The sequence below is a fragment of the Bubalus kerabau genome, chromosome 13 (genome assembly GCF_029407905.1).
Source record: "Bubalus kerabau isolate K-KA32 ecotype Philippines breed swamp buffalo chromosome 13, PCC_UOA_SB_1v2, whole genome shotgun sequence".
Lineage (NCBI taxonomy): Eukaryota > Metazoa > Chordata > Mammalia > Artiodactyla > Bovidae > Bubalus > Bubalus kerabau.
Window position 1 is genome coordinate 20,766,538 of NC_073636.1, and position 132,051 is coordinate 20,898,588.

General features: G+C 39.4%; 1 long non-coding RNA gene across 3 annotated transcripts; it reads left to right on the plus strand.

Annotated features, from left to right (window-relative positions):
• Positions 1-21,211: 21,211 nt before the first annotated feature.
• Positions 21,212-110,158, plus strand: LOC129625399 (uncharacterized). Of its 3 annotated transcripts, none has more exons than XR_008701418.1 (3): positions 21,212-21,230; positions 22,319-22,421; positions 107,464-110,158. It is a non-coding gene; the product is annotated as an uncharacterized LOC129625399 (long non-coding RNA). The 3 variants fall into 3 exon arrangements; XR_008701417.1 differs by lacking the exon at positions 21,212-21,230 and adding an exon at positions 21,972-22,204; XR_008701416.1 differs by lacking the exon at positions 21,212-21,230 and having other exon boundaries at positions 21,971-22,421.
• The last annotated feature ends 21,893 nt before the right edge of the window (positions 110,159-132,051 follow it).

Consider the following 132,051-nt stretch of genomic DNA (forward strand, 5'->3'; position numbering starts at 1 on the left):
GTGTACTGTAGCCTGCCAGGCTCATCTGTCCCTGGAATTCTCCAGGAAAGAACACTGGAGTGGATTGCCATTCCCTTCTCCAGGGGATCTTCCTGATCCAGAGATTGAACCTAGGTCTCTTGCATTGCAGGCAGTTTCTTTACTGTCTGAGCCACCTGGGAAGCACTGACTTCAGTTGGGGTAAGTTAATTAAATTGTTTGTTTTTACCTTTCTCATACACTTCTAGTTGGATTGTACAGAAGACACTTGCAATGGAAATTTTTGAAATGTCTTGAGATATTGGTTAAAACTGCAAAACTACACTTATTACCTTATGAGTCTCTGCAATGTTGGGAATATATAGGCTGGCTTTGGAAACATTTTCAAAAATTAATTTTTTTTTTTTGCTTTGTTTTAGTTTTTTCTCTTTGGCTGCCCAGTTTAGCCTGTGGGATCTTAGGTCCCTGACCAAGGGTTGAACCCGGGCTGTGGGCAGTGAAATCATGGCGTCCTAAGCACTGGACTTTCAGTTGTTCTTTTTTTTAACTTTGTTTTGTTTTTTAATTTTGGACTTGAATATTACAGAATTGATGAGGATGATGATAATTTTAAGCTTGGTTTTATTTTGATTCCATATATAGCTATTTAGTCACATAAAAACAACTGTTATATGTATTTCTAAAAGACTGGGAATCTAAATGAAAACTCAAATAAAATGCTTTTATTGATTGTATTTTTGTGGATATATGTTGCTATTGCTTTTCTTCTGTGTTAACAAAAAGTCAATATACAGAATCAATTATATGTGTGTTATGTATCAAGTAATAGTTTTATTGACAGCATAATATTTGTTAGGTACCTATTACAACATTATTAAGTAGGTTGGCTATAACTTCTTACAACTTAAAGTAGATTATATTAGTCATTTACTACTTCCTAAGACAAATCACTATTAATATTTGGTGTTATATTTTCATATAGATTTCTATTAATTTGCATATATATGCACATCTATATTTTAAAATATAAATTATATTTTAATGTACATATTGTACATCACCTCAATTATTTTATGGACACTTTGGGAGAATTTTTTATGTTAGAACAGGTAGGCCTCCCTTTTCTTAAAACCTACATGTAATTTTGTAAAATGGATTATCATGATATATAAAAATTCTTTAATTGATAGATACTTAAGTTGTTTTAATTTTTGTTATAATCAATGCTTTAAGTATTGCTTTTGTACATATCCCTGAACATTTATTCAAACATTTCTTTTTTCAAAATTTTATTTTTAATTGGATAATAATTACTTTACAATATAATGATAGTTTCTACTCTACTTTATATTCAAGTATTTCTGAGGGATAAATTTGAAGAACTGAAGTACCTGGATCTATATCTGTGCCCATTTTACATTTTGACTAATTTTCAAAGGTCCTTCAAACAGCTGTGACATTTTGTAGTCTTACCAATAGTATGAAGGCAGACCAACACTAGATTTTATTGAATTCTTTTCATTTTATACCAAGTTGATGGTAAACTTTAGTTCCCAAGGTTCTTAACAATATGATCATAAATGATGATTTGAGGTTTGTATTTATTCTTCTGTGATTTGCTTATTCATACATTCTAAAGTCGTTTCTATTTCTTTAAAAAATTGATGTGTAGAAATCCTTTGTACACTATAATCCTTATTCTCTCATTCATTTTAATTTTGTTTAAGGGATTTTCTTATTAAATTTTTTTCTTAAATATGCAAATTTTTTTTACGGCTTCTGGGTTTTAGTTTTAAGAAGACCTTTTCTGTGAAAACAATATAATATCCTATATATTCTTCTAAAATTTATAGTTTTGCCTATTCAGTTCAGTTCAGCTCAGTCACTCAGTCGTGTCTGACTCTTTGTGACCCCATGAACTGCAGCATGCCAGGCCTCCTTGTCCATCACCAACTCCCGGAGTCCAACCAAACCCATGTCCATCGAATCGGTGATGCCATCCAACCATCTGATTCTCTGTCTTCATCTTTCATGTCTCATGCCTTCAATCTTTCCCAGCATCAGGGTCTTTTCCAATGAGTCAGCTCTTCGCATAAGGTGGCCAAAGTATTGGAGTTTCAGCTTCAATATCAGTCCTTCCAATGAACACCCAGGAGTTATAGCCTTTAGGATGGATTGGTTGGATCTCCTTGCAGTCCAAGAGACTCTCAAGAGTCTTCTTCAACACCACAGTTCAAAAGCATCAATTCTTTGGTGCTCAGCTTTCTTTATAGTCCAACTCTCACATCCATACGTGACCACTGGGAAAACCATAGCCTTGACTAGACGATCCTTTGTTGGCAAAGTAATATCTCTGCTTTTTAATATGCCGTCTAGGTTGGTCATAACTTTCCTTCCAAGGAGTAAGTGTCTTTTAATTTCATGGCTACAATCACCATCTGCAGTGATTTTGGAGCCCAGAAAAATAAAGTCAGCCACTGTTTCCACTGTTTCCCCAACTATTTGCCATGAAGTGATGGGACCAGAAGCCATGATCTTAGTTTTCTGAATGTTGAGCTTTAAGCCAACTTTTTCACTCTCCTCTTTCACTTTCATCAAGAGGCTTTTTAGTTCCTCTTCACTTTCTGCCATAAGGGTGGTGTCATCTGCATATCTGAGGTTATTGATATTTCTCCCAGCAATCTTGATTCCAGCTTGTGCTTCCTCCAGCCCAGCATTTCTCATGATGTACTCTGCATATAAGTTAAATAAGCAGGGTGACAATATACAGCCTTGATGTACTCTTTTTCCTATTTGGAATCAGTCTGCTGTTCCATGTCCAGATCTAACTGTTGCTTCCTGACCTGCATACAGATTTCTCAAAAGGTAGATCAGGTGGTCTGGTATTCCCATCTATTTCAGAATTTTCCACAGTTTATTGTGATCCACACAGTCAAAGGCTTTGGCATAGTCAATAAAGCAGAAATAGATGTTTTTCTGGAATTCTCTTGCTTTTTCCATGATCTAGCGGATGTTGGCAATTGGCAATTTGATCTCTGGTTCCTCTGCCTTTTCTAAAACCAGATTGAACATCTGGAGCATCTGATTGTTTTAGAAATATTACTAATAAAATAGATAAATAGAATCAAGTACTGGAAAGCAGACTGAATGCTCAAATTACTGCATAATTTTGCCTGTTAATTTAGTTTTTTAGTATGACAGAAATTTATTTTTGTGAATTTGTGATATAGTGATCTGTTTTTAGTTTTCAAATGGATGGTCACAGTTTTAATTGCTATTTTTAACAATTACCTGAAACATTAACAATATTATATACTAATTATTCTTGTATGGGTAGGTCTGCTTTTCCAGTACTTGATTCTATTTATCTATTTTATTGGTAATATTTCTAAGACAATCAGACTCTCTCTTAGGTACTGAAATTTTTTGTCACAGTTTTGGTATTGGAGCTATCAAAGGAATCACTAATTTTTATTTCTTTAAGATTGTATTACTTATTTTGTGCATTTAGTTTCTCAATTAAATTCTAGAATCACATTGTAACGTTCCATATAATTTCTGTTCAAAATTTGATTGTTTTGATTTTATGAATTTATTTAAGGGAAGTTGATTGGCTTACAATATTTTTACCTTCGGTCCAAAACATGGTGTGATTCTCTGTTGTGTACTCACGTCTTGTGTCCATGAATAAAGTTTAAATGTAATAGCTTTCATGATATGTCTCTTGTATATCAATTGTCCTGTTAGTTCATAGCTATTTTAGTTTTTGTTGTTATTATAAACTGAATTTTTCTTAAAGTGAAGAATAGTGCTTCAGTTAAAAATTGCTGTTTACTTGAACTATTCAACTGTTATCCTATGATATCATATCGTGGTACGCAAGTCTCAATATATTTTAGTAGGTAAATGGTTTTTTGAAACTGTTTAAAAATCAAGAATATGATATTTTATTTTCCTATCATAAAAAGTTTTGCTTAATATAACAAACATCACTTAAAACTGCCAATGTTTTAAATTGTCAGTTCTTTTTTATTATATCTCCTTAAGTCTTCATTTCAGATCTTGTCTATTTATTCGTTCTCATCAGAAGTCATGGATCTTCTTTGCTTCTTTCATTTTTCTGAATTTATTACCTCTATCATGGGGGAAAGAAGAAATTTATATGGAGAACAAAAATTATTTTGTACTTAAGGACTTCTTGGGATATGTCATAGTAACTAAAGATTAAGAACTACAAGAAAGCTTTGACTCAGATAGCCATAGTTTTCCAGAATCACAATTCTTTCAGACCTCTTTCATTGTGTCACCACGAGGGTAGGGTTTGGGATATCATGGTTGCCTACAGTTGTTTATTTTGTGAAATAAGTGGTTGTTTATTTCATGTAACAATTTTTTTGGGGGGGATAAGTAATGTCAGATGACTTCCCAGATGACTCAGTGATACAGAATCCTCCTGCCAATGCAGGAGATGCAGGAGATGAGGTTGGATCGCTAGTGGAGAAGATCCCCTGGAGGAGGAAATGACAACCCACTCCAGTATTCTTGCCTGGATAATCCCGTGAGGAGTCTTGCAGGCTACATACAGTCCATGAGATAGCAAGGAGTCAGACACGACTGAGTGACTGAACGCGCAGAACAATGTCATTTGTAATTGTACTTATAATGGTAATTGTTACAATTATCACTGGGGTGGGCAGGGCAACGGTGAATGGGGCCGACTGAGTCCTAGGCATGCAGGTCCTCAAGGTGCAGATCCAGAAACAGCCGCGAGGTGGCGCCAGGCTTCACAGGTGGTTCCAGGATGTGCGGTCCTAGATGCGCGCGGCCCGGGGCTGGGAGATGGTCTGTCAGCAAGTCCAGGAGACTCTAGGGCTGGGCCTCTACTGGATTGATGGGCCCAGGATCCCCTTTCCTCAGGCCTCAGCCTCAGCGGGGTTTCTCTCCACTCCAGGGAGCCAGCCTTGAGGTCAGAGACAGGCTTCGGCCATGCTCATCTGATTCAAATGCAATACGGCGGTCACAACTCTGCCAAGCAGGCAGAAGGTCGTTGCCCACCTCCTTCCCGCGCGGTGGGGTCCCTCCTTCCCGCGCGGTGGGGTCATTCGGGGGCAGCGAGGGCCCCAGGCCATCCTGTTACCGCACCAAAGCTTTGCGTAATCCTCCACCAGAGGTTGCAACTGCGGCCAAGGATCACCTTGGCCACTCCCTGGAAGACGGCACACACATTTTGTGCAGCCAAGCTGAGCACTGTACGGAGACCCTGCATCCAAACGGTCCTCCCTTGCCATCTCCTGGCCCCTCTGGTAGGTCACAGGCTCCAGTCCTTTCCCGCAGCTTCTTCACCAGCTGCATGTCCTTGCGCAGGTCAGTCTTGCAGCCCACGACTGTGATGGGCACCTCCTTGAAGAAGTGATTCACCTCCGGGTTGTTGTTGTTTAGTCACTAAAACTAAACTGTGTCGGACTCTACGACCCCATGGACTGTACCTTCTAGGCTCCTCTGTCCATGGGATTCTCCAGGCAAGAATACTGCAACAGGTCACCACGCCTTCTCCAGGGTATCTTCCCGACACAGGGGTCGAACCCGCAGCTCCTGCGTTGGCAGCCAGTTTCTTTACCCGGAAGCTCTTCACCTCCTGGTAGCACCAGTTAATGATGTTGTTAGAGCTGCCCTCGGAGAAGGCAATGGCACCCCACTCCAGTACTCTTGCCTGGAAAATCCCATGGACAGAGGAGCCTGGTAGGCTGCTGTCCATTAGGTCGCTAAGAGTCGGACACGACTGAGCGACTTCACTTTCACTTTTCACTTTCTTGCATTGGAGAAGGAAATGGCAACCCATTCCAGTGTTCTTGCCTGGAGAATCCCAGGGACGGGGGAGCCTGGTGGGCTGCCGTCTATGGGGTCGCACAGAGTCAGACACGACTGAAGCAACTTAGCAGCAGCAGCAGAGCTGCCCTGGCTGGTGACCCAGAAGCAGAGGATCGTGATGCTGGTGCCAGCAGAGAACAGGGCCTCGTGCTGCCCAGGTCCCCACGTCCTGCTGTGTCCCTTGTCCTGCAGCGTTCTTTGCCCTGTTAGGGCAGCAATGTGGAAGAAGTGGAGTAGTGTGAGGCAGTTGAAAATTTTTTAAATCTCGATTTTTTTTTCTTTTTAAATTTTGTCTGTTATATTATTACACTTCCCAGGCTGTGGTATATCTAAAACTTGGGGCACAGTTATTCAAAATAACATTTGGATATTTCAAATCCAGTTTAAAGTGACCTTGAAAACCTGATGAGTAAATGGCACAAGGAAAATTAAGACCATCGTTTCTGCTCAATTTAGCCATAATTTTACCCCAATTTAGTATTACCGGGGCTGTTCAGTTCAGTTCAGTTCAGTCGCTCAGTCGTGTCCGACTCTTTGCGACCCCATGAATCGCAGCACGCCAGGCCTCCCTGTCCATCACCAGCTCCTGGAGTTCACTGAGACTCAGGTCCATCAAGTCAGTGATGCCATCCAGCCATCTCATCCTCTGTCGTCCCCTTCTCCTGCCCCCAATCCCTCCCAGCATCAGAGTCTTCCAATGAGTCAACTCTTCGCATGAGGTAGCCAGAGTACTGGAGTTTCAGCTTTAGCATCATTCCTTCCAGAGAAATCCCAGGGCTGATCTCCTTCAGAATGGACTGGTTGGATCTCCTTGCAGTCCAAGGGACTCTCAAGAGTCTTCTCCAACACCATAGTTCAAAACCATCAATTCTTTGGCGCTCAGCCTTCTTCACAGTCCAACTCTCACATCCATACATGACCACAGGAAAAACCATAGCCTTGACTAGATGGACCTTTTTTGGCAAAGTAATGTCTCTGCTTTTGAATATGCTATCTAGATGGGTCATAACTTTCCTTCCAAGGAGTAAGCGTCTTCTAATTTCATGGCTGCAGTCACCATCTGCAGTGATTTTGGAGCCCCCAAAAAAGTCTGACACTGTTTCCACTGTTTTTCCATCTATTTCCCATGAAGTGATGGGACCGGACGCCATGATCTTCGTTTTCTGAATGTTGAGCTTTAAGCCAACTTTTTGTTACTGGCATTTAAATTTTGTAGGCCTCATATTCTTAGCCATTAGTGTATAAATATCAAAACCCAATCCTTATTTAAGGGTATAAAAATAAGAACTCATATGTTTGTAAAACCCTTTATAAATTTGAACTGCCTTTAATTCCAAATATCAGCCCTCCATTCTGCTGTTCTAAGTGCGGTACAAAACAGAGACGTTGAAAGCATGGATAATGCATTTCCGTTTTCAACCATTAAGGAACACCCAGACTAAAAGGTAATTATTTTCCCTTGATTATGAAACATTAAGTTGTGAAGCTATATGCAGAAATTGTGTTTAATTATAAACAGAACAGCCTGGGATGATGTGGTGACAATGGCTAAAAAAGCCAGGTTAAATGCTTTTCAAGCTGTGCTTGTTTCATTAACGTGGAACTGTCATTTTTGCTGACTTCTGGTTACTTGCTGAGGAACTGACAAGGGAAAAGTGTCTATCTCTAGTTTCTAATACTAATGTTAATCAAATCATAAAGCCAGCACATCTTTTCCTTTAATATAACAAAGTTATTAGTCAACCCCCCAGGGTCTCTGGCAGAAAGAATAAAAGTGAATTTTTTTTTTTAATTTTTTTTTAATTTTTTATTTTTTTTAATTTTATTTTATTTTTAAACTTTACATAACTGTATTAGTTTTGCCAAATATCAAAATGAATTTTTTAAAAAAACATGCACACTTTATATTTCCTCAGTGCTTGCTATTAAAGCTGTCATTTGTTGACCTTTTGAGTGCCAGATAATTTACAGACCTCGTCTACAGTCCTCATAACTACAGCAGCATAGGGGTAAATTTTGTTATCTGATTTCATAGAAATGATTGTTTCTTATAGTTGTGTGTGAAAAATTGTAAAGTGATTTTGAGGCTCTGTGTGTTATCTTCCTGGCAAGAGAATTGATTTTTGCTTCTGGCATGCAGGAGATTTAGAGGAAGAATACTTCAGCTTTGTGTAGGGTTGAGTTGATTTGCAGCTGTATTTAAATTTTTATGAAAACTATTCTATTTCCTGGAGAAGGCAATGGCACCCCACTCCAGTACTCATGCGTGGAAAATCCCATGGATGGGGGAGCCTGGTAGGCTGCTGTCCATGGGGTCACGAAGAGTCAGACATGACTGAGCGACTTCACTTTCACTTTTCACTTTCATGCATTGGAGAAGGAAATGGCAACCCACTCCAGTGCTCTTGCCTGGAGAATTCCAGGGATGGGGGAGCCTGGTGGGCTGCCATCTATGGGGTCGCACAGAGTCGGACACGACTGAAGCGACTTAGCAGCAGCAGCAGCAGCAGCATTCTATTTCTAGTCGCACTTAGTCTTATAGCACGGCCCCTGATGAGTCCTATGTGAAAACTAGAAGTATTTTCTGGTATCTTCTTCTTGGTGGGCTCTCATCTTTATTTTCTTAATCCCCTGAGACCCCTGAATTCTCTGTTGAACTCTACTCAGCTTTTTGACCTTTGAGTTGCTTCCTCTTTGACTTTTCAGCCTCTTGACCACCTCCTGAAAAAAGCCAGTGACAGAAAGGAGCATATAATGATAAATTTAGCCTTACCTCTTTGTATTATACTTTCTTTTTCTTGGATATTGACTCCTCAAGTCCTTGCTGTCTTGTTAACACATTACCATCAGTTTTTTTGTTTGTTTGTTTATTTGTAAAAAATCTACCCAGGTTTCTTGTTGTTTTCAGTAGGCAATGCTCTGACACCAGCTAGTCCCTCATGGCTGTAAGTAGAAGCCTTTCATGGAAGCTTTGTCTAGAAGCTCATTGATTTTTTTTTTTTTTTCTGGAAAGAAACTCCAGCTTTTTTCTGGAATCACATTTTCTTGTTGCCCCTACTCAACCCACAGCAATTCATGATCCATGAAATCTGAAATCATATATTGCTTTCCACAAAATTTCTCTTATGTGGAAAGCTCTGTCCACCTCACAGTTAGTTGACAGTTTCTCTGTTTCTGTTTAGTTGCTCAGTTGTGTCTGACTCTGTAACTCCATGGACTGTAGCCCACTAGGCTCCTCTGTCCATGGGATTTCCCGGGCAAGAATACTGGAGTGGGTTGCATTTCCTTCTCCTTGGGCTCATCTCGACTCAGGGATCAAACCCGAGTCTCCTGCATTGGCAGGTGGATTCTTTACCACTGAGCCACCTGGGAAGCCCTACTTTGTTCTTGTTTAGCCTATTTAGTCTATTTCTGGTGTACCAAACACTGTAAAGATAGAGGTGATTTGTGATGTTCTACTTAGTCTAGATGTGAACATTTGCCAGAAGGCTCAGTTCTTTCATCCTAATCCTCCCTTTACAACCTGAGGATAGGCCAATGATAATTATAAGGAGGCAAAAACTTGTAAAAGGGGTTCAGACTGTGATCATATACTCCCGACACTGATCAGAATTTTAATTTGAAGGGAGGTAGATGACTGCAATGATTAGTATATATAAATATTTTGGAAGTAGATTTTTTTTTCCTTGGAAAAGTTACTTAGCCTCTTTATGCTTCTATCTGTAAAATGGTGATAAATTATACTAAGTGCTTTATAGAGTTGTTTGGAAAATTAAATGTTGTTTGCTTTTCTTTACAAAGCACATAAAACAGTGCTGAGCATGTAGCATGCATTGTGTCAGTGTTTGTTAAATAAGGAAGAAAAGTCACAGCCCATTTGAGGAAGCAAGCGTGGCTCTCTCTCATAATTCTTGTCTAGTTAAGACATTAGACTCTGAATTTAGTATTTGGTGTGTTTTTCACCATCTAGATCAATAGCTGGACTTTTTCTCTTTCTGGGTTTGCCAAAAATGTCATGGCATTTTTAGTTGGAGTTACCGGATATGGGAGATAGGACAAGTGAAGAGTTTAGGTATCATGCAAAGGACAGTGTGTCCAAGTGATAAACACATCCTTGCTTTTTATTTACTTATTTATTTTGAGGGCTTTCACTAGGATGGCTCTGAATTGAACACTATTCAGAGGACTTGAGTGAGGGCTATTTCATAGATTACAAAGAGTGAATTACTAGGAATAGATATTGTATGGCTGTATCATTCTAGGTCCTTAAAAATAAAAAATAGTAGTTTCATGTGTATGTGGATTCAGTAACTGGAAAAAATCCCTTGAAGATTACCATACTGTACTATACTATACTACACTACATTATACCACACTGTACTATATGAGACTACATGATACCACACTATACTACACTACACCATACCACACTACTATACTACACTGTACCACACTATACTAAACTATATGACACGGCACTATACAATACTATACTACACTATACTACTCTATACCACACTATACTACACTATAGTACACTACACCACACTATCCAATACTATACTACATTATACTATACCATACTATACTAACCTTTATTATACGGCACTAAGAAATAGAGAAAAGCAACAGAATGGGAAAGACTAGAGATCTCTTCAAGAAAATTAGAGATACCAAGGAAATATTTCATGCAAAGATGGGCTCAATAAGGGACAGAAATGGTATGGACCTAACAGAAGCAGAAGATATTAAGAAGAGGTGGCAAGAATACACAGGAGAACTGTATAGAAAAGATCTTCATGACCCAGATAATCACGATGGTGTGATCACCCACCTAGAGCCAGACATCCTGAAATGTGAAGTCAAGTGGGCCTTAGGAAGCATCACTATGAACAAAGCTAGTGGAGGTGATGGAATTCCAGTGGAGCTATTTCAAGTCCTGAAAGATGATGCTGTGAAAGTGCTGCACTCAATATGCCAGCAAATTTGGAAAACTCAGTAGTGGCCACAGGACTGGAAAAGGTCAGTTTTCATTCCAATCCCAAAGAAAGGCAATGCCAAAGAATGCTCAAACTACCACACAATTGCACTCATCTCACATGCTAGTAAAGTAATGCTCAAAATTCTCCAAGCCAGGCTTCAGCATTGCATGAATGGTGAATTTCCAGATGTTCAAGCTGGTTTTAGAAAAGGCAAGGAACCAGAGATCAAATTGCCAACATCTGCTGGATCATCGAAAAAGCAAGAGAGTTCCAGAAAAAACATCTATTTCTGCTTTATTGACTATGCCAAAGCCTTTGACTGTGTGGATCACAATAAACTGTGGAAAATTCTGAAAGAGATGGGAATACCAGACCACCTGACCTGCCTCTTGAGAAACCTATATGCAGGTCAGGAAGCAACAGTCAGAACTGGACATAGAACAACAGACTGGTTCCAAATAGGAAAAGGAGTAAGTCAAGGTCATATATTGTCACCCTGCTTATTTAACTTATATGCAGAGTACACCATGAGAAACGCTGGGCTGGAGGAAGCACAAGCTGGAATCAAGATTGCTGGGAGAAATATCAATAACCTCAGATATGCAGATGACACCACCCTTATGACAGAAAGTGAAGAGGAACTAAAAAGCCTCTTGATGAAAGTGAAAGAGGTGAGTAAAAAAGTTGGCTTAAAGCTCAACATTCAGAAAACTAAGATCATGGCTTCTGGTCCCATCACTTTATGGGAAATAGATGGGGAAACAGTGGAAATCATGTCAGACTTTATTTTTCTGGGCTCCAAAATCACTGCAGATGGTGATTGCAGCCATGAAATTAAAAGATGCTTACTCCTTGGAAGGAAAGTTATGACCAACCTAGATAGCATATTCCAAAGCAGAGACATTACTTTGCCAACAAAGGTTCATCTAATCAAGGCTATGGTTTTTCCAGTGGTCATGTATGGATGTGAGAGTTGGACTATGAAGAAAGCTGAGTGCCAAAGAATTGATGCTTTTGAACTGTGGTGTTGGAGAAGACTCCTGAGAGTCCCTTGGACTGCAAGGAGGTCCAACCAGTCCATCCTAAAGGAAATCAGTCCTGGGTGTTCATTGGAAGAACTGATGTTGAAGCTGAAACTCCAATACTTTGGCCACCTGATGTGAAGAGCTGATTCATTTGAAAAGACCCTGATTCTGGGAAAGATTGAGGGCAGGAGGAGAAGGGGATGACAGAGGATGAGATGGCTGGATGGCATCAGGGACTCAATGCACATGAGTTTGTGTGAACTCCAGGAGTTGGTGATGGACAGGGAGGCCTGGCATGCTGCGGTGCATTGGGTCGCAAACAGCAGACACAACTGAGCGACTGAAATGAATGAATGATACCATACCACTCTATACCACACTATACTATACTACACTGTACCACACCGTAGCATACCATGCTATACTATATGACACAACCCTATACTATCCTACACCACACATACTATACTGTAGTACACTGCGTGTGCATGCTTTGTTGCTCAGTTATGTCTGACTCTTTGCAACCCCATGGACTGTAACCTGCCGTGGTCCTCTGTCCATGGGATTTTTCAGGCAAGAATGCTGGAGTGGGTTGCCATTTCCTCCTCCAGGGGATCTACCCAACCCAGAAATTGAACCTGCATCTCCTGCATCTCTTGCATTGCATCTCCTGCAGGCGGACTCTGTACCTGCTGAGCCAGTGGGGAAGCCGCATAGTATACTGAATATACTATACTACACTATATATAAATCCCCTCTTTCTTGCCCCACTTCACACCCTTCGTCCCAGCACTCAGACACTATGTATTTGGGCCCTTATCCACAGATACAACCCTATCTGCTGCTACCTTCTGTATAGGCTTCCCTGCTGGCTCAGAGATACCTTCTGTATCTCCTTGACTTCAGTGAATTTATTTTGTTCATTTTTCTCCAAACCAAGGATGTTCATTCTTAGATATGGCCATGTTTCCTGCTGCTTTTCCTCCCTGGAGTTCTCTGCCATTCTTTGTTAGACTAAGTTTTGTTCTCCATTTAGGCTGCATTAGTTGGGATAAAGTTCAATTATGATAACTAGCAGAAAACTCAACTAATTGTGGTTTAAACAAATAAGAGGTTTATCTGTCTCATGTAACAAGGAATTTGGAGCTAGGAATTCTTAGGCTGGTAAAATAGTTCTGCGTGAACCTGGTTCCTTTTATCCTTAAACTGTTTTCAGCCTTATGGTTACAATGTGGTTGTTGTGCCTCTAGCCTTCTATTCATGTTTCACATGGAGGAAAAGAGAGGGTTGCAGGGCAAGGGCAAAATGCCAAAACTTACACCATTGTCCATTTGAAAAAGCCTGTCCTTCTGGCCTGCAGTTCATTGGCTGGAAGTGAGTCACGTGGCTAAGCCCAACTATGGGGGATTCTAGGAAGGCATCTCAATTCTCCAGTCTCTGTGATAGAAAGTAAAGAAAAATAAGGTTGTGAATGATTTTTGTGTATCTGATTCACAGCATCCAAACATTCAGTTTTCAGTTTTCATGAACTCCGGAAACACTGATTTATGCCCACAGTTTTCTTATAATTTAACCTACGTAATTACAATTGAAAAAAGTTTATGTTCTGGCTCTTTGGTTGGATTAGACTGAGTTTCATCTTGTCACACTTACTTAGATGATTAGCACTTACTTAGATGTTTCTTGAAAATAAACATATTCCCTTGAGGATGAATTAAGCAAATGAATAGGAGCTATTGCAAACGGAACCAGCAAGATCCATGATGATGATTTTGCCTGCGCTTCTTTCTGCCTGATACCGCTGCTGTTGCTGCTAAGTCGCTTCAGTCGTGTCCAACTCTGTGCGACCCCATAGATGGCAGCCCACCAGGATTCCCCATCCCTGGGATTCTCCAGGCAAGAACACTGGAGTGGGTTGCCATTTCCTTCTCCAATGCGTGAAAGTGAAAAGTGAAAGTGAAGTCACTCAGTCATGTCCGACTCTAGCGACCCCATGGACTGCATCATACCGGGCTCCTCCGTTCATGGGATTTTCTAGGCATGAGTACTGGAGTGGGGTGCCATTGCCTCCTCCGTACTTGATACTAGCCAGTCCCTATATTTCATGTGTGTGTGCTAAGTTGCTTCAGTTGTGTCTGACTCTTAGCAACCCCATGGACTGTAGCCTGGCAGGCTCTTCTGTCCATGGGATTCTCCAGGCAAGAACACTGGAGTGGGTTGCCTTGCTCTCATCCAGGGGATCTTCCCGACCAGGGATGGAACCTACGTCTCCTGTGGCTCCTGCATTGCAGGCAGATTCTATACCACTGAGCCACCAGGGAAGCCCATATATATTTCATGGGCAAGGTCAAAGCCACTGAGCAGTGTGGACTGAAGCAAGTGTTCAGACCTGAGGAAGAGATAGGAATAAAAAATATTTAGGAAAGTGGGAGTGGGCTCCTTGAGGGAATAAAATGCTGTTGGTCATGCTTTTGTCAGTTGTGTATAAAGAATTGCTTCATGTAATTCTAAGTGACAGTGAAGTAAATTTTGTTGGGAGAGGGATCCAAAGAAGTTGAAGAATTTTCCTTGAATAAAACAATGGTAGGTAATGGAACTGGGGTTGGCAGACAGATCTAACTCTGAAGTTAACTTCTTTTTTTTTATATTTTATTTTATTCTATTTTTTAACTTTACAATATTGTATTGGTTTTGCCAAATATCAACATGAAGTTGACTTCTTTCTACAGGTTTTGGGTAAGAGAAATTATGTGGATCAAAGGCTAGGCAGCAGGGAGCATCCTGTTTCTCAAATAACTGTGGGAGAGACATTACTTGTGTTCATCAAGGTCAATCACATCAAGGTCAATACTTACTTATGGAGTAAGTATCTATTTAGGGGTGACCATTGCTAGCAATGAGAACACACTGGAAATTTGAGACAATTTTGATTAATAGTGAAGCTGGATACTTTGAAGTATATTTTCAGAACCAATTTGAGCAAGTGAAATGAAAAGCTGAAAAAATGCAGCTTTATAAATAATGGAAGCCTTGCCATTCTTTAATATTACAGAGCAAATAGCTCTAAATTCTAATTACTGGTGTATAATGTTGAATATCTTTGGTGAAGTTAATTAAAGAGTGGCTCTTGAATATTTTGCCTAAAATATCCATGCCTCACTTTTATGCTGCTGAGCCCTTTAAGAAAGACATGCTAATAACTGGGAAGAAACACAGTCTAGACTGAATCTCTTTGCATACTGTGCATCCCAGGGCCTCCTTTGCAGGAGTTGCAGTGCTGCACATTATTTATGCTGGGAGAGGAGACAGAGGGGAATCCTGAGAATCAGTCTTAGTACTTTTTGTTCTTTTATGTTCTCGAATTCTTTCTTGGGTGTAGTCAACAAGATATTCTATTTGGAGGACTTTTCAGTTTTTTGCTTGTGGGCTTTTTCTTTTGTCTATTGCTGTAATCTTGCACAATTATAGAGAAGGTATTAGAATACTTTTCCTGTTTTGCTGTGCACATCATAATAGACCTAGCAGAATGAAAATTTTATTCTTCAAGGACTAATGTATTGGTTTTTTACTTTTCACTATGAAGCGTTCTTTTAAAGTAAGAAATCGATAGAAACATTCATGTTATATTACTTATAATTTTTATGGTAGTTGATGTGACAAAATGCTATGAATTTTAAAATACTTTCAAATAACTTGTCTTAATCACTAAAATCTATTTGAAATGCAATACGTACAAGTGTTAAACTTATTATTTATTCCAACAACATTGTGCTTTGTGCTATGTGGATCCACAGACTTATTTTTTAAAATTTAAATTTATTTATTTCTATTTAGAAGATAATTGCTTTACAATATTATGTTTGGTTCTGCCATACAGCAGCATGAATCAGCCATAGGTATACGTATGTCCCCTCTCTTGAACCTCCCTCCCACATCCCATCTCATCCCATCCCATTTCTCTAGGTTGTCACAGAGCACCGGATGTGAGCTCCCTGTTTCATACAGCAGATTCCCACTGGCTATCTATTTTACACATGGTAATGTATTTCAATGCTGCTCTCCCAGTTCGTCCCACACTCTCCTTCCCCTACTGTGTCCACAAATCTGTTCTTTATGTCTGTGTTTCAGTTACTGCCCTGCAAATAGGATCATCAGCACCATCTTTATACATTCCATATATTTGTGTTAATATACAATATTTGTTTTCTCTGACTACTTCACTCTGTATAATAGGCTCTACGTTCTTCCACCACATTAGAAGTAACTCAAACGCGTTCTTGTTTATGGCTTATTATAATACTGCCTTCTAGAATTCAATAGAAATAATCTAGGTAAAACAGCCCCCAGCCTTTTTGGCACCAGGGACCAGTTTCATGGAAGACGATTTTCCTATGGTCTGGTGGTGGGGAGATGGTTTTGGGATGATTCAAGCACATTGCATTTATTGTGCCCTTTTTTTTCTGTTATTATTACATTAGCTCCACCTTTGAACATCAGGGATTAGATCCTGGAGTTGGGGACCCCTTATCGAGGATGCTTCACAGAACAGTGAAAGGGAAGGTGAGCAAAACAGGGAAGGTACTAGGTCTCTTAAGAGGGGCTGCCAAGTGTTGAATGGTTTTCAGAAATTTCTAAAACCCCAAATAAGAGACATCTAGCCTCACAATCTAAATTTTTACATTCAGCATGGTAAATGAAGTGTGGGATGTTGATAACAGACTCTGGTTCCTCTGAGGATGAATTTTTCATTTGAATATTTTAGATTGCTTGGTACTATATTAATTTAGGGAGATTATGAGAGGTTATCCAGAAATGTTTAGCCTATTTTTTTGGCACTAATATAGAAACACCTAAAAGTCTAAAACCAAGTGCAGCCATTGTTTTTTAATTTTTATATATATGTATATATATTATACATATACATATATGATATATTTATTATTAGATTATAAATATTGTAATATTATAATATGTTATTATAAAATATATATTATATGATAATATTATATATACATGTATGTATTTATATATCAGATCAGATCAGATCAGTCACTCAGTCTTGTCCGACTCTTTGCGACCCCACGAATCACAGCACGCCAGGCCTCCCTGTCCATCACCAACTCCCGGAGTTCACTGAGACCCACGTCCATCAAGTCAGTGATGCCATCCAGCCATCTCATCCCCTGTCATCCCCTTCTCCTCTTGCCCCCAATCCCTCCATCAGAGTCTTTTCCAATGAGTCAACTCTTCGCATGAGGTTGCCAAAGTCCTGCAGTTTCAGCTTTAGCATCATTCCTTCCAAAGAAATCCCAGGGCTGATCTTCAGAATGGACTGGTTGGATCTCCTTGCAGTCCAAGGGACTTTCAAGAGTCTTCTCCAACACCACAGTTCAAAACCATCAATTCTTTGGCACTCAGCTTTCTTCACAGTCCAACTCTCACATCCATACATGACCACAGGAAAAACCATAGCCTTGACTAGACGAACCTTTGTTGGCAAAGTAATGTCTCTGCTTTTGAATATGCTATCTAGGTTGGTCATAACTTTCCTTCCAAGGAGTAAGCATCTTTTAATTTCATGGCTGCAGTCACCATCTGCAGTGATTTTGGAGCCCAGAAAAATAAAGTCTGACACTGTTTCCACTGTTTCCCCATCTATTTCCCATGAAGTGATGGGACCGGATGCCATGATCTTCGTTTTCTGAATGGTGAGCTTTAAGCCAACTTTTTCACTCTCCTCTTTCACTTTCATCAAGAGGCTTTTTAGTTCCTCTTCACTTTCTGTCATAAGGGTGGTGTCATCTGCATATCTGAGGTTATTGATATTTCTCCTGGCAATCTTGATTCCAGCTTGTGTTTCTTCCAGCCCAGCGTTTCTCATGGTGTACTCTGCGTATAAGTTAAATAAGCAGAGTGACAATATACAGCCTTGATGTACTCCTTTTCCTATTTGGAACCAGTCTGTTGTTCCATGTCCAGTTCTAACTGTTGCTTCCTGACCTGCATACAAATTTCTCAAGAGGCAGGTCAGGTGGTCTGGTATTCCCATCTCTTTCAGAATTTTCCACAGTTTATTGTGATCCACACAGTCAAAGGTTTTGGCATAGTCAATAAAGCAGAAATAGATGTTTTTCTGGAACTCTCTTGCTTTTTGCATGATCCAGTGGATGTTGACAATTTGATCTCTGGTTCCTCTGCCTTTTCTAAAACCAGCTTGAACATCAGGAAGTTCACAGTTCACATATTGCTGAAGCCTGGCTTGGAGAATTTTGAGCATTACTTTACTAGCGTGTGAGATGAGTGTAATTGTGCGGTAGTTTGAGCATTCTTTGGCATTGCCTTTCTTTGGGATTGGAATGAAAACTGATCTTTTCCGGTCCTGTGGCCACTGCTGAGTTTTCCAAATTTGCTGGCATATTGAGTGCAGCATATATTGCCGGGAGCCAGCATATTGCATATTGAGTGCATATTGCATATTGAGTGCAGCACTTTCCACAGCATCATCTTTCAGGATCTGGAATAGCTCAACTGGAATTCTATCACTGCTGGGAGCCAGCGTGAGGAACTCCGCCCATGACAAAGGTCATGAGGAAGGAGGCTCGGCATACGCAAAGGTGGGATCGAGCCTCAGGAGTCCCCCTGGAAATTCTCGAGCATCTACCCCCAAAACCAGAGTCTGCCTACTTTCTGCTTTGTGCTTTCACCTACACCTCTGACTTTACGGGGGGCTGTCCCCCACTACCTCTCTCTGAAAAGAGAGTTAGCTTACAGCTCCAGTTAATAATTCCTGGGTGTGACAGTGTTTCAACCTACAAACTCCTTTGGAAATCCTCTAGCCTGCCTGAATGGGTTTTTCCGGCCACATGTGATTGTTCAGAGCCTCCCAACTGTGAGAGGCAGGAGATGTTCTAAACTGCCTAAACACAGATTCCTTTGAGTAGTTAAATGATTGATTAGAAATTGTATTGGTGAAGGGTTTTTCACTTGTTGGGCCAATGTTTGCTGCTAAGTCTCCATACTCCTTACCTACTGTGTCCTTGGCAGTGTATTGATTGATATAATGGGTGTATAGAAATGTAAAATGCAGCTTTGTCCAATGCTTTTTTGGAGGCTGGTGCCTGACTTTGGAATAATCACCTTTAGAGAAAGATAAGTTTCTTAAAATGTTAACAGGCCTCCGGGCCAGAAGATGATGTCTATCACCTGAACTTTTGCATATGATAAGTTTACAGGAAAAAAGCCTGGCTTGCTGCATGACTCTACCCCTTCCCCCATTATCCTCTATGCATAACTTAAGGTATAAAAACTACTTTGGAAAATAAAGTGCGGGCCTTGTTCACTGAAACTTGGTCTCCCCATGTCACTCTCTCTCCCAAATTCCAGCTGAGTGTCCATCTGGAGCGCGGATGTCCTCTGCGACCATTTATTTGCCTGGGCTTCTAAGACCCACTCGAGAAGGTGTCTAAGGTGGGGCACCTTCCGCTATTCGAGAGGGCGCCTGCGGCCTCCGTGGTCAGAGCTAACCTGGTGTCACGGGTTATATTGATTTTCCGCATAAACCAAGCCACTCAGCTTCTTTTCTCCACTGAATTTTCCTACTGAGCTATCCTTATTTCAGTCGCTTTTCTCCACTGAATTTCCTCACTGAGCTATCCTCATTCTATTACTCTTTGTATCTTTGATGAATAAATAATTAAATAGGTCGCCGACGCCGTCCCCGCTTCGAATACCCTGGATCAGCCGGGGCTGGACCCCGGCAATATATAATATATATACGTATATACACATATATTGTATATAAATATATATATATACATATATAGCTCAGATGGTGAAGAATCTGCCTGCAATGCAGGAGACTATCATTTGATATCTTGTTTGGGAAGATACCCTGGAGAAGGGAATGGCTACCCCTCCAGCATTCTTGCCTGAAGAATTCCATGGACAGAGGAGCCTGGCAGGCTACTGTCCATGGGGTCACAAAGAATCAGACATGAACTGAGCAACTAACACACACAGACATATATAATTTATTTATTTGGCTGTGCCATGTCTTAATTACGGATGTGGGATCTTTGATCTTCCTTGGGGTATTTGGGATCTTTATTTGCAGCGTGTGAACTCTTAGTTGTGGCATGTGGAATCTATCAGTAGTTCCCTGACCAGAAATTGAACCAGGCCCCATGCATTGGGAGTTCAGAGACTTACCCACTGGACCACGAGGGAAGTTCCAAGTGTGGTCATTTTTTAATGAGAGACCATGTTGTATAGAGGTTGAGGTTCAGATATTGATGCATATTCTAGCTCAGAGTCTTATTAGCTACCTCCCTTTGGTCATTGCATTTAAACTTATTAGTACTCAATTTCTTTATTTGCAAAAAGGAGAGATTAATAGGATTGCTGTGGGGATTAAATAGATTTTATTATATTTAATACATCTAGTACACACATTTGGGCACATTTCAGTTGTTATTAAATGATGGCTATTATTGCTGTTATTATTATTATTAAATTCCATCCTTTCTAGATGTACAATCATTTCTAAAGCAAAAGCTATGATGCTAGAGTTGCACAAGTAAATACTGCTGGAAACAAAAGGATTATATTTTCCTATGTGGATGTATTTTGCTAATATTTCCAATAAAACTCTTTGGACAAATCTTTTGGAATGTGAATTCAGTATTAGGGTTGGTTCAACATTTTGAAAAATAAGTTTGAGGGAAATAGTCAATGTTCAAAGGGGTTTATGTGGAGGCCTTGATATGCCTGCTGTGGTCAGTATTTAGAGTGAGGGACTGGAAAGCCACATTGATACTTCAGTGGTTTATATGATGCTTTCTTTGTCATGGAAACCATATCCTTTCATACAAAACTGTTGGAGAGAAAGGAGCCCACAAATAGAGCTTATTTTCCCTCTATTATTCTAAATCTGTTCTTATCAGAGGGCCATGTTAAGAAAATAAAAAATATAAAAGGAAGGCTAATGATCTCTATGTGGTGATTTTTTAAACAACAAATCTAGAAATATGAGAAGGCAGTGGATTATTATAGGCAGTTCTGATGGTACTTAAACTGAAAAAGATAAATATTTATCTAACATGTGAGTTCGGAGAAGGCAATGGCACCCCACTCCAGTACTCTTGCCTGGAAAATCCCATGGACAGAGGAGCCTGGAAGGCTGCAGTCCATGAGGTCGCTGAGGGTCGGACACGACTGAGCGACTTCACTTTCACTTTTCACTTTCATGCATTGGAGAAGGAAATGGCAACCCACTCCAGTGTTCTTGCCTGGAGAATCCCAGGGACGGGGGAGGCTGGTGGGCTGCCGTCTATGGGGTCGCACAGAGTCGGACACGACTGAAGTGACTTAGCAACATGTGAGTTCAAAATGAAACTAATTGCTAATTCAGGAATGGAAAATGAACTAATTGCTAAATTAGCCAAATGACTTTTTTAAGGTAAAACTATGGAGCAGGAGACCCAGATTCGATCCCTGGGTCAGGAAGATACCCTGGAGAAGGAAATGGCAACCTACTCCAGTATTCTTGCCTGGGAAATCCCATAGATAGAGGAGCTTGGTGGGCTGTAGTCTGTGGGTCATGAAGAGTTGGGCATGACTGAGTGACTAACATACACACACACGGAACAATTAATTTATTAAATGAAGACAGCAGCTGGAGTAGTAGTAAAACATGTATTCTATTATTGCATGTTGTTCCATATAATGTATGTTAAATGGTGCTATGTAGGATTATAAAAGTAACTGAAAACATCTCATTGAACTGCATCTTATCACCTGGGTCTTGAAATAAGGAAATAGCTCAAGCTTGAGAACTAGCTCTGCCTTTTTATTTTGGAAACTTCAGAGTGAATTTTTGACTTTTTTAAGAAGTAACATAAATAATTCAGTGACTAGACATAGCCCTGTTTAAAATGTTTAAAGTACAATATTATAAGGGCAACTGCATAAAACTCCCTGAAAACTCACAGAGGTGTTTAATGTCTCTAATTATATTCAAAGACTATAGTGGCTGGGCCTGGGGAACAGCAACTAAGTCAGCTTATTCACTGATTGGCCCTAGTAGATAAATAGAAGAATCTAAACTCGTGCTGTGTAGTTGCTTCAGCTGAGGACCCTTACGGCAATCTCATTTTGAAAACAAGCTCTGAGACTCTAGAATTGATTTGAGGAGGGAGTGGGTTGAGTGAAAGAGAAATCTGACCTAAAAATACAGGGTCTGTAGAGATGATTTTGCATCTAAGGGTATTTTCATCATAGCAGCTAATTTCTACTGTTATGGACTAAATGTTTGTGTCCCCTCAAAATCCATGGATTGAAATCCATACCCAGGTGAAATGATATTTGGGGGTGGGGCCTTTGGGAGGTAATTAGGTCATGAGGCTGGAGCCCTCACGTGGACTTATAAAAAGAGGAAGAGCCAAAAGATCTGGCTTTTTCTCCCAGCATGCATCAGAGGAAGTCTTGTGAGGACCTAAGAAGAAGACATCCCTCAGTGAGACCTGGGCCACACTGGCACCCTGACCTTGGACTTCCAGACTCCTGAACTGTAAGACATGAATATTTGTTGTTTAGGCCCCCCCAGTCTATGATATTCTCCTATATTAGCCCAAACCAATTAAGTAAACTACCAGTTTTTGGTCTGTCCATACAGAAATGAAGACATTTTCTCCATTATACTTTCATGAGAAACACCTTTGTGTTAACAACTGACTTAATTTTTTAAGTTGATTATTTTTTAATTTTTGAAATTATAAAAAATGTATTGGAATATGTTGATTTAAAATGTGTTTCTGTTGTACGGCAGAGTGAATAAGTTATATATATATATGTATCTTCACTCTTTTTTAGATTCTTTTTCCATGACTTCTTATTTTTAAGGAAGTTTAGTTATGAAAATGAAAGTCACTCAGTTGTGTCCGACTCTGCTACCCCATGGTCTATACAGCCCATGGAATTCTCCAGGCCAGAGTACTGGACTGGGTAGCCCTTCCCTTTTCCAGTGGATTTTCCCAACCCACGGATTGAACCCAGGTCTCCCACATTGCAGGCAGATTCTTTACCAGTTGAGGCAACAAGGTTCTGAATTATTTTGTTTTGAATTTCTTTAGATTTGCTTGATACTCTTATTGAGGCTTGTTGAGTTGCTTAATGATCTATTTGGGAGTAATTGATAATATTTTAAGACATCTCTATCTTATGCAAGCAATTCTAAATTAAATGGCTTTAAGAAATCTGTGTCATGGTAAAATTGTTTAGTATGTCAAAGAACTATTTGTAAATCAATGAGAGCACCTATGTTATTGGCAAAAGGTGACATTAGAAAAGCAGAATGTGAGAAATTGATATTGAGGGGATAATTCCCTTCTCAAAAAAAGATTATTTAAAAAACCTCAAGAAAATAGTAGTAGAAATAGTTGATACTTTTTAATGGCATTTACCAAATCAAGGTAATGCAAAGAAAATGATTTACTGAAAAATCATGTATTTGGGAAGTCACATGGCAGGTGAGATTGACATCAAGGTTTTCACTGTGTCATTTGCATTATGACAGTTGTAAGAAGCTTGAAACATTTTGGCTTTTGAGGGAAGAGGTGGCATATAAAAACACGTAGAGGACTATAAAGAAGAGTTTATTGGTCAGGTGTTTTCTGATACTACTCAAACAAAACAGATATGATGGGCTGAGTGGAAAGAAAGCCACTGTTGAACATAAAATTGGCTCTTTGGCTCATGGGTGGTTTCATTTCCTTTAATATAGATTTCAAAGCAGCCGAGTATTAATCTTGGTTTAGGTAGAGCTCTTTGTTTAGACACAGGACTGATCAGTTAATAATCTGATGTAGGAGCTAGCAAATTTTCCCTATAAAGCAGGGGTCCCAACCTCTGGGATCTAATGCCTGATGATCTGAAGTGGAACTGATGTAATAATAACAGAAATAACGTGCACATTAAATGTATCATGCTTGAATCATCCCAAAGTCATCCCCCTCACCCCGAGTCTGTGGAAAAATTGTCTTCCATGAAACTGGTCTGTGGTGCTAAAAAGGTTGGGACCAGTGCTCTAAAGGGTCAGTAGTAATAAGTTCAGTGTCAGGGACCACGTGATGTCTTACAGCTACTCAACTCGGATAGGATGACACAGCCTTAAGCAATATGTAAATGATGAGCAGCTGTGTCCAATAAATATTTATAAAAAAACAGGAAGAAAGTGGAATTTAACCCATGGTTCATGGTTTGGCAAGCCTGATAGCACTTACCTGTGGAGACTTGACGGTTTGCTTGGTAGAGTTTAAGACGAGTGATAATAAGTGAGCTTCATCTCTGTGATTTTTAAAAACTTGTTTATTTTATAATTTAAAAATTCTGTAATAGTTCATCTTGGGTATGACCTTTTCTGGAAACAAATTTTTTTCTGATTTTATACTTACTTGCCTATAGAACCCTGAGACCCACTCCAGACCACAAGCATCCTGAAGAACGGGTTTCCTTCACAACTGTATTCTCAGTGCAATGGATAGTGCTCATCACTAAAGAGATGCTTAATAGACATGTTAATTGAATCATCAAATGTTAAAGCATTTCTAGGCTGCTTTATGGAGAAGGCAATGGCACCCCACTCCAGTACTCTTGCCTGGAAAATCCCATGGACGGGGGAGCCTAGAAGGCTGCAGTTCATGGGATCGCTGAGGGTCGGACACGACTGAGCAACTTCACTTTCCCTTTTCACTTTCATGCATTGGAGAAGGAAATGGCAACCCACTCCAGTGTTCTTGCCTGGAGAATCCCAGGGACGGGGGAGCCTGGTGGGCTGCCGTCTATGGAGTCGCACAGAGTCGGACGCGACTGAAGCGATTTAGCAGCAGCAGGCTGCTTTAAGTGCAATAAAAATGCTGAAAAATCTTGAAATAGTGAAATACTGAAGGTTCTCCTTTTTATACAGTAAGGAGTCTACCAGTCAATGTCTTTCTTTCCTTTGGAAGCATTTTTATTGCTATGGTACAAGGTTTCTTGACTGAAACCTTTTCTTTTGGGTTTCCCTACAGTCAAAGACATAGACTTAGGTTTATGTCAGAGGAATATAAAAGATAGTGTGTGAAAGTGAAAGTGTTAGTCGCTCAGTCGTGTCGGACTCTTTGTGACCCGTGGACTGTAGCCTGCCAGGCTTCTCTGTCCATGGAATTCTCCAGGCAAGAGTACTGGTGTGGGTAGCCATTTCACTACCCTGGGTAGTCCAGGGTGTGGAGCAGCAGAGCCCAGTTTGGCAATATTGTAAAGATTGCTCTATGACCCTGCAAAAGCAACTGGCAGGGTGAAGCCTGATTCCATCGTCACATCTTTCTGTGTGAGCAGCAAATATCACCAAGGGGTAGTGGGTTTCCTTTTTCCAGTGGCAGTGGATGGGCAAGAAATGGTGACTGGAAAACTTTACAAGGGCAAAGTAAATGCCTCAGTCTATGAGAAAGTTTTACAATTATCATTGAATAGAGAGAGGTTGCAGTTTTACTGAAAGTCAGTAAAGGGTTAGATGAATGAGTGAATCTCATACTTAGAATCATTAAAATTTTTCTAGTGGTTGAATAACTGGTTCAATGAACAGAAGCAACTTGTGGGATGTAATGAGAAGGCAATTCTATATTTCTCTCTAATAGTCCCTTCATATTTATTTGGTGAGTCGGACTTGTTTGTCCTATGCCCTATCTGAAAACTCTGGGATCCCTTATCTGACGACTCTTAAATAGAAAATCCTATCATCACTTAAGTCATAACTTTCTAAGATTATAAATGTCTATGTCTGCCAGAATTACTTTACTTCCTGAAACAAATAAAACTGGACAAGACAGATGAAACAGTTTTGAAGGCATTGAGCATCAGGCATGGAGAACAGTGACTGACAGAAAACAAATGAGGTGAACCCATGACTGGTGCAGCAGTCTTGAGGAAATTTCTAGGCTGTAGTGCAGGGTGGGGGAGCTTGGGTAGAATACAGTTGACTCCCTGAATTGAAGAAATATAACGGAGTTCAAGGTGACCAGATCAGCTCAAGTCCATGGGCCAGAGATCTGGAAAAGAGATATTTACACAAAGAATCTTTGATCTGCACGAAGGTTCTTGCAGGTGTTTAGCGGGATAGTGATTAGCTCAGGTGAGAAACCAACAGACCTGAGTTGAGAGAAGGAAACATTTGAAAGGACTAGCTGGAGTAGTATGTGGCTGTCAAGGTCGAAATAGTCCCTGTTCCATCAGCTAGACTAGAAAACTTCACAATTATGGAGCCCTGGGTAGAGTACTCAGAGGGTCTTCCCTTGGTAGTGTGGAATAATTATCCTAATAAAAGGCAGTGGTTATAAGATTGGATTAAAAAAAGCTAACTGAACAAATAGCATATATGCATGAAAAGATACTTGGCATAATTAGTGCTTCAATTCAGTTCAGTTGCGTTGACTCTTTGCGACCCCATGAATCGCAGCACGCCAGGCCTCCCTGTCCATCACCAACTCCCGGAGTTCACTCAAACTCATGTCCATCGAGTCGGTAATGCCATCCAGCCATCTCATCCTCTGTCGTCCCCTTCTCCTCCTGCCCCCAATCCCTCCCAGCATCAGAGAATTTTCCAATGACTCAACTCTTCGCATGAGGTGGCCAAAGATGAGTGCTTAGGGCAATGCAAATTATTTCAATGAGATAACAATATATATCTAATAGACTGATACAGTTAGACTGACCCAGCAAATGTTTGCAGATTGTGAAGGAATTAGAACGCTCAGACTGCTGATAGGAATGTAAAATATTACAAAACAACCACTTTGGAAAACTGGCAGATTCTTACAGAATTAAAAATACCTACTGGATAGCCTCTATATTCTGCTCCTGGCCATTTGCCCAAGAGGAAAGAAAGCATATATCCATACAAAGACTGGAAAGTGTATGTTCACAGCAACTTTATTTGTAATAACCAAAAAATGGAAACAACCCAAATATCTATCAGTCAAGCCATGGTATATCCATACAATGGAATACTACTCAGTTGGAAAATGGAATGAACTAGTACTACACACTGCAACATTGATTTGTCTCAAAATAATTATGCTGAGTAGAAGAAGCCAGATTGAAAATATTATGTATTTGATTTAAGTTATATAAAATTCTTTAAAAATGCAAACTGATATATAGTGACAGAAGGTGGGTCAACAGTGGCCATGGGGGCACAGTGGGAAGCTTGAAGGAATGAGAGAGAACAGGGAGTGATGTGCTGGTCAAATGCCTTTCCCTTCATGGTCCAGTTCTCTGGCATCCCTTCCCTGGGGTGTCTGCTCCAGTTCAGAGTTGTCAAGGCTGGTAGAGCAAGTCTGAAGCATTATTGTACCTCAAATATGAATATCTCTACTGAGAAATACTGTTTCTGAGTGTCAGCTGAAACATCTAGATTTTTTTAGAGTTAATAGCTTTATTTTTATAACTTAATTACTTCATAAATTATGTAGATAACATTCCAATTTTGTTTTTTAAATTGGAGTATAGTTGCTTCACAGTGTTGTTAGTTTTCACTGTATGGCAAAGTGAATCAGCTATATGTATGTGTGTATTTTCCCTTTTTAGGATTTCCTTCACATTTAAGTCACCAAAGAGCATTAAGTAGAATTCCCTGGGCTATGCAGTAGGTTCTCATTAGTCATCTGTTTTGTACATAGTAGTGTGTATATGTCAATCCCATCTCTCAATTCATCCCACTCCACTTTCCCTCCTTAGTGTCCATACGTTTGTTCTCTACATCTGTGTCTATTTTGGCATTGCAAACAAATTCATCTGTAACCATTTTTATAGATTTCATATATATGTGTTAAGAAGCATCTATTTGAATTTCACTTTGCAGTAATCTATACAATTAGAAACAGATACAGGCCACACTTAAAAAAAAATTAAGACTATCAAGAGAATTTCTTAGAGAATTAGTTGTGGCATGTGACTCATGTGTAAATTGAGTTTGCAGGCTTTATTCACATCCCTTCTCTATTTACATATGTTCTTTTAGGGAGTTAGATTGAACATCTCAAAATAATGGAATTAGAGAAATTCACCTTTAATTACAGTTACTACCTAGCCATTTATTTTATTACAGTACTTGGTGATAGTTACACAATGGTACTGCTTTGTGATTGGAACCTGCTTGGCCCATAGCACATGTGTACTGCCTGGTTAGGGTATCTTTTTATTCCTTAAATATCAGATGGCTAGAATTCAAGATAATATTTCTATAGTATTTGGATAGAAGGTGTGGGCCAGGATCATAAGTACCTTTTTAATTTCATCTAGTCATAATTTTCTAATATGGCCACCAAAACATTTTTGCAAATGAAGAGTAAGTAGCAAAACTTACCTAGTTTGAGATCTAACTTTTTTATCCCTGTTCTTTGATAGTGAATTGCCACATAAAGTAAAAGGAGGAAAAACATGACTTCCACTTTTGAAATACTGTTTTTGTCTAAATTTTATATTTAAAAATTTCAGTTTAGTTCAGTCGCTCAGTCGTGTCCAGCTCTTTGCGACCCCATGAATCACAGCACGCCAGGCCTCCCTGTCCATCACCAACTCCCAGAGTTCACTCAAACTCATGTCCATCGAATCAGTGATGCCATCCAGCCATCTCATCCTCTGTCGTCCCCTTCTCTTCCTGCCCCCAATCCCTCCCAGCATCAGGGTCTTTTCCAGTGAGTCAACTCTTCGCATGAGGTGGCCAAAGTACTGGAGTTTCAGCTTGAGCATCATTCCTTCCAAAGAAATCCCAGGGCTGATCTCCTTCAGAATGGACTGGTTGGATCCCCTTGCAGTCCAACGGACTCTCAAGAGTCTTCTCCAACACCACAGTTCAAAACCATCAATTCTTTGGTGCTCAGCTTTCTTCACAGTCCAACTCTCACATCCATACATGACCACAGGAAAAACCATAGCCTTGACTAGATGGACCTTTGTTGGCAAAGTAATGTCTCTGCTTTTGAATATGCTATCTAGGTTGGTCATAACTTTCCTTCCAAGGAGTAAGCATCTTTTAATTTCATGGCTGCAGTCACCATCTGCAGTGATTTTGGAGCCCCCCAAAATAAAGTCTGACACTGTTTCCCCATCTATTTCCCATGAAGTGATGGGACCAGATGCCATGATCTTAGTTTTCTGAAAAAAAGCTATTTAAAAGAACATTAAAAAATTTAGAGTATGTTAAATTTTTTTTGAATGATACTGAATCTTCAGTAGTGCTTTTAACATCTGACATCTGAAGAAAAACCATGTGAAATATTTTCTCATTTCTATAATCTCTGCTTCTCAGGTGGCTTCCCAGGTGGTAAAGAACCTGCCTGCCAATGCAGGAGATATGAGATGGGGGTTCAATCCCTGGGTCAGGAAGATTTCCGGCAGTAGGAAATTGTCTGTATTTCTAGTATTCTTGCCTGGGAAATCCCATGGATAGAGGGGCCTGGTGGGCTAACAGTCCATGTTTGCACCAAAGAGTTGGACACGACTCAGCACACAACACACACAATCTCGGCAGTTTCCTCCCCAAATCTACTTTTTGGTGCTGAAAACAATCTCACTAAATGTTGTTTATATTTTAAGGCTTTCCTTTCTGTTCAGGCAAGGGCCTCATGATATCTGGGAAATATCACTCTTTACATTGAGCATTCTGGGTTGTATCCTTGAGAAGTATGAGGCTTGCAGGCATTATAGCAGTTTTATGATTCACCTCCAGGTTACAATTCGAGATGCTGAGTTTAAATGAAAAAATGTTGTGATTGGACTTCAGTTACCTTAGAGAAATGCTTTTTCTCATGGAGTCTTAAAAATAGGAAAGACCAATCTGTGTGCTCTCAGTGCTTTTCCTGTGATTAAACTTCAAGAGAAGAAGTGATAAGATATGGTTCTCACATCTTTGGATTTCGCATCTGTTCTTGGTCTGTCAGTTCCATTGAAATAAGAAATTTTAAAGCCTTGCAAAGCCTATATTTTGAAGAGTTTATCTGTACAGGTGGAACTTGGCCTGGCATATTTTATCATCCAGGTCTGGCAATTTAAAAGGATAATTCTACTTAAAAGCATAGATTTTTAAGGTAACTGAACAGTTTCTTTTCTTTATAAGCATTTTTGTAGACATTTGAAACTGACAATTTTGTCCGTAAGTCATAGGCTTACATTTTTATATCCTCATTACTGAGAAATTATATTTATACTGCTCATTTTGGTATGTGCTATGCTGAGTAATTTAGACAGTAGTGCTGAATCTCAGTCTAATAACACTGATTTAGGGAATTTTGAAAAGTGTATGGAATACCGTAACATAATTATATTCATAAGAGAGCTAAATATGTTATACTTTCGAGGTGCTCAGGAAGTACTATGGTTTTTAAAAATTGTTTTGAAATATTACTGTTCAGTATATTCAACAAAACATTTATTTCTAAAATACTCCTTTTTAAAAGTGTTAATTGCAGTACTTTACCAGAAATCCTACAATACGAGTGATAAGAATATCTTTACAATGTGCCAGAATGTAGCCAACGTTGTCCGAGTTTCTACTACATGATTCATTCATTTGCCAACTCAGCTATTTTTAGTTAAAGGAAAAAACATAATGTAAATTTTATTGTTCTGTTGCTTTATGAGAGGCACTAAGCCACATCTCCCATGCCATAGCTATGTATTACTGACAAATTCTTGCTTTCTTTTTTAACCTTAGATAAGGTATTATTCTTTTACAATGACATATATAAGGTTATTTCTGAAGAGTAAAATATATTGAATTATGTTATTTACCCACATTTACTTTTTAAACTATTACCACACAAATAGAATCTTTTCCATTTATATATTTAGATATTTCTCCCAGAGTTTTTAGATGTGCAGAATTTTACTAATGTGTATAGTACCTATGTTTTCTTGTAATGTTTATTTTAATTTAATTTTTTTAAAAATTAAGACTCCAATAAATAATGATATTATCCTCAGTAAATATACTTATTTTTTTTACTGTTCTCTTTAAGGGATGGTTATAGGTAATTTAAAAATAATTCTGATTCTGCCATTAGAAAGAAATATACAAATTATATATGTTAGAATAATCTGGTATGAGTTCAGTTCAGTCACTCAGTTGTGTTCGACTCTTTGTGACCCCCTGAACTGCAGCACACCAGGCCTTCCTGTCCATCACCAGCTCCGAGTTTACCCAAACTCATGTCCATTGAGTCGGTGATGCCATCCAAAACATCTCATCCTCTGTTGTCTGCCTTTCCTCCTGTCCTCAATCTTTCCCAGCATCAGGTTCTTTTAAATGAATCAGCTCTTCACATCAGGTGGCCAAAGTATTGGAGTTTCAGCTTCAGCATCAGTCCTTCCAATGAATATTCAGGACTGATTTCCTTTAGGATGGACTGGTTGGATCTCCTTGCAGTCCAAGGGACTCTCAAGAGTCTTCTCCAACACCACAGTTCAAAAGCATCAATTCTTCGGTGCTCAGCTTTCTTTATAGTACAACTCTCACATCCATACATGACTACTGGAAAAACCATAGCCTTGACTAGATGGACCTTTGTTGGCAAAGTAATGTCTCTGATTTTTAATATGCTGTCTAGACGGTCATAACTTTCCTTCTAAGGAGTAAGTGTCTTTTAATTTCATGGCTGCAATCACCATCTGCAGTGATTTTGGAGCCCCCCAAAATAAAGTCAGCCACTGTTTCCCTATCTATTTGCCATGAAGTGATGGGACCGGATGCCATGATCTTTCTTTTCTGGATGTTGAGCTTTAAGCCAACTTTTTCACTCTCCTTTCACTTTCATCAAGAGGCTCTTTAGTTCTTCTTTGCTTTCTGCCATAAGGGTGGTGTCATCTGCATATCTGAGATTATTGATATTTCTCCCGGCAATCTTGATTCCAGCTTGTGCTTCTTCTAGCCCAGCGTTTCTCATGATATACTCTGCATATAAGTTAAATAAGCAGGGTGACAATATACAGCCTTGACATACTCCTTTTCCTATTTGGAACCAGTCTGTTGTTCCATGTCCAGTTCTAACTGTTGCTTCCTGACCTGCATACAGGTTTCTCAAGAGGCAGGGAAGGTCAGGTGGTCCGGTATTCCCATCTCTTTCAGAATTTTCCACAGTTGATTGTGATCCACACAGTCAAAGGCTTTGGCATAGTCAATAAAGCAGAAATAGATGTTTTTTCTGGAACTCTCTTGCTTTTTCGATGATTCAGCGGATGTTGGCAATTTGATCTCGGGTTCCTCTGCCTTTTCTAAAACCAGCTTGAACATCTGGAAGTTCACGGTTCCCTTATTGCTGAAGCCTGGCTTGGAGAATTTTGAGCATTACTTTACTAGCATGTGAGATGAGTGCAATTGTGCAGTAGTTTGAGCATTCTTTGGCATTGCCTTTCTTTGGGACTGGAATGAAAACTGACCTTTTCTAGTCCTGTGGCCACTGTTGAACTTTCCAAATTGCTGGCATATTGAGTGCAGCACTTTCACAGCATCATCTTTGAGGATTTGAAATAGCTCAACTGGAATTCCATCACCTCCACTAGCTTTGTTCGTAGTGATGCTTCCTAAGGCCCACTTAACTTTGCATTCCAGGATGTCTGGCTCTAGATGAGTGATCATACCATTATTATCTGGATCAGGAAGATCTTTTTTGTACAGTTCTTCTGTGTATTCTTGCCACATCTTCTTAGTATCTTCTGCTTCTGTTAGGCCCATACCATTTTTATCTTTTATTGAGCCCATCTTTGCATGAAATGTTCCCTTGGTTTCTCTAATTTTCTTGAAGAGATCTCCAGTCTTTCCCATTCTGTTGTTTTCCTCTATTTCTTTACATTGATTGCTAAGGAAGGCTTTCTTACCTCTCCTTGCTATTCTTTGGAACTCTGCATTCAAATGGGTATATCTTTCCTTTTCTCCTTTGCTTTTTGCTTCTCTTCTTTTCACAGCTATTTGTAAGACCTCCTCAGATAGCCATTTTGCATTTCTTTTTCTTTGAGATGGTCTTGATCCCTGTTTCCTCTACAATGTCACGAACCTCTGTCCATAGTTCATCAGGCACTCTGTCTATCAGATCTAGTCCCTGAAATCTATTTCTCACTTCCACTGTATAATCGTAAGGGATTTGATTTAGGTCATACCTGAATGGTCTAGTGGTTTTCCCCACTTTCTTCTTCAGGTACGAGTATTATTGGGTATTTCCATACATGGTGGCATATACTGGGGTGCTGTGGTAAAAACCAATGAATAATTTGATTTGGTGATGCCTTCCTCCCCTATTGAAGTTAATGACTTGCAACATAGTTCTTCCTCTTCCTTAGAACTTGGCCTCTCAATTACTCAAAAATTTTAAGCATTTCACTGATCTCCAGCCTGTTCCATTCATTTTCTTTGGCTCTATGTAGACCTCTAATCCTTTTATCTCACCATTATTTCTTTTATTTTTTATCTTTAAAGTTTTTATAGTTTAGTTGTTTTACAGTGTTCACGGCAAAGTGAATCAGTTACACGTGTACATATATCCACTCTTTTTAGATTCTTTTCCCTATAGGTCATTACAGAGTATTGACCATTATTTCTATCAATACTTATTCTCTCTTACTTTCTCTACTCTTCAACATAGGTCTATGGCCATAGCACCTTAAATGCACCTGATCTCATCTGACCTATTACTCCACATAAGAGTTTATGATCTAACATAACTGCTCTCTTGAATTCTCTAATCCCTTCCCTTTTCTTCCATTATATTCATCTTGCAAAGCCTAATTTCCCATTAAACTCAACTGTTCAACCTCTGTACTGCTTTAAGCAGTTTAATATTTCTAGAGCAAATCACATACCCTATTGACTAATTTCACTTTAATCACCAAAAGATTCACATAGGCACTCAAAGATATCCATCCATGCTCACAGGAGGCTTTCTCTTTCATGCAGACATGTGCACATGTGTACAAGCGCACACACATGTATGAGAAATGAAGAAATCAGTGGAAAGGAGATGTGAAGGAAACTTTATTTGGCATGTAGAACAAGGTCTTGAGGGGAACACAGGAGGCAAGTTAGGTTGACGGCAGGGTGATGAATTCAGTTTTTTACATATTGCAAAGTAACTGACATCTTAAGAGATGTCAAATAGGTACTCATGTGGTTTTGAAATTTAGAGAAGAGTTCTGGGTGAAAACTGTCAATTTAGGAAATACTGATGAATCTAAGAAGAGAGTGTATAACGGTGAAAGAAAAGGGTAGAACTGAGCCTGGCCAGACTAATCTCTAAAGTCAATGAGTGGTGCATGAACCTGCAAAGGCGAGACCAGAACATGGAGAAATAACCAGAATAATGTGATGTTAGGAAAGAGATGGCTTTAGGAACGAAAGAGGGGACATGAGTATAGAAGGATGTGGAGATGTGAAATATGATAGTAAAACTCTAAGACTAAAATGCTGTATTACTAATATTTAACAGGGAGTGAGGTATTAGTGACCTGAGGTGAGTTATAGTATTGATGAGTTGTTGCAACTAAATTAGAATGAGTGCAAGATTGAAAAGATATATGTACCCCAGTGTTCACTGCAGCACTGTTTACAGTAGCCAAGACATGGACGCAAACTAAATGTCCATTGACAGATGAATGGGAAAAAGACATGGTGTGTATATAGAATGTGTATATGGAATATTATTGAGTAATGGAATATTACTCAGCCATAAAAATAAAATAATGTTATTTGCAGCAATACGGATGGACCTAGAGACTATCATACTAAGTGAACTAAGTCAGAGAAAGGCAAACATCATATGATACCTCTTGGAATTAAAAAAAAAAGATACAAATGAACTTATTTCCAAAACTGACAGAGACTTGTAGAATGAAAGCAGAGAGAATTTGGAAGCTGATGGCAGACTTGAGCCTACTTGTGTTTAAGAGGTTGCTAACCTAATGTTATGCAAGATTGAGAATGTTAGTATAAATTGGCAGGGTCAGCCTCTGCAAGGCCTTTCAGGGAAATAAAACTGGATGCTTTTTAACTGACAGCTAGAGCTTGTTTCAGTCTTGCTGACTTCAAATGTGCCGGGCTCTGCCTTTAGCATGTCCGCCAGATCATCATGTTACTTTAAATTATGTAATATCTCAGTCATTAATAAGCACTTTTATTTTATCTGGAGTAAGGCAGAGTAGAAAAAATGCATAAGGAAGAAGACATTCCTCTCTATATTTTTAGTTCCCCGTGGATATTTAGGATGTTATGCAACTTACACTCAGATTAATTGCTTATATGGTTCGTAGTCACCTTTGTGGCTGCTGTAGGCACTCAAATGGTACCTTTGGTCATAATTCAAAGACAAATAGATAGGGATGCAAACTTACATACAACTGTGGTTCTGGTAGTAAAAGGGAAAGGAAAAAAGGAAGGAGGGGAAATTGAGTATGTGGAAGAATAAGATTTGATTCCCTTGTTAAGAAGTGTGATACTAAGTCACATATTGGGTACACGAAAATCATCCCTTATAAGTGAAATTCATCTTGGGGGGTGGTAAATTGATGTCAGATTCGCATCTTTGGGTTTGAGATCCAGAACTGTGTAATTGCATCATTTTTACTTTTGCCTTGGAACTCTTTCTTAGAAATTGAGGCAAAACCTTCACGTCTGAGACCTGAAGGGCAGTTCCCTGGGTTTAGGTTGAGAGTATGACAGTGGGAACTCAGGTTATTTGTGACTGATGACCCATTTGGGAGGATCGTTGTACTCTAAATTGCTTCCAAGTATCTTTTGTAAAACACAGTAGAAGGTTATATTTTCTAGATGCTTGGCAAATGGCTAAATATCTAGTATTCAGCCAGTGAACCCTTTTAGCTCTTCATCAGAGCAAAGGCTCCCACTCCCACTCACCTTGCAAATCCTCATTGAGCTTTTGATGGAAATAAACTGACTCTTGCCCAACTCACTTTCGTATTTGAAAATAAAAGAAGGAAGGAAAGGAGGCTGTGTCACAGTGATTCATTAGAGGCAACTGCCCATATCCTGGTTCATCTAAAGTTCATTAAGTTCCAATTCCCCCAGATGCCAAGTTCCAATAACATTGTAATCCAATAAGTCGAAGACATAATTTATCCCAGAGGTTTATATACTTGTAAATGCCTGGCTAGGCTTTTGATGTACACAATTGTGTCAGGGCTCATTACTGTATTTGACAAGTTTATGCATTAACTTTGAGCAACAGGATTTCACACAATAGAGAACATACCCATTGGCCATGTGTTGGCTTAGCCACACATTGGAATTCTATGTTAACTTGCATAATTTCAAGGTTTGAAATAATTGCTTTGAAGAATGTTTTATTCTTTTAAAAATCTTTCAGAATTTAATTTGAGGAACACCATTGCATGCTCTACTCCCCAACTTATATACCTCTTAAAGTTATTTCTGAGGTGTATCATACATTCTTGTGGGGCAAATGAAAATTAGAGGAAATTGTAAAATATTAACACATTTCTTTTACCTTATGCATAATTAAGAGCATGAGAGATAAAAGGTAAATTTGACTCTAAGAAAAATGTATTATTGGTGAGGGTTAATCCAGTTGAGCTGTTTCAAATCCTAAAAGATGATGCTGTTCAGGTGCTGCACTCAATATGCCAACAAATTTGGAAAACTCAGCAGTGGCCACAGGACTGGAAAAGGTCCGTTTTCATTCCAATCCCAAAGAAAGGCAATGTCAAAGAATGTTCAAACTACCGCACAATTGCACTCATCTCACATGATAGCAAAGTAATGCTCAAAATTCTCCAAGCCAGGCTTCAACAGTACATGAACCATGAACTTCCAGATGTTCATGCTGGATTTAGAAAAGGCAGAGGAACCAGAGATCAAATTACCAACATCCGTAGGATCATCAAAAAAGGAAGAGAGTTCCAGGAAAACATTTACTTCTGCTTTATTAACTATGCCAAAGCCTTTGACTGTGTGGATCACAACAAACTATGAAAAATTCTTTGAGAGATGGGAATACCAGACCACCTGACCTGCCTCCTGAGAAATTTGTATGCAGGTCAGGAAGCAACAGTTAGAACTGGACATGGAACAACAGACTGGCTCCAAATAGGAAAAGGAATATATCAAAGCTGTATATTGTTACCCTGCTTATTTAACTTATATGCAGAGTACATCATGGGAAATGCTGGGCTGGAGGAAGCACAAGCTGGAATCAAGATTTCCAGGAGAAATATCAATAACCTCAGATATGCAGATGACACCACCCTTATGGCAGAAAGCAAAGAAGAACTAAAGAGCCTCTTGAAAGTGAAAGAAAGAAAAAGTTGGCTTAAAGCTCAACATTCAGAAAACTAAAATCATGGCATCCGGTCCCATCACTTCATGGGAAATAGATGGGGGAAACAATGGAAACAGTGAGAGACTTTATGTTTTGGACTCCAAAATCACTGCAGATGGTGACAGCAGCCATGAAATTCAAAGAGGCTTGCTCCTTGGAAGAAAAGCTATGACCAACCTAGACAGAACTGATGCTTTTGAACTGTGGTGTTGGAGAAGACTCTTGTGAGTCCCTTGGACTACAAGGAGATCTAATCAGTCAATCCTAAAGGAGGTCAGTCCTGAATATTCATTGGAAGAACTGATGCTGAAACTCCAATATTTTGGCCACCTGATGTGAAGAACTGACTCATTAGAAAAGACCCTGATGCTGGGAAAGATTGAAGGCGGGAGAAGGGGACAAAAGAGGATAGATGGTTGGATGGCGTCAGTGATGCGATGGACGTGAGTTTGAGTAAGCTCTGGGAGTTGGTGATGGACAGGGAAGCCTGGTGTGCTGCAGCCCATAGGGGTTGCAAAGAGTCAGACATGACTCAGCAACTGAACTGAAATGAATGAACACATTAGACATGTTATAAATAATTACTATGGAAATGTAGATATGTTTGAGTAAATTTGAAAGAAAAAAATTTCAAAGAAAGCTACTTACTAAATTTGCATTCAATTTAGATACTGAAATTGTTTTTGTGACATTGTCTATAGAATAAATTTTTTTAGAGGATGAATTTTTCCATATTTAATGCTGGGATTATGATTATGGGTAAATTATTACAAATACTGGTTGTTTTGGAGGAGAAAGAAGTGATGTTATAAACTATAGGAAGGATACATAAAAATTGCCATTTTGACCTTTTAGTCTAATAAACAAATGTATGTTAAATAATTGTGATTCAGAGTGAATAAGACATACTTCCTCTCTTGCCATTTCCTGAGGACTAGACTATATTGCTTAATTTTTAAAAATTAATTTATTTTTGACTGTGATGGGTCTTTGTTGTTGCATAGGCTTTTCTCTAGTTACAGAGAGTGGGGGCTACTCTCTAGTTGCGGCGTGTGGGCTTCTCTTGTGGGCATGGGCTCTAGGGCACAGGGGCTTTAACAGTTGTGGCTCACTGGCTCAGTAGTTGTGGCTCCTGGCATCTAGAGCACAGGCTTAGTTGCTCCATGGCATGGTCAGGAATTGAACCTGTGTCTCCTGCATTGGCAGGTATATTCTTTACCACTGAGCCACTATGGTAGCCCTTTATTTTTATTATATTTTTAAAGCATAGAACATTTCATTTTACTGGGCCATTGTGATACATCTGTCCAGATCTTCCAGTTACTCTTATGAAGATAGCCAGTAGGTAGCACACAGAACTGGTCTTCACCTACTTAATAACAAATATTTGTTCAGTGGGAGTTATTTTCTATGCATTCAGAATATAATAATGAACAGAACAAAGTCCCTGACCTCAAGGGGCTTATATTCTAATAGGAGGGAACATAAACCAACAATCATATAGCAATAAACCAATATATCTCTTAGGCAGATATATGTCATGTTAAGAAAACAGAACTGGGTAAAGACATGTAGGGGAGAGAGATTTACCATTTTTGAGTGATTAAGGGAAGCAACTCTGATAAAGGATCACTTGACCAGAGATCCATAAAATGTGAGGGAATAACCCACATCGTTAACTGTTTGCAGGAAGTGTGCTTTAGGCAGAGCGGCATGCCTCAAGGCTTGGCATGTCTGAGGTTTACCAAAGAAGCCACTGTCGAGGAAAGAAGGAGAGAGCATCTAAGAGTAGCAGGTAGCCTGATGATGTGGGGCCCTGTGGTTCTTATAAGGCCTTAGATTCTTTATTTTTTTAATTTTTAAAAATTAAACTTTTTTATTTGGAGGATAATTGCTTTACAATGTTGTGTTCGTTTCTGCCATACAACAATGTGAATCTGTCATAATTATATATATGTATCTTCTCCCTGTTGAGCCTGCCTCCACTTCCCCTGTAAGACCTTAGGTTTTTATCTGAAGAAAGATGGGAAGCCATTGAAGGATTTTGAGCAGAGTGACATGATCCATCTTAATAGGATTGCTCTTCTTGCAGTGTGAAAATAGAACATAAGGGCATATGAGGGTACGAGAGATCAGTTTAAAAGCTGCTACAAGAATTCAGTTGGGAGAAAGTGTGAAAGTGAGAGAGGCGATTGTGGTGGCATTGGTAAGAGTTCTGAATACACGGGCATGGTAGTAGGATTTGATGATGCATGGAGCCTAAGGAGTGAGAAAGAGACTAACCTAAGATCTATTTTTCTCTGAGTTGCAGGACAGCACACTTTGTCCCATTCCCTTTTGGTCTTGTTGGGGTGGTGGGAGGATGGAGCAAGTGTGCATGCAAGCGAGGGGCTGTTGAGAGTTCAACTTGGGCTTAATGCAGCTTTGTCTATGCTATGCTGATGGGTATGGTCCCGAAGATATAGGTTGTTCATTTACTTTCGTCATTGCATTAAGTTCCTAGACGGCCATGGCAAACTACCACCTTAAAAGGTTATTTTTCAAGTTCTGGAGGTCAAAAGTCTAAAGTGAAGTTCTGTGAACTTTGGGTAGAATACTTTCTTGACTGTTCCTAGTTTCTGGGGGCAGGAGGGCAGACAATAATCCTTGTGTTCTTCAGCTTGTAGATTCATCTCCCCAATCTCCTAATTACCTCTGAAGCTATCCTATTTCCAAATATAGTCACATCCTGGAGTACTAGGGGGATGCTAAGACTTTAACATATGTTTTTGGGGGAGTCAAACAGTCTTAGAGATGATGAATCCTGCTGATGTTCACTGCAAACATGAATATCCTGTAGCAATTATAGTTATTTTCTCCAGTTTTTTTTTTCTTGACATTTTCTGGGGCTTCTGTCTTTCTCCCCGACAAGTTTCTTTCCAGATTGAGAATAATAGAGTTTTAGTATTGTCCTCCTTTACCAATACTTCTCTGAAGTTTGCTGGTAGGATTAGTGATCACACAGAATTTTCTATTGTACACCATTCAACATACCACTCTTTGAAATCTCTTAAGTTTGGTGTGTAACTACTTCTTTAGTAGATTGCTGATCCTTTTTATTAATTCCATTAGTTTTATGAGGAGGAAATATGTGGTCCAGCTTAACTCTGCTATGGTTACCAAGAAGTTCAATTTCAAAATTTTGAGAATTGTATTAAAAAACACGTAAGTTGTTAAGAGCTGTGAATATTCTGAGATTTTTTCCCCACTTGCAGACTGACAAGTCAGCTTAATGGTTTCATTGATGCTGGTAGAACAAATAAGTTTTTATCCTGGGTCAAAAACGATGCGATTTCTCATAGCAATAATAGTATCAGCATTTTACACCAGTTTCCCAGCCTCCATTTACACAAGGTGCTGTGAAGAGTCAGATGATACCCTGGAAACACCATGGATTGCACTGCAGGAGAGGAACCCTGACTTCGGGGAATCTGATTGTTCTCTAATGGGCAGTTGCTCTGGCGAAAGATACTGTTTCTATCTGCCAAGGAAGCAAAACTATTCTTTTTTGCTCCTGAAGGGAAAAATATCTGTCTTCCAAGGCTATTTTTAAATCAAATCTCCTTGAAAGTCTGGGGAAAAAGGACAATCATTTCCTTGCTTGCAAGGCATTTGGAAATGTAAGAGTCTATTGGAGAATTGCCTTCCAAGAGTTGTTATGAAGGGATGTTCTCTCATGAGAAGCATTTACCACCATGTTGCTCTATTTTTTAGGAAATGTGCTAATATGCATAAAGTTTTACAGTGACAATATATGTGAATGCTGGTTTAAAAAAATCTCTGCATTGAATAATACTTCTGTGCCATGTACTGCATATGCATTTCATGCGTGTTTTTGGAAATGGTATTTTGCAGTAGATAGAATAGGGCTTTGGAGACAGACAAGAATAAGTTTTACTGCTAATTGGACTGTTTCTTCATCCATGGGCAAATTAAAAAATCCCCAGTTGTTTTCATACTTAATCCAATGTAATCCTTGTAAAATCAGATCGGATTGGAAAGGCTTAGTATCTCGCCCAGTGTCATAGTGCTAATAGAAAATAGTCAGGATTCAAACCAGGATCTCTCCAACTCCCACTCCTGAATTGTTAACCACTCTATTATTACAAATCCATGGAGTATCTGGTATAATCAGTAATGGCTATTTTACATCTAGTAGTTAAAATTTATGGGAGATGCTTCATCAACAAATATTTAAAGCGTATTCTGAACAGCTCCTTAGAAGCAAGACACAGTTGGGCTAAGGGCAGAGAAATAGAGAAATCAAAGCTGAGAACATCCCCCCAAAAGACATCTGTCATAGCAGTTAATGAAGTTGTTTTTAGAGGGAAATTTGATATAAAGAAAGAAATTGTCTTCCATCCAGTTCTGGATGTTGTGTATTTGCTGCTGGGATTGTTTGATGAGGATAGCCAGAAACATGAACAATGATTTTGATTTATATATTTCTTGATTTCATCTGGGCCAAAACATTGGGATGGAAGAAGGAAATATTTATTTTATTTTGCCAGTTACAAGGACAGAAAGTTTTCTGTTTCATTGGCTTGGTGTGGAAATAAACCCTGAGCCATACTTCCAGTGTTTTGGTTGAGTTTACTAACAAGGTTGATAGTCCGCTTACATTTTCTCCTTTGCGTTCTTGACTTTGCAAGCCTTGTGTAACCTCTTCCGTGTGGCATTTTATTCTTTGATTTTGTTGTTATATATTTCCTGGGTGTTAGTGATATGCAAGCCCTGCAGGAAATACCAGTTACGTAGGGTCTCTTTTCAGTAAATTTAAAATGAAAACTTTGCAAGATACTTTCTGGAATGGTAGGTGAATATACTTTTTTAGATTTATTTTTAAAGATGGGTCAGTGAATTCTCAAGTTGCATACAATCAGTCTATCATCTGACATTTTTACTAACCTTTAACATTTAATTTTGTTGGCTATTTTTTTTTTTTTGCCTTGTTATTGCCAGAGTTGATGCTATTCTGTTCTCCTTGTTAATGGTATAATTGACTGTACTGCCCAGATGTTCGGATAGAATGCTGTTGCCAATTATTCATAAATACTGCTACTTAAGGCTTAGGGAAGGGACACTGATATGAAAATGTTTGTCTGGAACGTGCTCTTGACTTCCAGCATAATGTTAGATTTCTTTGCCCTGATCAGTGCTGGAGTTATCTTTTGAAGAATGCCAATTAAGTACAAACCTTCCCTAGAAAATAAATACCTTTAAAACCTTTGCAAAGGGGCACAGTCTATGGGAAAAACATTAAAGCATAAGGCTGGAGGATTGGATTTTAATCTTGATGACTTTCTTCATTAAATTCTTAGTTTGGGGAAAAATCTCTTAAACTTTTGTTGGCTATCTTATTTACAAGGAGAACACATGAACATCTCTAAACTGTTATTCTGTAGTTAAGTAGTGTCTGACTCTTTCAGACCCCACAGACTACAGCATTCCAGGCTTCCCTGTTATTCACTATCTCCCAGAGTATGCTTTAACTCATATCCATTGAATTGACAATGCCATCCAACCATCTCATCCTCTGTTGTCCCCTTCTCCTCCCGACTTCAATCTTTCCCAGCATCAGGGTTTTTTCAAATGAGTCAGCTCTTCGCATCAGGTGGCCAAAGTATTGGAGTTTCAGCTTCAGCATCAGTCCTTCCAATGAACACTCAGGATTGATCTCCTTTAGGATGGACTGGTTGGATCTCCTTGCAGTCCAAGGGACTCTCAAGAGTCTTCTCTAGCATCACAGTTCAAAAGCATCAGTTCTTCAGTACTCAGCCTTCATGATGGTCCAACTGTCACATCCATACCTGACTACTAAAAACCACAGCTTTGATTAGATGGACCTTTGTTGGCAAAGTAATGTCTCTGCTTTAATATGCTTTCTAGGTTGGTCATAGCTTTTCTTGGCAAGGAGCAAGCGTCTTTGAATTTCATGGTGGCAGTCACTGTCTGCAGTGATATTGGAGCCCAAGAAACTAAAATCTTTCACTGTTTCCACTTTTCCCCTGTCTATTTGCCATGAAGTGATGGGACCGGATGCCAGGATCTTAGTTTTTTGAATGCTGGGTTTTAAGCCAACTTTTTCACTCTACCCTTTCACTTTCATCAAGAAACTCTTTAGTTCTTCACTTTCTGCCATAAGGGTGGTGTCATCTGCTTATTAGTTGTTGATGTTTCTCCCGGCAATCTTGATTCCAGTTTGTGCATCATCCAGACCGGAATTTCACATGATGTGCTTTACATATAAGTTAAACAAGCAGGGTGACAATATACAGCCTTGACGTACTCCTTTCCCAATTTGGAACCAGTACATTGTTCCATGTGTGGTTCTAACGGTTGCTTCTTGTCCTGCTTACAGGTTTCTCAGGAGGCAGGTAAGGTGGTCTGGTACTTCTATCTCGTGAAGAATTTCCCACAGTTTCTCGTGATCCACACAGTCAAAGGCATTGGTGCAATCAATAAAGCAGAAGTAGATGTTTTCCCAGAATTCCCTTGCTTTTTCAATGATCCAATGGATGTCGGCAATTTGATCTCTGATTCTTCTCCCTTTTTTAAATCCAGCTTGAATATCTGGAAGTTTTCCGTTCATGTACTATTGAAGCCTGACTTGGAGAATTTTGAGCATTAGTTTGCTAGTGTGTGAGATGAGTGCAATTGTGTGATAGTTTGAGCATTCTTTGGCATTGCCTTTCTTTGGGATTGGAATGAAAACTGACCTTTTCCAGTCCTGTGGCCACTGCTCAGTTTTTCAATTTGCTGGCAAATTGAATGCAGCACTTTCACAGAAACATCTTTTAGGATTTGAAATAGCTCAGCTGGAATTCCATCATCTCTACTAGGTTTGTTCGTAGTGATGCTTCCTAAGGCCTGCTTGACTTCTCATTCCAAGATGTCTGGCTCTAGGTGAGTGATCACACCATTGTGGTTATCTGGGTCATGAAGATCTTTTTTGTATAGTTCTTCTGTGTATTCTTGCCACATCTTCTTAATATCTTCTGCTTCTGTTAGGTGTCACCATTTCTGTCCTTTATTGTGCCCATCTTTTCATGAAATGTTCCCTTGGTATCTCTAATTTTCTTGAACAGATCTCTAGTCTTCCTCATTCTATTATTTCCCTCTATTTCTTTGCATTGATCACTTAGGAAGGCTTTCTTGTTTCTTCCTTGCTGTTCTTTGGAACTCTGCAATCAGATGGGTATATCTTTCCTTTTCTCATTTGCCTTTAGCTTCTGTTCTTCTACCAGCTATTTGTAAGGCCTTTTCAGACAACCATTTTGCCTTTTTGCATTTCTTTTTCTTGAGGATGGTCTTGATCCCTGCTTCCTATACAGTGTCATGAACCTCTGTCCATAGTTCTTCAGGCACTCTGTCTATCAAATTCTACCCCTTAAATCTATTTGTCACTTCCACTGTTTGTGAGAAATTTGATTTAGGTCATAGATGAATGGGCTACTGGTTTTCCCTACTTTCTTCAATTTAAGCCTGAATTTTGCAGTAAGAAGTTCATGATCTGAGCCACAGTCAGCTCCCAGTCTTGATTTTGCTGAGTGTATAGAGCTTCTTCATCTTCAGCTGCAAAAATATAATCAATCTGATTTCGGTATTGACCTTCTGGTGATGTCCATGTGTAGAGCTGTCCCTTGTGTTGCTGGGAGAGTGTGTTTACTATGACCAGTGTGTTCTCTTGGCAAAACTCTGTTAACTTTTGCCCTGCTTCATTTTGTATTCTAAGGCCAAACTTGCTTGTTACTCAAGGTATCTCTTGACTTTCTACTTTTGTATTCCCGTCCCCTATGAAAAAAGGACATCTTTTCTTGGTGTAGTTCTAGAAGGTCTTGTAGGTTGTCATAGAACTGTTACATTTATCTGATACATGCCTGTAAAATGTATATGCATTTATTATTAATTTTAATTCTTTAAAATTTTGTGCAATATTTAAGACATGCTAGTAAAGTAATGCTCAAAATTCTCCAAGCCAGGTTTCAGCAATACATTAACTGAACTTCCAGATGTTCAAGCTGGTTTTAGAAAAGGCAGAGGAACCAGAGATCAAATTGCCAACATTCACTGGATCCTCGAAAAAGCAAGAGAGTTCCAGAAAAACATCTATTTCTGCTTTATTGACTCATGCCAAAGCTTTTGACAGTGTGGATCACAATAAACTGGAAATTCTGAATGAGTTGGGAGTACCAGACCACCTGACCTGCCTCCTGAGAAACCTGCATGCAGGTCAGGAAGCAACAGTTAGAACTGGACATGGAACAACAGACTGGTTCCAAATTGTAAAAGGAGTACGTCGAGGCTGTATATTGTCATCCTGCTTATTTAACTTATATGTAGAGTACATCATGAGAAACTCTGGGCTGGAGAAAGCACAAGCTGGAATCAAGATTGCCAGGAGAAATATCAATAACCTCAGCTATGCAGATGACACCACCCTTATGGCAGAAAGTCAAGAGGAACTAAAAAGCCTCTTGATGAAACTGAAAGAGGAGAGTGAAAAAGTTGGCTTAAAGCTCAACATTCAGAAAAGGAAGATCATGGCATCTGGCCCCATCACTTCATAGCAAATAGATGGGGAAACAGTGGAAATAGTAGCTGACTTTAGTTTTTTGGGCTCCAAAATCACTGCAGATGGTGATTCCAGCCATGAAATTAAAAGACGCTTACTCCTTGAAAGTTATGACCAGTTTAGACAGCATGGGGTCGCGAAGAGTCGGACTCGACTGAGTGACTTCACTTTCACTTTTCACTTTCATGCATTTGGAGAAGGAAATGGCAACCCACTCCAGTGTTCTTGCTTAGAGAATCCCAGGGATGGGGGAGCCTGGTGGGCTGCCATCTATTGAGTCTCACAGAGTCGGACACAACTGAAGCGACTTAGTAGCGGCAGCAGAGAGCATATTAAAAAGCAGAGACATTACTTGGTCAACAAAGGTCCATCTAGTCAAGGCTATGGTTTTTCCAGTGGTCATGTATAGACGTGAGAGTTGGACTATAAAGAAAGCTGAGCGCTGAAGAATTGATGCTTTTGAACTGTGGTGTTTTGGAGAAGACTCTTAAGAGTCCCTTGGACTGCAAGGAGATCAGTCCTGAGCGTTCATTGGAAGGACTGGTGTTGAAGCTGAAACTCCAATACTTTGGTCACCTGATGCAAAGAGCTGACTCGAAAAGACCCTGATGCTGGGAATGATTGAATGTAGGAGTAGAAGGGGATGACAGAGGATGAGATGGTTGGATGGCATCACCAAGACAATGGACATGAGTTTGGGTAAACTCTGGGAGTTGGTGATGGACAGGGAGGCCTGGCGTGCTGCGATTCATGGGGTCGCAAAGTCAGACACAACTGAGTGACTGAACTACCTAAATCACCCCTAAATTTGGTGGTTTGAAACAACAGTGCGCTCTCCACTTTTTTCTCTGGCTGTTAATTTGGGCCAAACTTGATAGGGGGCATCTTATCTTTACTAAATATCAGCTTGGGCTGGTTGAACGGAGGTTATGTGAAAGTCAGTCAGTTGCGTCTGACTCTTTGCAACCCCCATGAATTGTAGCCTGCCAGTTTTCTCTGTCCATGGAATTCTCCAGGCAAGAATACTTGAGTCAGTAGCTGTTCCCTTCTCCAGGGTATCTTTCCAACCCAGGGATTGAACCCGGGTCTCCCCCGAGTTGCAGGTGGATTGTTTACCATCTGAGCTACCAGGGAAGCTGAAGAGTACTGGATTGGGTAGCCTATTCCTTCTCCAGGGGATCTTCCCCACGCAGGGATCGAATCAAGGTCTCCTGCATTACAAACGGATGCTTTACCAGCTGATCTACCTTAGCAGGTCCATTCTTATCCAGTTGCTAGCTCTTTCTTGTGGCTAGCACATTGGGACAAACCATTGTCTGGGAACTCAGTCAGTACTATGGGCTAGGTTTTGGTTTCTGTTCACTTGGACCTTTCCGTGGACTGTTTACAATTCCTTACAGCATGGGGCTGGGTTCCAACAGTAAGTATGCCAAGAGACAGGAAGTAAAAGCTGCCAGTTTCATAAAATCTGGTCTCAGAAATTGGTGCAGTGTTGCTCTTGCTATGTTCTATTTTTCAAGTTTTGACAGATTTTCCATTTCAGTGAGAGGAATGTAAAAACAACTAAAGCACATCCTATAGATGGTTTCTAAACTCCTGACACTATATCATGTAGTTCCATGCGACTGAGTGACTAAACAGCAACAACCATAAATAGCATCCCCAATGTTCAACTCTTTATTTTTTTCCTTTAAAAACATGAATTATCACTTGATATTCTACATCTTGGGCTTCCCTAGTGGCTCAGTGGTAAAGAATCCTCTAGCCAATGCAGGAGACTTGGGTTTAATCCCTGGGTTGGGAAGAAAAAGCTTTGATAAGATGAATGTATATCAAACAATAGAATGGGAAAGACTAGAGATCTCTTCAAGAAAATTAGAGATACCAAGGGAACATTTCATGCCAAGATGGGCTCAATAAGGACAGCAATGTTATGGACCTAACAGAAGCAGAAGATATTAAGAAGAGGTGGCAATAATACACAGAAGACTGTACAAAAAAGATCTTCATGACCCAGATAATCACGATGGTGTGATCACTCACCTAGAGCCAGACATCCTGGAATGTGAAGTCAAGTGGGCCTTAGAAAGCATCACTACGAACAAAGCTAGTGGAGGTGATGGAATTCCAGTTGAGCTATTTCAAATCCTAAAAGATGATTTTGTGAAAGTGCTGCATTCAATATGCCAACAAATTTGGAAAACTCAGCAGTGGCCACAGGACTGGAAAAGGTCAGTTTTCTTTCCAGTCCCAAAGAAAGGCAATGCCAAAGAATGCTCAAACTACCGCACAATTGCACGCATCTCACATACTAGTAAAGTAATACTCAAAATTCTCCAAGCCAGCCTTCAACAATATGTGAACCGTGAACTTCCAGATGTTCAAGCTGGTTTTAGAAAAAGCAGAGGAACCAGAGATCAAATTGCCAACATCTGCTGGATCATGGAAAAAGCAAGAGAGTTCCAGAAAAACATCTATTTCTGCTTTAATGACTATGTCAAAGTGTTTGACCATGGATCACAACAAACTGTAGAAAATTCTTCAAGAGATGGGAATACCAGATCACCTGACCTGCCTCTTGAGAAATTTGTATGCAGGTCAGGAAGCAACAGTTAGAACTGGACATGGAACAACAGACTGGCTCCAAATAGGAAAAGGAGTACATCAAGGCTGTATATTGTCACCCTGCTTATTTAACTTATATGCAGAGTACATCATGAGAAACGCTGGGCTGGAGGAAGCACAAGCTGGAATCAAGATTGCCAGGAGAAATATTAATAACCTCAGATATTCAGATGACACCGCCCTTATGGCAGAAAGCAAAGAAGAACTATAGAGCCTCTTGACAAAAGTGAAAGGAAGAAAAAGTTGGCTTAAAGCTCAACATTCAGAAACTAAGATCATGGCATCTGGTCCCATCACTTCATGACAAATAGATGGGGAAACAATGGAAAAAGTGATGGACTGTTTCTTTGGGCTCCAAAATCACTGCAGATGGTGACTGCAGCCTTGAAATTAAAAGATGCTTACTCCCTGAAAACTATGACCAACCTAGACAGCATATTAAAAAGCAGAGACATCACTTGGCCAACAAAGGTCCATCTAGTCAAGGCTATGGTTTTTCTAGTAGTCATGTATGGATGTGAGAGTTGGACTATAGAGAAAGCTGAGCACAGAAGAATTGATGCTTTTAAACTGTGGTGTTTGAGAAGAGTCTTGAGAGTCCCTTGGACTGCAAGGAGATCCAACCAGTCCATCCTAACGGAGATCAGTCCTGGGTGTTCATTGGAAGGACTGATGTTGAAGTTGAAACTCCAATACTTTGGCCACCTGATGCACAGAGCTGACTCATTTGAAAAGACCCTGATGCTGGGAAAGATTGAAGGCGGGAGGAGAAGGGGACAACAGAGAATGAGATGGTTGGATGGCATCACTGACACAATGAACATGAGTTTGGGTAAACTCTGGGAGTTAGTGATGGGCAGGGAGGCCTGGTGTGCTGCAGTCCATGGGGTCGCAAAGAGTCGGACACGACTGAGTGACTGAACCGATAGCAAGCTGTAGCACTTTTCACATTAAACACGTTTAATGCAGGTGACAACTTTCTTCCTGAAATTCTAGAAAATTTGGCTGATTTACAAATCGTTTTGGTGTCCTTGAATAACCTCGATATCTTGGCATATAAGTTTTAGTGAAGAATAACTTATTATAAGTGTATGAAATAATTTGCAGGACCTGATAATGACAGTGCCACTGGGCCACACAAAAGCTGAGCTAAGCAGAATGGAATGATTGTCAGGAGCCAAAGCAGCAGTTCTTACTAACGTATATAAATGTTTTTAGTGTTTCTCTGGGGCCATAGAGTCTCTCACCTGTCTTTCTTCTGTATGTTTGCTTTATTCTTTAGCTTCATAACAACTTCAGACCCACATGGTCTCCCACCCAAGTGTATAAGACACATACTATATTTGGCCTGTGCATTCCAAATATTTTAAGAGGAATGATTACTGTATGACTAAGAAGAAATATTGTCAAGTATGATGCACAAGCTTTTGAGATGCCTTCTGATTTTATAAATTATAAAATGTGCAAAAATCTGCATCTTAGCATCAATGAAAGAAATGTGATACTAAAGTGTCTGGTGTCTAGACTCTATATTGCTGGAGAGAGTGTCAACTAAAAGAAAAATGCACAAGCTGCAAGTTGAGAATTATTTTATTCTGTGGACTTTCTGAGATTTTAAGCCTACGAGGCAGCCTCTCAGATAGCTCTGCAGGACTACTCTGAAGAGAGAGAGGAGGAGCCAGAATGTAGGAGTTTTGCAGCAAAAACCAGGTAGTAGGAATATCAAAACATTAGTGTTAAAGAAAACCAGATATCTCAAGTTAATGAATTTAGCAGTTTTCTAAGGATGGGGGCAGGGCTTACCTGGTGGCTCAGATAATTAAGACTCCACCTGCAACGGGGGAGACCTGGGTTTGATCTCTGGGTTGGGAAGATCCCCTATTGGAAGGCAAGACAACCCTGTCCAGTATTCTTGCCAGAAGAATCCCATGGACAGAGGAGCCTGGTGGGCTACAGTCCATGGAGTCCCAAAGAGTTGGATGTGACTGAATGAATAAGCACAATTGCAAGGGAAGAGGCAAGAGTCTGGGCTCATTTAAATCATTTCTTTGATATGCATTTTAGGGTAGGTATCCTGTTCTTTTTCGTTCTGAGTGCCTTCAGGGCTCTCTGTTGGGGGCTGCAGGAGCTTGAAGCCTGCAACATCCTTTATTGACAGAGCAGCAGCATTTGTCATTCACATGAGAGAATCTGAGTGAATCAGACCAATCAGTGGAGCCTGTTTCAACTGAGCTATCTGCCTCAGCCTCTGTCAGCCATGGCAAAAGATGCTAAAGGAAAGTTCTTAAGCAAGGGGTGGTTGCTGGGGGACAAGAATTAAAAAGGCTTCTTGTGTATACTGTTATTTAACATTTTCTAGAGTTTTACTTTCAATATTATGGGCAACACAAAGCATTTCCATACTTTTAGCTTTTTTGTTGGTTTTGAATTGCTGTGAAATGCAAGTTGAAAAGCCACGAAAGCAAAAACATGATGCATGTATTAAATGACTTGTTAATTTAAAAATGAAAAAAAAAATGCCTTTGAGTGTTGAGAATTCAATTATGGGACATAGCTGTAAGTTTAAAATTTGCCATTTTGTTGAGGTTTTAGGTATGATTTAAAGAATTTTTAATGGACTTTTAATTGAGATAGTTTAGACTTACAGAAGAACTGCAAAAAGATAGAACAGAATCCTTGGATGCCCTTCATTCAGCCTTTTCTTAGTCGGTGTCCTCTCTCCTTCTGGGTTCTGCTGGCTGGTCTAAGAGTTAAGTTGACATGAGACAGATTCAGAGGAGAAAATAAAATAAAAGTTCTTTAACATGTATACACAAGAGAGACCCAGGACTGAATAGCTTGCTAAAGTGGCTGAAATTCTCACCTTGGTTAACATTTTTAGTGCATAAAAAGAGGGAGATGAGGGTTATGGTTTGGGAAGGCAAAGGGGAGGAAGGCAATTTGCATAGAGATGGAAAGAAAATTGTTTGGTAAACAGATGTTTGCCGGGCCTGCAAAGACAACAGGCAGAGAGAAATTTTGACAAACTGTGCCAGATTCCTCCCTGCCTGGCTACCACATCTATTGGGTTGGGGAAAAAGTTCCTTTGGGTTTTTTCATAAGATGGTATGGAAAAACCCAAAGGAACTTTTTGGCTGACCAAATATAGTTATCTATAGTGATAGCGTCCTTCCTGGAACAGGCTCACCATCTAAATTCAGGCAGTTAGGGGGAAGGTAAGAGAGTCTTTTATGCCTTGCTTGTTTTCAGCTTGAAATAAAATTCATACCAGAAAGATATTTTGGGGTGGCAAGTTTTGCTCCCCTACATCAGCCTTTACTGTAACCAAAGAGCAATGATCAAAACTAAGAGAATGACCTAGGTATAATGTTAACTAACATATAGAACATACTTGCATTTTACCAGCTTTCTAGTAATGCTCTGTTTCCATTCCCAGCATCCAGTGCTGGATTCTGCATCACATTTAATTGTTCTGTGTATTTTAATTTCTTTGAAGAGCTGACTCATTGGAAAAAACCCTGAAGCAGGGAAAGATTGAGAGCTGGAGGAGAAGAGGGCGGCAGAGGATGAGTTGATGGGGTGGCATCACCGACTCGATAGACATGAGTTTGAACGAACTCCAGGAGATATTGAAGGATGGGGAATCCTGGTGTGCTGCAGTCCATGGGGTCACAAAGAGTCAGATACGACTCAGTAACTGAACAACAATAATCTGTACTTGTTCCTCAGTCTTTTCTTGTGTAACTTCGACCAGGACTCTTCATAAGTGTTGGTCACACAGAATGTCCCTCAATCTAAGTTGAGAGGATGATTCCACCTGGCTAGAATGTGATGATGCATAACTGAGAAGAATACCACATAGGTATCAGGACATAGAATCGGGTCCCTAATATCTACATATTAATAGTGATATTAACCTTGATCACTTGGTTAAGGTGGTGTTTTTTCAGGATTTTCTAATACACAAGTAACTATTTCACTCTTGAAATTACTGAATATTTGGGGGGAGATGCGTTGGGTCTGGAGAAGGCAATGGCACCCCACTCCAGTACTCTTGCCTGGAAAATCCCATGGATGGCAGAGCCTGGTAGGCTGCAGTCCATGGGGTAACGAAGAGTCAGACACTAAGCGACTTCACTTTCACTTTTCACTTTCATGCATTGGAGAAGGAAATGGCAACCCGCTCCCGTGTTCTTGCCTGGAGAATCCCAGGGATGGTGGGAGCCTGATGGGCTGCCATCTATGGGGTTGCACAGAGTTGGACATGACTGAAGCGACTTGGCAGCAGCAGCAGCTTTGGGTCTAATACCCTGTTTTCACCATGCAGATCTGTCCCTATGGTCTTTGATATACTACTATCCTTTTTCTTCTTTATACCAGAAGATGCTCTAGGCTTAATCTTCTAATCCCTAACCTTGAAATCCACTAATTTTCTAAGGAGACTCGCTCCTTGTGTTGGAGGATGGTATGTGGAAATCAGGATTTGAGTACTCAGATACGCTTTTACTGGTTTCGTAGCTTCGAATGCCCCTTAGTAAATGTATCTTTCCAGTTCTCTATGTATAATAACCCATCTATACACACACTTGCATTTCCCTCTCTCTCTGTCTTAAAAAATAATGATAATTTGACTACAGTCCAGTACCACCACTTTCATTACAAGAGAACTATTATTAAAAACGTTTTATGCATTATAGTTGGAAAATAGAGCCTGTACAATATTTATACTTCGGGGTTTATTTGGGCTCCTTTATTGAGGCTTAGGGCTTCCCTGGTGGCTCAGATGGTGAAGAGTCTGCCTGCAATGCAGGAGACCCAGGTTTGATCCCTGGGTTGGGGAGATTCCCTGGAGAAGGAAACAGCAACCCACTTCAGTATTCTTGTCTGGAAAATCCCATGGATGGAGGAGTCTGGCAGACTACAGTCCATGGGGTTGCAAAGAGTCGGACATGACTGAGTGACTTCACTTTCACTTTTATTGAGGCCTAATAATTTATTTTGGAAAAGACTCTGATGCTGGGAGGGATTGGGGGCAGGAGGAGAAGGGGACGACAGAGGATGAGATGGCTGGATGGCATCACTGACTCTATGGACATGAGTTTGGGTGAACTCCAGGAGTTGATGATGGACAGGGAGGCCTGGCATGCTGCAATTCATGGGGTCGCAAAGAGTTGGACACGACTAAGCAACTGAACTGAATAATTTATTTTAGTAAATATCCTGTATGTACTTGAAAAGAATGTGTGCTCTGTTGTTTTAGAGTTCTCTATATCTAAAAGCATATTAGTGTATTATTCAGATATTCCATATATTTGAATTTTTTTGTTGCTTGCTATTTGATTTCTGAGTATAATATAGTACAGTGATTCTCGAAGTGTGGTTCCTGGACCAAAAGCATTAATATTACCTGGAAACTTGTTAGAAATGCATATTCTTGGGCCTCACTCGATGTTTTTTTTTTCTTCTGCAGATGATCAGCTCTCTCTCTCTGAAAGGCTCTAGAACTTTCCCTCTGTTTGATGTCCTATTTGTCTTACTTGGGTTCTTTTATCTCTCATAGGTGGCACTCTCTGAGCCCTTTTGATCTGAGTTCTTTTGCCCCTCTTTAATCTGGGGCTTTTATCTCTATTACACTTTACCCCTTCAATATTTTACTTTTCTTCTTTCATGACTCTTATATCTGTATTTTGGCTTATGTGTTGTTTCCAAATTCTTTAACTTTGGAAGAAAAAAAAAAAAACACCTCTTTATTCTTTTCTGTTATTTTCTCAGTTTGTTTCCAGCTCTCTAAGTTGATTTTTAAAAATAAAACATTCATCTTACTGCTTAGATTATGTACTGTTTCATTATTTCAAATACTATATTTTTCATCGTTAATATTACACTTGGCCTACTTGTGATTACTCTCCTTTCAAATTGTCGATAACTTTTTGAATATCACTCCAGAATTTTTCAATTCAATTTCATAATCTTCCTGACAATAATTCTGCTATAGATTTTATATGTTTCAAATTCATATGGTTTCATTTGGGATCATTTTAAGCTTCAGTTATCTAATTATTTTGTGTGTTTATTTGGGGTGCCCTTTGGCTATGTGAATTTGAGAATAGCCAAAAACTCAGGATTTTATCTCTTATCCACCTGGGAAGAATCTGCCTGGAATGCAGGAGACCTGGGTTTGATCCCTGGATTGAGAGGATCCCCTGGAGAAGGGCATGGCAACCCATTCCAGTACTTTTGCCTGGAGAATTCCATGGACAGAGGAGCCTGATGGGCTACAGCCGATGGGGTCGCACAGAACCTTACACAACTGAGTGACTAACACATGAACTAATCACTGCTGGTGGAAGCCTGAGCACTAATGGAGCCTATCCATTTCCAATTCCTATTGACCAGCTCCACCTGCCCTGCACTAACACCTATGATAGTGATTTTTCTTTCTTTCAATGCTCAATTTTCTCCTCGTCACTCTCAATGTCTGTAAGTGGACAAGATTTCCGATTGACAGAGACAGATGAAACACAAGTTGCTGCTGCCAAGTTGCTTCAGTCATGTCCGACTCTGTGCGACTCCATAGACAGCAGCACACCAGGCTCTCCCGTCCCTGGGATTCCCCAGGCAAGAACACTGGAGTGGGTTGCCATTTCCTTCTCCAATGCGTGAAAGTGAAAAGTGAAAGGGAAGTCGCTCAGTCGTATCCGACTCTTAGCGACCCCATGGACTGCAGCCCACCAGGTTCCTCCGTCCATGGTATTTTCCAGGCAAGAGTGCTGGAGTAGGGTGGCATTGCCTTACCCCAATTCTTATTTATTCTTGTTCTCTTGTCTCTTCTCATCCCAACCTTCCATTCACTTCTAGAGCTGAGTAGTTACTCCTGGGATTTCTCTAGTAGTCCTGTGGGTAAGACTTTACCTTTCAATGAGGGGGTGCAGGTTTGATCCTTGGTCATTTAGCTGAGATGACCTGCTCAACATGCTCTGGAGCCAAAAAACCAAAACAGAAACAATATTGTAACAGATTAAATACTTTAAAAATGGCCCACATCAAAAAAAAATTTTAGAGCTGAGTATTCCTGTGAAGAAGGCTGAGCGCCAAAGAATTGATGCTTTTGAACTGTGGTGTTGGAGAAGACTCTTGAGAGTCCCTTGGACTGCAAGGAGATCCAACCAGTCCATTCTAAAGGAGATCAGCCCTGGGATTTCTTTGGAAGGAATGATGCTAAAGCTGAAACTCCAGTACTTTGGCCACCTCATGCGAAGAGTTGACTTTTCGCATGGAAAAGCCTCTGATGCTGGGAGGGACTAGGGGCAGGAGGAGAAGGGGACGACAGAGGATGAGATGGCTGGATGGCATCGCTGACTTGATGGAAGTGAGTCTGAGTGAACTCCGGGAGTTGGTGATGGACAGGGAGGCCTGGCGTGCTGTGATTCATGGGGTCGCAAAGAGTCGGACACGACTGAGCGACCGATCTGATCTGATCTGATTCCTGAAATAACCTTTCCACTTGTTCTCCAGATCCCATTTTCCTTGGGAGAGTTTTTTCATATTCATCTTTTATATTTATTAGCATTATTTTTTTTAAATTGTTACTATTTCCCTGAACTATATTTACATAAAAGCATAAATGTATAAAATATAATGGAGAAGGCAATGGCACCCCACTCCAGTACTCTTGCCTGGAGAATCCCAGGGACAGGGGAGCCTGGTGGGCTGCCGTCTATGGGGTCGCACAGAGTCGGACACGACTGAAGTGACTTAGCATAGCATAAAATATAAATTTTAATAGTAATAATAAAAAATAGATATAAAATGTCTTAGTTCTTGTTTCCAGGCAAAATAGAGCCTGAGCAAAAGCTTATGTGTACAGCTTTGTTCAGACCAAACAAAGGCATCTGAGACAGGGAAGAAGGGTGAACAGATGCAAAGCTGTAGGTCACTGATGCTCACAGCTTTCACAGGGAAAATGTGTGCCCTGATGTCCTCAAAGGGCTCCACGAAGCTATTGTCCAACAAATAGTCTACTGGGGGCAAGGGAAAAGAATTTATCGATTGGGTTTTTTCTGCTCATTTGTCAATGTTTATCTTGCCTTGCATTTTCTGTCCTGCATCATTGATCATGTGCCTCAGCGGCAAGAGAGGACATCCAGGGTGGAAGTTGAGGTGCCTGGGGAGAGGTGTGGAGAGGTAGGGGTGACTTGTGCCAAGACATACTTAATACTAGGAGTTGTTACCTCAGAAGGTCCCCTGTCTAGACAGCAGGACAAGGGTGTCCCACATACGGAACCCCAACAACAGTATATAACAGGCACAAAGAATGTGAGATTGAATACCCTGGTATTCACCACCCAGATTGAGCAGGAGAATAAAACCAGTTGTAGCTTCCTACATACCTTTTCTCCATTCAAACCCTCTTCTTCCCCTTTCCAATAGTATCAATTTCAATTTTTGTATTACAATTCCAGTGTGCTCACTGCATTTTTTCAACACATAGGTACATATTTGTAATCCAATATTGATCAATTTTGAATCTTGAACCACCTATAAATAGTATGCTACTCCATATTTTTCTGTAATTTGCTTTTGCAATGTTGAGGAAATATAATTAAAAACAAAATCTCCTATTAACCCAGGAAACCTCTCCACAAAGGCAGAAGAGAAAGAAAACAATTTTATCATTGGGTAAGCACTCAAGAAGAGTTGGATGTAGATTACAGGCAAGAGGTGCTATAAAATAATGCCAAGTATCTTCACGAGACTGTTGAATGCATTTACCTCACACTAATGGTGTGTCGTTCATTTTATTTATCATTACTTGCAAAAAGTCAGTTTTTAAAGTTCTTGCCAATCTGTATAAATGTTCTCTCATAGTTTTGACCTTCATATCCCTTATTAAAAATGAGATTGGGCATATTTTTACTTATTTATAAGACTTCACATTTCTTCTCTTGCTCCTCTTTCAATTGGTTGTTATTTTTCTTTTGATTTGCAACACTTGTTTTCATTTATGCTCTATAAATTACAAAAATAGGTTTGAAATTCGATTTTACACTTTCTTATACTTTCTGATGGAAAAAAATCCTAGTTTTAATGGGTCATGTTTATTTTTCAATCATGATTAATGCCTTTGTGTCTTTAAGAAAGTCCTTAGAGTGACCTGAAGATTGTTGTTGTTCAGTCACTCAGTCATGTCCAACTCTTTGTGACCCCATGGATTACAGCATGCCAGGCTTCTCTGTCCTTCACTGTCTTCTGGAGTTTGCTCAAACTCATGTCCATTGAGTCAGTGATGCCATCCCACCGTTTCATCCTCTGTTGTCCCCTTCTCCTGCTTTTAATCTTTCTCTAGCATCTGGGTCTTTTCCAATGAGTCAGCTCTTCGCACAAGGTGGCCAAAATATTGGAGCTTCAGCATCAGTCCTTCCATCAGTCCTGAAGATAGTCATCTATATATGTTTTTTTCTTTTTTCATCTATATTTTTTAAATTAAAAGAGTTTTCACATTTAAATCTCTGATCTTCTAGAAATGATTTTTCTGTATGGTGTGAATTCCCATTTCTGTTTTGTTTTTAATCAATATTCCTGCATCACTGTTTCATTAATCCATTTTCCATCATTTAAGCTCCTAGTTCATCCTTACTGATCAGCCGTACATATGATATACATCTGTCATATGTTATATTTCCTTGTATATAAGTGTCAATTTCAGGGCTTTTTATTCCTGAGGGCCACATATTCATTGGTTTAAAGGGACAAATAGAAAACTTTGCATTTCTATTTTTAGTTTCTATTTCATCCTGCTATTGATTCTCTCTTTTATCTTTATTTGGTTTATTCTTTTGGTTTTTTCCAAATGACTTCTTAAAGGATCTCTTCTGAATCTTTGGTTTCCTGAATTTTTAATGTGATATATTAATATCTAGATACCTTTTACAATTCTGTTTGAGTGTTTTTGTTTTAACATGTCTAGAAAATTCTTAGACATCATTCTTGAGATGTTTTTTAGTTCAATCTCTGTATTTCTGTATGGAGGAGTGACTTGATATATTTTAAAGTTTCTCATTCTATCAATATTTTTTGTACCTCTTAACTTCTCTTATTTGCACTGCATTTGGGTCATTTCTTCTGGTTTATTAATTCTTTCTTTGGTTTTGTTTCGTGTGCTGTTCACTCAAGACTATTCTCTTGAGTCTTGAACTTCAGTGATTATATTTTTTAGATCTTTTTCTTGGTTTGTTGTCAAATTGGCTTGGTTATTTTTAATAGCTTCTTGAGCCTTGGCTAGGGTTTGATTCTTTATTCTTTGAAGATTTTAATGCTTGATTTTATCTTATACATATTCTGGTATTAGAATCCTTGAGGATCTCAATCTGCTGTCTTTGTTTCTGCTGGCTCTCACTCAAAATGCCTGGTTTTCATATGTATTTGTTCATTATTTGGGACTAATGTTTGACTGTGGAGAAAATCCTGTGGGAGTGAAGTGGATGATACTTTCCTCTAGAGTGGATTTGTGTGATCATTCTGGGTCCATCTGAATAATTGTTTTGGCTTCTACTTCACAGATCATATGTGTGATGTGAAGTCAATTCCAAAACACATGTGGAGGCAAGTTCATGGCTAAACTTTTTTATGAGATCGTTTTTCTTATTTCTCCCCTAAAACCAAGGCTAGAGTAGACAGGTTTAGCTCTCTTTGCTGCAGAGCTGAGTCGTGGAGTCATTCCTTCCTTCTGGTTGTTTCTTTGGCAGTGGGGAGAGTGAGGGCCTGTTCAGTCCAGCAGTTTCCATCCACAAAGTTCTTCTCCTCAGTTATCAGCACCATGGGATTTCTGTCCTTAAAGACTCTCGTTGTTGGCATTTGTCACCAGAAGATTTTCAGCTTCATATTCTCGTTATCATTCTATTTTTGGTTTATCATTATCACTATTTCTTGCCTTGTGGGCATTTTCCCACACTCTTTATAGATGAGCAATGCATTTGGAAAATATGATTTTTGTAATTTATCAAAAATTTTTTTTTATACAGCAGCTTGGCATAGTGGGTTCAGAGTATGAATTCCCAAGTGGCCAGACACAAATGTATCACTGTTTTTTTCAGCAACATATATGAAGCATTTCAGTTACTTTGAGCTTCTGGAGAAGGAGGCAATAAATAATTGCCTAGCAATGTGGAAAAGTACTTTAGTTTCCAACAGTTTAGAAAGTAGCAGTATCTTAACATTTTGGGAGGTGGTGTGACTAAACATCATTAAGAACATTTTACTATAACTGCAGCTCTGCAATGCCTGTAGGATAGAAGGAGTTGATTTTATTAATTCTCTTTATGTAGCTGAACTATTGTCCTAAATTATTTTTTAAGGGTTATAGATTATAGTCAAGGGTTATAGATGATAGATTATTCATGGAGAGCACTAGATGTATATAAAATCTCAGTCATAGAATCTGTAATAAAATTGTCTTAGCTAAGTCTCTTCTAAGATCGTTCTCTCTGACAGCATCTATGGCATGAATGTTATTTTAGAACTGATAAAATTCAATATCTACTGAATGGCCTCACATTTCGAATGTCCTGACTTTATTTTTGTAATGAACCAAAGGATACCATGTCAATAATAGAAGTGTTCTTTAAATATCTTGTGTTAAAGATGTAAAACTAAGGGAAAATTGAAAATATGTTGAGTTAAATTTCTTGACACTTGAAGAACACTGAAAAGTTTAAATGACTACCAGCTTTTTCAACTCATCCTGAAGACAACTATCATAATATTTTATTAAAGTTCAGATCCCAGTACATGGCTCTTCCTTAACTCAAGAAACTTTAATTAATGGTTAGCTTTTTGCCAGACATTCCTATGTAGATGCTCAGTAACATTTACTCCCATTAAATCAAGATTTATTGAAGCCTTCCTTTGTGTTGTGTTCTGTGCAAGGCAGCATGAGTCAAAGGTGAATTAGTCATGGTACTTACCTTTCAGGTGACTTTCAGCCCAATAGGGGTGGGTAGGAGAGACAGGTGGAGAAAGCAATGGCACCCCACTCCAGTACTTTTGCCTGGAAAATCCCATGGATGGAGGAGCCTGGTGGGCTGCAGTCCATGGGGTGGCTAAGAGTCAGACACGACTGAGTGACTTCACTTTCACTGTCATGCATTGGAGAAGGAAATGGCAACCCACTCCAGTGTTCTTGCCTGGAGAATCCCAGGGATGGGGGAGCCTGGTGGGCTGCCATCTATGGGGTCGCGCAGAGTCGGACACGACTGAAGTGACTTAGCAGCAGCAGCAGCAGCAGGAGAGACAGGAAGCTTGTTTGCTTGTTTGTTTAAATCACATGGTGTGATAAGGGCTAGAGTGGAAATTCATCCAAGTAATCCTTTAAAATTTTTGTTGCATTCTATCTTTATGCCTCAAAAAGCATTTGAATCAGTTCTAATGAGGTGGATGAAACTGGAGCCTATTATACAGAGTGAAGTAAGCCAGAAAGAAAAACACCAATACAGTATACTAACGCATATATATGGAATTTAGAAAGATGGTAACAATAACCCTGTGTACGAGACAGCAAAAGAGACACTGATGTATAGAACAGTCTTATGGACTCTGTGGGAGAGGGAGAGGGTGGGAAGATTTGGGAGAATGGCATTGAAACATGTAAAATATGATGTATGAAATGAGCTGCCAGTCCAGGTTCGATGCACGATACTGGATGCTTGGGGCTGGTGCACTGGGACGACCCAGAGGGATGGAATGGGGAGGGAGGAGGGAGGAGGGTTCAGGATGGGGAACACATGTATACCTGTGGCGGATTCATTTTGATATTTGGCAAATCTAATACAGTTATGTAAAGTTTAAAAATAAAATAAAATTTAAAAAAAAAAAAAAAAGCATTACTACTTTCACATTTTAGTACATTTTCCTCTCCTATGACTTCAAACTTTTTGAAGGGTAAGGTATGGGTATTACGTGCTGAGTTTTTGTTGTTGTTACTGTTCAAAATTTTTTTTTAATTGGTATATGATTGCTTTACAGTGTTGTTTCTGCTGTACAACAATGTGAATCAGCCTTCAGTTCAGTCACTCAGTCATGTCCGACTCTTGTGACCCCATGAACCGCAGCACGCCAGCCCTCCCTGTCCATCACCAACTCCCAGAGTCCACCCAAACCCATGTCCATCGAGTTGGTGATGCCATCCAACCATCTCATCCTCTGTCGTCCCCTTCTCCTCCTGCCCCCAATCCCTCCCAGCATCAGGGTCTTTTCAAATGACTCAGCTCTTTGCATCAGGTGGCCAAAGTATTGGAGTTTCAGCTTCAACATCAGTCCTTCCAATGAACACCCAGGACTGATCTCCATTAGGATGGACTGGTTGGATCTCCTTGCAGTCCAAGGGACTCTCAAGAGTCTTCTCCAACACCACAGTTCAAAAGTATCAATTCTTCTGTGCTCAGCTTTCTTTATAGTCCAACTCTCACATCCATACCTGACCCCTGGAAAACCGTAGCCTTGACTAGATGGACCTTTGTTGGCAAAGTAATGTCTCTGCTTTTTAATATGCTATCTAGGTTGGTCATAGCTTTCCTTCCAAAGAGCAAGTGCCTTTTAATTTTATGGCTGCAATCACCATCTGCAGTGATTTTGGAGCCCCCCCCAAAATAAAGTCAGCCACTGTTTCCACTGTTTCCCCATCTATTTCCCATGAAGTGATGGGACCGGATGCCATGATTTTAGTTTTCTGAATGTTGAGCTTTAAGCCAACTTTTTCACTCTCTTTCACTTTCATCAAGAGGCTTTTTAGTTGTTCTTCACTTTCTGCCATAAGGGTGGTGTTATCTGCCTATCTGAGGATATTGGTATTTCTTCCAGGAATCTTGATTCCAGCTTGTGCTTCCTCCAGCCCAGTGTTTCTCATGATGTACTCTGCATAGAAGTTAAATAAGCAGGGGACAATATACACCCTGATGTACTCCTTTTCCTATTTGGAACCAGTCTGTTGTTCCATGTCCAGTTCTATCTGTTGCTTCCTGACCTGCATATAGGTTTCTCAAGAGGCAGGTCAGGTGGTCTGGTATTCCCATCTCTTTAAGAATTTTCCACAATTTATTGTGATCCACACAGTAAAAGGCTTTGGCATAGTCATTAAAGCAGAAATACATGTTTTTCTGGAACTCGCTTGCTTTTTCGATGATCCAGCTGATGTTGGCAATTTGATCTCTGGTTCCTCTGCCTTTTCTAAAACCAGCTTGAACATCTGGAAGTTCATGGTTCACGTATTGCTGAAGCCTGGCTTGGAGAAATTTAAGCATTACTCTACTAGCATGTGAGATGCAATTGTGCAGTAGTTTAAGCAGTCTTTGGCATTACCTTTCTTTGGGATTGGAATGAAAACTGACCTTTTCCAGTCCTGTGGCCACTGCTCAGTTTTCCAAATTTGTTGGCATATTGAGTGCAGCACTTTCACAGTGTCATCTTTCAGGATTTGAAATAACTCAACTGAAATTCCATTACCTCCACTAGCTTTGTTGGTAGTGATGCTTCCTGAGGCCCACTTGACTTCACATTCCAGGATGTCCGGCTCTAGGTGAGTGATCACACCATCGTGATTATCTGGGTCATGAAGATCTTTTTTGTGTATTCTTGCCACCTCTTAATATCGTCTGCTTCTGTTAGGTCCATACCATTTCTGTCCTTTATTGAGCCTATCTTTGCATGAAATGTTCCTTTGGTATCTCTCATTTTCTTGAAGAGATCTCTAGTCTTTCCCGTTCTGTTGTTTTCCTCTATTTCTTTGCATTGATCATTGAGGAAGGCTTTCTTATTTCTCCTTGCTATTCTTTGGAACTCTTCATTCAAATGGGTATATCTTTCCTTTTCTCCTTTGCTTTTCACTTCCGTTCTTTTCACAGCTATTTGTAAGGCCTCCTCAAACAGCCATAAGTATACATATATCCCCTCCCTCTGTAGCCTCCCTCCCACCCCTCTAGGTGTGCTGTTAAGATAATTTGGAGGGCAGTTTTAGGATTTCAGCAAAATTGAAGGGGAAGAACAGACATACCCCTGTACCCCTTGCCCCCACCCCAGCCTCCCTTATTAACCTCCCTCACCAGAGTGCTACATCTTGTTATCACTGATGAACCTATATCAAAACATTATAATTGTACCAAGTCCATATTTTACATTATGGTTCATTCTTACTGTTTTACTTTGAGTTTAGACAAATATATTGATATAATTAAATGTATCTACCATTAGAATGGGCTTCCTAGCAGGCACTAGTGGTAAAGAAACCTCCTGCTAATGCAGGAGACATAGGAGACACAGGTTTGATCCTTGGGTCAGGAAGATCCCCTGAAAGAGGCATGGCAACCCACTCCAGTATTCTTGCCAAGAGAATTGCAAGGAGAGAGGAGCCTGGTGGGCCACAGTCCAAGGTGTCGCAAAGAGTTGGACATGACTGAAATGCAATTAGCATGCACGTATACACTATTAGGACATCATATAGCATATTTTCACTGTCCTGAATATCCTCTGTGCGCTGCTTATAATGCCTCCCCTCCCATCATGATCATCTCTTATTAAATTGTCAAACACATATAGCTGTGTGCCCTACATAGAAAAGTAACAATACCAGAATAATAGCAGTAACACCAGTAACAATATAAATCACTTCAGTAGTGTTAAGTATGGGTTAGTATCTGAGCATGCATGCTCAGCGGTGTCTGACTCTTTGCAGCCCCACAGACTGTGTCTCCTGTGGCTCTTGCATTGCACGTGGATTCTTTACCACTGAGCCAACGGGGAAGCCCATTAGTCTCTGTTTTAGGGTTTGACTCATCTAATTCATACAACAATTCTGAGGTGGGCACTATCATTATCCCCATTCAACTGATGAGGAGACTGAGGTGCAAGGTAAGTGAAATAACTCTCAAACGCACTTAGCTAGTAATGCAGAGCGCAGAAATGGGCTGTAGATAGTCAGTAAATGTATACTGAAGACATAATGAATTAATAATTAGGTAGCTGTTTAAAGAAAAACTTAAAAGTCTTGGAAATTCTACATCTAATACTAATGCATTTTCCTTTGTTTGGGCTATATAATTGTGGAGACTGTTATACTATATCTGCATTAAAGGGTTTTATTCATGTCTGTTTGTAAGCTCCTTAGTAGTGTTTCTGCCCTAAGACATAAAAGATCGACACATTTTACCCCTAGCAGTTCTTTGGTTTTGTCGTCCTGTTTAAGTTGGATTGTCTTCAAAGGGCAGAAGCTTCATCAGTATGCTGGACATCCTTGTGTTTTACGTGGAACCTCCCCAGAGCTCTGAATGTAAATCAGCTTTACCTGCAATGTGTGGCAAGTGAATTTGTAACTTCTGTATTAATGAAATACACCGAAGTGGAAGTCATTTGGAAACCTGGATTCTTCCTACCCTCTTGGTCTTTTACCTCAGGTCCTAAGATAATCAGGGCTTGTTAGAGTTAGAAGGGGCTTTGGATCACATGATCCAATCATCTCCTTTTAGGAACAAGCAAGCTACCGTTCAGAGCAGCGCTGACTCACCCGAGGATACACCATAAATTAAGGGAGAGCAGAAATGAGGACAGTGCTGTTTAGAGATGCGATGGACGTGCCCAAGACAATCAGAGATGTGTTTGGAGAATAGCATGAGCTATGACCATTAACCCCACTCCAGTACTCTTGCCTGGAAAATCCCATGGACGGAGGAGCCTGGTAGGCTGCAGACCATGGGGTCGTGAAGAGTCGGACACGACTGAGCAACTTCACTTTCACTTTTCCCTTGCATGCATTGGAGAAGGAAATGGCAACCCACTCCAGCGTTCTTGCCTGGAGAATCCCAGGGACGGGGGAGCCTGGTGGGCCACCGTCTATGGGGTTGCACAGAGTCGGACATGACTGAAGTGACTTAGCAGCAGCATGACCATTAAAAGAAAAAATTACACCATTCTCTGTGTTCAAGTAGTATAATTCACAGTAGGGAGAGGGCAATGCAGGAGTACAAGGTACTACATCACAGAGCAGACTGATAGCCCTCACAGGTGATGTAGGCTGGCTTATATGAGATTACAGAGGAATAAGGGGTACATTGTGGCTGTACTCAGAAATGCTGCTCGTTCATTTATCGATCATTTTTATTTAGCATATGCTCTAAGCACCAATGTACATGCTGGAAAATCAGTGATGAACAAAATAGATGTGCTTTTTCCTCATGGAACTTAACATCCTTATTGAGATAGATTGGTCTTCATTTATATTTGCTTTTTTTTTTTTTACTTCAAATTTGTGTGTGTTTATAGTATTCATCAGTAGATTCCAGAATAGTATTTAAAAATACATATTAGTAAGAACAGAATGTAGTCATAAGCTTTGTCCCTATGACCAATTTTATTCATCTGTTTTATGTGATTTTTAATTATGAAAGCTTTGCCTATTTCATTAGATTTTGCAAGAAAGCAATTTTTGTTTGTTTTTGTTTGACAGCTTAAATGACATAAATTTACACTCTCACATTTCTGGAGGCTAGAAGTGTGATATCAAAGTTCAGTTGAGTTAGTTTTCTCTCCTCTTTCCTTGGCTTGTAGATGGCTATCTTCTCTCTGTCTTCACATGGTCTTCTGTCTGAGCATGTCTGTGTCCCATATTTCTACATTGTTAATAATGAAAATATGGAGAATAAACAACCACTATTCATTCAGAGCTTGTTATAGCAAGGGAGTCAGCCACCACCATCACTTGAATTTGAGCGAGACTCAAAGACAGGCAGAGGACTGAGAAAGTTTTATAATAGAGAAATAATAGAAGGCTTCATATGTGCCTTGACTGAAGGCCATTGGCAGGGGAGGGTGTAGGCAGGACACTCAGTGTGGCTGGTTAGTGGGGTGTATTTGGCTTTCTGGAGTTGCCCCTGCGTTGGAAGTAGGTCAGAAATTAGAGCAGCATTATTAAGACTGGTCATTTTGTGGCCAATTTGTTAGGGGTTATTGTTTGGCTTCCTGGAATGGTTGTTAGAGATAGTTGTCTGACTCCCTACAAGTCTGATTGGCAGAAAATAGGTTGGCTTCCTGGGATGGTTGCTACAGATTGTGGGTAGGAGTTCTTTTTTTACGTATAACCTAGCCATTAGTCTCCACCAAGAAAATGAATGCTCCAAATCTTACAAATGAATGCTTAAAAAAAAAAAAGTGAGGGGAACAATAACATATGGTGAAAAGATGAGAAGGATGTTATTTCAGACAGGGTAGTTGAAGAAGACAACTTTGAAAATAACATTTGAGTAGAAACTTGAATTATGTGAAGGAAAAGCCATGAGACTTTGGGAGGTACATGGAGGAGGAAGGAGAAGGTGTCTGGAGGACAAAGGAAGAGTAAAAGCTCAGGGGTGGGAAGAGCATGGAAAGTGTTGAAGAAAGTGAGGATCATTCAGAGGGAGGTAGGGCTGCTGGGCTGGTATTTCATTTGTCCTTGAGATCTTACTGTAAGGTCATCAAAAGTCATTGCCAATAAGGGACTTCTCTGGTTGTCCAGTGGTTAAAGACTCTGTGCTTCAAATGCAGAGCATGAGGGTTTGGCCCTGGTTGGGAAAATAAAATCCCATGTGCTGTGTAAAATCCCCGCCCCCACCCCCTCACTCCCTCACCCCCTCACCCCACCGCAAACAAAAAGAAAAGAAAAATAACTATTCTTTAGAATACAGTCATTGGCACTGGGGTGAGTTAATTGCTTAAGGTCAGTTTAGTCACCATGTGAAGAATAGTAGGTGGTGGTTTAGTTGTGTCCAACTCTTACAAGCCCCATGGACTATAGCCTGCCAGGCTCCTCTGTCCATGGGATTCTCCAGGCAAGAATATGGAATGGGTTGCCATTTCCTTCTCCATGGGATCTTCCTGACCCAGGAATCGAACCTGGGTCTCTTGCAAGCAGTCAAATATGGAAGCAGGCAGAACAATTAGAAAGCTAATGGTGAGGATCGGGTTGAGCAGAATTTTAAGACTAACAGGAAAATGGAAAGGATGTTTCAGCATGAAGGAATGGTCTGAGTGAAACTGGAGCAGTAAAATAGTCCTGATGGGGGAATGGAGAGGAATCCAGATGGATGGGTGAGCTCGTGCTCTGTGTAACGGATGGCTGAAAAATTTTGCCTTATGCAAAATTGCACAGAGTATAGATTTTGTTAATTAGGAAATGAGCATCTGTTATGACAATAATGAACAACTAAAACTTTGGCTTAAGATATTTTCTTTGTAGTTTGCTGAGAGAGAGAGGTGGAATTTGTTAGAGGGAACATAGGTGCTGAAGTTTTCCTTAACCAGTGTATGAGACATTCCTGAAAGAGTGGAAACAGAAGGAATCAAAGGAAGTATTGTTTTTTGTTATTTCAAGAATTCCAAAGGATGAAGAAATAATTCTACTGCGTGAGATAAATACAGCTTCGTATGTTTCAGAGAATTGTTGTAGCAAAAACACAGCTCTTAGAGTTAGCCATTGGAGCTGGGCTATGTGTAATTGTAAATGATAGTGGACAATCATAAAGCAATAAGATTCTGAAGAATGCAAGAGACTCTTTCAGGCAACATTTGGCCTGGAGGATACAATGCCCGTACTTACAGATAGGAAGGTATAAATAAAAGCAGCACCACGTGCAGAAGAAAATCTGTAGTGGGAGGCACTGTACAGAAGTTAGAGGTCAGTTTCAAGGCACATTTATTTCCATGCTGTCTTTTTCTCTATGCACTTTGCAATAGCTGAATTGGGACTGCAGATAAAATTTCGAGTCTTACTTTTCTCAGAAAATACTAGAGTTTTCCTTTGGCTAAAGCTCAGAGTAAGCATAATTTTTAAGCATATTCATGTCTTTGTATGTAAATCTTTGCTAATACTTTGGATTATTATTCCCTTAGGAAATAGTACTAGAAGGGAAATGAATGGGTCATTTCTCATTACTTTTGTTCCTAATAGCTCTTGCATTATTCTTGAGAACGTAGGAAATTCAGGAGGTGGAGAGTCTTTTTTTATTCCTTTCAAATGTAAATATGGGAAGTTTAGACATGAATTATAGAAGCATATCAATGGCTGACACAGAATGAAATAATAATGATCACTGGAGTGACTACTGATTTGTACAAGGGATTTTAATCTGTTATCTTCTTTAATCCTCAAAGTGGTTCCATGAGATAGATTTTTTTTTTTTTTTTTTTTTTTTTGCCACACCACGTGGGTTAAGGGGCCTTAGTTCCTGACCAGAGATAGAAGCCATGTGCTCTGTAGTGGAAGCATGGAGCCTTAACCAGAGAACCACCAGGGAAGTTCCAGAGACAGGTGTTTTTATTCTCACTTGGCAAGTGTGAAAATTGAGGATAGCCCAAGGTCTTAAAACCCCTACATTTGACTCTAGAATCTATGGTCTTAAGCTGCAGACAAACAAAAGTAGACAATAGCATGAATAGGTGGGCACACCCTAGTCATTCCTGAAAGGCTTCATCCTTAACCTCAGGAAGGAATTATCCTCACTTTAAACACCCCAGGCATATTCCTCCCAGCCTAAAATATTCTGCTGAAGTGCTTTTTGTCACATTAATTTCCTAACTGTTCCCTTTGCTTCCGCCTTGATCTGTGTTAACCCTAACATGGTAACCACAACTTGATGTTCACTTGGTTTATAGCTCATCCTCTGGAGTAAATGCAGTAATTGTGAAGTAATGATTTTGTTGCCATCATAAAATATGTTGAAAAGACCCTGAACAACCAAACATTTTTCGGTATGACCTTCATACAACTTTGGCCTCCAGATATTTCTGCCTACTCTCTGGCTGAAGCCCAAACTGTCCACTAACAGCTGCTGACCTGCTGCAATACTTCCAGGGCCTTTGTCCCGTGGTTAACCCAACCTGTTTCCCTGAACTTTCTGGGGATTTGCACAATAAATGGTTCTCAGAATAATAGGGATAGGTTTTCTCCTTTCAGAAGAAATGAAAGATTTTCTTCAGTTACTTTCAAGACATACTTTTTAACTCCACTGACCTGATTAACATTTGTTTTAGCTGTAATTCAGCTAAAACCATGTCGTCAGCAGTTTACAAACTCTTGACTCAGTAATATTAAAACAACGGTAAAAAAAGATTGAGGGCAGGAGAAGGGAGCAACAGAGGATGAGATGGTTGGATGGCATCACCAAATCAATGGCCGTGAGTTTGAGCGAACTCCAGGAGATGATGAAGGACAGGGACACCATCGCAAAGAGTTGGATACGACTGAGCGAAGTCACTTATTGAACAATTACTCAGTACTGGATTCTGAGCAGTTTCTGTACACTGTTTCTTAGAAGAAACACATGAGATATGATGCGATCCTGTGTTAAAAACAATGATGAAAGTGAAAAGTAAAAGTGAAGTCACTCAGTCGTATCTGACTCTTTGCGACCCTGTGGACTGTAGCCTACCAGGCTACCCCGTCCCTGGGATTCTCCAGGCAAGAACACTGGAGTGGGTTGCCATTTCCTTTTCCAGGGGATCTTCCCACCCAGGGATTGAACCCTGGTCTACCGCATTGCAGGCAGATGCTTTAACCTCTGAGCCACCAGGGATACTGAAGTTTAGTTTAAGTAACTCCCAGAGTCACACACATGGTAAGTCATAGAGCTCAGTTTCTAAGCCAGATGATTTTAAAGCCTGAATTCCAAGCTTCTACAGAGCGTGTATTCGTTCAGGCAAGTCACTCCTTAAAACAACTACCATTTCCAACTGAAGGCATAATTCAATTTTGCTTAATTGTTTGTTATGTAACCAGATGCTGAAATGCATAGTAAAGTTTCCTGTTTGGTCAACGAATTATATTTCAAATGGTCTTTTGTTGGCTCTTCTTACTCTGAGAAAACTTCTTTAGATAAAAATGATAGTGATCATAGTATCTTTTCACAAATGAAAGGAAAAGAAATCATCTTACTGGGCCTTAAAGGTCATTCATTTGCATTTCAGTTAAATGTTTTGAGACCACAGGACAATGTTTGAATACTTGTACAGCTTGAAAGCACAACATATGTTACTTAAATTAAGAAAATCTTCAAGACTGTTTGACAGTAAATTTGTCTACATGTCTTTTGGACATTTTTTGTTAAAAGATGATTTCATTAATTCTTTTCATAAATGTCTTTATTAAGTAATACATGAGCCACTTTTTTTTTAGGCATTTTTCCATACTTTTATTGAGATTGAGCCAAATAACCAGCAAATGCTTAGCTAGTGAAAAAGGAAAAAAAAAAAAAACAACCCAAAACCTCATACGGGTGGATCCTTGTTGTTAACCAAGTCCTTAATAGCTAAAGGGCAGCTTTAAATAATCGGTTGCTATTCTCTAAAGATGGTTAAACAGTTTTGTGCCATCTGCCTAGGATGTTGTTTATTATGTTTTAGATTACAAATTCTCCAACTAAATCTATACTTCAGCCATCTTCTTTTGTTCAGCCTTTCTGTGTGTGATATTATCGTTAAAGACCAACAAAATGGCCACAGTCCTAATCATCTGCTGTGTTGTCATTATGGGGATGTGGTTGCATCAAAGCTATTAAAGTATCAATAAGCATTTTAAGTGGGCAGGGAGTGACGGTTGGCATCTGTCCAAAATAGGGAATGGTTTTAATAGCTTTGGAGTAGATTCATTTTCTTCAAGCTATTTTTTTCTTTTTTCTTTCTTTTTCTTCTCTTTTTTTTTTAAACAGCTTTTTGTTACTGAAGAAACTGAATTATACTCAGGTAATAGACAACTCACAAAATATAAGTGTTGGTAGCATTTATACTTTTCAGTCAATGCACAGGGAAACCACTTTCTGCACTTGTATAGGAGAATCAGAATGCTTTGTAATTGTTTACAACTGCTTGGAAAGTTGGAATCAGAATGTGTAAGTGGATTTTTTTTTTTTAAGGAGGCATATACTCTTATGTTCCATAGTTTTCCTTAATTCTAATCGGGAGGAAGGAAGAAAGGAAACATGGAGACTTAGTTACTTGCTTTATTAAAGAGACTTCTGCTACAGAAGATGCTTTTATATAAGCTCAAAACAAGCCCAGAAAAAAGGTAAAATCAGAAAACATATTTAGAATTTTAGGTCAATAGCATATTTATCATATGAGGCTGCACACATTAAAAAAAAAAAAAACTGAGCTCTTTTAAGGATTTTCCTAAGTCCATTCACTGTTTTTTTAAACAGCTAGTTTCCCAAGAATTAATAATAAAGCAACATTTCCTCTCAGTGGGAAGACTGAACAGAGTGGAAGCATTTGAGCACATGTTTACCTCCGAAAATATTTAATTTTAATCTCAAATCCAAATTAGTGGCATCTGAGGAATTGATTTAAAACAACAACAAACCTCTGTCTGTATTTGCGGGGCTGGCCGTGGCCTGTTTGCCCTCTGATCTGTACCCAGATCTGTTTCTCTTGCTTGGCAGCAGGGGTCAACATCCTCTGGGCTGATTTTTTTTCCCAGGTGACGCTGGCTCCCAGTTGGGCCTAGCAAATAGGGGGCTGGAGACAGGGATTAGATGGCAGAGTGAAGGAAAAGCCAGCATCTCCTTGGCCTGCTCTCTCCCCTGTGCCCCCCCCCAATCTGTTGAGGCTCTGTCCCCGCAGGGGTCCCCTTTGTGCCTGGAAGCTCACTGTTGCTTTAGCTACTACTTGGTGATCGGCATCCCTGAACACTGATTATATCACTTCCCTGTTTCTCCAGTGGAGGGTTGGGAGGGATTTCTTCTGTGCTAATGTCTGGGTTGCCTCATCATCCCATTTGGCTTCAACCTTCCAAATGCCTCTGTAACCAATTATTTTATTAAATGTATTCTGTTTTAAATGTTAGGAGCGGTTTCTGTCTTCTTGAATGGTAGAATGTGAAATGCTTGTATTTTTTTTTTTTATGGTTCTTTTGACTCATGTGTCTTTCCTAATTGATTTGTAGAATTCTTTTTACATATTTGGATACTGATATTTTACTGATTAAAATAGTAGTATAAGGATTTGCCTTATGTAGATCTATTTTAATGGGTTTTAGTGAGACTTTTAAATCTACAAATTGGGTCTTACCTTTTTGTTGTTGTTGTTGGTTTTAGTGCCCAGGAACCTTATATTTTTACGGTCTAAGTAGTAATGCTCAGTTGTGCCCTACTCTTGGTGGTCCTGTGGCCTGTAGCCCGTCAGGCTACTCTGTCCATGGAATTTTCCAAGCAAGCATACTGGAGTGGGTTTCCACTTCCTACTTCAGGAGATCCTCCTGACCCAGGGATTGAACCCACGCCTCTTAAGCCTCTTGCTTCTGCATCGGTAGGTGGGTTCCTTACCACTTGTGTCACCCGGAAAGACCATATAGTTTGAGTAAATGAGGTCTATTAAAGACATTGTGCTTGCTGTTAATAGACTAGCTTCTAGTGATAGATTGAGTTTTTTTTTTTTTTTTTTTTTAAGGGTACAAATAAGAAGTAGGAAGTGTGTAAATGATTTGTTGTTGTTCAGTCACTAAGTCGTGTCTGACTCTTTGCGACCCCATGGACTGCAGCACACCAGGCTTTCTCATCCTTCACTGTCTCCTGGAGTTTGCTCAGACTCACATCCACTGAGTTGGTGATGCTATTCAATCATCTCATCCTCTGTCATCGCCTTCTGCTCTTGTCCTCAATCTTTCCCAGCATTAGGGTCTTTCTAATGAGTTGTCTCTTCACCTCAGGTGGCCAAAGTATTGGAGTTTCAGCTTCAGCATCAGTCCTTCCAGTGAATATTCAGGGTTGATTTCCGTTAGGATTGACTGGTTTGATCTCCTTGCAGTCCAAGGGACTCTCAAGAGTCTTCTCTAGCACCACAATTTGAAAGCATTGATTCTTCGGCACTCAGCATTCTTTATGGTCCAGTGCTCCCATACGTGAGTGCTGGAAAATGATTGAGAACCTTATTGAACTAAATTTATCAGTCATACAGTGCTTCATGAGTGCAAGTAATTTGTATCATGTATGGAAAGTGGTTAGGAGAGAAGTTTCTAAAATAAGATTAAAACGTATATTTGCTGTGCTGTGTGGCTTGAGGAATCTTAGTTCCCTGATCAGGGATGAAAACTGGGCTCCCTGCAGTGGATGCAGAGTCCTAACCACTGGACCACCAGGGAAGTCCCTAAAATGTATTGTATATTTTAATTTAAAACTTTGAACCTAATATGTGTTTTTTTCAGGTATTTCCTGTAATATCATGTTATTTTCTCCTAAGTATAATTAGATGATCATAGCTGTGTTTTAACACAATGCACTTCATAATGTTGTCATGTATTTCATTTTTATATTCCTACTGTAGCATAGCATCAGGAATATTAAATGCTATTATTGTTATTTTGGCAAGTGATATTTGAGTTGCAATTCTAGAGACTCTGACTTCTGGAGTCCTGATTATGTAACAAGCACTTCCACTAAGGAAAGGAACAACTGAATAACTATGAAGTTTCTCTCTCTCCTCTGTCTATAGCATTCGTTAAGCCAGATTCCAATATGTTGACTCAAATAATCCAATAAAAATTATATATTGGCATTCTCAAAATTATATTACTTTCTAAAAAGTGTTTTTTTTTTTTTTTTTTTAACAAACTCCAATTTGTTCTCATGTTTTTCTATTGTGATTTGATGTAGTGAAAATTTCTTCTAGGTCATTTATGGTGTCAAGTCTTTGGTATATTTATATAATTGGAATCATATGTTTATTATGTGACTCTGGCTATTGTCAACTGATATGCTGATGTGACTCATCCAAATTTTCGTGATTAGCTGGCAAGGGTGAAACTAAACCATCATGGTAAAGGTCAAGATTGTGGTCATTTTTAGGAAGAAGGTAGGGAGATTGAGAGAGGACATTAAAGGGTCTTGTGTGATGTTGGCAATAAGCAGTTTTTTACCTAGATGGTAGTTGTACACTTAGTGGTAATTCATTAAACTGAGCATGCATGATTTTTGGATAGGTATGTCAATAGAGAAATGTCAAGTCATAAAAATAGATTTTGTTATTAAAAGATAACATTTCTATGGGAAAGGACTAATTAGTTTGAGGGTGCAAATTGGTAGCAAGAAAACATGAAAAAATTAATCTCATGGGAAAGATAAATATATAGTAAAGGTAGTTGATTAGTCATTTTTATAGCTATTGTAAAAGACAAAAGTATTAAAAACTGCAATTACAATAATTAAGGGATAGCACAATTAAAAGATGTAAAATATGGTCTCAGAAGCATAAATACAGAAGAGAGTAAAAATACTGAACTTTAGAATGGGGCCAAGTCGTTGTCCATTTAAAATAGACTGTTATGGATATAAGTTGTTATATGTAAGCCTCAAGGTTTAAAATCATTTACTATTTGCCTGTTGTACTCTGTTCTTTATTTTTTCCCTCATTTTTTTTTTTTCTCTCTTCATCTAGTTATTTTTATTGACTTGCTTTACAACTTACTGCTTTCATGTTCTGTGTTCAATCTGTTTAACTTATCAGTTGGGTTTTTTATCTTATATACTCTGTTTTGCAGTTTTCAGTTCTAGATTCTCCATTTGATTCTGTTTTATAGATTCCAATTTTCCATTAAAATTTCCCATTATTTTATCTATTTGATCCATATTCTTTCTTTGATATATTTTAAAGTTTTTGCTAACTCTATTTTGATTATATGTTCATTTCTATTTACCATTTCTTTTTCAATTTTAGTAACATTTTCTTCTTTGCTGTTCTCGTAATTTTTAAGTTATGTGTTCAATGTTTATATATATTGAGATATAAAGAATCAGAGATTCCTGATACTACAGACTTCCAACTAAGAGGATTCTTTCTTGGGCAGATAATTGAGACTGCTATCTCAATCCAAATCAAAATTGAACTGGATCAAAGCTGAGTTTGAGTTTGTTACGCAGTTTACCTTTGGCCATCTTTGTTCAAGGATATGGCTCTCCAAGATCTCTGGTTTAGAGCCTGGATGGTCTTTTTCCTAGGTATGAAAGTGAAAGTGAAGTCGCTCGGTTGTGTCTGACTCTTTGTGACACCATGGACTGTAGCCTACCAGGCTCCTCTGTCCATGGGATTTTCCAGGCAATAGTACTGGAGTGGATTGCTATTTCCTTCTCTAGGGGATCTTTCCAACCCAGGGCTCGAACCTGGGTCTCCCGCATTGTAGACAGACGCTTTACCGTCTGAGCCACCAGGAAAGTCTAGGTATGAAATATTATTATAATTCCAGTTCTGTGCTTCAGAACCAAATCTCCAGGTTCACACCCTGCATATTTTCAAAATTTGACTAATATTGAAAGGAAAACTTGACAGTGTGCTTGAAGCAAGTTTTTGTTTCCATAAGCATTGAGAAACTAAGAATTTCAGTCTTCCTCTAGAAGATTTTGACCTCTATCTTCTTATACCTTTACGGTCTCAAAATACAGAAAAGGTCCTGTTGAATTGTGAACTATTGTTTTAGTTCTCAAGTTTTCAATTTGCCACACTATTTCTTTGATTATTCAAAGCTTTTCACTTTACATTTTCCCCATTAGAGGCTCTATTCTTAGGTAACCTTGAAACTTGAACAAATCAGATCTGAGTCTACAACAAAAATTACTTCATGTTCCATGGGAAAAATAATTGGATGTTACTAGCTCCCCTGAGAGAATTTATCCTCTTAGAAACTTCTTAGAATTCTGCTTAGAATTTTATTTAATCTTACTCTTTGCTTCCACAGATTCTGAAGACCTTTTAAAAACATGTTTTGAATAATTAATTTTTTACTAGTTGTTACTGCAGGAGCATTGGCCTGCTGTGAAATAGCTATAAAGTCAAGTTTGTCTGGATTGATTATTTTTATTATCCTTCTTTCCCTCTTTGTAAGATTTATAGTTAAATAGTCATGTCTCTGGGAGAAGGAAATGGCAGCCCACTCCAGTATTGTTGCCTGGAGAATCCTGTGGACAGAGGACCCTGGAGGGCTGCTGTCCATAGGTTCGCACGAAGTTGGACACAACTGAAGCGACTTAGCATGCATGCATGCATTGGAGAAGGAAATGCAACCCACTCCAGTATTCTTGCCTGGAGAATCCCAGGGACAGAGGAGCCTGGTGGGCTGCCATCTATGGGGTCTCACAGAGTCGGACACGACAGAAGCGACTTAGCAGCAGCAGCAGCAGTCATTTCTCTAGTTCAGTTTTTACCATAGGTATTATAACATACATTCTTACCTTATTTTTTTTTTTAAGAAAACATCTCATTTTGTGTTGGGGTATAGCTGATTAACAACGTTGAGATAGTTTCAGGTGGACAGCAAAGGGACTAAACCGTACATATACATGTATCCATTCTCCGCAAAATTCCCATCCCATCCAGGCTGGCACATAACATTGATCAGAGTTTCCTGGGCTGCCGGGAGCCGGCATATTGCATATTGAGTGCATATTGCATATTGAGTGCAGCACTTTCCACAGCATCATCTTTCAGGATCTGAAATAGCTCAACCGGAAGTCTATCACTGCCGGGAGCCAGCGTGAGGAACTCCGCCCATGACAAAGGTCATGAGGAAGGAGGCTCGGCATATGCAAAGGTGGGATCGAGCCTCAGGAGTCCCCCTGGAAATTCTCGAGCATCTACCCCCAAAACCAGAGTCTGCCTACTTTCTGCTTTGTGCTTTCACTTACACCTCTGACTTTACGGGGGGCTGTCCCCCACTACCTCTCTCTGAAAAAAGAGTTAGCTTACAGCTCCAGTTAATAATTCTTGGATGTGACAGTGTTTCAACCTACAAACTCCTTTGGAAATCCTCTAGCCTGCCTGAATGGGTTTTTCCGGCCACATGTGATTGTTCAGAGCCTCCCAACTGTGAGAGGCAGGAGATGTTCTAAACTGCCTAAACACAGATTCCTTTGAGTAGTTAAAAGATTGATTAGAAATTGTATTGGTGAAGGGTTTTTCACTTGTTGGGCCAATGTTTGCTGCTAAGTCTCCATACTCCTTACCTACTGTGTCCTTGGCAGTGTATTGATTGATATAATGGGTGTATAGAAATGTAAAATGCAGCTTTGTCCAATGCTTTTTGGAAGGCTGGTGCCTGACTTTGGAATAATCACCTTTAGAGAAAAATAAGTTTCTTAAAATGTTAACAGGCCTCCGGGCCAGAAGATGATGTCAATCACCTGAACTTTTGCATATGATAAGTTTGCAGGAAGAAAGCCTGGCTTGCTGCATGGCTCTACCCCTTCCCCCATTATCCTCTATGCATAACTTAACGTATAAAAACTACTTTGGAAAATAAAGTGCGGGCCTTGTTCACCAAAACTTGGTCTCCCCATGTCACTCTCTCTCCCAAATTCCAGCTGAGTCTCCATCTGGAGCGCGGAACCCACCATGCTTGCTAATTATGCCTGGGCTTCTAAGATCCGACCGGGGAGGCCTCAGTGCCTCCTCTCCTTCGGGAGAATGGAAGGATGCCTGCGGCCTACGTAAGTGGTGCAAACTTCTTGTCTTGAAGTTTTATTGGTCTCCCGCGTAAACCAAGCTACTCAGCCTCTTTTCTCCACTGAATTTTCCTACTGAGCTATCCTTATTTCAGCCGCTTTTCTCCACTGAATTTCCTCACTGAGCTATCCTTATTCTATTACTCTTTGTATCCTTAATTAAAGTGTAATTAAGCAGTTGTTTCCTGACCCTCGCCTATGCCGTCTCTCCTTCGAATACCCTGGATCAGCTGGGGCTGGACCCCGGCACTGGGCTATACAATAGGTCCTTGTTTTACCTTGTTCTTAATGTCTAGACAATGAGAGGTGTTTCAGCTGTCCAATTTTGAACAACTAACCATCACAAAACGTAATGCCCTAATCCAGTAATTGATTAATATTCTCATGTTTCTGTTGAGACTGGGCTTATCTGGAAAATTTGTTCTTGGATTCTGTGATATAGTCTAATCAGGTGACTAGAGCTCGAATCATTGGAAGGCTCAGCTAGGCTCTGTGTTTTTGATGGTTCACTCACATGGTCAGCAGCTGACGCTTGTTAGGAGCTCAGCAGGGATTGTCAATTATGTTCTTCCTGTGCCCTAAAGTTCTTGTAGTCTCCAAAGTTGCCCTCCTCAGTGCATCATGTCCCCCAGTATTCACATTATTGAGTATTCCCCTGCCTTTGACTCTAGACTGACACTTTGACTCAATTAGTTTGCTCGATTAGAGCAAAAATAATGCCACATGTTTACTGAGGCAAAGTCACAAGAAGCCTTGCAGCTTCCATCTGAGTCTCTTAGCACGTTTATCCATGAAATGCTTCTTCTTGGAATTCATTCAACATGATACGACAAGCTCAAGTCAGGTGAAAGACCATGAAAGAGCACTCAGGTTGATATTCCCTTCTTAGTTGACCTTGAACTCCAGTTTTTGGTCGACTAACCCCATGAATCTTCACAAAGCCCTGTTCAACTACTCTCCTCTTATCTGCGTCTTTTGCAATTAGAAAATTTCCCCAGGGGGAAATAGCCTCTAATGCTAGCTTCATCTCTTTGGATACGCCTCTTTATCCAGGTCTTGGCCATGTAGGTTTTTTAATGCCTCAGTTCAGTTCAGTCGCTCAGTTGTGTCCAACTCTTTGTGACCCCATGAACTGCAGCATGCCAGGCCTTCATGTCCATCACCAATTCCGGGAGTTTACCCAAACTCATTTCCATCGAGTCAGTGATGCCATCCAACCATCTCATCCTCTGTCATCCCCTTTTCCTCCTGCCCCGAATCCCTCCCAGCATCAGAGTCTTTTCCAGTGAGTCAATTCTTCGCATGAGGTGGCCAAAGTATTGGAATTTCAGCTTCAGCATCAGTCCTTCCAATGAACACCCAGGACTGATGTCCTTTAGAATGGACTGGTTGGATCTCCTTGCAGCCCAAGGGACTCTCAAGAGTCTTCTCCAACACCACAGTTCAAAAGCATCAATTCTTTGGCGCTCAGCTTTCTTCACAGTCCAACTCTCACAGCCATACATGACCACTGGAAAAAACATAGCCTTGACTAGACAGACTTTTGTTGGCAAAGTAATGTCTCTGCCTTTTAATATCCTATCTAGGTTGGTCATAACTTTTCTTCCAAGGAGTAAGCATCTTTTAATTTCATGGCTGAAGTTACCATCTGCAGTGATTTTGGATCCCCCCAAAATAAAGTCTGCCACTGTTTCCACTCTTTCCCCGTCTATTTCCCATGAAGTGATGGGACCGGATGCCATGATCTTCGTTTTCTGAATGCTGAGCTTTAAGCCAACTTTTTCACTCTCCACTTTCATTTTCATCAGGAGGCTTTTTAGTTCCTCTTCACTTTCTGCCATAAGGGTGGTGTCATCTGCATATCTGAGGTTATTGATATTTCTCCTGGCAATCTTGATTCCAGCTTGTGCTTCCTCCAGCCCAGCGTTTCTCATGATGTACTCTGTGTATAAGTTAAATAAGCAGGGTGACAATATACAGCCTTAATGTACTCCTTTTCCTATTTGGAACCAGTCTGTTGTTCCATGTCCAGTTTTTAGTGCCTCATTAGCCACTTATTCATGATTATAAATCTTTAAAATATTTTATACAGCTTTCTGATTTTTTTCTTTGCCGGAAAGTTTGCATTATCACTACAGGAAGTAAAATTTTCCTATTTTTTTTTTAAACTTATAACATTGAACTTCTTTCAAATCACATTAGGACAATCTGAAAGCTTTTCCAGTACCTCATTCCAGTACTATTAGCCATTTAACAGACTGTATGGATCTTTTCTATTGAGTAGAGATAGGACTGTGAGGATGATAATAAAAGAAAAATTGTGATTTCCCCCCACCCCCCTTGATTTTGTTCTCAGATTCCCTTTTCTTATAGTTTATACATTTTGATTTGGGGGCTTATGTTGGCAGGATGACAGATTTTTAATATCAAAATCATGTGAGAATATTTCTGATAAAACCTGGAAAACAAATCTTTCCAACACAATCGCTTGTATACTATGTAGGTCTTAAGTCCTTTAAGTTGTACCTTCGTGATATTTCATTGTACCTTAATAGATTGCATTGGAATCATCTACTTACATTTCCAAGTCCACAGTGCAAGTAAAACTTCTTCAAGGACAATGACCATTCCAATTCATCTATCCCCAGTACCTGAACACAACTGTCAGGCAGTCAGCACTCAATAGTGCATTGAACTGACCGATAGGAAGCACAGTGGGTGGTTTGGGAGATCAATTAGCTAAAGATTGCTAACAGTTTGGGTCCCATGGCTCTTCGGTATGAAGAACTAAATATAAATATCAGAGTTTAAATATTCATCTTTTTTATTTTTTAATTGAAATATAGTTAATGTACAATAATACTGTTTCAGGTGTACTACATAATGATTTGGTATTTGCATACATTATGAAATGATTGCCACCATAAGTCTCATAACTATCTGTCCCCATACCTCTTAAAATATTATTGACCATATTCCTTATGTTCTACACTACATCCTGTGGCTTATCTGTTTTATAACTGGAGGTTCGTACCTCTGAATCCCTTCTGCATATTTTACCTCCCCTCAACACTCCCCTTTTCCTTTTCAACTACCAGTTTGTTCTCTGTATCTATGCGCCTGTTTTCATTTTGTTTTGCTTTTCCTCATATAAGTGAGATTATGAGTTTAAATATTTTGTTCAACAAAAAGAACAAATCATCTAGCATTTCCTATTATAAAACAGGGCTTAATTCAATATCAAGTGATAACAATGGTCATTAAGTAAAAGGAAAAAGTGAACATTAAGTTGGCAGGAAAAACATTCACTGCATTTCATCACCAATCCTATTCTTTTTCTTGGCTACATCTCTCCCTACTTTCTCTTAATTCCTTTGCTATTAATCATCACCAACAACTGACATGTAAGCCTCACCTTTTAAGTGTTAGGAATACACAATAAAGTTATATTTTCAAAAACAAATACTTATTTATTATTTATTTGCCTTAGGTTCAGACATGGTCACTGTCTTCTTAGACGAGTTGATAAGGTGATTTCTGTATTTAATTGCATAAACAAAGTGTAAGTGGGAAATACAGCCAGATAAGCTTTGTAGATTTGAAATAAGTCATTATTTTTTCTTTGCCTTAGTTTTTTCTTTTTTTAAATTGAAGTATAGTTGATTTACAATGTTTTAGTTTCAGGTGTATAGCAAAGCAATTCAATTATACATTATGTGTGTACACAAATATATATATACACACATATATAAGCTAGATAAATTTTTTTCTTTGTTCTATGTTTCCTTTTATATAAAATTCCAGAAAGTGCAAACTAGTCCACGGTGACAGCAGGTCAGTTGTTGGCTGGTATATCATCTATTGCTATGTGATAATATTACCAAAAATTTAGCAGCTTACAATATCCATATATTATCTCAGACTTCCTGTGAGTTAAAAGTCTGGGTACAGCTTAACAGGCTCCTCTACAAGGCTGTAATCAAAGCATTGGCCAGGAATGGGCTCTTCTTTGAAGCTAAACTGGGGAAGGATCAGGTTCCAAGTTCATTCAGTTGTTGGTTCATTCAGTGCCTTGTAGGCTGCTAAACTGAAGACATCATTTTCTCTCTGGTTTTGGGCTGGAAGCTGCCCTCAGTTCCCTGCCTCATGACCCTCTCCGCATGGCAGCTCACAAATTGGCAGGTTGCTTCCTAAAGACCAGCAAGGGAGAGATGATCATCCATGAATATTACGATCGATCTACGGACATCCTATCACCTTAGTTCTATTTATTAGAAACAAGTCACAGGTCCAGCCCACACCCAAGGGGAGGAGACGATGTCAGAGCATGAACAGCAGGAGGCCACCTCAGTCTGTTCCCCACGTTTGGGGATGGGAGCACTGCTTAAATGGGAAAGATTTACAAAGGGGCAGAGGGGAACTTTTGGATTGATGGATAAATCATCTTTTTTTGCAGTAATTGTTTTGTGGGTGAATATGTCTGTCCAAACATATCAAATAATAGAGTAAAATATAAATAGTTATTGAATGGCAATATATCTATATCTGTTAAAAAATTTTATTTGCTTATATATCCAGATTCAAGTTGAAGCTGAGCAGGAATAAAAGGGGGAAGAAAAACATAAACATTCACTTAGTTGCAGACAAGTAAACCTATGTCATGACCTTGACTGCTCTCTAGATGAAACTGTACTAGTGATATTAATGCAGCTTTCTGTAAAGAAATGCGAAGTATACAGAACATTAGTGCTACTGATAGCAATTCAAATGTTACAAACATTATGAGCTCCTGTGGTTTCTGTCTTATAAGGAATAATGAGCAGTGCAATTTGTATATAATCTGACTGGCAAGTAAATTCCCCACATAAAGTATGAATAGAATAAAAAATATTACCTGTCACATTTATGAAGCTAGAATTAGGGCTCTTAGAGAAGGTATATTATTCTAATGTCAGAAAGCAAGTTCTTTCATTTTATCATGATAATGAAATTATGGAAATTTGTTTTACAACATGGCAAGCATGGTGTAACTTGATAGAAATGTGGATATTAAAATTGAGTCACCTTTATGTTTACTACTAATTTTCAAAGTTTATGGGGAGATACATCATCAAAGAAGAAAAGAATGAAAACATAGCAGTGTATTGCTTTCTGATGAGAAGAAATACTCTTAGGTCCATATAATCTATTTTATTTTTTTCCAGTAGTCATGTATTTTTTTTCCAGTAGTCATGTATTGATGTGAGAGTTGGACTGTAAAGATAGCTGAGCGAAGGATTGATGCTTTTGAACTGTGGTGTTGGAGAAGACTCTTGAGAGTCCCTTGGTCTGCAAAGAGATCAAACCAGTCCATCCTAAAGGAGAACATTCCTGAGTGTTTATTGGAAGGACTGATGTTGAAGCTGAAACTCCAATACTTTGGCCACCAGATGCGAAGAACTGACTCATTTGAAAAGACCTTGATGCTGGGAAAGATTGAAGGCAGGAGGAGAAAGGGACGACAGAGGATGAGATGGTTGGATGGCATCACTGACTCAATGGACATGAGTTTGGGTCAACTGTGGGAGTTGTTGATGGACTGGGAGGCCTGGTGTGCTGCGGTGTACAGTGTTGCAAAGAGTTGGACACAACTGAGTGAACTGAACTGAATCTAGTAATGAAAATAGAATCAAGATGGTTTCATTCATAATGGCAAAAGAAATTAATGATTGAGTGCTAGCCCTTTGTTTGACACTGATATTATGAATTGAATACTCAATTTTTACAAATCCTTTGAGTTATTTTTTAAAATATTTATTTATTTGGTTGTGCCAGGTCTTATTGGGAGAAGGCAATGGCACCCCACTCCAGTACTCTTGCCTGGAAAATCCCATGGACGGAGGAGCCTGGTAGCCTGCAGTCCATGAGGTCGCTAGGAGTCAGACACGACTGAGCGACTTCACTTTCACTTTTCACTTTCATGCATTGGAGAAGGAAATGGCAACCCACTCCAGTGTTCTTGCCTGGAGAATCCCAGGGACGGAGGAGCCTGGTGGGCTGCCGTCTGTGGGGTTGCACAGAGTCGGACACGACTGAAGCAACTTAGTAGTAGCAGTAGCAGGTCTTATTTGTGCCATGTGGGATCTCGTTCCCTGATGAGGGTTTGAACTGAGACCCCATATTTTGGTAGCTCAGAGTCTTAGCCACTGGACCACCATGGAAGTCCTGAGTTATTTTTTTTTTTAAAGACAGGAATATGGTTCTGACATGTCAGGTTGAATTGTCCATGGTGATACTGTGTTTCCAGTGATGACCTACTTCACCCAAATATTTTGTTTCTTAATACTAACATGGTTAGAAGCAGAGATTTGAAGCCATTGTGTGTAGATTAAAATTCTGGTTGTATGAGCTGTCCAAGTCTTTCTACCTCTCTATGCCTCTGTTTGCTCCACTGTAAATATCAACAGTACCTGCCTCATAGGATTGTTTGTAAGGAATGAGAAAATTTTTATAAAGGGCTTAGAATAGTGCCTGGTATATAGAAAACATTCTGGGTTATTTCTTCTCATTATTATTACATGTTCTTGAGGATGTGTATGAATCAGGGTTTTCCACAGAAGGAGAATCAATAGGATTTTTTTTTTTTTAAAGGACTTGACTCATGTGATTATGGAGGTTGACAAAACCCAAGACACTCAGGGTGAATTAGCCAGGTAGAGATCCAGGAGACCTGTTGTTTCAGTTTGAATTCAAAGGCAGGAAAAGCTGATGCCTTGTTTTGAAAGAAGTCAGCTAAGAGGAAGTCTCTCTTACCTGGCACAGAATGATAACAGGGGCAGACCTATTGTTCTGTTTTTGTTCAGGCCTTTAATTGATTGAATGAGGCCTACCCACATTAAGGAGGAAAGTCTGCTCTACTCAGTTTACCAATTTCTTAAAAAATAATTTTATTTTTGGCTGCTCAGGGTCTTTGTTGCTTTGCGGGGACTTTCTCTAGTTTGCGAGAGCGGGGCTACTCTCTCGTGTGGTGCCTGGGCTTCTCATCGCACAAGTGCAGACTCGGTAGTTGTGGCACATGGGTTTAGTTTCTCCGAGGCATGTGGGATCTTTCTGGACCAGGGATCAAACTCGTGTCCCTTGCATTGGTAGGTGGATTCTTATCCCCTGCACTACCAGGGAACTCCTCAGTTTACTGATCTAAATATTAATCTTATCTCCAAACACCTACACAGAAATACCCAGAGTAATATTTTACCGGATATTTGGGTGCCCCATGGGCCATTCAGGTTGACACGAAATTAATAGCATAGCATCAGATAGAACATCAACACTAGACGTACCTAGTTTCTATATTCTGTGATATTTTTGATTGAGATTTACTGATGTTTAAATATTTTAAAAATTTTCATAGTTATGTCCATCCCTTTTTATTACTCTTTATTACTGAAAGCCTGATGCTTCCTAGCCTGGTCACAATCATCATGATTTCTGTCCCTTTTGGGATGAACAATTTGACAGGTTGGCTGGTTATTGTGGAAACAAATCAAGCTATTTGAGTAATTAAGTGACAAATCTTGTGTGTTTTTTCATTTATGAAAAACTCATTAAATTTTTTTTTGAAGTAATTTGAAGTAACATGTGGCCTTGTTGGATCTTAAGTACCATTTCAGCAAGAAGTGAGACACGAAAAGAAAATTTTAAAATTAGGACTTCCCTGGTGGTACAGTGGATAGGAATCAGCCTGCCATTGCTGGGAACACCAGTTTGATCCCTGGTCCAGGACAATTCCATGTGCTTAGAAGCAACTAGGCCTGTGTGCCACACCCCCAACTAGAGAAACCTGGGAGCAGCAATGAAGATCCAGTGCAACCAAAAAAAAAAAAAGAACTAATTCCTTAGTTTGTGCTATTTTATTTTATTTTTTTCTTTTCTTTTCTTTTTTTTTTTTAAATTTTATTTTATTTTTAAACTTTACATAATTGTATTAGTTTTGCCAAATATCAAAATGAATCTGCAAAATGGCAATTATAATGATATTGATACCAGTAAAAATATTTCCTGTTTATTGAGGACCCACTATGTATGAAGAAGCACTGTAACAGGAACTTCACATCTGTAATTCTCACACACTCCAAGAGTTTAGGAGCATTATCTTACATAGTTAAAATAAACTGATGATCAGTTATGTTAGGGAAGATATGGAGCCAGTCTGGGCCCCTAGTCTGCCTTTGTGAAGGAAAGGTGGTACTTCAAAGTGTGTGTGGGGGGGGTGTCAGTCTTCTCTTTGAAATGACAGTTACTGGGGAGAGACATCTTAGCTTCAGCGTCTGGTTTATACGTTCCCCATCTAGTCACTGTGGTCACCGTCTTCTCCAGGCTACCTTATAGTGACAGTTAGCAGCTGTTCTAAAATGCTCTATTAATAGGAAACTTGAGGGATAGAGAGGCTAACAGATCAGCACATGACTTTCATTATAAAGATAGTTCTTTACAGTCCCTAGGGGGAGAGAGCATGCCATGAGGGACCACCTGGGGAAGCACTGGGGTTGGTCATGGTGGGGCGTGGGGAACTGTGTGCAAGAACCTTTGTGGTTTTCTGTGAGAGGGAATGGACGAGGCAGAGGAAGCAGGTTTGGGATTGGCTCATGGGACTGGGGGCTGTCCCTCATTGTTGAATACCTGGCCCTGGAGCAAGGAGGCAGGTGAACAGTGGCCTGAAGCGTGAGAGCCCAAAAAGGAAGTTGGTTGGGAGTGTGAAGCCTGGATTGGTTGATTTGTATTTGAAAAGTGCACCCGCTGAGAGAAGAACTCTTTCCAAGGAGAGAAGATGCTGAAGGAGGCTAAAAGGAAGTTTCTCAAGCACATTGTCATGTTGTCCAGAACAAGGCATGTCTGGGATATGCATGAAGGGCAGAGGTAAAACATCAAATGTGTGGAAGCTAGAAATATGGTTAATAGTAATAGCTCAAGCTATTCCTGTTAGAGAAAGGGGATTTTGTGCGGTTTTTTAAATTAGCCCTCTAATTTACCTGTTTTGGCAAAATTGTGCAGATGCGTTCTTACAGATGCGCATTCATTCTCCTGGTGGTCATTAGACTTCCACCTGCAGGGACAAATCTCTTTATTCGCATCAACAGTAGCAGAGAGAAAAAGTTTGTGAATGTTTGGTGCTCAGCAGTAAGAGTTGTTAACTTGGGCAGACAGACTCCAGTGCACAGTATAAGTGGCTGTGCCAGAGAGGAAGAAGAAAATCTTAGGAAGCCTCGAGGGTGTGAGAAGGGCCTGTGTTGGGCAGAATGCCCCCCAGCCCTGCCATCTACAGCTCCCTAGGAATGACACATATCAGGGCCGACACTGTAGACCTTTGCCTCATTCTCCATTTTCTACTAGATTAAAATATTTTTTCTTATTATATATTGAAACTCATCTCTTTTCTGAGTTCTTCCAGAATTCTTCCTCCCTCTTCTTTGACTCTCATTTTCTGTATTCTTTTGGGTATGGTTGCAACATCCTAAAGAAAATAGTAATAAAAAAATTTGCTAGAGATAGAATGTCTTCATTGGTGAAAAGAAATGAACAAGGGCTTGTAGGACACACAAACATCCTTTTAACAGAAGACAGGAAAGAGAAATTTGGGATTATTAACAGTTGAAAGTGAAAACCTACCATGTTTGTACAAAGCAGATGGGTTGAACTGAACAGGGTAATTTATGGATTTTTAGTGTGGCATGAATCAGTGGTGAAAAACTGTGCATCTGGGCAGAACTAAATGTTGTAATATGTTAGCTGTCAAAATAACTTTGAAAGCACTTATGGATGGTGTCTTATTTCCATTTGAACATCAAGTGCATGGCAGAGGTGCTGTAGTTCTGGGTGACCCTGAGAAACAGGACTGAAGTTCTTCTTGAATTGTCAAGGTTCTGGTGGGACAAGTTGAAATGTGTAGAGAACCTATTTCAGGTGGACTCTCTGAAACAATAGGATAACAATAGGCAACTTAACTAGAGGAAAGAGTTGCTCTATGTATCCTTCAAGAATCCATGAAGGATTAATTAATCCATGAGAAAGATGAGTTAAAAGAAGACATTTTTTGAATCAACCTTGCTCTCCTTCACCTTTGATGTTCAAGGCACAGAAATATATTACAAATGGAGCAGTAACAGAAGAGGTATGAATTTGGTGATGTCTAAGACTTTATCTTTTCTGGCTCCAAAATCACTGCAGATGGTGATTGCAGCTGTGAAATTAAGACGCTTACTCTTGGAAGGAAAGTTATGACCAATCTAGATAGCATATTCAAAAGCAGAGACATTACTTTGCCAACAAAGGTCCAACTAGTCAAGGCTATGGTTTTTCCAGTGGTCATGTATGGATGTGAGAGTTGGACTGTGAAGAAAGCTGAGTGCCAAAGAATTGATGCTTTTGAACTGTGGTGTTGGAGAAGACTCTTGAGGGTCCCTTGGACTGCAAGGGGATCCAACCAGTCCATTCTGAAGGAGATCAGCCCTGGGTGGTGTTTGGAAGGAATGATGCTAAAGCTGAAACTCCAGTACTTTGTCCACCTCATGCTAAGAGTTGACTCATTGGAAAAGACTCTGATGCTGGGAGGGATTGGGGGCAGGAGGAGAAGAGGACGACAGAGGATAAGATGGTTGGATGGCATCACCAACTTGATGGATGTGGGTTTGGATGAACTCCGGGAGTTGGTGATGGACAGGGAGGCCTGGTGTGCTGCAGTTCATGGGGTCGCAAAGAGTCTGACATGACTGAGCGACTGAACTGAACTGAAGGATATGGCAACCCACTCCAGTACTCTTGCCTGGAAAATCCCATGGACAGAGGAGCCTGGTAGACTGCAGTCCAGGGGTCATGAAGTGTCAGACATGACTGAGCGACTTCACTTTCACTTTTCACTTTCATGCATTGGAGAAGGAAATGGCAACCCACTCCTGTGTTCTTGCCTGGAGAATCCCAGGGACGGCGGAGCCTGGTGGGCTGCCGTCTATGGGGTCACACACAGTCGGACACGACTGAAGTGACTTAGCAGCAGCAAGGATATGTCTCAAAGCTTGGGCTCATTAAACCTTGGATAAATCTTCTTCAAATTGATTGTGCCATTAACTTTGGGTCATAAAAGAAATGGAAGCTAAAGAGATCTGCTGCTGCTAAGTCACTTCAGTTGCGTCCAACTCGGTACAACCCCATAAACGGCAGCCCACCAGGCTCCACTGTTCCTAGGATTCTCCAGGCAAGAGTAGTGGAGTGGGTTGACATTGCCTTCTCCGAAAGAGATACTAGAAAGTGAAAATTACATGTATAATCCAATGCAGGGTTCACAAATTAGTGGGTTTTAGAGTTGCCAGACAGGACCTGGAAAGGCCTTTCATTTACTCTAGATTTCTGGCAGACATGATCATGTTATATGTATGTCATGATGGAAAAATTGTTGGAAAGAGCTGAACTAATTTGACTATAAAGTAACTGTGGTCTGGAAGGATAATACTGTTTGTTACTGTCACACCATACCATTGCTTCTTTAGCACATTGATGAAATTTAGCCCATTTATCTCTTACTTTAAGAGTGCTTTCAAGAGCAAAGTGTATGTGTTATCCAAAAGGAAAAACCTGGAGATTTGGGGTGAGTACAAGTACATAAATGAAATACTAGAAATGAACTTGGTTTTAGGATCAGATTCATCATTGTTTGTTAAAGGGGGAGGGCTCCAAATTATTACATCAGTTGAATTGGATTTATGGAAATTTATTCTGTAGGTGAGCAATTGAATAGGAAAACACCATTTTTCCTTAGTTATAATATAAAATACTCTGATTTAGTTGAGTGTGTTTTATAGCACTACTTGCCATATACAGATAACCCTAAGCTGAAAAATAAGCATTCTTTCTGGGTCAAGATATCACACAGGATGCATAAATCAAGAGTACTTTGTGTTTTTCCTTTATAAATAGTGCTGAATTGCTATTATTTTCTTTTGTATGTTTATAGAACTTTGGGCAGCATTCCTCTATCCATATTTTCTATTTCAGTGATGGAAGTCACTAAATTCTTAGTACTGTGAGTCAGAAACCTGTGGGTCATATTTGACATATGCCTCTCTTTCACCTCTCATATTAAATTAGAAAATGAGCAAATTAGGATGATGAAGCTGGATTCCTTAATTTAAAAACTGTGACATTTGTCTTTGTCCTTTCAGGCTGCTATAACAAAACACCACTGACTGGATAGCTTATAGACATCAGTCCTATATTTCTCATACTTCTGGAGGCTGAGAAGTCTGAGATCAGGGTGTGTGCATGGTTGGGTGAGGGTCCTTTTCCAGGTTACATGCAGACTTCTATATGCACATGGTGGCCCTATGAACTAGCTCTTTGGTGTCCCTTGTAAATGAGCATTAATTCCTTCGTGAGGGCTCCATGACCCTTATGACCTAAACAACTCCCAGTGACCTCACCTTCTACTATCATCAAATCGGGCATTAAGATTTCAACTTAAAAATTTGCGGAGGACACAAGCATTCAGATTATAATGAATTTCTTAAAGGAACTTCTTTAATAGAGGTGCTTTGAATTAGGTGGCCTAGAATGATCTATCTCTAAGTATTGGGGACAATTCTGGGCTCAAGGAAATGGTGTTTATATCCACTGTAGTGATGGAGGTTTTCCAAGGCACCTGTAGGTCAGCAGGATTCTGAGTGTTGCTCTGTTGTTATTCATCTACCACAATTAAGGCCACTGTTAAATAGTATCAACTATTAAATACAACTATTAAATTGACACCATTAAATAGTTCAATCAGAGATCGACTCTTAGGTCTTTTATCCACCTAGTTATCTATATCTGCTTTGAAGAGATTCTTTCAAGTTCCTAGATTTTCAAAGTTTTCTTCTGCAAGTCAGATGAAACTCACTGAAATGTTTATCATCTATAGCCTAATGTTCTTTTAACAAATGGGCTTAGAAGAGAAAATACTTCAGTGTGCAGGTTTCCTATAGCTATGCTTTCTTTGGAAGAGTCTCTTAAAATTCTGTAAGTAATACATGAAAATATGCTCGCTGAGAAAAAAATTTAAATCAATAAAGATTGTATTGTAGTGTGATTCTTGACAGTTGTTAGGAGGTGGAATTTTTTTTTTTTTTTTTTTTGGTAATGCAAGTGCCTGGCTTAAGCTGTGACTGCTGAGGCATCCATTTCAAAGAGGTATTCCCTTCATGGTTAGGCAAAGAGCAAGGTGCCTTCCCCAACTGACGCTCCTTTGTTTTAGAGATCTTGGTTGATTTTAATAACTGGCCAATTGGGCTACTTTTTGTCTTCCTGTGCATTAAATTCCTGCTCTTATATTTTAACTTTCCAATGGAGAGAGTCCACTGTGTATATAATAACAGATCTTCTGTATCCATTCATCCATTGCTGGGCACTTGAGGATGTTAAGCTCAGTGAAATAAGTCAGAGAGAGACACGGCTTTCTTCATGTGTCTCACATCTAAGAGGCTAGCTCATGCATGTTGTAATTGTGGAGGCAGGAATCAAAGAATCAGTGAAGAAGTGTAGAAGAGTTTTGTCAAGCTTCTGATTGCATCACATTTACTATTGTCCCATTGTCCTGAAGCATATCACAAGGTTATGCTCAGAATTAGTGTGGGAACATACTGAGGATGTAAGTACTGGGAGATGTGAAAAATTAAGGTAATTAATACAGTCTGTAATACAAATGCAGCATGATTTTAATACACTGTGGTCATATCGATACTTATGAATCTGACCTCCACGATGGACACTGAAAGCGAAAGTGAAGTCGCTCAGTCGTGTCCGACTCTTTGCGACCCCGCGGACTGTAGCCCACCAGGCTCTTCCGTCCATGGGATTCTCCAGGCAAGAATATTGGAGTGGGTTGCCATTTCCTTCTCCAGGGATCTTCCTGACCCAGGGATTGAACTCAGGTCTCCCGCATGGCAGGCAGAGGCTTTAACCTCTGAGCCACCAGGGAAGCCCTCGATGGACGCTGAATGCTTCTAATTTTCACTGTTACAAACATTGCTGTGAATAACATCTTATTACATATAAATACATGACGGGCACATTTAATTCTTAAATAGGAATCCATCCCAAGAAAATCTAGAATTTTATTTTTCATTGAAAGGAAAGAAAATGTATATGGTAAGAGATGTTTAAGTTCAGGAAAAAGACTGCTTTCCCCATTTACTGTTTTCTGCTTTGGGCAGCAACATTTTGTGCCCTCAACTCAAGCTTTTGACTTGCTATTGAATCAGTACTGTGAAGGTCATGCTTTTTTCAATTCTTTTGTCCCTGTTCATGGTTTTAAAATGGTTTCTAATAAGGACCTAAGGAACTGAACAGCACATAGTATCAGGTGAATACTGTAGTTTATTCTATATGTATTTTTCCTTTTTAGTATGTTGTTAATGCCACAACAACTGGTACCTTGTCTCATTAAATTTTTAAGTTTGGCATGTGTGATTATTTACCTCTTGGATCTGTGGGTAGAAGCAAGTTGCACGGAGACAAATATAATCACTAATGATTCCATATGTCTTGTTTATGTATCTAACCCCTAGATGGATCAGTGCCTAGCACACTGTGGTAGGTGTTTATTCATTTTTGTTGAATAATTGTCAAACACTTGTTGACAGTCCACACTCTGAGTCCTCTGTAGGGGAGATTATGTGATGGGAGAAACTGAGCTGGTATTTAGGATTTGGAAAGTCTTGTATTTTAGCTTCCAAGGGACAGTTTTACATAGCATGAGGACTCTGTTTTGCTTAGACACTATTCATTCAGTGTCTAAGATGCTGAATAATAATTCTTCACCATTATACAGTTCTATTCAGTCTGAGATGTAAGAGTCCTTAAGGTGCGGCATAAAGATCAACACATTAGAAATGGATTTGTAAAGAGCCCAGGGCCTTGTTTGGAGTCATGTAATTGAAGACAATTTTCCTAAATATAATGAGAGTGGCCAGGGCCTAAAAGCTAAGAGTTTAAAAAGGGACAGATTTATGTAAGGATGAAAAGTGCCAAGCCATTATATGAAGCAAGTGATTTTTCTGTTCTCAAATTGCATTTTCTAATAAGTCAAGGTTCAATTCATTATAAATGAATATACCCTTTGCCCTGCCTCCTCCTGCCTCCTTGATTGTAGGAGTTTAGTTTCAGAGAGTGGGAAAAGAAAAAAAACTGCCATTGGCTGCCCTTAAAGGAGAAATGATTATATAATCACCCAATTCAATTAAAAATATGGAAAACATCTTTTTAAATCTGCTTTATTTTTTTAAGTGTGCTTTCATTGTCACAGACAAGAAAAAATCTAGGCTAAGAGCAGCATAAAATGTTAGCAATCATTTTTTCTTATCCTGGAAAAATAGCTTTAAGAGATGAAAGTTGGTTCATTCATTAACTATAAATATTACTGCTGGTGCTATGTAAGTCAATCTACTGTATTTGTGCTTCCAAGTGGACAAATATGCTGAGTACATAGAAACTCTTCTCTCCTGTGAAAGTCACTCAGTCTCTTTGTGTTACCATGGACTATACAGTCCATGGAATTCTCCAGGCCAGAATACTGGAGTGGGTAGCCTTTCCCTTCTCCAGGGGATCTTCCAAACCCAGGGATCGAACCCAGCTCTCCTGCATTGCAGGTGGATTCTTTACCAGCTGAGCCACAAGGGAAGCCCAAGCATACTGGAGTGGGTGGCCTATCCCTTCTCCAGCGAATCTTCCTGACCCAGGAGTCAAACAGGGGTCTCCTGCATTGCAGGTGAATTCTTTACCAACTGAGCTATCAGGACTTAGAAATCTCTATAATGGCTGAGCCATATTTAGATTCTGTCTTAGAAGAAAAAACACAGAAATACTGTGTAATGTAACCTGCATTTCTCCAGGTCACATAAGGGTTCATGAAGTAGCAGGAGGGTCCAAAGGACATCACTTCAAAAACAATCATCCTGGGGACTTCCCTGGTGGTCCAGTGGTTAAGACTTCACCTTCCAATGCAGGGGTGCCGGTTTGATCCCTGGTTGGAGAGCTAAGTCAATAAAGACTTTAATAAGTGGCTCACACACACACACACACACAAATAATGTTTTATTTGTTGACTCTTAAAACTACATGCTCACACACAGCCTCAAAAGCCCCACCCCCATGACTTTCTCAAGTCCCTCTGTTTCCAGAGTGAGGCTCTCCCCTCCTGCTCAGTTCTCACCATCTTCTTCAGCTGCCACTGCCACCCTGTCGCCCTGATGCTTGAAGCTTGTGACATCCCTTGGGGCTGATCAGCATAGGCATTGGTGTCAGTGGTCACTGGGAGAACGTATGCTGAGGAGTGCCACCTCCCTTCCCAGCCATTGTCCTTGAGGTCTAGTAACGTAGCACGCGTGCTCAGTCACTCAGTTGTGTCCAACTCTTTGGGACCCCATGGACTGTACCCTGCCAGTCTCCTCTGTCCATGGAGTTTCCCATGCAAGTATACTGGAGCAGGTTGCCATTTCTTCCTCTGGGAGATCTTCCCAAATTGAATTCCACCTCTCCTGCATTGGTAGGTGGATTCTTTACTATGAGCCACCTTGGACACCCTCTAGTTTAATGTAGAGTACCTGTTACATATTTCATTTTCTTATGAACAAGGTCAAATACAAATTATGTATGACCAATATGTCTGAAGGAAGAAATTCAGGATGCTCTACATTTAATCTAACGTGGGAGGGTGCATGGTGGTGATGGGGGTGGTCACAGGAAAAGTTTATAGTTCAGTATTGCCTGATGCCATGTTTGTGATGATTTTTCACTTTCCATTTTGGTGACATCAGTACTTTGGAAGTGAGACTGGGTAATTCCTGTTAAGTGATAGCTTTAGTGACTTATGAAAATGTCAGGATGAAATCTATAATTTATATAATTCCAACAATGGTAGTAGTGCAGTGCAAATATTACAATTTATTAAAATTGTATGTCTATTATAGAATTAAACCTTTGTAACAACTCCGTGGTAGTACCTCTATGGGTCATATTTCTAATTAAGTTTTACAAACGAAGAAACTGAAGTTCTAAGAGGTTATTTAACTTGCCCAGAATGGCAGAGGCAAAATTTGAAACCAGGTTATTTAATTGAAATGAATACATTTCTTCCTTTACTATAGTGATTTAAAAGGGCTTCGCTGGTGGCTGAGAAGGTAAAGAATCTGCCTGCAATGTGGGAGATACAGGTTTGATTCCCGGGTAAGGAAGATCCCCTAGAGAAGAAAATGGTGACCCACTCCAGTAATGCTTGGGGAATTTCATGGACAGATGAGCGCAGTGATCATGGGATCGCAGAGCTGAGCGCAACTGAGCAACTAACACACACATAGTGATTTAAAGAATCTATTTTCTGGTAATTCATTAAAACAATTCTTTGTTTAAATCTTTCACATGCATGTGCATACACACATATGCATTCCATTAAGTTTATGTTATCTTATGCATTTTCTGAGCTTCTCCTTTGCCTTTTTAATCCTCTCCCAGCAAATCACCCTAATCCTCCACTTCTACCATAGATATCCAATGCTAAAAACATGTTCTTCCTGTTTTCTTCATGCTTTAAATAATCATACAAAATACACCTATACATGAAGATGAATAGTAATTACATAATATGCAGTTTTTTTTGTATTTTGCTTTTCTCGCTTAAAGCAGTATGGAAATCTCTCTCAGACTGAATTTTCTTTCATTCTTTTTTATTGACTACATGTTAGATCACAGTTGGGCATACTAGCAGTTATATAGTATTCCCTCCTCAATGGGCATTTCAGTTTGTTTGCAATTTTAGACACTATCGGCAGTGCTGTATTAAACATATGTCTTTGCGTGGTTGCTGGTTGAAGGGGTACAATATTAAGTTTGTTCATTGTTTATAGATTGCTTTCCAAAAGGCTTACCTTGGATTGTAAGAGGTCTCATTTCTATTTAAAAAAAAAAAAAAAGGGTCAGAATACCCTTTCCTTTACATTCTACCTGTAAGAGATGATATAATAATTTTTAGATTTTTCCAATCTTACAGGGATCTTCCTCACCCAGGGATCAAACCCAGGTCTTCCGCATCGCAAGCAGATTCTTTATCATCTGAGCAACCAGGGAAGCCCCATATTCATCTGTTAAGCTATGGTGTCTTCTATTTTACAAAGTTTTAAAACTTATAAGGCTCAAATAATCTTTCTTCTATATCTACTGGGGTTCTATCCATGGTAAAGGATATTTCCTTAGATTGTATATTGTGAATGGATTTTATTGTTTTATGTCTTATATTTAGTTTTTTCGTTCTTCTGAAATTTATTTACATTTATGAGGAAAGAATGGATCTGCTTTTCTTCCAGATGGAAAGCTAGTTGTTCTGATAGCATTTGTTAAATGTCACAGTTTTTCACTGAAATAAAATTCTTCCTTTGTCAAATAGTAACTTCTCAAATATGTGAGATTGATTTCTGAATTGGATTTTATAGTTCTCTTTCAGCAACTGTGAAGGCTCTGAGATTTTACCTTACTGCTAAGGTACCAAGGGAGTCTATCCATAGTCTTACAGATTTAGGAAGAATATAAATCTCCTGAGCTGGAGGCAAAGGACAGTTTATTACTCACAATAGCAGGAGCCATCGTTCTGTAATTCCCCCCACTCCCAGGTTCTCTGAGCCACAATTCCTACGAGTTAATGCAGATCTGAGTGATACTACTTTAGTTACTTTTTATTTAAGGGTTGGTTGATTTTTTTTTTCACTCATTTCAAGAAAGTTGCCGATTCCCATTGTAAATTCTTTGACTCATATTTAAAGGTGTTTGATTTTCAAATAGTTAGGGGTTTCTCATTTTTATTTCTGTTACTGATTGCCAATTTAATTCCACTGTGGTCAGATAACATACTGTGTATTATTTAAATACTTAAAGTATTGTTGACTCTTAGTGGTTTGGATGTCTTTTTAGTATGTCTTGCCTAATTGCTCTGTGTAGGATTTCTAGTACTGTGTTAAGTAGAAGTGGCAAGAGTTGCCATCCTTGGCTTATTCCTGACCTTAGAAGAAAAGTTTGCAGCTTTTCATCATCTAGTATGATGATGTTGGTTATGTTTGTCATATATGGCTTTTACTCTGTTGAGATATGTTCTGTCTATACCTAATTTGTTGATAATTTTTCTCATGAAAGGATGTTGAGTTTTGGCAAATGCTTTTTCTCCATTTATTGAGATAATCATATGACTTTTATCCTCCATTATGTTAACTTGTGTATCATATTGATTTTGTGTATAGTGAATCATCCTTGTGATTCAAGGTGATCATGGTAGGTCATCCTTTTAATATGCTGTTGAATTGTGCTATTTGCTAATATCTTATGCTAATATGTTAAGGATTTTGGAGAAAAAAGGGACACTTTTTACACTATTGGTAGAATTGTAAACTGGTATAACCATTGTGGAAACCACTATAGAGATACCCCAGAAAATTAAAAATAGAACTACCATATCATTCAGCAATCCCACTTCTGGGTATTTATCAAAGAAAAAGAAAAAACTAACTCAAAAAGATATCCACACCCTCATGTTTACTACAGTTTTATTTACAATAGCCAAGACACAGAAACAGCCTAAGTCTCCTTTAATGGATAAAGAAAATGTGGTATCAAAGAGAATATTGTTGTGCCTTTAAAAAAAAAAAGAAGGAAATTCTGTCATTTGTGACAGCCTGAATGAACCTAGAGGGTCATTGGGCTAAGAAACTAAGGCAGACACAGAGCTTGAACAAAGGTTCCCTTTTCTCTGTAGCCTTACCAAAATATGTTACTTCCTATCTTTTTGGTAATAGCTGTCCTAATAGGTATGAGGTGATACCTCACTGTGATTTTGATTTGCAATTCTCTGATTAGTGGTGCTCAGTACTTTTTCACGTACCTGTTAACCTTTATTCTTTGAAAAAATGTCTATTCAGATCCTCTGCCCACTTATTAATCAGATATTTTTGGTATTGAGTTGTATGATTTCTTTATATTTTTAATACTTTGGATATTGACCCTTTATCAGATACATGGTTTGCAGATAATTTCTTTCATTCAGAAGACTGTCTTTTCCCTTCGTTGATGGTTTCCTTTGTGGTACAGAAGCTTTTTCTGTTTGTAGTCATTTATTTCATTTGTTCAATTTTGCTTTTGTGGCCTTTGCTTTTGTGATCAAATCCAAAAAATCATGACCAAGACTAATGTCAAGAGTTGACTGCCTATGTTACTTTCCAGGAGATTTATGGTTTCAGGTGTTAAGTTCAAGTCTTTCATCCATTTTGAGTTGACTTTTGTATACAGTATAAGATAGTGGTCCAGTTTCACTCTTTTGTGTGTGACTGTTCAGTTTTCCCAGCATCATTTATTGAAGAGACTTCTCTTTACCCATTGTATATTCTTGGTTCCTTTGTCATAAGTTGACCATATATGTGTGGGTTTATTTTTGGGCTCTATTCTGCATTTAACCTTGTGCCTGCTTTTGTGCCAGTACATACTGATCTGATTACTATATATTTATAATATAGGTGGAAATCAGGATGTGTGATGCCACCAGCTTTGTTCTTCTTTCTTAAGATTGTGTTGCCTATTCAAAGGTTTTTCATGGTTTTATACAAAGAATTGTTCTATTTCTGTGAAAACTGCCGTTGAAATTTTGATAGGGATTTAAGTGATTTTTCAAAATTTTTTTCCTCTTTACTCCTTGAAAGTGAAGTGAAGTGAAGTCGCTCAGTCGTGTCCGACTCTTTGCGCCCCCATGGACTGTAGCCTATCAGGGTCCTCCGTCCATGGGATTTTCCAGGCAAGAGTGCTGGAGTGGATTGCCATTTCCTTCTCCAGGGGATCTTCCCAACCCAGGAATTGAACCTGGGTCTCCCGCATTGCAGGCAGACTCTTTACCATCTGAGCCACCAGGGAAGCCCCAGATTGGAATATTTCCATTTACCTCTCGAAGTTTGTTGTGGTAGTCATTTGGAATCTCTATGCTATTAAGACTATCCAGCAAAATTTCTATTTTATATACTGTCATTTTCAATTCTATGATTTCTATTCAGTGTACTATTGTAGTTTGTGAATTTATGATAACATTTTCATCTGTTCATCTGAAAAAAACTTCTCTTCATTTTTGAACATGTTTATCATAGCTTCTCTGAATTAGGTGCTAATTCCAACATGAGGGTAAACTCAGAGTTGTTTTCTCTTGACTAGGGGACAATCTTTTTGTCCTGAAGTTTTTTTTCTCTGAAGTATCTTATAAATTCAAGATTCTCAAAAGTATTATTTTGTTGGTGTCAATATTAGTATTATATTGTTTTTTAATTTTTAAGGATTTTTAGGAAATTTAAATATATAGTTGATGTGTGATATTTAAATTACAGAGGTACAATACAGTGATTCACCATTTTAAAGGTTATATTCCATTTATAGTTGTTATAAAACATTGGCTAGATTCCCTGGTTATACAATATATCCTTGTAGTTTATTTTTAAAATAGTAGTTTGTACCTCTTAATCCTCTACTCTTCTCTTGTCTCTCCCCTCCTAATTTCTCCCCACTGTGGTGGTTTAGTTACTATGTCATGTCCAACTCTTGCGACCCCATGGACTGTAGCCTGCCAGGCTCCTCTGTCCATTGGATTCTCGAAGCAAGAATACCGGAGTGGGTTGCCATTTCCTTCTCCCCACTGGTAACCACTAATTTGTTCTCTATATCTGTGAGTCTGTTTTTGTTTTTTGTTGTTATAGTCACTAGCTTGTTGAATTTTTAAATTACACATATAAGTGATAATATACAATATGCCTTTCTCTTTCTAACTTATTTCACTTAGAATAATACCCTCCAAGTCCATCCATGTTGCTGCAAATGGCAAATTTTCATTGTTTTTTTAATGGCTGAGTAGTATTTGATTGTGTGTGTGTGTGTGTGTGTGTGTGTGTATATAGATATACACCACATCTTCCTTATCTATTCATCTGTTGATGGAAACAGGTTGCTTTCATATCTTGGCAATTGTTGATAGTACTTCTGTGAACATTGAGATTGGATGTATCTTCTTGAATTAGTGTTTTTGGATTTTTCAGATATATACTCAGGATGCAATTGCTGGGTCATATGGTAGCTCTATTTTTAGTTTTCAGAGAAACTGCCATCCAGTTTTTCACAGTGGCTGCAGCAACTTACATTCCCACCTACAATACACAAGGGTTCCCTTTTCTCCACCTCTTTGTCAACATTTGTTACTTGTGTTCTTTTTGATAATAGCCATTCTGACAAATGTAAAGTGATATCTCATTGTAGTTTTGATTTGCATTTCCCTAAGTGATATTGAGCATCTTTCCATGTGTTTGTTGGGCATCTGTATGTTTTCTATGGAAAAACGTCTAGTAAGGTCTTCTGCCCGTTTTTTAATTAGGTTTTTCTTTTTTTGATACTGAGTAATTATATTTTTGATATTAAATCCTCTTCAGTCATATCATTTGCAAATATTTTCTCCCATTCAGTAGGTTATAATTTTGTTTGGTCAGTGGTTTCCTTTACTGTGCAAAAGCTTTTTAGGTTTAATTAGGTCCCATTTGTTTTTGCTTTTATTTCCATTGTTTTTGGAGACATATTTAAAAAAATAATGCTATGGTTTATGTCAGAGCGTTCTGCATATGGGTTCCTCCAGAAATTTTATGGTTTCCAGTCTTAGATTTGGGTCTTTAATTTACTTTGAGTTTTTTTTTTTTTTTAATATGCTGTTAGAAGATGTTTTGATATGCATGCTGTTAGAGGATGTATTGATTTGATTGTTTTACACGTTCAGTTCAGTTCAGTTGCTCAGTCATGTCCAACTCTTTGCGACCCCATGAATCTCAGCACGCCAAGCCTTCCTGTCCATCACCAACTCCCGGAGTTCACTCAGACTCACGTCCATCGAGTCAGTGATGCCATCCAGCCATCTCATCCTCTGTCGTCCCCTTCTCCTCCTGCCCCCAGTCCCTCCCAGCATCAGAGTCTTTTCCAATGAGTCAACTCTTCGCATGAAGTGGCTAAAGTACTGGAGTTTCAGCTTTAGCATCATTTCTTCCAAAGAAATCCCAGGGCTGATCTCCTTCAGAATGGACTGGTTGGATCTCCTTGCAGTCCAAGGGACTCTCAAGAGTCTTCTCCAACACCACAGTTCAAAAGCATCAATTCTTCAGCGCTCAGCCTTCTTCACAGTCCAACTCTCACATCCATACATGACCACAGGAAAAACCATAGCCTTGACTAGACAGACCTTTGTTGGCAAAGTAATGTCTCTGCTTTTCAATATGCTATCTAGGTTGGCCATAACTTTCCTTCCAAGGAGGAAGCATCTTTTAATTTCATGGCTGCAGTCACCATCTGCAGTGATTTTGGAGCCCCCCAAAATAAGGTCTGACACTGTTTCCACTGTTTCCCATCTATTTCCCATGAAGTGATGGGACCAGATGCCATGATCTTCGTTTTCTGAATGTTGAGCTTTAAGCCAACTTTTTCACTCTCCACTTTCACTTTCATCAAGAGGCTTTTTAGTTCCTCTTCACTTTCTGCCATAAGGGTGGTGTCATCTGCATATCTGAGGTTATTGATATTTCTCCCGGCAGTTTTCCTAGCAGCACTCACTGAAGAGGTTGTCTTTTCTCTACTGAATATTTTTGCCTCCTTTGTCATAGATTAAACGATAGTGCATGGCTTTATTTCTGGGCTCTCTCTCCTGGTCCATTGATCTGTGTGTCTGTTTTTGTGCCAGTACCATACTGTTTTGATTACTACAGCTTTGTATCAATAGTATAGTCTGAAGCAATAGAATAGTCTGCAGTCAGGGAGCATGGTTTGGTGAAAAATACCATTGGTATTTTGATAGGGATTGCATCGAATTTGTCAATTGCCTTAGGTAGTGTGGTTATTTTAACAGTATTAATTCTTTAATTCTGAGGATATCTTTACATCTGTTTCTATCATCTTCAGTTTCATTGATCAGTGTCTTAGTTTGCAGAGTACAGGTTTTGCCTCCTTAGGTAAGTTTATTCCTAGTTATTTTATTTTTTGATGCAATGGTAAATGGAACTTCTTTCATTTCTTCTGATGTTTTTGCCTTTTTCAATGTCAAGTAATTTTTTTATTCTATAATGGGCATTATTGTTGATAGATGGTTGGGAGTTCTGAATTTTGTTGTCTTTCAATGTAGAATCTTGACTTTTGTCCTAGTAGGCATTATAATGTAATTGAATTGCAGTTCCCGAGTCTATGACCTTTCTGGTGAGCAAGTGCCTGAAATTTCCTCTCAGTTTTTAAGCCTCCACCTGTTTCTTCCACCTGGTGCCATGAAGTCCCCTTGTAGTTCAAGGATCAGAGAAGGATTTGGGTAGAGTATTTAAACAGGGTTTAGTCCATCTTCTTTATAGCTCTTTGTTGAGCGGTTTCTCTCAGACTTGAACTCCATCTTCTGATTTCATGCTGTACTGAGTACTCAGACTGGAAAGTGCCCTTACAGAGAAATCTGTGTGAACTTAAATTTCACCCACTGCAGTTATTCTCTTTTCAAAAGTCTTTTTTTCTTAAATCCTGAAAGTTTTGCTCACTTCCTAGTACCTTAACTTATAATGATTGTTTTTATTTACATTTTGTCTGGAGTTTATAATTGTTATCTATGGGTGAGTCATCCACTCTGTCATTACTGGAAGAAGAATCTGTGCTGACTTTTAATATATTGGAGTAATCATAAATTATGAAATCTTTCTTCAGGTATCTTGGGAAGGAAATGCCAAAAAACCTTTTCAAGCCACAGATGATTATTTTTTTAAGTCAACAATTTATCAAACACTAAATGTTTTTGGTTTGCAACTCATCCAGTTCACACCGTGAAATAAATCAATTGTAGATATTCTGGTTGTTGCCTAATGCAGTTTCTCCTAAACACACGATAAATACTATGTGCTTTTTTTTTTTTTTTAAATCAACAAAGGCTGATCAACTTGTTTGTACCAAAGCTGAACCTTGTGAATGAGTACTTATTTATCAATCTCTAGATTTATATGTAAACATGGAAGTTCATTGATCAATAAAAACATGTGTAAAAAGCATATCAGTGATAACATGGACTTTGGAGCTTTAGCATTAGTGTGTGAAAAAATGTTTTGTGTTATTGGAACTATTTATATGGAAACTGCAAATGAGTATAGGTAAAAGTTACTCAAAACACCAGGTTAAAATGACCAGGCATTTCCTTTCTCAGGTCACTGAAGGCAATTAAAGCTTGGCTACAATGGATGAATGACATTGGTTCAAGGTGAACATTTGTTCTCTTTTAAATCACATTTTCTTCTTCACCTTTGTTGCCAGGAAGGCTATAAAATTTATGAAATGAGTTTCATACTGTATATTTGTTAAAAACAAACAAACCAGAGTAAAGTCATTATATACTTTTCCTTATGACAAAATATGCTATTGTAGGTTGTGCAAGAGAAGCAAAAATAGCAAATTTCAATGTTTGAGGCATATCTGGTAATGAATTTGTAGGGAATTCAGTCCAGTTCAGTCGCTCATTCATGTCCGACTCTTTGCGACCCCATGGACTGCAGCACTCCAGGCCTCCCTGTCCATCAACAACTCCAGGAGTTTATTCAAACTCACGTCTGTCGAGTTGGTGATGCCATCCAACCATCTCACCCTCCCTCGTCCCCTTCTCCTCCTGCCTTCAATCTTTCCCAGCATCAGGGACTTTTCATATGAGTCAGTTCTTTGCATCAGGTCACCAAAGTACTGGAGTTTCAGCTTCAGCATCAGTCCTTCCAATGAATATTCAGGGTTGATTTCCTTGAGGATGGACTGGTTGGATCTCCTTGCAGTCCAAAGGGCTCTCAAGAGTCTTCTCCAACACCACAGTTCAAAAATATCTTTTCTTCCAAAGAGCAAGCGTCTTTTTAATTGCTTGGCTGCAGTCACTATCTGCCATGATTTTGGAGCCCCCCAAAATAGTCTGTCACTGTTTCCACTGTTTCCCCATCTATTTCCCATGAAGTGATGGGACCAGATGCCATGATCTTCGTTTTCTGAATGTTGAGTTTTAAGCCAACTTTTTCACTCTCCTCTTTCACTTTCATCAAGAGGCTCTTTAGTTCTTCACTTTCTGCCTTAAGTGTGAGTGTCATCTGCATATCTGAGGTTCTTTATTTCTTCCAGCAATCTTGATTCCAGCTTGTGCGTCATCCAGTCCAGCATTTCTCATGATGTATTCTGCATGTAAGTTAAATAATCAGGGTGACAGTATACAGCCTTGATGTACTCCTTTCCCAATTTGGAACCAATTTCATGTCCAGTTCTAACTGTTGCTTCCTGACCTGCATACAGATTTCTCAGGAGGCAGGTCAGGTGGTCTGGTATTCCCATCTCTTGAATTTTCCACAGTTTTTTGTGATCCACACAGTCAAAGACTTTGGCATAGTCAGTAAAGCAGAAACAGATGTTTTTCTGAAACTCTCTTGCTTTTTCGATGATCCAACATATGTTGGCAATTTGATCCCTGGTTCCTCTGCCTTTTCTAAATCCAGCTTGAACGTCTGGAATTTCATGATTCCCATATTGTTGAAGCCTGGCTTGGAGAATTTTGAGCATTACTTTGCTAGCGTGTGAGATGCATGCAATCGTGCAGTAGTTTGAACATTCTTTAGCATTGACTTTCTTTGGGATTGGAACGAAAACTGACCTTTTCCAGTCCTGTGGCCACTGCTGAGTTTTCCAAATTTGCTGGCTTATTGAGTGCAGCACTTGAACAGTATCATCTTTTAGGATTTGAAATAGCTCAGCTAGAATTCCATCACCTCCACTTGTCTTGTTCATAGTGATGCTTCCTAAGGCCCATTTGACTCCACATTCCAGGATGTCTGGCTCTATATGAGTGATCACACCATTGTGATTATCTGGGTCATGAAGACCTTTTTTGTATAGTTCTTCTGTGTATTCTTGCCATCTGTAATTAAAATCATTATTCTTAAGAATTTGCGTGCCTCTTTGTGAGGTGTCTTAAAGTGACTTTTTGTGTGAGTACTTCAGAGATAGAATTGTTTCATACTCCTTTGTACTCCAGTATCTAATAACACAGTGCCTGACTCACAGTAAGTAGACAAAAAGTATCTATTTTCCAAATAATGTTTTTTTATATAAATATATTTTTCAAGCAAGGAAGAATAATTTAGGCCATTGGATTTTTTTCATTTCTATCACTTTACACATTATTTTTATGCCATATAATCTTTGTATGAACACTTCAATTCTAAATAAATTTCCTCTTAAAAATATCATAATTTATTGTGGAATAAAAAATTTTATTTTTCAAGTAACATACTAACATACCTCAAGTGAACTTCCAGATGTTCAAGCTGGATTTAGAGAAGGCAGAGGAACCAGGGATCAAATTGCCCACATCCATTGGATCATCAAAAAAGCAAGACAGTTCCAGAAAAACATCTACTTTTGATTTATTGATTACACCAAAGCCTTTGACTGTGTGGATCACAATAAACTGTGGAATATTCTTCAAGACATGGAAATACCAGACCACCTGACCTGCCTCCTGAGAAATCTGTATGCAGGTCAAGAAGCAACAGTTAGAACTGGACATGGAACAACAGACTGGTTCCAAATTGGCGAGTACATCAAGGCTGTATATTGTCATCCTACTTGTTTAACTTATATGCAGAGTACATTATGTGAAATGCTGGGCTGGATGAAGCACAATCTGGGATCAAGATTGTTGGGAGAACTATCAGTAACCTCAGATACTCAGATGACACCACACTTATGGCAGAAAGTGAAGAGGAACTGAAGAGCCTCTTGATGAAAGTGAAACAGAGTGAAAAAGTTGGCTTAAAACTCAACATTCAGAAAACTAAGATCATGACATCTGGTCCCATCACTTCATGGTAAACAGATGGGGAAACAGTGGAAACAGTGACAGACTTTATTTTCTTGAATTCCAAAATCACTGCAGATGGTGACTGCAGCCATGAAATTAAAAGACTCTTGCTCCTTGGAAGAAATGCTATGACCAACCTAGGCAGCATATTAAAAAGCAGAGTCATTACTTTGCCGACAAAGATTTGTCTAATCAAAGCTATGGTTTTTCCAGTAGTCATGGGTGGAAGTGTTTGTTGAACTATGAAGAAGGCTGAGCACCAAAGAATTGATGCTTTAGAATGTGGTGATGGAGAAAACTCTTGAGAGTCCCTTGGACTGCTAGGAGATCAAACCAGTCAGTCCTAAGGAAATCAACCCTGAATATTCATTGGAAGACTGAAGCTGAAGCTCCAATACTTTGTCCACCTGATGTGAAGAACTGACTCATTGGAAAAGACCCTGATGTTGGGAAAGATTGAAGGCAGGAGGAGAAGGGGACAACAGAGGGTGAGCTGGTTGGATGGCATCACCGAGTTGATAGCCTTGAGTTTCAGCAAGTTCTGAGAGTTGGTGATGGACAGGGAGGCCCAGCATGTTGCAGTCCATGAGGTTGCAAAGAGTCTGACATGACTGAGCTACTGATCTGAACGTACTAAACTTAAAACCAAGATCTCTGCTTGGAAATGAAGCCCATTTTCAAATTTTAAAATTCAAGCATAACTAAGGAAGCTATTTTTTAAAGGGAAAAATGATTAGGCTCTTGAGAATCTTAAGGTGATGGGTATACTTTCTGGTTGTTTTCCTATTTGAAATTCCTAGTTTGTAGTAGGAAATCAATAAATGTTGCATTAAATTGATGGAGAGTGAGTGTAGGGTTATTAACATATGTTATTCCAATAATAAATGTGATCTTAATATTTCTTAGCTGATAAACTATCAACCAGAGAAATTCATTGAATAAGACTTGCATGTTTCTTCTGTTGTGCTTAGTCACTTCAGTCATGTCCAACTCTGTGAAACACTGGACTCCAGCCCACCAGGCTCCTCTGTCCGTGGGGTTTCTCCAGGCAAGAATACTGGAGTGGATTGGTATGCCCTTCTCCAGGGGATCTTTCCAACTGAGGGATCAAACCCAGGTTTCCCGCATTGCAGGCAGATTCTTTTATTTTTTTAAAATTTTTTTTTACTTTACAATATTGTATTGGTTTTGCCATACATCAACATGAATCCGCCACGGGTGTACACATGTTCCCCATCCTGAACCCCCCCCCCCCACCCTCCTCCCCATCCCTCTGGGTCATCCCAGTGCAACAGCCCCAAGCTTCCTGTATCCTGCATCGAACCTGGACTGGCGGTTCGTTTCTTATACGATATTATACATGTTTTAATTCCATTCTCCCAAATCATCCCCCCCTCCCTCTCCCACAGAGTCCATAAGACTATTCTATACATCTGTGTCTCTTTTGCTGTCTCACATACAGGGTTGTCGTTACCATCTTTCTAAATTCCATATATATGCATTAGTATACTGTATTGGTGTTTTTCTTTCTGGCTTACTTCACTCTGTATTCTTTACCATCTGAGCCACCAGGGAAACCCTGACTCATTGGAAAAGACCCTGATTCTGGGAATGATTGAAAGCAGGAGGAGAAGGGGACGACAGAGGATGAGATGGTTGGATGTATCACCGACTCGATGGACATGAGTTTGAGCAAGCTCTGGGAGTTGGTGATGGACAGGAAAGCCTGGTATGCTGCAGTCCATGGGGTTGCGAAGAGTTGGACATGACTGAGTGACTGAACTGACTGTATGTTTGCATACTCCATCAGAATTTTCAAATATAATGTTAACTTTCAGTGATCCATCTAAGTATATTTATTGTCCCCTATCATTTTTGCAGAATTTTATTATATATGGTAAACTGTTTAGATTTGCTGTTTGTTTTACTGTTCCTGGCAGCTTTTATAGTGTGTTGAAGAGTTAGGTCTTTTTGCAGTTGTTCTGATTGACAAGAATTTTGTTTGAAGGCCCCTGTGTCAGTCAGTGGATACCCACCCAAGACTTATTTTAGCAAAAGACCCCTCCCCACCATGTTCCTTGTCTTCTCATCACCTAATAGGTACTGGGATGCTTATGAATATGAAGATAAGTTGTTTGAAATGTAGCATATTGAGCAATTGCCCTTTATTCCTGAGCTTATTCTTTTTTTGACCTTGCATTCTTCCCATTCATATTGACAGAATTTCTATGAAATGACAGTAAGAATAACTTAGTTGTAATACAGTTGACATTTTTCTGCTTTCTTCTTCATATAATGACTACCCAGCTGAATTGCCCTGTTTCATGTTATCAGTCAGTAGTACTCTTGCCTGGAAAATCCCATGGATAGAGGAGCCTAGTAGGCTGCAGTCCGTGGGGTCGCTGAGAGTCAGACATGACTGAGCGACTTCACTTTCACTGTTCACTTTCATGCATTGGAGAAGGAAATGGCAACCGACTCCAGTATTCTTGCCTGGAGAATCCCAGGGATGGCGGAGCCTGGTGGGCTGCCGTCTATGGGGTCGCACAGAGTCAGACACAACTAAAGAGACTTAGCAGCAGCAACAGCAGCAGCAGCAGTGTCCAGTCAGAGAAAAGAAGCCACTTTGAGTATTTGAGTAGAGAGGGATTTAATGTTGACATCATTACAGTGATGCTGATCAGGCTGGGAGGAGGAGGAGGAAGAGAAATGTTGCTGTCCCTCTGCTGGAGCCCAAGATTCCCCCCTTGACACCTGTAGCTGTTGAAACCTCATAGCTGTTGGGGAACTGTTTTCTTCCTTATTTTGGACTTGGTGATATTAAAAAAAAAAACTTTATTAGAATACGTAGGTCAATAAAAGTGAACTGCATTTAATATGAATTATGAGTTATTGAGTATAAAATTGAGTTAGTGAAACCACTTCCATGAGTATGTGCTGGTGTAATGCTATGACTGATGGCCCCATTAGCTTTTGAATTCCTACATGGAAGGTCCCTAAGTTTATTCAGTGTTCATTGAGCTGAGTGAAGGAATTTGTGTTTTGTGACTTCATAAAGGGTTTTTGAAAGAGGGAATAGGTAGGTAACTAAATTTTATTACCCTTTTCACTCAGTCTTGGGAAACTGATTAATTTTTATGCTTATTTATTTATAAGAATTTCAGGGAGAAACTGCTGGGGTTGATGGGATTGGGATGTGTCTGGTAGTTCATACTTAAAAGTATAATATTGTCCTAAGTGTAATAGACTACATTACATGAAATTTTTATTTATATATTTGAATTAAATATTTGAATGTGAAGGTATAATCATAAAGTTATTGGTTTCAGATATTTTGTTGGTACTTGTGGAATGAAATTTTAAAGTATTGAATACATTCTATATAATGGAAGATTTCAGGTACACAGAAAAATGTAAAAAAAAGAATACGGTGAATATCATATGCCTATCACCCAATTTGCTTCAGAATTTGGAAAAGCTCTTAAACATAAGAAAGCAAAATAAGTAACAATTACATGTTGTAATGAAATCTTTACAAATTTGAATTAATTCTTGAAAGTTATTTTTATCTGCGGGGATTAAAAATCCCATTTCTAAATGAGATGTTTTAGGAATGGTACACTTTAGTTATTTTCATAAGAACATTAAATGTTGTCAGTTCAGTCTCTCCTCCAGTTTTATATTAAACTGTTGTCAACTTATTTTTGGAAAATTATCTCCTTCTATTCCTCTCATTTCTAGTATATAGTGCATGAAAAATTGCATAAAACTATCTAGACTGAAATCAAAACGTGAGAGCTTGTGCACATTACAAGAATACAGGAAAAAAAAAAGAATACAGGAATATCATGTATGTTTTGGACATATGGCATTATTAAGCATGTTTTTGTTTCAAAGGATAGTTGGAATAAAATTACAAATCTGTTTAAATGAGGTAAAAGATTATATGGTTCTTTATGCAGAAAATATCTCATTTCTCTTACTTTATTGTCTCATTTGGTTTTAGATGAAGGATGTCAGATTGTATAATGAGGAAACCCATTCTCATTTTCACCAAGACTGCCCAAATTTAATACATGTGCTTCAAGCTTCAGTATCCTTCTAAGTATTAATAATAATCTTCTATGTTTCTATTTTGTTTGTCACATGTGGGCAAGGACATTTTGAAGCTTATAATTTAGCTCTGCTCAACTGTCTGTAACAATACTAATTGAAATTATTATAGTTGTTTATGATATTAAAAGTTGTAATTTTCTCCTATTTCTATTTTTTTTGAAATTTTCAGTTATTGGAATCATTTGAGGTAGCACCCAAAGACTCTCTCATAACACATTTCTAAAAAATTTGTAAATTCTTTTTTCATAATCAAATAACATAATGAAACACATGTTTAGGTTTAGGCCTGAGAGGATTTTTTCCTTCCAATATAATCAGTTGGAAGTAAATCATTCAGTATCTATATTCTTCATGTCTTTGTAGACATTGAGAAAAATAAAAGGATCAGCCTCATCTACATGCCTTTTGTATTGTGCATCTATGTGGAATTTACTCAATGAATTACTTAAGGCTAATGTAGAATTATATTTTATTTATTCCCTTCCCAAATAGTGCACACACAGACACAATGCACGTGCACACGCACAGCACGTGAACTATCGTGTCAGCCCACACTTATTATACTTAAAGGAGAAATAAAGTAGCAACAGTGGTGCAGTGAGGGGAAAAGAATGAAAGGATCAGATTTAATAGAAGTGCCCTTTCTGGAGATAAAAAATAGCAGCAGGGTTTCAAATAAGTCCAAAGAGAAATAGAATGGCAATTTACTTAATACATGTTAAGATAAAGATTTAAAATTTATATTTCTTAGAAAGACAAACTTGATTCTCCACATTAAAGAAAATAAAGCCATCATCTATTTACCTGGGAATGCACGCAGGAAACAAAATGGCTGCCATGAAGAATTACCTTGAGATCAAATCAATGAATGGCACCCCACTCCAGTACTCTTGCCTGGCATTACCACGGACGGAGGAGCCTGGTGGGCTGCAGTTCATGGGGTCGCTAAGAGTCGGACACGACTGAGCGACTTCACTTTCACTTTTCACTTTTATGCACTGGAGAAGGAAATGGCAACCCACTCCAGTGTTCTTGCCTGGAGAATCCCAGGGATGGGGGAGCCTGGTGGGCTGCCGTCTATGGGGCCGCACAGAGTCGGACACGACTGAAGTGACTTAGCAACAGCAGCAGCAAATCAACGAAAACAGTATGTCTTCAATGTTTTCTGTCATACTAGGCACTCAGAAATGCAAAATGTGATGAATAACTTAATTGTTTAAAGAATAAGCATAAGAAATTAAACTACAAAATGACTTTTTACAGAGTGTGCGGCTAATATGACTAGGAACTTGGTGTTTCAGTCAGTTCAGTTCAGTTTAGTTGCTCAGTGGTGTCCAACTCTGCCACCCCATGAATCGAAGCACGATTCATCCCGGTCCATCACCAACTCCCCGAGTTCACTCAGACTCACGTCCATTGAGTCAGTGATGCCATCCAGCCATCTCATCCTCTGTGTCGTCCCCTTCTCCTCCTGCCCCCAATCCTTCCCAGCATCAGAGTCTTTTCCAATGAGTTAACTCTTCGCATGAGGTGGCCAAGGTACTGGAGTTTCAGCTTTAGCATCATTCCTTCCAAAGAAATCCCAGGGCTGATCTCCTTCAGAATGGACTGGTTGGATCTCCTTGCAGTCCAAGGGACTCTCAAGAGTCTTCTCCAACACCACAGTTCAAAAGCATCAATTCTTTGGTGCTCAGCCTTCTTCACAGTCCAACTCTCACATCCATACATGACTACAGGAAAAACCATAGCCTTGACTAGACCTTTGTTGGCAAAGTGATGTCTCTGCTTTTGAATATGCTATCTAGGTTGGTCATAACTTTCCTTCCAAGGAGTAAGCGTCTTTTAATTTCATGGCTGCAGTCACCATCTGCAGTGATTTTGGAGCCCCCCAAAATAAAGTCTGACACTGTTTCCACTGTTTCCCCATCTATTTCCTATGACGTGATGGGACCTGATGCCATGATCTTCATTTTCTGAATGTTGAGTTTTAAGCCAACTTTTTCAGTCTCCTCTTTCACCTTCATCAAGAGGCTTTTGAGTTCCTCTTCACTTTCTTCCATAACGGTGGTGTCATCTGCATATCTGAGGTTATTGATATTTCTCCCGGCAATCTTGATTCCAGCTTGTGTTTCTTCCAGTCCAGCGTTTCTCATGATGTACTATGCATAGAAGTTAAATAAGCAGTGTGACAATATACAGGCTTGACGTACTCCTTTTCCTGTTTGGACCCAGTCTGTTGTTCCATGTCCAGTTCTAACTGTTGCTTCCTGCTGCTGCTGCTAAGTCGCTTCAGTCGTGTCCGACTTGGTGCGACCCCATGGACGGCAGCCCACCAGGCTCCCCCGTCCCTGGGATTCTCCAGGCAAGAACACTGGAGTGGGTTGTCATTTCCTTCTCCAATGCGTGAAAGTGAAGTCGCTCAGGCGTGCCCGACTCTTAGCGACCCCATGGACTGTAGCCCACCAGGTTCCTCCGTCCATGGGATTTTCCAGGCAAGAAGAGTACTGGAGTGGGTGCCATTGCCTTCTCTGGTTGCTTCCTGACCTGCATACAAATTTCTCAAGAGGCAGGTCAGGTGGTCTGGTATTCCCATCTCTTTCAGAATTTTCCGCAGTTTATTGTGATCCACACAGTCAAAGGCTTTGGCATAGTCAATAAAGCAGAAACATTTAATAAATATTTCTACATGTGTTTTTCTGGAACTCTTGCTTTTTTGATGATCCAGCAGATGTTGGCAATTTGATCTCTGGTTCCTCTGCCTTTTCTAAAACCAGCTTGGACATCTGGAAGTTCACAGTTCACATATTGCTGAAGCCTGGCTGGGAGAATTTTGAGCATTACTTTAGTAGCGTGTGAGATGAGTGCAATTGTGTGGTAGTTTGAGCATTCTTTGGCATTGCCTTTCTTTGGGATTGGAATAAAAATTGATCTTTTCTAGTCTTGTGGCCACTGCTGAGTTTTCCAAATTTGCTGGCATATTGAGTGCAGCACTTTTACAACATCATCTTTCAGGATTTGGAATAGCTCAACTGGAATTCCATCACCTCCACTAGCTTTGTTCATATGATGCTTTCTAAGGCCCACTTGACTTCACATTCCAGGATGTCTGGCTCTAGGTCAGTGATCACACCATTGTGATTATCTGGGTCGTGAAGATCTTTTTTGTACAGTTCTCCTGTGTATTCTTGCCACCTCTTCTTCATATCTTCTGCTTCTGTTAGGTCCATACCATTTCTGTCCTTTATCGAGCCCATCTTTGCATGAAATGTTCCCTTGGTATCTCTAATTTTCTTGAAGAGATCTCGAGTCTTTCCCATTCTATTGTTCTCCTCTATTTCTTTGCATTGATCACTGAGGAGGGCTTTCTTATCTCTTCTTGCTATTCTTTGGAACTCTGAATTCAGATGCTTATATCTTTCCTTTGCTCCTTTGCTTTTTGCTTCTCTTTTTTTCACAGCTATTTGTAAGGCCTCCCCAGACAGCCATTTTGCTTTTTTGCATTTCTTTTCCATGGGGATGGTCTTGATCCCTGTCTCTTGTACAATGTCACTAACCTCCATCCATAGTTCATCAGGCACTCTGTCTATCAGATTTAGGCCCTTAAATCTATTTCTCACTTCTCTTGTATAATCATAAGGGATTTGATTTAGGTCATACCTGAATGGTCTAGTGGTTTTCCCTACTTTCTTCAATTTAAGTCTGAATTTGGCAATAAGGAGTTGATGATCTGAACCACAGTCAGCTCCTGGTCTTGTTTTTGTTGACTGTATAGAGCTTCTCCATCTTTGGCTGCAAATAATATAATCAATCTGATTTTGGTGTTGACCATCTGGTGATGTCCATGTGTAGAGTCTTCTCTTGTGTTGTTGGAAGGGGGTGTTTGCTATGACCAGTTTACTTGAAGGATAAGACGTATTAGGCTAGGCAGTATGTAGAGAGTTCCAGACACACAGCTGAGGAAAAGACATAGGCATGCAAATGAATGTTATATATGTGGATAGGACTGGGAAAAAAGGTCTAATAACATTCAAGCCTTTAGCATTTACTTTGTTGTTGTTCAATTGCTCAGTCCTGTCTGACTCTTTGTGATTCCATGAACTGCAGCATTCCAGGCTTCCCTGTCCTTCATTATCTCCTGGCGCTTGCTCAAACTCATGTCCATTGAGTTGGTGATGCCATCCAACCGTCTCATCCTCTGTCGCCACTTCTCCTCTTGCCCTCAATTTTCCCCATCATCAGGGTCTTTTCCATTGAGTTGGTTCTTCATGTCAGGTGGCCAAAGTATTGTAGCTTCAGCTTCAGCATCAGTGCTTCCAATGAAGATTCAGAGTTGATTTCCTTTAGGATTGACTGGTTTGATCCCCTTGCTGTCCAAGGGACTCTCAAGAGTCTTCTCCAGCACCACAGTTTGAAAGCATCAATTCTCTGGTGCTCAGCTTTCTTTATGTTCCAACTCTACATCTGTACATGACTACTGGAAACACCAAAGCTTTGGTTTTTATATGGACCTTTTGTTGGCAAAGTGATGTCTCTGCTTTTTAATATGCTGTCTAGGTTGGTCATAACTTTTCTTCCAAAAAGGTGTCTTTTAATTTCAAGGCTGTAGTCACCCTACACAGTGATTTTGGAGCCCAAGAAAATAAAATCTGTCACTGTTTCCACTTTTTCCTTATCTGTCTGTCGTGAAGTGATGGGACCATATGTTATGATCTTAGCATTTTTGCATATACTTTATTTTTTTAATTAATTATTTTAATTGGAGGCTAATTACTTTGTAATATTATAGTGGTGTTTGCCATACAGTCACATGAATCAGCCATGGGTGTACATGTGTTCCCCATCTTGAGCCCCCCTCCCACCTCCCTCCCCATCTCATCCCTCAGGGTTGTCCCAGTGCGCCAGCCCTGAGTGTCCTGTCTCATGCATCAAACCTGGACTGGTGATCTATTCCACATATGGTAATATACTTGTTTCAATGCTATTCTCTCAAATCATCCTACCCTTGCTTTCTCCTTCTCCCACAGAGTCAGAAAGTCTGTTCTTTATCTCTGTGTCTCTTCTGCTGTCTCACATATAGGGTCATCACTACCATCTTTCTAAATTCCATATATATGCTTTAGTATACTGTATTGGTGTTTTGATTTCTAGCTTACTTCACTCTGTGTAATAGGCTCCAGTTTCATCCACCTCATTAGAACTGATTCAAATGCATCCTTTTTAATAGCTGAGTAATATTCCATTGTGTATATGTACCACAGCTTTCTTATTGCTTCATCTGCCAATGGACATCTAGGTTGCTTCCATGTCCTGGCTATTGTAAACAGTGCTGCGATGAACACTGGGGTACATGTGTCTCTTTCAATTCTGGTTTCCTTTGTATGTATGCCCAGCAGTGGGATTGCTGGGTCATATGGCAGTTCTATTTCCAGTTTTTTAAGGAATCCCCTGATTTAGTTGAAAAGTTCAGCCCTAGAGATAAAGGTTGATGAATGGGACAGGGTTTGATTCACCTACTAGTAAAGGAGACAAGCTGTTGTCCAGAAAACTGATCATGGTCAGAACCTTGATACTCATAAGGCAAGGGAAAGATGCTGAAACTGCACAGAGACTGACATTCATGAGGGCATATTTATGCAGTGAGAAAACATTCAAGTATTTATAAAGACCCCCCTTTCAATTAATTAATCAATCTTTATGCTGTGAAGAAAGCTGGATGCTGAAGAATTGATGCTTTTGAACTGTGGTGTTGGAGAAGACTCTTGAGAGTCCCTTGGACTGCAAGGAGATCCAACCAGTCCATTCTGAAGGAGATCAGCCCTGGGATTTCTTTGGAGGGAATGATGCTAAAGCTGAAACTCCAGTACTTTGGCCATCTCATGCGAAGAGTTGACTCATTGGAAAAGACCCTGATGCTGGGAGGGACTGGGGGCAGGAGGAGAAGGGGACGACACAGAGGATGAGATGGCTGGATGGCATCACTGACTTGATGGACGTGAGTCTGAGTGAACTCTGGGAGTTGGTGATGGACAGGGAGGCCTGGCGTGCTGCGATTCATGGGGTAGTGAAGAGTCAGACACAACTGAGCAACTGAACTGAACTGATGCTAAAGTAACCCCCCCCTCCAAAAAAAAAAGAAACACATAGAATGATAGCTTGAAACTTCAGGGATACTTTCCAGTTTGTTGTTATTTGATAAGAAATGAGGAAAATCTGCAGCTTTTCTCTTCTAGAAGTTATCAGAGATGTGCTTTTTATTTGTGGTGCTGGGACATTTCCCCATCACTTCCTCCTCCTAGGTTTTCTGCCTTGAGCCCAGATTTCCTTTAACAGCAGAAATGCTTCTACCTAGTAGAATCCAGTTCTTTGATTTTCTGTGTTGAGTCTTTATTTTAAAATGATTGTAATGCAACAGATTTTGTTCATTCTATCTTGCATATTTTTTAACCCCCTTTAATCATTTAACTTTTTTCTTATTATGCATGATGCAAAGAAAAAAAGTGGAGGCTAAAACTCAGTGATCTCAAGATGGGATTTGAGTGGGTGTGGACAAATTATTTGACACTGGGAAACTCTTCATTTTTGATGTCCCTAAATGTTCACATCTGTTAAATGGGGAATTTGTATTGGGCAAGTCACTTGAACTCTTGGTGGTCTTGTTTTCATTTAAGAAAGTAAGACAACTTGACTTTTAAAGTGACTTAACATTTCAGTCATTTAATCAGAGCAAAACATTTCCTATTGAAAGGTCATACTGGGGTTTTGAGAGAGTCAATTCTTAGGCAGGTTGATAAGAACTCTGGGGTCCCGGAGGAGGAGAAAGGGGTCTGGGGCTCTTGAAGTGGAGATAGGGGTCTGGAATTCTCAAGGAGGAAAAAGGGCAAACATCTTTTTTTCCTCTACATTCCTTAGTCTTAGTCACATAAAATATTATTTTCTTTAAGCCTGGAAGTGATAATTACACAACAACTCAGTTTAAACTCTACTAAGGATTATATAACAGCAATGTATCCTGCTTGAGGACAGTTTCTCTTTCCTGAAAACCCTCTGGCTCATCCTGTTATCTTAAAATGCAAATTATGGGAGTGGGTCTAGTAAGATCTTTACAACCTTGAGATATTCTTTTGATTTATTGTAATAACCAATTTAAAAATATATATAACTCCCTTGCTAACACTAGCGAGGGGTGCACTCTGCATCTCCTTTCTGATGTCTATGTCAGAAGCTTTCTCTGTCCCTTTTTGTATCCTAATAAAACTCTGCTATACTAAAGCTCTTAAGTGATCAAGCCTGGTCCCTGGTCCTGAAGCTAAATCTTCTTCGGAGATCATGAATCTGACATCGCTCACCATAAGCTATCAGTTTTATCGCATAAATTTTTACACAAAAATTCCTGACAGCCAGTATGCATGCATGCACGTTAAGTTGCTTCAGTCATATATAACTCTTTGCAACCTTATGAACTGTGGCCTGCCAAGCTCCTCTGTCCATGGGATTCTCCAGGTAAGAATGCTGGAGTGGGCTGCCCTGCCCTCCTCCAAGGGAACTTCCTGACCCAGGGATCAAATCCCCATCTCTTATGTCTCCTACATTGGCAGGTGGATTCTTTACCACTGCACCACCTGGGAAGCCCATCCATAGTTCTCTGCAAATAATAAGTACTCATTCATAAAAGGAGTGAATGGCATGTTTTTTCTTCTGGTGTTAGTGACTCCAGTTGGAAAGTCATAGGGGTATCTGTAAGCATCAATGGTACCACTGTATCTAATGGTACATATATTAATGGTAACTGATATATTTTCGTTATTGTCCCTGTTTATTTCTTTCCTCAGACTATCAGTGTCTTGTTATGTTACTGATGCCAAGAAATTTGAAAAAAAACTGAGGTCTTATTTTTAATTTTTGATGGTAAATCAAAAAAGTTAATTATAGCTAAAAGGATTTTAACAGCTCTCAAATTCCCCATTAAGATATAGCCAGGAAAGGTAAAGTGTACAACTAGCAGAGATTGTTCGGAGGAGTTTATGCTAGTGAAAATAATAAATTTTAATATAATAAAACCATTTTGCACACTTTACTGTGGTGATTGTTATAATTGGAGATACTGAATTTAAAGTGTGATGGAAATGTTCAATGACAGGCACTTTGATAGACTTCTGAGTGAAAACATCCAGGTAGCCCAACCAACAACCTGTTATTTGCTCTGGTCTCATTTATTTCTTTATATAGCATCGATGTCAATAATCAGATCTAAAAATTCTTTAAGCTTACTTAAACATGTAGCTGTATGTAAACTAATAATTTATATTAGTATTTAGCACTGTGACATTAGAACTGTATTTTTGTTGCAGGGAGAAGCCAATTCTGACTCCATATTGGAACTATTTCTTTGACTTGCTTTTCCTTGCTTTTGTTATTACAGTCATTCATAATAGCCTACCTCAAAGGATTGCCTTTGTTTGGTTTACAGAGAGATAATCTGACCCTGACCACCTGTGAAAGGCTACAAAAAAGAAGAGATTAGCACACCCCTTCCAAAGGCTGGCCCTTTCCAGAGATGTTTTGCTAGCCTGAAGACCCTTTTTACTTGACTTCCTCACTGCCTTTCCCTCCCCATTCTGCCTTTTGACTTAATGTCCTCATTGCTTCTCTCTCAGACTCCACAAAAGAACCTAGCATCCAGACCCCACAAGATGGTTACTTTGAGACATTAGTCTGCCATCTTCGCAGTCAGCCAGCTTTCTGAATAAAGTCCTATTCCTTGCCTCAACATCTCATCTCTTGGATTCATTGGCATGTCGTATGGAGAGCAGAGCAAGCTTGGACTTAGTAACATTTTGAGTCATCAAATAGCTTTACATTTTCATTAACTGAGAAAGAATGGGAAGAATCAGAGCATGACCATGACATGGCACCCTATTGCCAAGTGAGTAGTGGCTTACATGCAAAAGGGTTTACATATTTAGCTAAAATATTCATAAGTTTTTTCTAAGTATTTAGCACACTCTCTTAAGCAATTCCTTAAATGTTAGCCATACTAATTCTACTATATATTTCTTAGAGAAAAAAAAAAAAAAGATTAAAAAGCCAGGCAAAATTATATGGACAAAGATTTTTTTCCACATTATTATTTGAAGATACAGATAAATAGAAATTATTACATGAAAACTGGGTTCCCCTCTTGATGGGCATTGAGCCAAAAGGCAAAACCAAAGTAAAGAGGAGAATGAAGGATTTATTACTTGCAGCAAGTAAAGAGAACACCTGTGATCTTTCCCAAAGCAGCAAAATTGGGGAAGTTTTAAGCCCCTTCATGAAGGGGCTTGGGTGGTGGACAGAGTCCAAGCTTCAGTTGATTAAAATCACGAGAGTGAGAAAAAGTCAGCATTATCCCTTAGGTGACATTTGATCTGGTGGTTGAGGGCTTCGAGCCAATCTTTACCATTGAAACAGAACCGGGAGTCTTTACAACTGCTATCTTTGCTATTATAACTACTACTTTTGCTGATAAGTTTGTTTCAGCATTCTTTGTTCCCTTCAGATCAGATCAGATCAGTCGCTCAGTAGTGTCCGACTCTTTGCGACCCCATGAATTGCAGCATGCCAGGCCTCCTGTCCATCACCAACTCCCGGAGTTCACCCAGACTCACGTCCATCGAGTCAGTGATACCATCCAGCCATCTTATCCTCTGTCGTCCCCTTCTCCTCTTGTCCCCAATCCCTCCCAGCATCAGGGTCTTTTCCAATGAGTCAACTCTTCGCATGAGGTGGCCAAAGTACTGCATCATTCCTTCCAAAGAAATCCCACTCCACTATTCTTGGCTGGAAAATTCCATGGGCAGAGGAGCCTGAGGCTACAGTCCATAGGCTCACAAAGAGAGTTCAAGGACAAGCATTGTGTCCAGTTTGGATCACAACATGGCTTAGATCAGAGATGGCTTCTCTTATGTCAAGAAATCCATGCCTGGTTCTTTTTTTCCAGGGACCTCCTACTGTATCTGCTTATAATACTACTTATATATGAAGATATAATTAAATATTCAATAATAGAAAAAGGATAACCTGTTACAGCCATAGAATACAATTTATAAAAACTGACGTTTTTATCTTAAATGGTAAAACACATTTTACTTACATAGTAAAATACACTGTGATGTTAAATGGAAAAAGCAGAATAGAGGAATGAATCTATGACCTGACCTATTATAAGTAGAACAGAAGTTATTGATTGAAAGTAGGAAAAAATCAGAGTAGTTGGCTCTCAGTTCAGTCGCTCAGTTGTGTCCGACTCTTTGTCACCCCATGAATTATAGCACGCCAGGCCTATCTGTCCATCACCAATTCCTGGAGTTCACTCAAACTCAAGTCCATTGAGTCGGTGATGCCATCCAGCCATCTCTTCCTCTGTCTTCCCCTTCTCCTCCTGCCCCTAATCCCTCCAGCATCAGAGTCTTTTCCAGTGAGTCAACTCTTCGCATGAGGTGGTGAAAGTACTGGAGTTTCAGCTTTCACATCATTCCTTCCAAAGAACACCCAGGACTGATTTCCTTTAGAATGGACTGGTTGGATCTCCTTGCAGTCCAAGGGACTCTCAAGAGTCTTCTCCAACACCACAGTTCAAAAGCTTCAATTATTCGGCGCTCAGCCTTCTTCACAGTCCAACTCTCACATCCATACATGACCACTGGAAAAACCATAGCCTTGACTAGACGGACCTTTGTTGGCAAAGTAATGTCTCTGCTTTTCAATATGCTATCTAGGTTGGTCATAACTTTCCTTCCAAGGAGTAAGGCTCTTTTAATTTCGTGGCTGCAATCACCATCTGCCGTGATTTTGGAGCCCCAAAACGTAAAGTCTGACACTGTTTCCACTGTTTCCCCATCTATTTGCCATGAAGTGATGGGACCAAATGCCATGATCTTCGTTTCCTGAATGTTGAGCTTTAAGCCAACTTTTTCACTCTCCGCTTTCACTTGCATCAAGAGGCTTTTGAGTTCCTCTTCACTTTCTGCCATAAGGGTGGTGTCATCTGCATATTATTGATATGCAGATGATATTTCTTCCGGCATCTTGATTCCAACTTGTGCTTCTTCCAGTCCAGCATTTCTTAAAAAGTACTCTGAATATAAGTGAAATAAACAGGGTGACAATATACAGCCTTGATGTACTCCTTTTCCTATTTGGAACCAGTCTTTTGTTCCTGTCCAGTTCTAACTGTTGCTTCCTGACCTGCATATAGGTTTCTCAAGAGGCAGGTCAGGTAGTCTGGTATTCCCATTCTTTTCAGAATTTCCCACAGTTTATTGTGATCCACAGAGTCAAAGGCTTTGGCATAGTCAATAAAGCAGAAATAGAAAACTTTTTCTGGAACTCTCTTGCTTTTTCGATGATGCAGTGGATGTTGGCAATTTGATCTCTGGTTCCTCTGGCTTTTCTAAAACCAGCTTGAACATCTGGAAGTTTACGGTTCACATATTGCTGAAGCCTGGCTTGGAGAATTTTAAGCATTACTTTACTAGCATGTGAGATGAGTGCAATTCTGTGGTAGTTTAAGCATTCTTTGGCATTGCCTTTCTTTGGGATTGGAATGAAAACTGACCTTTTCCAGTCCTGTGGCCACTGCTGAGTTTTCCAAATTTGCTGGCATATTGAATGCAGCACTTTCATAGCATCATCTTTCAGGATTTGAAATAGCTCAACTGGAATTCTATCACCTCCACTAGTTTTGTTCATAGTGATGCCTTCTAAGGCCCACTTGACTTCACATTCCAGGATGTCTGGCTCTAGGTGAGTGATCACACCATTGTGAGCAGGGGCTGCGTAGGTGCAGGAGGGCCGAAAGAAGCTACTCCACGTTCAAGATCAGGAGGCGCGGCAGTGAGGAGGTACCCCTCGTCCAAGGTAAGGAGCAGCGGCTGCGCTTTGCTGGAGCAGCTGTGAGGAGATACCCCATGTTCAAGGTAAGAGAAACCCAAGTAAGATGGTAGGTGTTGCGAGAGGGCATCAGAGGGCAGACATGCTGAAACTGTAATCACAGAAACCTAGTCAATCTAATCACATGGACCACAGCCTTGTCTAACTCAGTGAAACTAAGCCATGCCGTGTGGGGCCACCCAAGATGGGCGGGTCATGGTGGAGAGGTCTGACAGAATGTGGTCCACTGGAGAAGGGAATGGCAAACCACTTCAGTATTCTTGCCTTGAGAACCCCATGAACAGTATGAAAAGGCAAAATGATAGAATACTGAAAGAGGAACTCCCCAGGTCGGTAGGTTCCCAATATGCTACTGGAGATCAGAATAACTCTAAAAAGAATGAAGAGATGGAGCTAAAGCAAAAACAATACCCAGCTGTGGATGTGACTGGTGATAGAAGCAAGGTCCGATGCTGTAAAGAGCAATATTGCATAAGAACCTGGAATGTTAGGTCCATGAATCAAGGCAAATTAGAAGTGGTCAAACAGGAGATGGCAAGAGTGAACGTCAACATTCTAGGAATCAGCAAACTAAAATGGACTGGAATGGGTGAATTTAACTCAGATGACCATTATATCTACTACTGTGGGCAGGAATCCCTTAGAAGAAATGAGGTAGCCATCATGGTCGACAAAAGAGTCTGAAATACAGTACTTGGATGCAATCTCAAAAATGACAGAATGATCTCTGTTCATTTCCAAGGCAAGCCATTCAATATCATAGTAATCCAAGTCTATGCCTCAACCAGTAACGCTGAAGAAGCTGAAGTTGAACGGTTCTATGAAGACCTACAAGACCTTTTAGAACGAACACCCAAAAAAGATGTCCTTTTCATTATAGGGGACTGGAATGCAAAAGTAGGAAGTCAAGAAACACCTGGAGTAACAGTCAAATTTGGCCTTCGAATACAGAATGAAGCAGGACAAAGACTAATAGAGTTTTGCCAAGATGATGCACTGGTCATAGCAAACATCCTCTTCCAACAACACAAGAGAAGACTCTACACATGGACATCACCAGATGGTCAACACCAAAATCAGATTGATTATATTCTTTGCAGCCAAAGATGGAGAAGCTCTATACAGTCAACAAAAACAAGACCAGGAGCTGACTGTGGCTCAGATCATGAACTCCTTATTGCCAAATTCAGACTGAAATTGACGAAAGTAGGGAAAACCACTAGACCATTCAGGTATGACCTAAATCATATCCCTTATGATTATACAGTAGAAGTGAGAAATAGATTTAAGGGACTAGATCTGATAAATACAGTGCCTGATGAACTATGGAATGAGGTCCATGACATTGTACAGGAGACAGGAATCAAGACCATCCCCATGGAAAAGAAATGCAAAAAAGCAAAATGGCTGTCTGAGGAGGCCTTAAAATAGCTGTGGAAAGAAGAGACGCAAAAAGCAAAGGAGAAAAGGAAGGATATAAGCATCTGAATGCAGAGTTCCAAAGAATAGCAAGAAGAGATAAGAAAGCCCTCCTCAGTGATCAATGCAAAGAAATAGAGGAAAACAACAGAATGGGAAAGACTTATCTCTTCAAGAAAATTAGAGATACCAAGGGAATATTTCATGCAAATATGGGCTCGATAAAGGACAGAAGTGTTATGGACCTAACAGGAGCAGAAGATATTAAGAAGAGGTGGCAAGAATACACAGAAGAACTTTACAAAAAAGATCTTCACGACCCAGATAATCATGATGGTGTGATTACTGACCTAGAGCCAGACCTCCTGGAATGTGAAGTCAAGTGGGCCTTAGAAAGTATCACTACAAACAAAGCTATATGGCTCTGGGGGATATTAAAGGTGATTTTAGTGTTATCCTTTGTAGCTTACACAGTTCCCACAATGATTATTTTGTATTTACTTCATTACTTTTAATTAATGTTTTACTTTATTGGAGCATTTGTGTTCAGATTTTGTGGGACATAAGTTTTTAACTTGAGTAGATATCTAGAAGGGCAATTAATGGATTATTTTTATTGTTAATGAAATCTAACATTAACTTTGTTTTTCATGAATCATGCTTTTTTTATCTAAAAAGTCATTGTGAAACTCAACATCTCTTAGATTTTCCTACTGCCTTATCTTCTAGAAGATTTATAGTTTTTGCATTTCACATTTAGGTTTATTATCCATTTTTGAGTTAATTTTTGTGAAAGATGTTTGATAGATACTTTCAAGGGCTTGAAGTATAGGATAGTTGATTTGCAATGTTGTATTCATTTCAGGTGTACAACATGACAATAGTTTTATAGACTATACTTCATTTAATGTTCTTGTTAAGTACTCTTTTCTGCATAACATCCTTGTATCTTTGTTTTATACGTAGTAACTTGTATATTTTAATTCTTTGTTGACAAATTTTTTTGGCATGTGGGTGTCCAGTTCCAACACTATTTGTTAGAAAGACTCTTTTTTTCCATTGAATTGCTTTTGTTCTTTTGTCAAAGATCAGTTGACTATGTTTGCATATGTTGATTCTGGGCTACCTATTCTGATCTGTTGATCTGTTTGTTTTTCTGGCTAGCTGCACTGTCCTGATAATTGTAGATTTATAGTAAGTCTTGATGTCAGGCAGAACCTGTCCTCCAACTTTGTCCTCTGCTTCAACCTTGTATTTTCATTTCAGCTCTTAGCACAGTAATCATTGTTCCTTATACTTCCCACCTGATAATTCCCGAATCTCTGCCATATCTAAGTCTGCTTCTGATGCTTGCTTTACGTCTTCAGCATGTGTTTTCTTATTTATAGCATACCTTGTAATATTTTGTGGAAAGGTGGACATGATGAACTGGATAAAATAAACAGGTAAACGGGCCTTTAGTTCGAGGTTTTATATTTATGTGGCTAGAAGTTAGGGTGTGTTTACTTTTTGTTGTAGCTGGAAGTCTCAGAGGCCAAGATCTTCTCTGGTAGCCTTTTTATCTCCACTGCTGTCTTTGGGTTTCTCTAGAAACTTCTCAAATGAGCTCTGAGGTTCCTAGTTCTTGGAGCTGTAGTTCTCTGCTATCATACAGGTGTCTCATGGTGTCTCTGTACTGTAAACTTAGATGCTTGTCAGCCATCCACATCCCTCACAGCCTCTTAGGAGACACAGGAATGCTAGAGGAGGCTAGAGTTGATTAGGTTCTGGTGGAATCCACCAGCAGTTCCTGTTCCTGGTACACTGTGAGCACCTGTGTTTGCCTCTGTCTCCAGTTTTAGGGGTGACCTCAATTGATGATTTTAAGTATACGTATAGTCAACAGGCAGATGTTTTAGTAGGCTTTTGTAAAAGTGTGCTCAGTTTTTATTAAAACACTGCCTTCTCACGTTTTTCTGGGTACACCAGCTTGTTGAATGCATAGTATCAGAGTCTTTCACACAAATATATGTATGGTTTATGTATTATTGATATGTTTACTACAGTTTTAAGTAGGAAAAAATGGAACTTTGGGGTCCACTGAGGTATATAGTTTCAATATTTTGAAACATGTTGGAGAGAGAGATCCATTCACTTGCAAAGATCTTGGGAAGTTACACACATTTATTCAATTCTTAACTATTTCACAAATATTAATTGAATCTCTGTTGTTCGTGTGAGACCCTGCATGTCTGGAAGTGAACACCACAGATAGGTTGTTGACCTTCTTGGGACCTACACTGTAGTGGGGTCTGGCTTTGATGGTTTCCTCTTCTCTGTTATGAAGAGCTCCCTCTGGGAAGGGCTGAGGCAAAACTGGCAGGAGGGGTTGTTTTCACTAAATTCGCTTCTGCTCACTTTTTTTCCTCCTGACTATACCATAGGATCCTCAGAATTAAAACAAACTGATATAGAATATTAAATTATTTAAAAACTGATTAAATTCCTTTTCCCTTCCCATCCTTTGTCACAACTTTTGGCAAAACCCCCAGTCCTGAGTGAACCCAATTATTCCCCTTCCCCAGGCTTGCAGTCAAGCTGACGAGTTTTGCTGAATAAAACCAAATAGGCTTACATCACAAATGACTTCCTTATGGATTAATTTAATTAGGAATTGTGCATCTGCAGTTTGCTTGGCAACTCAGCAGACTTACCTAAACTGCCCATTGCAACAGTTTTTTACACCATCTTTTCTGTTTGATTGCTTTGAGATCCACACATTTTTCTTTTGTGCTTTTCTAGCCACTATTTCTTAGTTTCCTTTACTGACTTCTCTTTTTTCCCCCCAGTCCATTAAAGAGAGAAACTCTTCAGTACTTTGTCCTTAGTCCTCTTTTTACCCATTGCCTCACTTACTCTACAGCAGCAATTTACAAATTATACCCTCTACCTTGAACCATCCTGTGACTTCTATACCAACATGCTATGCCATGGCCTACTTGTCATCTCCTTTGGTAATTAAATGGGCTTCCCTGGTGGCTCAGACATTAAAGAATCTACCTGCGATGCAGGAGACCCAGGTTCGATCCCTAGGTCAGGAAGATCCCTGGGAGGAAGGAATGGCCACCCACTCTAGTTTTCTTGCCAGGAAGATTCCATGGACAGAGGAGCTTGGTGGGCTACGGTCCATGGGGTCACAGAGAGGCAGACATGACTGAGTGACTAACACTTTCACTTTGCTAATTAAACATTGATATCTGAAGTGGAAGTCATCATTCTCATCTACTCCATCTGTCTCTGCTTCTCATTTTCAGCTCACTCATTCAGTATGTAGTGGTGGAATCTATGCAACTGCTCATACCAGAAATCCCGATTAACTTAATCATTTTTTTTTAATTACCTCTAGTATACCAGCACCTTCAGGGTATGGCACATATACATCTGTGAGGGGAAGGTCATTTTAGTGTTCTGCCCAGGAGACTCTGGAGGTACAAAGAGACTGAATCAGTTGCATATGATCAGCAGAGGGGATGCTCTTTTGTTCGTTTCATGGCAGATGCAGTTAGAGATCATATGTGCACCTGTAAACATGTCCCACAGGAGAAAGAGCCACCTGAGAACCTGAAAACATAGGCCACACTAGAGGGCCCATGATATTGAATCTAAACATAACCCTAAAGCCTTGCCTTTTTATCAAATCCCTTCTTTCCTGGAAAAGGTTAGAAACAACTCAGGATGGGGATAGAAGCTGAGCTGAAGAGAGAGAGGCTGACCGAAGCAATTGTGCAGTTGAATATATGTGGAAAAGGAGAGAAATTAAGAAGATCCTGTTTATTATCCTCTATGTTATATGCTAACAGTCTCCAACATCAGATGATTTCACCTAAGTATGTTAAGATCTTTCACACCTGTTCTTGCTGTTGCTTACACTCTAGTTGAAACCAGCAACATCCCTACCTGTCTTCTGCAGTAACCTATTTCTCATCAGTATTTTCATTTATTTTTAGAGTTTGATGAAGGGGTATGTTTATTCACCTGGGGTCTTACAATGAATCCATGTCTCCTGGATGCTTACATTGGATGCAGAAAGTCTTACATGGAATTTGGTCATGGTTGTCAGGGAATGTTAAACAGGAGGATTCCTACATGCTGTTTCTCATAAATCCTCTGTTCCTTATCAGTTTCTGTTGTCAGAAACTAGTGGAACAACAAGCCGCTCCCAGGACTGAGGTCATAGGATGAGACAGGCTTGAATCTCCTTCAGTAAACATTCTCCTTATGGCAAAACTGCTTAGTCCCAATCCTCTTTCTTGAGATATGGATTGTTTCCTGACCTTGCGACCGTTATTAATTCCTTGTTCCCTTGGTAACACTTGCTGTATGTTTGGTTTTCTGATCTTTATCATCGTCGAAAGAAATTTCTTGGACAACAGCCTATATATACTCACAGAAAGATCATTAAAGCACCTTTGCTTCATCAGAGCTTGGGTCCCCGTGTCTGTCGGTCTTTCTCTCTCTCTCCCCCTCCTTCTGGCTCTCTCTTTCACTTTCTTATCGTTGACTCTGGACCAGCAGGTTCCGGTCCATTAAAGGACCCCAACAATGGTGAAATCTATAAACCAAGTATAGGACTTTCTGAAAGTATTGCATTTTAATCCAGTGCACACAAGACCTAGAATTACTTCAGGCTATAATTTATAAGGAATATTATATAATAACATTTTGAACCATGAAAGCACCTTTTGGACAAGGTAAAGAATATATTTGGCCCTTGACTTGTAAGGGGTGTAAATGTTATTTCTTGGTTATGAACATTTTGCCTGTTCCTTACTTTTTTGCATTGATTTCTTAATGTGTCTTCTCCCCTCAACACTTGTTCTCCTCCAGTCCAGGTCTTGACAGTCACAGTGCTCAGAGAGAAAGTAACCTGGATCTCGTGACTTCCCTGAATGAAACCCTGTAGCATTTTCACTTTGATTGTAGAATATAGAAAAAAATCTTTATGGCATATCAATCTGTGTGAATTGGCTTCTGTCTTCTTCTCCAGCCCCATGTTAAGCAACTCATTTCCTGGTTGGCAAGCTCTGGAGCCTTTGAACGTACTGCCCCACTGGGAGACTTTTGCACCTGCGGTTAGTCTGGTGAACTCTTACAAATCCTTCAATACATTTAGGAAATCTAACCCTAACTTTCCTTACCTCAAAACACCCTTCTTCCTCTCACTCCTCCCACATTAGACTAAGTCAATTTTTCTATGCCTTATGTTCCCTTATTCCTTGAAAGTATATGCTTCACAGAGGAACTTCATACACTGTGCAGTGCCTGTTACCTCTTGACTGTGATCCTCCTGAGGGCAGAGGCAGCATCTGTTACCACTGCATGTCTAGTGCCAAGTCCACAAGAGAACACAGTGAAAGCTTAAGGAAAGGATACTGTTAGCACATTCCAAGAGCAAGAGCACTGCTTGCAATTCTTAAGCAGAACAAAAGATTCCGGTAACAGACCTGTTTTTTTAAAAATAAAGATAAAATTGCATATTATAAAATTCACCATTTTAAAGAATACATTTCAATGGCATTTAATGCACTAATAGTATTGGGCAAACATCACCCCTCTTAAGTTTCAGGGGTTTTTTGTCCTTGAAGAAGAATATACCATACCTATAAAGTACTTTCCGTTCTCTCTTGGTCCCATCCCCTAGCGATCACTAACCTGGTATCTGTCTTTCTAAATTTGCCTATTCTGGATGTTTCTTATAAGAAGAATCATGCAGTGTGTGTGTATCATTGTGCTTGGCTTTTAAAAAAATTTGTTGTTTTTTTTTTTTACTTAGCATTATGGTCATCCAAGTTATATATGTTAGTACTCCATTTCTTTTTATGGCTGAATAATCCATTTTGTACATATACCATGATTTGTTTAGCCATCAGATTTAAGGGCAGAAATAGCTCCTTCATCAAACTGAAGTAGTTACACATCTTTAGAAAGATAATTTGGTTCTAGACAGCCCAAAGGGCTTCCCTGGTGATTCAAATGATAAAGAATCTGCCTGCAATGTGGGAGACCTGGGTTCAGTCCCTGGGTTGGGACGATCCCCTGGAGGAGGACATGACAACCCACTCCAGTATTCTTTCCTGGAGAACCCCCATGGACAGAGGAGCCTGGCAGGCTACAGTCCATCAGGTTGCAGAGAGTCGGACACTACTGAGTGACTAAGCACAGACAGCCTAAAATTTTTTACCTGTTTATTGGAAGACAGTAGATGAATCATTGAATCTTATATTCCATTGGTGTTTCTTGCAGAAATACTGTGTTCAAAGATCAAATTTAAATTGATTTGATGAATGTTGCAATACCATAATATTCTAGAACAGGCATTGGCATACCATGGCCTAAAGGCCAAATCTGGCTCACATCTGTCTTTCTAAAGTTTTATTGAAACACAGCTACACTCATCATACTACAGCAGTAGAACCGAGTAGCTGTGACTGACTGCTTGGCCAGAAACACCTGCGATATCTCCTATCTGATTCTTAACAAAAAAAGTTGGTAGACAATCTGCTCTTGAATCATGAAATCCATATAGAATTACTTTTCTGGCAGGATCTCATTGGCTTGGACATCACCAAAGGAAAAGCTCAACTTATTTGAGCTTTGAAGTTTTTTCTCACCAGACCCTGGAATAGGGACTAGATTTTGTTTCTCCTATTGATGGGAATTTTGTTAATTATAAAAGGAAAGTGAAAGTTGCTCAGTCATGTTCAACTCTTTGTGACCCCAAGGACTATAGAGTCCATGGAATTCTCCAGGCCAGAATATGGGAGTGGGTAGCCTTTCCCTTCTCCAGGGGATCTTCCCAACCCAGGGATCGAGCCCAGGTCTACTGCATTGCAGGTGGATTCTTTACCAGCTGAGCCACAAGGGAAGCCCAAGAATACTAGAGTGGGTAGCCTATACCTTCTCCAGTGGATCTTCCCGACCCAGGAATCAAACCAGGGTCTCTTACATTGCAGGCAGATTCAGGAATAGAATTTTAATCTGATGAGACCATCCAAGATGTGGTAAAATAGCACAATCCCTTTTAGGATGTGTTGAAAGCATGGAAAACCAGAATTAGGGAGAATTTGGTCAGAATAATTTCTCAACTGAAGTTTTGAAAGGAAAAAAAAATCTGTGCTATAGGTATATAAAGTTAAGAACTATGATTTTTAATTTAGAAAGAAACAAGATGGTTCTAACAATAAAAGCACTTTGGAATTTGGTCATAAATCACTATTTTTGAATGAAATCTTCAATTACTGGAGGCTCTCCTAGCTCACCTCTGGCTCCTGTTAATTCCAGAAAGGAAAGATTCTAAAGCCAAAGGTCTACATTTCCCCCCCATTTTTGTTCAATTATTTTTTAACACATTGTCTAAATGCCATCCATATAGACAAAAGAAGCAAATAGTTCTTATTTTTTTCTTGGACTTGAGTAGAGTTGTTTTATTATTGTCTTTTCAATGTTTTGTTTCATGATAGAAAAAAATTTCATTCCTGGAGGTGTCTGACATGGTATTTTTTGAAGATTTTTCTTTGAGAACAGAAATATTAAGGTCCTAGAACAATTGAATTTGTGTTCTAGTTAACTTTGTAAGATAAGTTTCCAGAATCTTTAACTCCATGAACTCAAACTTATAAAGCCAAAAAGAAAATCTCAATATTTCTATCAGGCTATATTAAAGATCTGGTCTTCAGCTAGGGCTAAACATTAAGTTGTATTATTTTTTCTGAATGTACTGCATAGTAGTAGGAAACAGCACTATATAGTCATAGCAGCTACATGATTGTTCGAACAATTCCTTTTCCTGTTTAATTTTTGTTCTTGAACAAATGGCTATCATTTTATAGGCAACTTTCAGTTCCAAGCAGATGATTATATAATTTGTGTTTTCATGTTTCTCTCATTTCATTGTTACTCTTTTGTATGTCTCTTGTTTCCATTAGTAAAGATTATCAAAATGAAGAAAACTAAATGTCATGAGTCTCTATCTCTTTTTGAAAAAATCTTAGAAGAAAGTTGAAATAGGTTACTGTGATTGCCTATGCTGCTTATATGTGAAGGTCATCAAGAGTGGCCAATAAGTTTCTTATGGTGATCTGAAAAGCTAATGTAAGGATAAATTTGAATTATTTCTATTTTTTCCTTACAATGGACTCAGAAGTACATCTCCTACATTTATTACATTCTGATATTATTACAGTTCTGATAGTCTAAACTTGAAAAGTAAAATTATAGTGGTATTTTTGGAAATTAATTTCTTAACCATCCTTTAGTTAGGTATGACTTTAAAATGATACTGCTACACTCAATTTATGTTTGAGTGATAAACAAATGATAAAATTATATTGTCACACTCAATTTGTTTCCTTGGGCCCCAGGTGATTACTTTGGCTAGTTGTCTTCATCCTGTGATCTGTGACTTGCATCACTTCCTTCTTATTATCTATAGGTTGTTCTTCCTTTATAAGCCATCTCCAACTTCTATGGTCATTCTGGGTTTCTTAGCCAATATCATACTTCATTCATAGTGGGCAGGTAGAATTTTCTGATTAATTTCTATACTACCTATTGGTAGATAATTTCATTATCATCAGTATTAGAAGATACTTCTAGAAGATAATTAGAAGAAAATTCATAGAAGTATCTGTTTTCAAAGTACTGATTGA